Here is a 115,336-nt window from a genome sequence, read left to right as displayed (position 1 = left end):
TTTCGCGGGGAATAAATCCATTAGTGTTAACATAATTTTGACTCACCCTGTATATAATATTTACACAATTGCAGAAAGGTTAACCTCTGACTATAAAGAAAAGGTGGTCTGATTGATATCTAAGTTACAAACTCAATCTAAACTAATCACAAACAGTTTTACTGTTCGTATCTCTTATTGTACACATTAAACACCCACAGTGCTGGAAAAAAGTAAGTGAACTCTTGAATTTAATAGCATGTAGATTTCCCAAACCTTCCGCCACCATGCTTTACAGTTTAGGTTAGATTAGATTCAATTGTAATTCAATTTAATTGTAATATATGTTAATAATCTTTATCCTGCACTTTTGGTAGATGCTACTGCCTTCAATGGCTCTGTTCTTGTACTCTGCACAATGACAAAGTGCAAGAGTGACCAAATGAGTAAAATTGAGGAGACATACAGTATGTACAAAAGTAGTAAACAGATGTTGCTGATTGTGCAGTGTATATGAATGGTATATATTCACAGAGAGGTTGATGAAGTGACTAAAATGCATAGAAATGTTGTAGTAATGAGTGAGTATAAATAAAAGAATATATAAGAACACATACAGTAAATACATTACCGTTGTGCTGGTGAGATGGGGTGAGGTTTTAGTTTAGTAAGTTTGGGTTATACGTTCCATGTTTCTCTCATCTGTACATAGAACATTTTTTTAGAAGCACTGTAGTGTCTAGGTGGTCTCTCAATAAAGTAGCTACAGCCCTGATTTTTCTCCACTTGTAGACTGTATGTTTAACCATGATTTAATGTACACCCAGGTCTTTAGCACAGATTTTGTAGCTTTTCCCCCAGTTCCCTGTGTCTTTATAACACATCTTCTGAGGTCTTCTGGCAGTTGTGTGCCTTTAAGGCATTGTTCACACCAACCAATCTTTCTTGAAAAGAACCGGTTTGTCAGTAACCAGGCTGTGTATGCCGTTATTTAAAGGGCAAAGCAACGGTGAACACAATAGTATTTACAGAAATAATTTATATACCAAAATAGCCACCAAATAGTACATTTATTTAAAATAATGATTTGATTTTACAGATATAAACATTAAATATGTTGATATGACAGAAAATTTGAAACAATGTCCATGGAGCATTGCTAGAGATATTAAATATGCATCAATTATGTTGAATCATGTGCAATCAAGCTTTGTAAAACACTGGTTAAGCACACATCAAGCCCAACTTTACACAGCTATGCTTCACTTATCTCTCCAGACCAATGCAAACAGTTACATTTTGAACCCAAAATGAAGACACTTGCAGGTTTTATTAACTTAATGTTGACAAACATGTGCCACTAAATGCAATGTATATAACTTGCATATAGTGTAGCTTTACAGAGCTGAATCTAGTAGTCACATATTTTGCCGGGTTGCCACTGTTGCGTCCTTAAGCAAATCACTTGACTCTCAATTGCTTGAACTGTTTTTGGTCTCACACACATTTTTCTTTATTTACATTTATCCAGAGCGACTTACAGTACCGTGACAGTATATTTGTCTAAGCAATTGTGTTAAGGGCCTTGGTTAATAGGCCCAACAGTGGCAACCTGGCAGTGGTAGGGCTTGAATCAGCGAGCTTTCCATTACAAGTCCAGTACCTTAACCACTAGGCTACAACTGACCCTTTAAACAAAAAAACATCTGCTAAATGATGTACGTAGATGTAACACTTCTTGTGCCGTTTGCTTTTTACAAGTAATGTTTCTGCTATATTTCTCATCTAAATTGTTTGCATAGTGTTTTTTTTAATGAATTTCAGCATAGACTCACACATGCACATACCTACACACACAGACACAAAGTTCAGGGCTGTTTGTGGTTTGTAAGGAAAATTCCCAAAGGAAACTGTGCACAAGGCAGGAATATTTTGGACAGGGAGCCAATCAATCTCAGTACTTTTCTGGTATCTTATGTTTTATCTGAGATTCCATCAGAACTCTGTGGCATTTTGCAGAGAATTGATGTATGACTTTTTCTTTGCATAATGCAGTGATGTGAACGATTTTTCAAAGTACTTCAGAGCCCATGTGGCTATATTTGGCAATGATGAGGCTCAAATGATTCTAGGCTTGCCCTACACAGACTAAGATTTCTCTGAATTCCTAAAGAAATAATATAAAGACTTTTTTAGGTGTTAATTTGTTTATTCTTTCATAAACTTGGCATGAAATGGTGAGCCACCCACTATATGTCTTTGCTTTCACTGACTGAGCCTTTGGTGGATACTTCTTTTTACCTGATCATGATGCCTTCTCCTATTAACAGTTAATGTGGAATGTTTGTCACTTGAATATTGAAAATATTTTGAATGTATTGTCCCATTTTTATGTTATATGCATCATATATATACCGATCACTGTCCATTTTATCAGCTCCACTTACCATATAGGAACACTTTGTAGTTCTACAATTACTGACTGTAGTCCATCTGTTTCACTGCATGCTTTGTTATCCCCCTTTCATGCTGTTCTTCAATGGTCAGGACCCCTACAGGACCACTACAGAGTAGGTATTATTTGGGTGGTGGATCATTCTCAGCACTGCAATGACACTGACATGGTGGTGGTGTGTTAGTGTGTGTTGTGCTGGTATGAGTGGATCAGACAGAAGAGTTTTTAAACACCTCACTGTCACTGCTGGACTGAGAATAGTCCACCAACCAAAAATATCCAGCCAACAGTGCCCTGTGGGCAGCGTCCTGTGACCACTGATGAAGGTCTAGAAGATGACCAACTCAAACAGCAGCAACAGATGAGCGATCGTTTCTGACTTCACATCTACAAGGTGGACCAACTAGGTAGGAGTGTCTAATAGAGTGGACAGTGAGTGGAAACGTTATTTTTTAAAAAAACTCCAGCAGCGCTGCTGTGTCTGATCCACTGATACCAGCACAACACACACTAATACACCACCACCATGTAATTGTAACTGCAGTGCTGAGAATGATCCACCACCCAAATAATACTTACTTTGTGGTGGTCCTGTGGGGGTCCTGACCATTGAAGAACAGCAAGAAAGGGGGCTAACAAAGTATGTAGAGAAACAGATGGACTACAGTCAGTAATTGTAGAACTACAAAGTGCTCCTGTATGGTAAGTGGAGCTGATAAAATTGGACAGTGAATGTAGAAACAAGGTGGTTTTAATGTTATGGCTGATCAGTGTCTATATAGTATATTTAAAAATATACAGTCAAATTAGTCAGCCACAAATTATCAAGTTATTTCTTTGTATCTGGTTCAGTTAAAATTCGATAACAAATAACAGATAACATTTGTGCAAATAGGTTTAACATTAATCTCCCTACATTTGTGAGGTAGGAAAACAAAACGTTGAATGTATTGACAAGTCTGATGTTAAATGCCATAACCACCTCTGCAGGACAATGCATGCACTTTTCCTTTAGCAGCAGAGATGCATCAGGAGCTCCGAATGTGCTAAACAAGCTGCTGTTCAAGGTGAATGCTTCAGTAGATTTCATTAAAAGCAATAATTAATTTTAAGGAGACCTTAAAAGCTGCTAGAGCATGCAGAAAAAGAAAAAAAAAATCCTGATAAGTGCAGAAGAGCCCAGCTACACAGAGAGAGAGAGAGAGCATGTGAAAACCTGACCTAAGCTTGTTAGACATTCTATTTCTAATCCTTTCCTTCAACAAGATTTTGAAGGGTATAGGGTCAGGTACTGATGTTAGATGAGAAGACACATACTGTAGCTCACATACTGTTTAATCATAAAGGTGTTCATCTGGGTTGAGATCAGGGCTGTGTACGGACCACTGGATTTTCTATGCATACTCATCAAATCATGACTTTAAGACCTCACCTTGTGCATCTGTCTTTTAGTCTGTCTGTCTATTTATTGATCGTGTTGTTTAAAACGTGGCATGTATTCCATTATCTAAGTGACTACAAATAACTAGAAATAAAGAATACCGTGGTACCTTGTAACTCGAAGTCCCCTAAACTTGAAATCTTTGAAACTCGACTCCTTCCTCGAGAAATTTATAGTCTTAAACTTGACGTGTGTGACTGCTGCTTTGTTCAGTGCTTGGCTTGAGTGGTGCATAAAACGTCATCAAAGAGCGAATATGAGACGAATCTGCATTTGTGAAAGCGTCCACATGTGTCTGTGTTTAGCTGTATTTTTCTCTTGTTTCACTTTTAAACTTGTGTTATAGCTTGGGGTGCTAAGAGATTGTTGAGAATCAGCTTTTAAGAGAGTCTAAAACTTATCGTTAAAAAAAAAAAGCTTAATGTGATTTCATGTACTAAAAGAACAACACAGAAACACTAAACCTCTATTTATTATTACTGCTCATAAGTTCTCTCCACTAATTACATTCCTCGCTTGTTGTTTTAGTACAATAAGTCATGTTAAGCTTTGTGCACCGCCACACTCCATAGGACATAATGGCACAGCCAGCTCATAAGCAATTTTGCTGCTTCTCATGTGAATGCGCCTTTACTGAATGGAATACGGTATTCCAAGATCAAGCATCTCCACTATTAAGAAGCGTAAGGAAACAAAGAAGTAAAGGTAAAGTGCATGTGTTACTGTTTTTTGGTTGTTGTTAGTTTATCAATTGTATTTCACTGTCTTTGTATATTATATGTGTTATTTTCAGTGTATAGGTGTCAAAAACAACCCCATTATTTTACATTTGCCTAAAATATATGCAGTTCCACGGACCATGGATTGCATTGACAGGTTTCTCATACATCCTTATGGGGAAAAATTACCATAAAACTCAACGTCACTCCCAGAACCAATTGACGTCGAGTTGTCATGTACAACTGTATTTTTGAAACCCCATTGGAAGCAAAATATACAAATGAAAAAATTTATTATATTAGCATCTAACCTATATAAAGAGAAGGGGCCAAAACTCAAAAATCATTAGTCATTTTTTTTTCATACAATCAGCTATTTCATGAATGTCAGAATTTCTTGGTATTTTGTATGGTCATATCGACTTTAATGAGCTTCGCATAACTAGATCCAATTCACATGCTCAAGTCACAGCCTGAGTTTTTACAGTAATGATGAGACATAAGGAAATCAGGCAATTTGACCGAAAGAATTAGCATGGTCAGTTTTACAAATCATGATAATACACTTTTTTTTATTGAAAATAAAAATAATAGTAAAGTACATTCCAGAAACATGTGCACTAGATTTAAGACCGGATTGTAGATTTGGCCAATAATTTAAATGTAATTACTAGAGATGCATGAGTACCGATACTAGTATCGGGTATCGGCCCGATACCGCGCTCATTAACTCGTACTCGTACTCGCAAACGAGGCTCCGATACTAAACATCCGATACCTGGTACCTAGTGCACGTTGCTGCGTTAACGCAGGGGTTTTCAACCTGGGGGGGGTTGTAAATAAACACCAACTACTACAGAACATTTTGTGTGACTCGCTTACATTATAAAGCTCAGGCTTAATTATACTGGTTATTACCACAGAGCGGGAGCCGACTCAGAGTCGTTTACGATTTACCGAGGTGAACCACGAATGTATGTGCTGATAGAATCGGCTCAGATCTGATCGGACTGTATTATCTTAAATATTAAATAGTAAATATTTCAATCAGCAGAATCGCATCGCATGTATGGTGTGCACAACGTTAATGACGTGCGTTTATTAATGAACGTTAACGTTAGCTTGTCAGAAGCTTTCTCAATGATGTCTGTGCGGTGTTTTTTTTTTGTTTTTGTTTTTTTTACAAGTGATGGCAACCCAAGCAACTGTTCCACTGCACTATTTTACTCTAAAAACTACACTATTCCATAATGCTCTAGATTGCATCATTCTAAATAGGTATCGGTATCGGTATCTGCGAGTACAAAAATACATGTACTTTTACTCGTACTCGGTTGGGAAAAAATGGTATTGATGCATCCCTAGTAATTACATACATTTACATAATTATGTAAATTTTATTCTGAAAGAGCAAAATGTTTACTTAGAGAAAGGTTGCTGTGCTAAAATGTAGTCAAATTAATTGTCAAATATTCTTTAAACCTGACTTAAAATGAGCATAAAACATCCACTGGCTCGTTTTGATGAGTGGATGTTTATGGTGTTAATCTGATCTGTTATTACATGCTTAAATAACAGGAAACTAAATAAGGGGGGGGATTAGCTTCAGCTTTAACTAATAACGGACAGAAAGTCAGCAGGAAATAGGAATAAAGAGAAAGCTGGAATATAGATAGCTTTTGTCCAATGTTTACAAAGACCTGATGACCTTCAGCATGAGAAGCGTCTTGGGGACTGGACACACACATCCACATGTTGTCATGGTAACCATGGAGAGCAAACACTTCAATCAATTAAACTGGATGGCTACATATAGGCTGGATATGGGATATATTTATATAGGTGTGTAATAGAATTTGTGTGTTCATGTTCACAGAAAATCAATTTTCATTTCCACTTTATGTTGCATGCCTAAAAAGCTTCATAGAATGGCTACAAACACTGTGGAAATGTGGATTGCTTCTGTTATTGTGTATTTGTTACACTAAATAAAATTGTTGAACAAGAACTGATGTTTTTCTTGGATAGTAGTGCTTTATTTTTCACTATGCGCTTGTGAATTATATTTACAAACCCTGCTTATGGAAAAGTTGGGCCATTTTTTTAAATCCAGTAAGAACTAATTAGTGATCTTTGGCATTTTTCTATCTAACTATATGTTGTACATATTATCAAATTTAGTATTTAATGCCTACACTCAGAAAACAATGTGAGACAGAAGCATGTTTAGTATGCTGTACATTACCTTTCCCATTAATTACACTTTTTAAAACTAAGCAAACTAGTTGTTGCAGTTTTTCAAGTGGAGTTTTTGCCCAGTCACTGTATACGAGTCTTCAGCTGCTCAACAGTCTGTGGCTGTTGTGGTCTGATTCTACTCTTCATGATGAAACATACATTTTTAGTAAGAAAGAGCTGGACTCCAGGCAGGCCAGTCAAGCTTATGCATGCTGTGTCTATGAAGCCATGCTGTTGTAGCACATGCAGAGGCTGGCATTGTCTTTCCAATATACACCTTACCGTTCACATTTTTGCCATTTAGCAGACAGTACAGTACTGTACTGTATATTGTTTAAGCAATTTAGGGTTAGGGCCTTTCTCAAGAGCCCAACAGCAGCAACCTGGCAGTGGTGGGGTGTGAACCAGCGACCTTTTGATTACTAGTCCAGTACCTTAACCACTAGGCTACAACTACTTTTACCATCAATGAAACCTTTACATACTGCATATGCAACTAGGGCTGGGCGATATATCGAGATTTTATAAAATATCGATATATTTTCATATGCGATATAAGATAAGACAATATCGCTTATATCTACAGTATATAGATGTTGCATTCCAATTAGATCCGACAGTTTGTCTTTCTCTTCTCCCAGTTTGTCTCTGCACATGTTCACCTTGCCCCGCCTCTCTCCCTCACTGAACACAACTCGCCCCTCCCCACCGCCAATTATTTCTGCCCTCAGAACAAATTTCACACAAGTAAAACTCCCATGATAGCATGGAGACGGTGGAGGAGCTGCTTAGTAAAAAGAATAATAATGGCTCAATTATTTGGAGATGGTTCGGATTCAATGGTGGAGAAGTGTCAGACGAGCAGCAGAATAATGTATTCTGTAGAGAATGCCGAAAACAAGTCCAGACAAAAGGTTCCAGCTCCGTGTACCTTTGGTAATTCGTTTTTCACTTCAAATCCCAAAGTTGAAAAACAAGAAAACGAGTCGTTATTCGTTTCAAAAACTAATATTGGAAAACGGAAATACATACAAGCGCATGCACGCGCTGACATGCACATATTTACTTCATATATTAAACAGTGTAAATCATGCAAGTGTTGAGAAAGTAATAATAACGTAACGATGCATCTCCTGTTGTTCTGACTTGTGTGTTTGTATATGTGATGTGCATGTATTTGCTCTATCTGTAAAAAACAAACATTATGGGGAGTGATTTCTGTACTGGATGTTGTACATGGTCATGTTAGTTTATGCTGGATGATCGCCCGATGAATGAGACGTCATTTATTTATTTATCTTGTATTATAGTATTTCTTGTTGTTGGCCAATAAACAACCAAAAATTAATAAAATTGCACGAACTAACTCTGCAGTAAACAAGGAGCAAACAGCAATTAAACAACAAATAAAGCTGTTAAATAATAATAAAGTGCATGAAGCAGAACGCTGATTAAAATGCATTAAATGTTGTAATAGTTACACAGTAACATGAACGATTAGTTATGCCTGTATTACAGAATTGAGTTCTATATGGTAAAAGAAAATATATTATTGTAAATGTTAATGTTGTGGCGACTGATGTAAAGCAATGTATAAAGTCCAAACATGTGAGGGGGAGTTTAACAAGAACGCTACATTTAATGTCACACAAGCTCAGTGCAAAACAACAGAAGAACATAAGCACAGCTGGAAACATTTCTGATATCTTCCCTACACACTCGCTCCCTGTGCCCTATAGTGCACTTAACATTCTTAAAGGGCCAGACAATATATTTGTAATTCACATTACACGACAGCTGAAACGTTAGAAAACAACAAACTTTTTCCTAGAATAGCTCTTTTTTTTTAAGGAAAAATAGTTCTTGTGTGAAGCTTCCCCAGCAAGAATATTAATAAAAGTGCCTGTATAAAAAGTGCCTGTATGAATCATATAGCTTTGTCTCAAAAGTGTCTTTTTGTTATTACCTTATGGGATGAAAAAATATCGAGATATATATCGTATATCATCATTCAGCGAAAAAATATTGAGATATTACTTTTGATCCATATCGCCCAGCCCTACATGCAACTCACAAACCCTGTGACTTGATGGCTACATATAGGCTGGATATGGGATATATTTATATAGATATATATTTATAAATCTTTTGCATCTTTTGTTGATGACAGTCAGGATGGTTCCCTTGTCCCTTGGTGTCCTATGTGCACGAGGAACTTGGGATTTCCCAAAAACATTTCATTTGACCACAGCACTTTTTCTGCTGTCTTTGAATCCATCTGACATAAGCTCCATCATGCTCATAGAACTTTCTGCAACATAGTTACAGGTTGCATCATTTGATGTAGCAAAGAACTAGTAAGCAGTGGTAGCTCAATGGTTAGGGCACTGGGCTTGTAAATGGAAGGTTGCTGGTTTAAACCCCACCTCTACTGGGCTGCCGCTGTTTTAAGCAAGAATAATCATCTGCTGAATGCTGTAAATATAATTGACTGGTTTTTTTTTAATCTATATCTTACTTGTAATATGGGAATTTATTCTGATTTTTAAGATTCATAAATACAATTTAACATTCTGAAATTAATTTGACCAGATCTGCATCCTTTATTGCATTTAACAGCCCCTTAAACAATAAAATTACAACCAAAAACAGAGTCTAATCAATCAAATTAAACCCTCCAGGCTGATTCATACTTCCTTCTACTAGTGGCAGATGTGAATTTAAATTTTGCAAGAAATTTGTCCTGATTTCACTGGGCTTTTAGGTTTGCAGTATAGGCTTGCATTCTGTATGAGCTAACCTTTCATTTATTGTTAGTTTTCATACAACTCTCCTCATTTTGTATTAGTCCACCATTACTCTATCTATAATTGATTACATTTCCTATCTTTTATGCATGCTAAACGTGACCTTTTCTTGAATACCAAAGCTGATTGAAAGAATGAGGTGTGAGGTGAATCAATAGCAGCATCACTGATGTTGACTGATCTTGGGCAATAACCAAAAAGACAAACAAATTTGAAAATGGTTGATTTATTTTATGGCATTTCTAGTGGACCAATCAACAGTTTGTGCCTGGTTAAAAATAAATAAATTTAGAGATATAGCGAATGGAATTAGATGTTTAAAGCAGTGAAGTACTAAAACAGTTTAAATAATTGCAGTTGAAATGAGATCTAGTGCAGAAATAGAGGAACGATTACAGCAATTACTCTGAGACATATAAATACAACACACAGTCATACACAGTTTATGTTTAGGTGATCAGCAGCTTAATTAGTTACATGTAAAGAGAAACATTGTGTGTGTGTGTGTGTGTGTGTGTGTTGTAAACTTGTTTAGCACATAAATTAATAGCTATAAAAATAACTCAAATTGCATTTTTGCTCACTGCTATTTGGCCAAACACCGTAGCTATTTATTTTAGCTAAATTGAACGATTTCAAAAAGCAATTTGCTCCACCAATTCACAGAAGGACACATGGTTCGTCTTTGTTTACTTTTAATTTAGGTCCAACTACTTGCCAGCACAGGCAATCCATCCTCTACTGCACAAGAACCACTTTCTGCAGTCAGGAAGAATGAAGGACTACAAACATATACTACTAACCTTGCATCTCTTTAGACTATACAACAGTAGAAACTCTTAGCTGCTGATTTACTAAATGTTGGATTTTACAGAAACATGCAAGCATGACAATACCCATGTAACAAATGCCCAAACTCATTTACTATTATCATCTATGATGGTTTGAATCTATTTAAATTAGATTTAATAGTAGTAGTTTCTTTTAATATACACCGATCAGCCATAACATTAAAACCACCTCTTTGTTTCTACACTTACTGTCCATTTTATCAGCTCCACTTACCATATAAGAGCACTTTATAGTTCTACAATTACTGACTGTGGTCTATCTTTCTCTGCATGCTTTTTTATCCTGCTTTCACCCTGTTCTTCAATGGTCAGGAACCCCACAGGACCATCACAGAGCAGGTATTATTTGGGTTGTGGATGATTTTCAGCACTGCAGTGACAATGACATGGTGGTGGTGTGTTAATGTGTGTTGTGCTGATATGAGTGGATAAGACACAGCAGGGCTGCTGGAGTTTTTAAACACCTCACTGTCACTGCTGGACTGAGAATAGTCCACCAACCAAAAATATATCCAGCCAACAGTGCCCCGTGGGCAGCGTCCTGTGACCACTGATGAAGGTCTAGAGGATGACCAACTTAAACAGCAGCAACAGATGTGCGATCGTCTCTGACTTTACGTCTACAAGGTGGACCGACTAGGTAGGAGTGTCTAATAGCGTGGACAGTGAGTGGACACGGTATTTAAAAACTCCAGCAGCGCTGCTGTGTCTGATCCACTCATACCAGCACAACACACACTAACACACCACCACCATGTCAGTGTCACTGCAGTGCTGAGAATGATCCACCACCTAAGTAATACCTGCTCTGTGATGGTCCTGTGGGGGTCCTGACCATTGAAGAACAGGGTGAAAGTAGGATAATAAAAGCATGCAGAGATACAGATGGGCTACAGTCAGTAAGACAGTGAGTGAAGAAACAATGATGTCATTTTAATGTTATGGCTGATCAGTGTACATAGTAGTGTTAAGATGATGTGCTTTTCACAGTAATCACAGTAATGTGATGTTTTTCTAACTCTAGAAGTCATTCTGAGCATTAAAATAAAATATACATTTGTCTGTAATAGCCAGTAATAACCTGATGCACATTTCACACTGTTGTCTGTTGTCATTAGCTACACATTAAAATGCATATTACATACTAAATAAGGAGGTTCAGTTGAAGTCAAACGTTAACACACACTTATAGGGGGCATTTGTGTCATAGCATTCTTGGGATTTTGCTGAATTGAGTAAGCTTTACATCACCATCAGCTTAGAGGATTTTGCAAAAGCAGTAAGCCAGGCTCCAAAGTTGTGTCCTTGAAGCTTGACTAAACTTTAATACTGATTGATTTGTCAAAGAAAAAGTAGAACTGCAGTCTCTATGCATATAGAGCTGTGAAGCTCATGACAGTGGATGGCGTGTATACCAACAGCTTTTTATTTATGGCAGATTTGGTTTTGGTGGTTCTTAAAAAAAAAACATTATTGAGCATTAAGTTACAGTTAGGATTGTGTGTTTGACCAGTGAGATCTTTTTTTTAATGGGTGCTGTCAAACTAGCCCTGAACGTTTTGATGGAAAGTATTTAAAACGTATTTGAATTAGTTTAATTGACAGATGCAAAGATTTGTTCTTGGATACTCAGAAGTAAAGACATTTCTGATTATATTTTAGGTAATTAAAGTTTTAATTTGACATGCATTGCCATGCCCACTCTGCCATTTGGTCCAGATAGGCGTATCTAGTTTGGAAAATGGTGCTCTAAGTCATAAATATATTGCTGTGCCTACAATCAACATTTCATCCTTTTTTATGATTTGTTTTTATCTTTGTGTGTGTGTGTGTGTGTGTGTGTGTGTGTGTTAAACTGCTAGGCTAGCTCTATCCTGCGGGAACTCATTATAAAGCACAGCCTCTGTAGTCCTGCTGATTGACTGTATGTGTATGTTCCTCATTTGAGTCTTACTGTTACATTTCCTTTTGTGATGGACCACAAAAGAATACCTTTAAATACCCAACAGAGAGAACCCTTGCATTTGTTTAAAAAAAATCTCGAAAAACAGGTTTACTTTAAATCTTCCACATACAAACACTATTTTAAGCCCACTAGGAAAGCTAGTGCATAAATAACATTGAACATATTTGTTATTTTTTTTAGCTTTCTCTTTAACATAACAAACCTTTAGTTACTATATATTTATACGAGGGATCTTCAAGAAGTTTTCGTGCTTATATTTTTGTTGAAAACGGTGAGGGCGGGAGGAGTAGTAATTGGTTGTGTCTGAGAGACTGAGAAGACAGCTTATAGTCCGGATTAAGCGCCATCTGATTTCCACCTTTTTGGACCAAGATTTTCATGTGATGATGATGTGAAAGCAGCGGTGCATCAGTCGGAATGTGACTATGTAGAAAAGTGATGTCATTTGTTTTTGATATTCTTGATATAGTTAAAAAAAAACAGTGTGGTAACTTTTTGAAGAACCCCCTTACATGCATATCCAAGCTTGTTTGGGAACTGGGAGCACAGGGTCAGACATTGTACAGAGCCCCTGGAGCCAAGAGGGTTAAAGGCCTTGCTCAAAGCTTGGCAGTGGCTGCTTGGCAGAGTTGGGGTTCAAACCTACAACCTTTCTATTAATAACCCATACCTTTACCCAGTGAGTTACTGCTGACCCCCCTTCCCCCATTATTATTGTTGTTGTGTGAACATTGCAGTAAATAAGTACTTTGTATCTGATCCTAAAGCAAAAGTAACATTAGTTGTGCAGTTTGAGGTAAAAATACGTACATAAATATTGCCTTACCAATGCAATCTGAATTTAAAGTGATTCAGTTCAACACAGAAATGTATCTGTCCTCTTTTTGCTGTAAATTTTTATTTCTAATATCCACTTCTTTACTAGAAATACAAGAGTGGGTACACACATGGGAGTCTCTGTCATGTTTATTATTTTCAGGACAGTCTGTTGAACATTATCTCTAACAATGCTTATCTTTTACTATTCCAAATGTGTACTATAGTATCTCTTAGCTTTTCACTACATTTGATGAAAAAGGAGCAGCTCAAAAGCAACATTTCAATTTTCGAGCTTTTACAAACCTTTTCTTACTGATCTGTGACTGACAAGGAGAGAAAGCTTGTATTACTACCTTATCTTAACATCAGCAGAGCTCTTCTTGGTCTTGTCTTTTTTTGTCTGACATTAAAGTCTTACCATTGTAACTGATTTTTTTTTGGTTAATACTGAAGGAAATGTTAAGTGTATCATGGTGGTAACAACAGAATGTGTAATAGAATGATTCTGGGCCCAAATGCCGAAGAAAGACAATATCAGGATGGGTGAAGGGGACCTAAATAAAAATATACAACTAATCCATAACTCAAAAAAGGAAGGTGCAATAGAAAATATTAAAAATGCTAAATAATAGCAATCGCTACCTGTGGCAGTATTGGATATTAGTCTGAGCTGAACGGCTGCCCGGCCCACGGATCAGTAAAGCGAAGGCAAGGAGTAAATGAGTTGACTTTTTCCCCCAAATATGATTCTCTTGCCTGTCTAACTACAGCTGATCTCAGAGAGTGATAGATGGATCCGTGACCACTGCCAGCCAACCAGCTACTCAGTCCACCAGTCAACTTGCATACCATTGCTTCTCTCCCAAAGGTAAACTAAAAAATGATCTACAGCAAGAGAAAGAAACAAAAAGGAGTTGGTTTGGGAAATCAATACAGTTGAACATTCAGTTAGAATAGAAGATGGCCTCCAGGAATGTGGAAGCAAGTAGCAATGTTTACTAAGAGCCAAAGAACGAAGAGAGCCCTTTAAAAAGCATAATTTGGGATAATGACTCAGCACCGCTTGCCTAAATTACCCTGGAATCAGGTGCAGTGAATTAGTACTTGTTAATGCTACAGCTCCTGGGTTTTGTAGTCCGTTTTGGAATTAAACAGATCATTTTACCTTTCCTGCAACAAGATGGATTGGACGAAGTTAGCAAAGGTTTTACACAGGTATAAAATTAAGGTTTTACCCCAAAATGATAAGTAAATGAAAAGCAGAAATAGGAAGAGTCTCTGAGGAATGTTGCTCCCTAGTGATGGGAATTATGGATCTTTGAAGGGAGTCGGATCTTTTGACTCCGTTCCTTTCAAAGAGCCGTTCAGAAAATGGCTCTTCGTTCTTTTTTTCAGGCAACGAGAGGCGCTACTGGGTAATTATAAGACACCCCAGATATTAATATCAATGATGAACAATCATGCAAATTTTGCTACCTTGCCTTAAATGTAGGCCTTATTCAAACTACACTTAAATGAGAAAAAAAGATTGTTGTCAAAAGTATACAAATTGACAACAAGTATGTTTTAATAACAAAAATAGTTTAAAATAATTGCAATAAATCATCTGTTGTATAACTTGTAGCCAAACTGGGCTTACATTTCAAGCATAAAAAACATTAGAAACACAAAAACAATTTAGTAAAATTTACAAAAATTTGCATTTAGGGCAAGTTTGCATTAAAAAAAAAAACAAGTTCTTTGACTTTTGAAGGTCCGCTCGGTAATACGTGATGGAGAAAAAACTACAGGGAAAAGACATACTGTGGTTGCATTGCATTTAGTTTCAGAAAAATCCTCTCTTGTGCAGAGATGTACCTGTGTTTGTTTCTGCTAAGCGGAATGGGTGGATTACCGCCGATAAGAACTGGGCACAAATAGAAATATATATAACGGCTCCCAGAGACGCGACTCAGTTCCTTTCGTTCATTTTAAAGGGCCGTTCAATATCTCTAAATGTAGCTCTAACATACCCTACACTGAACGATAGCTAAAAATAGATTATTTTACAGTATAAGATACATAGAGAGAGCACTCTATTCCCCTCTGTAACAAACTATTGTTTTAAGTCAAGTTCAATTAATTTATTTTAAGTAGCTATCTGCAACCATTTATACCTATTAAACCTGAGGTTTTAACTTAGTAAACATAACTTGAAGCAAAGTTTAATTTTACAAACTCGTATACATGTAAACGTAAATGCATAGATCAAATTTACCACAGGTGCTTTTACTTAAAACTAAATCCTTTTACATAATCTAACCATTATTTTTAACACAAGTCAGAATTGAAGTTGCTATGATTGACACATTATTGGGATGAGACTTTGTTTAGTTTGTAAAGAAATGGTTAATTTTATAACAAAGCACCTTGTTGCATCTTACCACCAAGGTTCCCAGCGAAGTCCCTTACCTGCAAAAACTGGAAACAAACCAAATTTGCAGGATTCTTAAAAAAGAACAATAATGTGGCTAAAAAAGGAAAACATAAAATTAAAGACACAGCATCCACAGCCTGCAATAGAGAAAAGGGATGAAAAACGGATAGCGCAAAAAATATAACAAGCTGCTGCAATCACCTGCACCAGAGTTTTCTGGGAAAAAAGTGGGATGAAGAAGAAAGAAGACCCAGAACAATGAATGACAATGAATTAGCAGCACCCCACCTCACCAACTGCCCATATTCAATGTAGATCCAAATGTAGTCCTGCTCCAGAAAAGGCTGACTCTGGGGCTGCATGCCCATCCACATCGGTTCTATTGTGAAAGCTAAAAAATTCCCAGACACCAGCTGAGTTCCCAGGAAAAAGTTCTGACAACTGGCACTCAGGTGGGACAGCGGGATATTCCGCTAGCACACCAGCGCCGAGATTCTGAACTCCTCGGTTCGAAACTCTGTGTTGCCACCGGACAGCAGGCCGCCATCTAGCGGGCGTAATTGGCAGTGCCTGCAGCAGACACTGTTCTGCTAGGGCGGGATGTTCGGACTATGGTGGTGGGGTCTTCAAACGCTGTGTAAGGACCCTGATTGGCAGATAGAGAGGCACCTGTGCAGAGTGCATAGGTAAAAAAGGGTTCCGCAAAGGGCTGCATGCGGGTCGGTGGATCCCCTTGCAGCGGAAGACAAATTGACTACGCTAAATTGGGAGAAAATAGGAGAAAATGCATAAATAAAATAGAAAAAAGAAAAAAAAAAGAGTGCTGGCAACTGCGGTGACCCAGTATCCCAGTTCCAAGAGAAAGCAGGTAGCCAACAGAGGAGCTGGCAACTCTGTGTGAAAGAGAATTTTATTACAACAAAGATTTAATTACACTGAGGAAGAGGACACTGTGCTCATCCAATAAGTTCTGCTTATTCCAACCAAAACAAAGCTCTGACGATGATGCCCTTTATTAAACAAGTAACACCGATGACTACAAAGTGTTTTCAACCAAAAGCAGGTTGTGTTTCTAAAAGAACATGCTGTAGAACATGTCCTCTATCTGGATGGAAGCCAGTTCAATCTAATCTGGTGTGTGTCGAATCAGAACTGAAGATCCTTCCTAAATGTTGTGCTGATGAGCCAGAACAAAGTGTCTTCATCTGCCCTACAGTCACATCTGACCTCCTGTGCAGTGGAACACAGTCATGTGATAATGAGCGAGTGAGAGAGAAAGTCACTGATCCACTCAGCACTAGGAAACATGCTGAGATCATCCCCCAACTGTAACAAGTTCTCATGTATTTTAAAAGGGAACAATTGAATTTATGTTTTAAAGTGACATTTGCAACTTCTAGTTGTCACTTCTAATTAATTTTTAGGCTAATTCATACAGATTAAATCAACAGTTATTCATTTGTTCTGTTTTACCGACGCTTTAGCCTGGTCAGGGTTAATATCGGTCTGATTCATTGGGCGAAAGGCAGGAAACATTCAAGACAAGTCGCCAGTCCATTACAGGGCAAACACTCACTAATGCTTTTGGTAGTTTTTTGGTAGCTTTAATTGACCTGACTGCATGTCTTGTGAGAAGAAACCCACATGGACACAGGGAGAACATGCAAACTCCACAGTGCTACCCATTGCCCCACCTTGATGCCTAAATCAACAATTAATCTAATCTTAAGTTACCTCATACAGTACAGTGGTGCACTCTCTGCGTGATCTTATCATTCTTAGCTTATTATATAATTCCTCAATCAAACTAGAAACTAGGCATTAAATTGCAGTGCCTCATATTCATCTGTAGGACATAAAAATGACAAATTATATCCTTGTCTTAAATTACAACAGCATTTTAAATGAGTGGACTTACATAATAATCAGCCTAATGCACAAAATTACTGATGATAATTAGAGGCATTTTAGAAGCCTGAGTCAGTCAGAAATGTGAATTCTAAGTGCCATATATACAGTATATACAGTATATATACAGTATATATATATATATTCTATTTAACAGCTCCACTTACCATATAGAAGCACTTTGTAGTTCTACAATTACTGACTGTAGTCCATCTGTTTCTCTACATACTCTTTTAACCTGCTTTCACCCTGTTCTTCAATGGTCAGGACCCCCACAGGACAACCACAGAGCAGGTATTATTTGGGTGGTGGTCATTCTCAGCACTGCAGTGACACTGACATGGTGGTGGTGTGTCAGTGTGTGTTGTGCTGGTAGGAGTGGATCAGACACAGCAGCGCTGCTGGAGTTTTTAAATGCCGTGTTCACTCACTGTCCACTCTATTAGACACTCCTACCTAGTTGGTTCACCTTGTACATGTAAAGTAAGAGACGATCACTCATCTATTGCTGCTGTTTGAGTTGGTCATCTTCTAGACCTTCATCAGTGGTCATAAAACGCTGCCCACGGGGTGCTGTTGGCTGGATATTTTTGATTGGTGGACTATTCTCAGTCCAGCAGTGACAGTGAGGAAACTTCATCAGCATTGCTGTGTCTGATCCACTCATACCAGCACAACACACACTAACACACCACCACCATGTCAGTGTCACTACAGTGCTCTGAATAATCCACCACCCAAATAATACCTACTCTGTAGTGGTCCTGGGAGAGTCCTGACCATTGAAGAACAGCATGAAAGGGGACTGACAAAGCATGCAGAGAAACAGATGGACTACAGTCAGTAATTGTTGAACTACAAAGTGCTTCTATATGGTAAGTGGAGCAGATGCAATGGACAGTGAGTGTAGAAACAAGGAGGTGGTTTTAATGTTATGGCTAATCAGTGTATATATAGCTCATGAAGGAAGTCATGTTTCGTGAGCTCGCTTGGTGGGTATATAAGGTATGCGATAGGCTGTCTGCACATATATCTCTTGTTGCAGCCATGGGTAAAATTTTCTTCCCTGGGGAGGATGGGATCTTCCAGCAAGACAGAGCGACATGTCACACGGTTAGAAATGTCCAACATTGGTTGGAAAAGCTTGGCCAAGACTTCAAAGTACTACCCTGGCTCCCTAGTTCCCCAGACTTGAACCCAATTGAGCATCTGTGGGACCACCTTGATCGTCGTGTTCACTCTGTGGATCCTCCCCCACTCACCCTCCAGCACCTGTGGGATGCACTGCAGTCAGCATGGTTCCAGATATCTGTGACAATCTACCAGGACCTTATTGAGTCACTCCCAGCCCATCTAGCTGCTGTATATTAGCTGGTGGTCATAATAATGTGACTCGACTGTGTATATGAGGTGTTCCTGTATTACTGACATTCAGCTCCATGGCTAGTAAGTTATGGAAAGTAAAAAATCAACTGTTTCTTTAATCATAGAATACATAGGGTTAGGGAAGGGTAAATGTCCGGTCATCTGGTCATGTACAATTGGGTTATGCAGTAACATAACAATCCAAAGCACAAGTCAGTCTACTTCTGAATGAAAAAAGTAGAGTTTTAGAGTGGTTCCAGTTGGTGCAGTTAAGGAGTTAGTTATTAGGTTTGGGTAACAATTACTTTTTACATGAATGAAACAGATGGACGCTCGGGTGGCAGAGTGGTCTATTACACTAGCCCATCCTACTGCTCTCTCTAATCTCTCTCTCTCTCTCTCTCTCTCTCTCTCTCTCTCTCTCTCTCTCTCTCTCTCTCTCTAACACACACACACACACTAATTAGCTGGTGCTGAAAACCACCTCTGCTCTGGCACACACATGTAAACACCTATCAAGCAACATACTGTCATGAAACAAAATGGCAAAACTTCCGCTCTGTCTATAAAAGTCTTTACCAGTGGAATAAAGTGACTACAATTATAAACGATTAAAACAGCATCTGGTACAAAATACACAAGAAATGATGCCTCATGTCTACATGATAAGTGAGCAACCATACTGAAGCTCTCACTCTGGAAGCTGGTGCATCCGCACAAAGCCCATTTTACCCCCCACCAGCAACAAATAAAAACAAGTCATTTTAACTTTAAAGAACTTTACAATTTACTTTTGTAATGTACTTTTTATTTTTATGTTTTACCACCACTTTATTCTGTCGCGGTAGTTGCACCTGAGCAGCCTAAAGCACCACTTGGCATTTAAACTCTGGATCCCAGCAGTAGATGGCTAGCACAGTTTACCACTGTGCCACCTTTGTAATTTACTTTAAAAACTTAATACTGTCAAAGCCTGTGGCAGGAAACAGGGAGCTCCGGTTTCCTCCCACAGTCCAAGGACATGCAAGTGAGGTGAACTGGAAATACTAAATTGTCCATGACTGTGTTAGACATTAAAGACTTGAACTGATTAATCTTTTGTAAAAGTGACAGGTGCTGAAATGTACTCTTGCACCTATGCTTTTTCATACCCTAGGGTTTCCAAAAAAAACCTTTCACCTTCGCTGCATGAGCGAATAGATTGAGGTTTTGTTTTTTTTTTTGCCTCAAACATCTACACACAATCGCCAATAATTACAAAGTGAAAACAGGGTTTAGAAAATATGCAATTTTATTTTACTAACAAAAATTCTTCATTTAGGGGTTACATATTTGTACACACCCTTAGCCTAATACTTGGTTGATGCACAGCAATTACAGCTTCAAGACATCTTGGGAAAGAAGGTACGAGCATGGCACACTTGTTTATGGACATTTCTGCCCATTCCTCTTGGCATATCCTTGCAAGCTCCGTCAGGTTGCATGGGGAGCGTTGGTACACAGCCACTTTCAGCTGCTTCCACAGATGTTTGATTGGATTCAGGTCTGGGCTCTGGCTGGGCCACTTAATGACATTCACAGACTTTCTCCAAAGCCACACCTTTGTTCTCTTGGCTGCGTGCTTCGGGTCGTTGTCATTCTAGAGGACAAACCTTCACCCAAGTCTGAGGTCCAGAGCGCTCTGGAGCAGGTTTTCTTCATGGGTCTCGGTGTACTTAGCTGCATTCATCTTTCCCTCTATCAGGACTAATTGCCCGGGTCCCTCTGCTAAAAAAAAATCCCCACATCATGATGCTGCCACTGCCCTGCTTCACTGTAGGGATAGCATTAGCCAGGTGATGAGCGGTGCCTGGTTTTCTCCAGACGTGACGCTTGGTATTCAAAAAGTTTAATTTTGGTTTCATCAGACCAGAGAATCTTGTTTCTCATGGTTTGAGAGTCCTCTAGGTGCCTTTTGGCAAACTCCATGTGCCGTCTGTCCACTCTACCATAAAGGCGTGATATGTGGAGTGCTGCCTTGATGGTTGATCTTCTGATAGGTTATCCCATCTCCATAAGGATACGCTAAAGCTCTGTCAGAGTAACGGTTGGGTTCCTGCTCACCTCCCTGGCCAAGATCTGTCTTCCCCGATCGCCCAGTTTGGCTGGGTGGCCAGGTCTAGGAAGATTTTTGGTGGTTCCAAACTTCATACATTTACAGATGTTGGTGGCCTCTGTGCTCTTTGGGACCTGTAAAGCTGCAGCAATTTTTCTGTACCCTTCTCCAGATCTATGCCTTGACACAATCCTGTTGGAGGTCTGCAGATAATTCCTTTGACCCCATGGCATGCAGTTTGCTCTGATATGAATTATCTTCTTTAAACAGCAGCTCAGTCAACATTATCATTAGAGAGCGAGAAAGTTGCTCTGATATGCACATTTTAATTAAAGACTTCCAGGAAAGATGATTTCATTAATACTTGACTTTTAATCCCCAGACAAAAGGTCAAATGCTAAGGATTAAATACCCTGAAATAAAAGATGTTTAATAGCTACAAAAAGGGAAGGGGTGAGGGAACTTGTTGTTAATGTGTATGATTTTGAATTTGACTTGAAAGGTGATTTTTGGATTTACACAAGTCTACAGTCCATGACCACTAAGTCTGGCAAACCCTAACCTAATACATGAGTTGTAAGAGTTGTTTACATTTACAAGGGCATGTTGGTAATGTCAGTATTCTGAGGACTAGGTACTGTCCATGGTGCTGTTCTTTCTTCATCCAATTCAGACCATAGTATGGATAAACAGTTTCTATAGTGGAAAGCAACTGGCTGAATGCTTTTTGGTTTAATCCTCTCATTCATTATTTCCTAAAACGAGCTTAGACACATCTCCTGTGTGACTACCTAGCATTGAAATCAATGAAGTAAGTATTTAATTCCACATTTGCAGTTAAATCCCCAGCAACCAACACTACCATAAATGACCAATGTAACATAATAGGCCACATCCAGTCTGTCTGAACAATACCCGCAGGATGTCTACACTTTCAGGGTCATCCATCAATGCAATAATCTTTTCAACTAAGCTGGCAGCACCCTGCCTTTAATCATAAAGCTTTATCTTAACCCCCTGGGCTTTGCTCTAGGTAGTTTCCTAACTCGCTGAGTAACTTATCCACTAGAAAAGGGGTCATGCATTTATCCATGGAATAAGCATATTGATCCATGGATGGGGTAATCTTAGAGGTATGTTATAGTGCTGTTGTTGTACATAAGTACCTTAAGGTCTGCCAAAATGGGCATTTAGTGAAAACCTATTTTGGAAGGATGTAAAGAAAAAGGTGGCTGTGTAAAAGCCTTTTGGATCAGCACATGCAGCCCAAAATACATTTAAAATTTTGCCCTAAATTACATTAATTAAAGAAAAACTGAAGCATTAACGCAACAAAAGCATGTGGGATGTTACCAGGATTTTTGCATTAGGTGAGTCATAAAGACGACAAATCCATTTATATTTAACTTACTCAAGGATATTGTACAGTGCATTGAAAAGCTAAACAACAAAACTGCTTTGCTGTACTATTTTTACTTTTTCCTGTAAAGTTGAGCTGCAAAGAGATGGTATGGGGCAGTATCACATTCAGAGAAAGGTGCTCTGATATGCTAATTTTATGAGCAGAACCAATCAAATAACAAAACAATCTAAAAACCAAAGCTACAGCTCACTGTGGGACTTGAGAACAAAAACGGATTGCAACATTTTGGTAGCAGGAACACTGAATTCCACACAATGCACCAGGAAACTTGGGAAACAAATAAATAAACTTGAGAAGAAAAAAACAGAGCCCTCTTAGCACGCTACCAGCTACTCAGTCCACCAGTGAGTTACAACCCAAATTCTCACTGGAGAAACAGGACAAAGAAGCTAACCCAGAAACCTGCCACACCACGCACTGGAATATCTTAAAACTGACAGTTGTCATGACAGCTACAGTAGCCAGAAAGCTGCTACCATTTACAAATTCCTGGACGACAGAAATGAAGAAGGCTAGCAAGGAAGCTTATAAAAAAACAGGGTGGACTTCTTGTATTATAAGGTAAACCCAAGAACACTTTACTATTTTCACCATTTTTTCCTGTAGTTTTGTTGTTTCACTTTTCAATGTATTGTAAAGTTGAGCTACAAAGAAAGAGAAAGAGCAATTGCGACAAGATTATAGAAGTTCCAGAGATTGGGAGCAATCGCACAGAGACCTGGTGCCCATTCTACACGAATAACCAGAAGTTTTATGTTAAAATGCTATGTTTCATTGTTGATGCCATGACTCAACAAAGAAGCAGCCAAAGATGCAAGACTGCGAGAAGAGAGCTCACAGCCTACAAAGAAGGTGAGTAAAACTTGCAAAAACTGGAGTCTGGAGAGTCTGGAACTATTACAAAAGTAACAAGAAAATTCAGTCAGTAAAGTTTGTATTGTCTGTATTAGGACCAGGAGTTTTTTGTTGTCTGTATTAAGACCTGAACTGGATGTAGGCTGCGACACTACACTCAGTAGGATCAGGCCAGTTCCAAACCTCAGCAGCATGCGTACACCCATGAACAAGTCCCCCAAATTGTCTAGTCAGTAAACTCTTTAATTTGAATGACCTAGACCAGGGGTGTCAAACTCAAGGCCCACGGGCCAGATCCGGCCCGCCGCATCATTTGATCCGCGAGAGCTTAAACGACTTTGTGATGGTTCGAGTCGTTACAGAGACGCGCTTATAATTTAATGCGCTCCTGCGCCTTTAAGAGACAACGTGACATCGTAGTCATGGCAACTAACTTTAACCTTCGCTAAGAAGCCATGTGACATGTGACAAAAGAACGCGGGGTAGCGTAGTTAGTAATGTAAACAATAATAAATAAATACAAATAATTATATTGCAATATAATACCCAAGCATCGTCTGTAAGTAGTGGCGTTTATATTCTCAGTTGTTAGTAAATGTTTAGTGAGTATATCACAGCGTTTTAGTAAAAAATTTACCGTAATTAAATACTGTTGTTACGTTACTATAGCAATTAGTATCTTTACACACAATTTTAACTCGTTATTTTACGTTTGGTTAAATCTTATATTGTACCAGATGTAACACTTGACTACAGCTGTGTGCTTTTTACTGTATTAGGTTCTTTATTGTTTTTATTGTTTGTATTTTTACTTCATTTTGATGCACACAGTGTATCACACAGCTGGAAAGCAAATAAACCGACTGTATTCTGAAGAGAGCTGTCTGTCTGTCTGTCTGTCTAGCTGAGAAAGGGGGATAAACTTTTAGTGAGGGCAGAATGATTGTCTTAAAAATACACTGTAAAATCCTAAATAAACTGCATCTTTCAAAATGCAGGCTGATTTTGTGACCTGCAAAGTGACACAGCCCACCAGTAGATGATGTTACACATATTTACACATAATCCCAAAATGTACAAGAAGATAAGTAAGAAAATTAAGCAGAAGGAGGAAATGTAATGAAAATGAAAACAAGTTTGTGCTTCAGGAAGAAAAACCGGTGCGTCTCTTGTGTTATGAGGCTGTGTCTGTGGTAAAGTAGAACAATATCAATGCAGAATTCAGCCTCCAAGAAAAACAGCAATGTGACTGCAATCACAGCAGGATACGTTACAATCGGCCCTTCGAGGGCCACCATAATGCTGATGTGGCCCTCGGTAAAAATGAGTTTGACACCCCTGACCTAGACGATTGGAACCATGCCATAACCCAACAAAGAAGCAGCCTAAGATGCAAGACCTCAGGAAGAGAGCTCGCAGCCTATGAAAAAGGTGAGCAAAACAGAGTCTGAAATGATTACAAAAGCAAAAAGAGAATTCAGTCAGTAAAGTTTGTATTGTCTGTATTAAGACCTAGACTGGATGTAGACTGCGGCACTATACTCAGGAGGATCAGGGTGATTCCGAACCTCAGCAGCAAGTGGACTTCCAAGTGCCCCAAGTCCACTAGTCATGGATGACCTAGATGACTAAAATCATGCCATGACTCAACAAAGAAGCAGCCAAAGATGCAAGACTGCGAAAAGAGAGCTTACAGTCTATGAAGAAGGTGAGTAAAACTTGCAAAAACTGGAGAGTCTGGAGAGTCTGAAACTATTACAAAAGTAACAAGAAAATTCAGTCAGTAAAGTTTGTATTGTCTGTATTAGGACCAGGAGTTTTTTGTTGTCTGTATTAAGACCTGAACTGGATGTAGACTGCGGCACTACACTCAGGAGTATCAGACCAGTTCTGAACCTCAGTAGCAAGCGGACCCCCAAGGACAAGTCCCCTAAGTCCACTAGTCAGTAAACTCTTTAATTTGAATGACCTAGATGACTGAAACCATGCCATAACCCAACAAAGAAGCAGCCTAAGATGCAAGACCTCAGGAAGAGAGGTCTTGCAAATGAAAAAGGTGAGCAAAACTCACAAGAACTGAGTCTGGAACTATTACAAAAGCAAAAAGAAAATTCAGTCAGTATAAAAATACCAGGAAAAGTTCAAAACGAAAGAAAGAAAGTAGACAATCCGACAGGAAGCGGCAGCAACAAACCCGCACTGCATACTCTCAACCAGAAGTGGAAAAGAAAGCTTTTAATGTCCCTGAGCACCCTGTACATCAAGCACTAAGCTTGTAAGACTAAAAATAATGAGACTGAGTTGTTTTTATGCTCAGAAAACTATGGTAGGACAAATCTTCTATTAATGAAATGCAGTACTTTGCCTTCTCCTCTACTTGTGTCCATCCTTTGAAGATTACAAAAGCACAATATGCAATTTTTAAGGTGGGGGAAAAAGAACATCTTTAAAATTCTCTTTCTGTGTTAACTATGACACTACATATGGTATTTAAAAAATAATTAAAAAAAAAAAATCTTTTAGGTTTGATGGAAAATACCCATAATTCCAGCTGTACATTATAATAAAGGAACCAAACCCAGAAAGCTGCCACACTATGCACAGGAAAATCTGACAGTTGTCATGACAGCTACAGTAGCCAGAAAGCTGCTATCATTTACTGACCAAGTTCCTGGACAACAGAGATATAGAAAGCTAGCAAAAAAGCTTGTGAAAGACAAGGATAACCAAAGGGCACTACTGTTTTCACTATTTTTCCTGTAGTTTTGTTGTTTCAGTTTTTAATGTATTTTAAAGTTGAGCTTCAAAGAAAGAGATGGTATGGAGCAGTTACAATGAGATCATGGAACTTCCAGAGATTGGAAGCAGTAGCACAGTGACTGCCAGAAGTCCAAAGCTAGAAAATGTTTCACTGTTATTGTAGCTTTTTGCAGCTGATACTCAGAGCCTCCTCCCGCCCTCCTGTGACATGAACAGCCCAGGAGTTTGTACTGTTTGTATAGAGACATGGACTGGATGTAGACTGCGGCACTACACTCAGAAGGATCAGACCGGTTCTGAACCTCAGTAGCAAGCGGACCCCCATGAACAAGTCCCCTAAATTCACTACTCAGTAAACTCTTTAATTTGAATGAGCTAGACGAGTGGAACCAGGACAAATCTTCTATTAATGAAATTCAGTACTTTGCCTTCTCCTCTACTTGTGTCTATCCTTTGAAGATTACAAAAGTGCAATTTTTAAGGTGGGGGAAAAAGAACATCTTTAAAACTCTGTGTTAACTATAACACTACACACGGTATTTAAAAATAAAAAAAATGTTTTAATCTTTTAGGTTTGAAGGAAAATACCCATATTTCCAGCTGTACATCATAATAAAGAAATGGTTTCTGTGCCTCAGTGTCTCAGGGCCTGGGCAGCTTTTAATCAATGTTTCAATGTTTAATAGAAAGCTAGATGATGCAGCATACTAATCGAAGCACACAATTAAATCAAAATGAATAAAAATGTAATTATGTTCACATACCTTTTACAGCTTGCACTATTAGCAAATAATTCATGTGTACAATAAAGACAATTTAATTATAAAAAATTAAAGCTGAACGTTTTCAGTGTGACGGTGTGAAAGTATTGTAGATCATTTTAAATGATTGACACATTTTATAGTGTTTAGCTTAGTTGGACAGCTTGTTCTGTAGGGCATCAGGGAGTTCTGTGTTATTCATATAGGACATGTGCACATGACTGCTCAGGTAATGATCCATGATATAACATCTATATTACAAAAAACACAGTATGGGCAAAATGCAGCGGTTCATAGCTTAAAAGAATGTGTTCTTGCTTCTACAATATTCATCCTATTTGTCCTGCTAAAGCTGTACAACTAGTGGCGGCAGTAGCATGTGATATTTCCTTTATTTTTCCTTTGTGGTATTATATTATACGGTATATTATATATATTAAAACCCTGTTGTGTGAGCTTTCATGAAACCTGTGCATGAGTAATCACATCTCATTGAGGGAATCTCTCAGGGATGTCTGCGTCAGTCTGACAGAATCAGGGAACATTTCGTGATTTACATTTATTCACTAGGTGGATGCTTTTATCCAAATTGAATAATATTATGAGAGGATCTAATCCAAGCAATTGAAAATGAAGGACATTGCTCAAGGGCCCAACAGTGGGAGTTGTAATGCTGAGCCATCACTGATTTTCCTGCATAGACAAAGCCAGTGGGACAGCCTGGGTTGTACCTACTACTCATAATATCTGTAGGACTTTCTCTGGAACTATCAATGCTGATCCATAAAAATGGCTTCCTACAAAGAGATCAATCTCATCATGACCAAACACTTGAAACAAAAGCTGAAACACAAACATAGACAAAGCAACCATTCATTGCAGATCATTTGTAAAATCTATAGAGCTGCATAGCTCTGTGCTATATGCCAAACCGGGTAACATCCTAAAATTTAATTTACTTTGGCCTAATCAGATCATTAGACTTTACTATATCTTTCCCTAAGAAACTGATACTCTTGAGTCCCTGAAGACGTGCTGTATCAATATGACCTGCTGTGCCTAAGAAACCTTTTCCACTATTACAAACTGTTTTTGTTCTGGTCTTAGCAGCTCATTAGAAAGATTTTAGTCATATATTTGCAAAAAAGAATTGTTTTTATGTATAGCAGTTTGAGACCTTATTTAGTGTTGTCCCTTAACATTTCTATGGTTTTCCACAGGAAACTCTTTGGCTGCACAATGTAGCTTTTTTTTTTTTTAACAAGGAACTGCTTGTATCTGGGACTGGGGTTGTATTATTTTATTATTTATATAATATCAGGAATTAGGAAGGTATTGCTTGTTGCCTCAATCTAACAAAGGTTACTTAGCAAAATTTGAAGGTAATTTCTGGTACACATCTACTGTATATTTATTAAGGTAGTTTTTTTACCTCATGTTTTGCATTTTTCTTTTTCTCTCAGTATAGTCATTTTGAAATCCATATTACTAGGTCTCTGCTGCTTGCACCACCCACACAGTGGCCAAGAAGGGACACAGACTAGCACCTGCCCCCTCAACCATGTGTGAAGTCACCTTAAACACCAACCAGCAGTGGATTCTCACAGAATATTGTACTGCATACCAAGAGTCATGCTATGAAATTAGATGAGCATATCTTCCACTAACTGTGCTGGTGCCTCAATCAAAACGTAGGTTGCATTTTGCAGCATCAGTTAGGAGAAACCAATCCAACCGTAACCCCCTCAGATACAGTAAAAACTGAAATCATTTTAAAAACTAGACCGCTGTATGATCTAAAGTGTAAAGCACCATCATTTCTTTAGATTTCTTCAAGAAATAAGCACACATCAGTTATACTCAATGCCATTAACTTGTTTGTTTACATTTATTTAAATATAAAATGTCTGTGTTGTTTGGTGTAAAGACGAATCAGGTTTTAATACTGCTATAAAGTTAAAACTAGTATTATCAGTTAGATTTGATATGAAACAATCATTTGTTGCAACTAATTTTGAATGTCATTGAACAAAACTTGAGACTTAAGGCACAGTATTAGACATTAATAAGGAAACATGATCATATACCAACATGAGGTAAACAAGAGTGTAAAGATACTGAGTGGGTGAGAATTAAGTATATATAGTAGAATAGACATAAATATTAAATAAATAAACACAGTCACATGATGCTTTATTTTTTTATTTAATCACTATTCCCCTGCCAGAATTGATAATGAGGTGTTTTAAAATCCTAACAACACTGTTGCACCTGCTACAACAACCACTACCATGTTATGGCATTAGTGTCATTGCAGTGCTGAGTATGATCAACCACCCAAATAGGATCTAGTAGTTTGGTTCCAATTGTGGTACCTCTTATTAATAATTGGTAAGAAAGTGTAAAACACAACAGATGGGCTTCAGTAATTGTATACCCACACAGTTTATCTGTATGCAAGCGTGTTAAAGAATCACTGAATGTGCCTATTTTGATTTTATACAAGCTACTTGTAAATTATTTTAATTTGGTAATGCATAGTTTGTAATGTTGATTAAAATAATAGATATCCAAGTTCCTCAGTTGTTTATATTTGATGTAGTTCCCATTATTTATTCTGATGATAATGTTATTGATTTTTGGAACAGCTGGCAAAGCAGTTTACATCATGTATAAGTAATTTAATGTTTGTAAAAATGAAAAAATTGGTACTTAATTTATTTATACCATGGTACACACCAGGTAAATCTGTACTAGAAGCCACACAATGAAAAATGTGGACCATGTGGGGTCCCCTAAGGACTGTGCTGGGGAACATTGTGCTAGCGGAAGAATAGTAAAAAGAAAGGTTAAGCCTCCACATGATACCCCTTTGTGTACCACTTAGGCACCAATGTGGGCTGCTTCAGTGTGTATGGGTGCCCCCCATGCAGAGTGCTTGGGCATTTATATTAGGACCAGGTGCCAAGCGAGGTTAGAGAGACGACAGCCAAGCCATACTTCGTATCGGTAAGTTTCACACTGATATAAACATCTATTCATTTAAATATATTGTCTACACTATATAGTGACTATAATATGCATATTGATTTTAAGTGTTAGATTTCTTTCAATGTATTGTAATTCAGAAATAAACCTTGAAGAAGGCTGACAACATTTAAGTACTTCCAGATATCATTTCTGTTTTCATGGTAATGTAAGATATAGATATTTTATTATTTAATTTATACAAGACACTGATGTTTGTCAGTTTAATGTCTGTGTCATTGTCATTAGATATTTTACCAACTTTCCAGTAGTCAAATTATGAAGCTCTACTTTTACCCACTGACCACCTAGTAATCATTTCTGGATGTCCTTTACTGGTATTGAGATAAATAACCCACAGTAAGGGAAAATAAGTATTCACACTTTTTTGGTTGTTAAATATATGCACCTTATTTCCAGAAAAAGTTGGGACACTTTCTAAACTGATATAAAAACTCGAATCTGTTTGTTTACTTTCGTGAAGCTTTATTTAACAGAGAAAGGGACAAATAATATATTTTCAGTGTTTTCAGTGACAGACAGAGGCATGTTTACCAGTGGGTCACATCACCTTTTATACATTTTAATCATGTAATTGTTGCAGTTTTGAAAGTGGATTTTTTTGCCCGTTCTTACTTTATACAAGACTTGAGCTGCTCATCAGCCTGTAGTTGCCATTGTCTAAAACACCTCTTCATGATGCACCATACATTTTCAATAGAAGACAGATCTGATCTCCAGGCAGGCCAGTCAAGTGCACACATGCTATGTCTACCAAGCCACGCTGTTGTAATTTGTGCAGTCTCTCCAAAATACAAATAAAAGCCTCTGCATCAATGTACCTTCACATATATTCAGATCACCCATGCCACCAGATGCTCAGATGCATTTTTTATTGGTAACAGTCTGGATGGTCTTACGTCGTTGGCACATTGAGCCAAACTTTGTGGGATTGGATTCTAAGTCGTGAATTACGACTCATCCTTGCTTGAAAAAACTAAGCCCTAATGGCTTAAAACTTTGTAATTATAAGAAAAAATTGTATGTATTTATGAGCATCAACAAAGACATGCTCATAAATTTGATTTAATTTTATTTGATTATTTTTTATCTTTTGCAAATATTCAAGAATAATTAACCCTTTTTGAACTGAGCCATGAGTTGTGACTTGCCAAAATTCAAGAGCTGTCAAGGATCACCTCAGATAATTGTAATATGTAGTAATAAAGTTAAACTTAGCTTAAAAACTATTGAGTTTGTTATAAAGCTGTTTGGTAGTTTTTAGCCCAAAAAACAGGATTACTCCCACAATGTTGATGTTAAGTGAACATACATAAGTAAAATTTAGAAGGACATTGGTTTGGTTTTGCAGGGACTAAATTTATTCAAGTTTTAGTGCTTGTTGCAATTTAGTTTCATGTCTGATAAAAATAATGAAATGACATTCACTGACCTACATAAGTGATATTTAAAATGCAGTATTTAAAACTGATATGGGCATGAGCCGGCACTTCACTGACGCTTTTGGCCGTGACCCAAGGAGGAAAAGATGGATTGGGAATTAAGTCATTGCCATTTGAATATTTTTAGAGGTCAGCGGACACTGGATTAAACCAGTGAAGAAACACTGTGGGGCACCCCCGGGGATTCATGGGATGAGAACTAGCTGCACAGACTGGAAGCATTTTTATTATCTCAACTGACGGTTACTCTTCACTTGGATTTGTTTTTGAACTGAAATTTTAAATTCTGCTTTAAAGCATTTTTAAGTGCCTTAAGCCTAACATCTGGGCAGCACGGTGGCTCAGTGCATAGAACTGTCTCCTCACAGCAAAAAGGTCCTGGGTTTGATTCCCAGGTGGTGCCATCCGGGTCCTCTCTGTGTGTAGTTTGCATGTTCTCCTCGTATCTTTGTGGGTTTCCTCTGGGAACTCCGGTTTCCTCCGGTTGTCCAAGACTGTGTTTGGCATTAAAAACTTGATCTGATAAGTCTTGTGTAAACAGTAGCTACCTAATTTGTCATGAATTACACATTCATGACAAATTAGGTAGATACTGTTTACACAAGACTTATCAGATCAAGTTTTTAAAGAGTGTAAAAAATGACATTAAAATCCTAATAAATAAATTAAAATAATAAATGCCTAATATCTACTGATGACCAAACAGTGCTATACCACATGCAGTTGACATTCTAGCTTTATTTTACATTGAATACTTCTGCATTCTGTACAGTGTTGGCTATTGCACCTTTCACTGATAAGTCTGGATGGTTCTTGTCATCTTTTGCACAGAGAACTCCATTTGTCCACTTTAGAAAGTGTCCCAACTTTTTCTGGAAATAAGGTGTGTATATTTAATGTAAAGTGTGTATGATTACTAGGTGGTTTGGGCCCAGAGTACACAAGCATTTCTGCCCAGATATGATGCCCATGTGGCTATATTTATCACAGTGGCATGACGCTTTCTGACGCAAAGGACAGGCACGTTCAACAGTCGTTTCTGACTTCGCCCTACACAAACTGAGATCTCTCCAGAATTCCAGAATCTTTTACAATATTATGAACAGTAGATGGTGAAAGACTAAATGATTTGCAATATTGCAGATAATTATCAAATTTCAGATTCATTTTACTAAATTTTACAGTGTCTCAACTTTTTTTCCCCCAAAATGGGGTTTGTACTAGTATATGGTGTGCAATACAGCACCTCCGTTTTTGAGCTGTCTTTTTTATTATTAATTAATTTATTTATTTTGGTTTTGGTGTTTTTCTGTATAATAACCATTACTTACATGTGAGCAAAAGAAAGGTTTAAACCCAGGTTTACAATAATTTATTTGTTTATTTATTTATTAATTATTAGGGCGGCATGATAACTCAGTGGTTAGCACTGTTGCCTCACAGCAAGCAGGTCCTGGGTTTGATCATCAGGTGGGGCGGTCTGGGTCCTTTCTGTGTGGTTTGCATGTTCTCTTTCCTCCGGGAGCTCCGGTTTGTTCCCACAGTCCAAAGACATGCAAGTGAGGTCAATTGGAAGACTCTAAATTGTCCATGACTGTGTTTGATATAACCTTGTGAACTGATGAAGCTTGTGTAACTAGTAACTACCATTTCTGTCATGAATGTAACCAGAGTGTAAAACATGACATTAAAATCCCAATAATCACGGTCGTTGAGACTCTGGTTCCCCTTAAGATCACTTAGTGAAAATGGAATATTATTATTACTAAAACTAGAATTTGAGTATAAATTAATGATATAGTTACTACCATTGTGAAGGTTTTTTTTTTTTCCTGGTCAGGGTGTTCGGGCGGCACGGTGGCTAAGTGGGTAGCACTGTCGCCTCACAGCAAGAAGGTCCTGGGTTCGATCCCCAGGTCGGGCAGTCTGGGTCCTTTCTGTGTGGAGTTTGCATGTTCTCCCCGTGTCTGCGTGGGTTTACTCCGGGTGCTCCGGTTTCCTCCCACAGTCCAAAGACGTGCAAGTGAGGTGAATTGGAGATACTAAATTGTCCAAGACTGTGTTCGATATAACCTTGTGAACTGATGAAACTTGTGTAATGAGTAACTACCGTTCCTGTCATGAATGCAACCAAAAGTGTAAAACATGATGTTAAAATCCTAATTACCAAACAAACAAACAACTCTGGGTGCTCCGGTTTCCTCCCACAGTCCAAAGACATGCAAGTGAGGTGAATTGGAGATACTAAATTGTCCAGGACTGTGTTCGATGTAACCTTGTGAACTGGTTAACCTTGTGTGATGAGTAACTACCGTTCCTGTCATGAATGCAACCAAAAGTGTAAAACATGACGTTAAAATCCTAATAAACAAACGAACAAACAAACAACTCCGGGTGCTCCGGTTTCCTCCCACAGTCCAAAGACATGCAAGTGAGGTGAATTGGAGATACTAAATTGTCCAGGACTGTGTTTGATGTAACCTTGTGAACTGATGAACCTTGTGTGATGTAACCAAAAGTGTAAAACATGACGTCGGGGTGTTTTGTTGTTGTTATTATTATTGTTAATGAATAAAACGTGTAGAATGTTTCTCCCGTGGTTATCACTCCACTTCTGCACATAAAGTGATGGAAGAGATTTCTGCGCACCTCAGTTTAAAGAATCCAGATGCAATAATTCAAGCATCCATCCAGCATCCACAATGTTGAACGGCTGCAATAGTGCTCGCTTTAACTTGCAGCAGCGTTTCAGGCTGTGCTGATGAATGCAGAACACCTCCTCCAATTCTTTCTCCCCCTCCCCTATTCTTCCTCATCCTCCTCCTCTTTGCAAAACGCGCTCGTGTTGGAGAACAGCTCGATCATAAACACAGACAGCTCGGCGATCCTGCTAGACTGTGGGCGAGCAGGACGAGTCTCTCACTACCTACAGTCGGTTCGGTTGAATCGGTGATCACATCATCAGAGGAGATCACATCAGGCAGAACAGCACAGTGGATCAGGGGAGATCACATCAGGCAGAGCAGTTGAATCAGTGGGGAAAACATCAGGCATAGCAGAAGTGTATAGGAAAAGCAGTCAGAGCTGAGACAGGCAGGCGGCAGGATGCTGGCGCTCGGTGCAGAGTACCGCGCATCCTTCAGCTCCGCAACTCCGGATCACTGCTGATCACCGCTGATTACTGCGGATCCGCTCGCTTAGTGACTGCTGGAAACGGATCCAACATGAAGAGAATGAACGTAAGCGCGCTTCGCGGTGTTTCTATATGTTGTGCTGATGTGCACTGTGACATGAGGCGAGCTGAGGTTTGCGCGCATGTTTTGGATGTTCGCCTTTGTTAGCGTGATTGTTTTTAAGTGGATGTCATTTAAAAGCGCAACTTTGCTTCTGTTTGCGCACTGCACTGCGTAACTTTTGGAATGGTTTTGCCATGTCCAGTTTTTTATTGAATATTTACTCAGATCTTACATTATTGTAAGTATAGAAAGTACACATACTAGCATTGGATTCGTGCCTAAGGTTGTGGTATCAGTGATGACATACAGACAGCTGTAGAACTAAAGTGAAAAAATAATAATTAAGTGGAGAAACGTAAGTGTAATTCCTCCAGGGAGTATTTTGCTGTGGTAAAGTGTTGGTCCATTTATCCCCTTAGAGAGACAGGTGACTGCAGGGAAGGATCACTACAAATTAAAGTTATTCTGGCTGATCTCCTGATCTCTATAATGAAACAATACAATGTAATAAGTTGTCTTTTTTGAGATGGCAGTACCCCATTCACAAGGCACTGGATCAGTAAATGGTTTAAAAGAATAAAAGTAAGGCAGTGATACAGATTCTCAGATCTCAAACCAGTTGAACCCTTTTGGGAGATTAAAAGCTGTCCACTATCGTCTTCAAAACACCTACTGATCTAAATTCTCACCTAAGGTTAAATACTTTTGCTTTAAAATGTATTCTAGGAGGAGGTTCTAGCAGACTAAATGATCCCTTATTTTGCCCTCTCTTGTGTGAGGTATATTTAAAGCTAAGATTTTGGCATCCAAAGATCTTCCAAAGAATAATTCCCTAACCATTGAAAGAATCATTAGGGAACACTGCTTTTCTGGAAGTGCTTTCTGCAAATTAATGAAGCAATTCAGCAACTGAAGACCGATCTCAAGCCTGACAAACCAAAAATGAGGTCTGAAGCCTGATCTATAGATCCACCGGTTTATTATTGATCAGTCGGGGGTTTGCACTAATTTAGATGTCACTTTGCATCATGGCTTTAACAGAAAAAGGCTTGTCATCATGCATGCCTCTGTGATAGACTGGCAACCTGTCCGGGGTGTTTCCTGCCTTTTGCCCTGTGAATCGAACCCACCGTCACCCTGAATAGGATAAAGCGGGGGTAAAACAGACAATGAATGAATGAATTATGCATTCCTTAAAACCTGATGTAGGAAAGTGTGTGTAATGTCATTTGGTGTCAGTACTCTGAAATTCAATTGAAAAGATATTTTAGAGCTAAGTAACATAAACATGATAAAATACAACCATGAAAGTGTGTATTATGTGTGTGTGTAGCCTCGTTGGAAGTCTTCCCCGATGTGGCCTTCAGGAGTGGGCAGCAGGCAGCCGTGTCCACGCGAGTCAGCGTTGCGCAAAGCGGCCATCAGCGGTAATGTGCTTGCACTGCCACCCTACCACGTTCCAACCGGCAGGAGTGTGCGCGTCTTCATCTGTGCCAACCCAGACGGTAAAGACAACGCTAGCTCACCTCTGACTCACAGTGTGTGTGAGTGTGTATGTGTGTAGAAACTCCCTAAATTGTGAGTCACGCAGAGCTTAGAAAGCACAGTCTTTAAAGTATTTTGCCAGTGTTGTCAGATCTTCTGATTGAGCTCATTTGAATCATTATATGTGCTGAGGGGAACCTAATTTTTTCAGATCAAAGTACCTCATGAACCAAGCTTGTAAATTACTCACTCACATTCACTTAATTGCAGAGTGTGAATTACACAGGGGGGGTCCAAGTATTATTAGGATGGTCAGACTCCCGTTATTCGAACCATGCTTAATTGATCACACTCACCTGCCTAGCAGGCCAATATTTTTTCACAAGTGGGGTTACCTGTATTATATCTGTATATATTGAACAAATGGTGCTAGTTTTTATGTAAGTTAATGTGTATATTTTTGTAATTAATGTATATTGCAACTGTGAGGGACTGAACACCTAAGCATTTCACTCACCTTTCACACCTGTGTTAATGTGACGTGACAATAAAGTGATTTGATTTGATTTGATTTTGATTTGATTACCAATTGATTTGATGGTATTTTTTATGACTGGACCAGTCAAACTGGTGCTTTGCAGTAATGCAGACAATTTAGGTCCTGTTTACACATTACATGCATTTGTTAATTGGGGGAAAAAAAATCTAATTACTGAAACTGTTATGATCGGATTACCCAAATCACAATCAGATAGGGTCAGGGATAGATCTTGATCACTTTTAACACAAGTGTAAATAGAATTCATTTTCTTCATGTGCATACAATTATACTCTTGTGTGCTATAATGCTGACTGGCAGTTCAACAGAAATCACTGAGATGCAACAAGGATAACAGTACTTACTTTTCAAAAAATAAAAATGTATAATTTAGACATAGAATTCCATCATTATAAAATGTTTTTTTAAGAATTTCCAAATGGCTTTTTGTGAAGACCAACAGGGCCACTGGCCTGACCATGTGCTCAACAGGAACAATTGGCCATGTTTGGATTAAAAGCCAAATAAGAAATCACCTACTTGCTGCTGCAACAGCAAATTCTATTGTTTGGTGAAGGCATTGGCATAAGAGAGGAATAGTGTGTTTCTTCATATTTGAGGAGGAGGCTGAACTTTGTGTAGTCCAACTTTGGCTTCCCCAAATTGATTCTGAGCACATTTGCTGTAGTTTGAGGTTTTCAACCAGGCCATCCAATCTGGCAACCCTGACTCTCTGGAATGTCGAAACCACTCACATGTAAGCACATCAGGCATCTTTTACTAAACCCTCATGTCATTGAATAAGTAATTAGTAGTATTGACCTTACAAGACTCAAAATACTACTGTAGCGTTTTGCAGCCTGCAGTGTTGTGTGATTGGAAACCGAACGGTACACTGGACAGCAGTGTGGTATCAGTGTGATGATGACTGAGCTACAATGACATCAGTAGCTGCAGTCACACTGAAACAGGCTGTGAATACACTGCTGCAAGAAAAGCCTATGCAGTTAGGACATGAATCAAGGGCAACCCTAAAATAACCCTGCACAAGTTTGCAAAAAAATCATTAGTGCCATTAGGGAAAAGGTGCTAGAAGTGTGAAACAGCTTGAAATGATGACCCAGCATCAGAGCTGCAGGGATTAACCTCAACTGTTTCTTGTACAATCCCTATTAAATCAGATTTGCTTTTAAAAACACATTTTACACTAAAAACTACAGAAAACAGGATTCATCAAGAGAAGAGTCACCAGTACAAGGCATGGTATCAATAGCAGCCAGAATGGGATCAAAACCATCAAAATCTACAAACTTTTACTATATCTTTACTAATTTCTGTACAGTACATGGATTTAGCCATTAAAAAAATACAAATTCCACATTTAAGAAATACAAGAACAAATGAGTGTCAGCAAGGAGTGCTCAGATGCAATATGTCACTTACAGGCGCCATCAATGCAAAACACATGCAGCTGTGAATCTGACTCTGAGCTGCAGGGAGACCTTAAAATAGTTGCTTCTAATCTTGGAGCAAACAGGAAAGGGAAGAACAGGTTGAGTGAAGAGAAAAAAAGAGATAGAGACTTAGAAAGAGGCAATGACAAAGAAATAAAAGACTGAAGATTGCAGTGTGCCAAGTTAAGAACTTTAAGGGATTTGGCCATATAAAAAAAAAAAAACATAATTCACTGATCAGTCACAGTATTCATACAACAACTGTGTTTATTCATTTAATAGAGTAGAACGTTCTGTATTGCTTAACATTCAACATTGTGTTATGGCCTGAAGTAGTGACTGCACATATTAAAAGAATATGGAACTGTAGTCTCTTTGCCAAGTTCAGGTAAAAAGGCCTAAACTCTCACCTCATGCCACAAGGAAAATGGGTCCATATATAGGCACTGACTAGAAGCAGGAAACAGGTCCTTTGAAATAATATATAATAAAAATTTATATTAGTAGTAGGGTGGGTAGCACTGTCACCTCACAGCAAGAAGGTCCTGAGTTTGATACCCAGGTGGAGCGGTCCTGGTCCTTTCTGTGTGGAGTTTGCTTGTTCACCCGGTTTCTGTATGGGTTTCCTCCAGGAGCTCCAGTCCAAATACATGCAAGTGAGCTTTGAAGATACTAAATTGTCCATGACTGTGACATTTAAACTTGTGAACTTCAGGTGGCGCAGCGATAAAATACGCTAGCACACCAGAGCTGGGATTTCGAATACAACGTATGGAATCTCAGCTCTGCCATCCAGCTGGGCTGGGCGGCTATATGAACAACATTTGGCTTAGCGAGCCAGATAGTGACCTCATAACTGATGCAATTATGACCTCTGCTGGCTGGTTGATGGCGTCTGCACGGAGTAGAGGAATAATGCTGATCAGGTAGTGGCTTTCCGTGCACAGGGCTGATTCTCATATAAACTCGGCTGGTGCAGGTGAAAAAATGCAGTCGGCTACTGCTCACGTGTCGGAGGGGGCATGTGTCAGTTCGCTCTCCTAAATCAGGGGTGGGGGTCAGCACCAGTAAAGAGGAAGCATAACGCAATTGGATAAAAATTGAACGCACTAAAAATCAGGAGGAAAAGGGAGAAAATGCATAAAAAAGGACTTGAACTGATGAATCTTGTGTAACAAGTAATTACCTGTCCTGTCATGAATGTGTAAAACATGACGTTAAAATCCTAATAAATAAATAGTAGTAGTAGTATTTAAAGATTGAAAGGAAAGAATTGTGTAATCTAATGTAATTTTTATTGTAAGGGCTATTTCACACTGCCTCTTTGACTGTCCTCTCGTCCCTTAAACCCTCTGGCTGTGTAAACTGTGGGGAGTCCCAGTGCAATTCAGGGCTGTACTCTCTGTTTAAACTGCTTATTTGGTGGCATACTGAAGTAGCATATACTGACGTTTTTTTTTCAAAAACTAAAATTACTTATTTATTAAAAGTATTCCAACTCTGTGTTTGGGCACAGGTGTGTCCTGTTTGCTTTATTTTTTTATTTTTTTTTTAGATGTGTTTAGAACTCGATCGTAGACCACCAGTTGCAATTTCATTCGATTGGACAGTTTGAAATAGCACACACCTGGGTCTATGGCACACAGTTTACACTGCATTGTTAGGACTAAAGCAAGTCATGAAGTCACTGGGATTAAATTGTGGCCAGGTATAGGATAGAGCAAGACTATGACACATCATCTAAGGCTTTGAGAGTTCTTGATTGAGCGTATGGTCAAGAAGAACTTTGGTCAGGGAGGTAAAAAGAAACCCAATAGTCAGTCTAAAAGAGTTTCAAAGGTCTGTTGGATGGACACCATCTCTGCATCACTCTGTAAATAAGGCCTTTATGGCAGAGGGGCAGGACAAAATCCATTGTTGAGTAAAAGACATCTGACAGCCTGCTTGGGGGCAAAACAGCAAGCACTATTTCTGGCAAAAAAACAGGCCCTTCACATCACCTGAATAGTAACATCACTCTGCTAAAACATGCTGTGGTGGGATCTTGCTATTGGAGTGTTGTTCGTGGCAGGGACATTGAGGAACAGATGAATACAGCCAAATAGAGGAACATCATTAAAGAAAAACCTCATCCAGAGTGTATACGAACTCAAACTGGGTCAACAGTTCATCTTTCACCATGATAAGGTGTCCCAGCACAAGCCCAGACTTAAACCCTATCATACATTTGTGGAGAGACCTACAGATTCAATTCACAGATATTTGCCATCCAATCTGATGGAATAAATTACAGTGTATCACAAAAGTGAGTACACCCCTCACATTTCTGCAGATATTTAAGTATGTCTTTTCATGGGACAACACTGACAAAATGACACTTTGACACAATGAAAAGTAGTCTGTGTGCAGCTTATATAACAGTGTAAATTTATTCTTCCCTCAAAATAACTCAATATACAGCCATTAATGTCTAAACCATTGGCAACAAAAGTGAGTACACCCCTTAGTGAAAGTTCCTGAAGTGTCAATATTTTGTGTGGCCACCATTATTTCCCAGAACTGCCTTAACTCTCCTGGGCATGGAGTTTACCAGAGCTTCACAGGTTGCCACTGGAATGCTTTTCCACTCCTCCATGACGACATCACGGAGCTGGCGGATATTCGAGACTTTGCGCTCCTCCACCTTCCGCTTGAGGATGCCCCAAAGATGTTCTATTGGGTTTAGGTCTGGAGACATGCTTGGCCAGTCCATCACCTTTACCCTCAGCCTCTTCAATAAAGCAGTGGTCGTCTTAGAGGTGTGTTTGGGGTCATTATCATGCTGGAACACTGCCCTGCGACCCAGTTTCCGGAGGGATGGGATCATGCTCTGCTTCAGTATTTCACAGTACATATTGGAGTTCATGTGTCCCTCAATGAAATGTAACTCCCCAACACCTGCTGCACTCATGCAGCCCCAGACCATGGCATTCCCACCACCATGCTTGACTGTAGGCATGACACACTTATCTTTGTACTCCTCACCTGATTGCCACCACACATGCTTGAGACCATCTGAACCAAACAAATTAATCTTGGTCTCATCAGACCATAGGACATGGTTCCAGTAATCCATGTCCTTTGTTGACATGTCTTCAGCAAACTGTTTGTGGGCTTTCTTGTGTAGAGACTTCAGAAGAGGCTTCCTTCTGGGGTGACAGCCATGCAGACCAATTTGATGTAGTGTGAGGCGTATGGTCTGAGCACTGACAGGCTGACCCCCCACCTTTTCAATCTCTGCAGCAATGCTGACAGCACTCCTGCGCCTATCTTTCAAAGACAGCAGTTGGATGTGACGCTGAGCACGTGCACTCAGCTTCTTTGGACGACCAACGCGAGGTCTGTTCTGAGTGGACCCTGCTCTTTTAAAACGCTGGATGATCTTGGCCACTGTGCTGCAGCTCAGTTTCAGGGTGTTGGCAATCTTCTTGTAGCCTTGGCCATCTTCATGTAGCGCAACAATTCGTCTTTTAAGATCCTCAGAGAGTTCTTTGCCATGAGGTGCCATGTTGGAACTTTCAGTGACCAGTATGAGAGAGTGTGAGAGCTGTACTACTAAATTGAACACACCTGCTCCCTATGCACACCTGAGACCTAGTAACACTAACAAATCACATGACATTTTGGAGGGAAAATGACAAGCAGTGCTCAATTTGGACATTTAGGGGTGTAGTCTCTTAGGGGTGTACTCACTTTTGTTGCCGGTGGTTTAGACATTAATGGCTGTATATTGAGTTATTTTGAGGGAAGAATAAATTTACACTGTTATATAAGCTGCACACAGACTACTTTTCATTGTGTCAAAGTGTCATTTTGTCAGTGTTGTCCCATGAAAAGATATACTTAAATATCTGCAGAAATGTGAGGGGTGTACTCACTTTTGTGATACACTGTATATCATGCTATTTTGCATGACCTCTAATAGATCTTTTAAATCTGCCTGTGTGTGTGCTGCCCACAACCCTCTAAATCAATCCTGCACCGCAAACGAATGCATTAGGAACCACAGTTCCTGTGTTAGTCCTGTAATAATGTAGGACAATACTTTCATATCTTTTAAATGTCTGTTTGGTAACATGCAGTAGTGGCATGTTTCTCAATTTATTTACAGATAATAATTTTATTTGTATTCAACATTTGGCTTATAAAACTAAGATATTAATATAACTGATCTTACTTTATATTATTGATTTATCATTTTAAACCAGACAGAAATGCTTGTTTCTCTCGATTTAAATTAATGAAATAATAACATGCAATAAAAATTCATTTATTCTCATTGGCACAGTGGTGGAGCGAGTAGTCTTAGTTATCTGTAGTCCAGGGTTTGATCCTGAGCTTTGCTTTCAGTCTATGTATAGTCTGGCATGTTCTCCCCAAATTTGTCTGTAATTTCTCAAGGTGCTTTATTTGTGTCTGTTTTTCCCCCTTACAAAAGTTGTTGTATTGGCTTCTCCAAATTTCCCTTAGGTTTGAATATTTGAGTGTGCATTTTTGTAATACTCTTCAATTGATAGGCATCATTTTTTGGGCTATTTGGGACTTGACTGAATGAGCAATATTGTATATGGCATGATTTACAGTATAAGCCACAACCTTGCATAGCCTCAAACAGCCTTTACATTCTCGCTCTCCCCTGAGCTAACTTCAGACATAAAAACTAAGTGTGCAAAAAGCATAAAAATGCTAAAACGGCAAAAGTTGCAACAAAAATGCAGAGGTTACAAAGATCTGACAGTGTGATGCATGTTTAAGAAATTCAGCACTGAGGAAAAATGTATAGATGGTAACTTTACAGTACAGCCACCACATCCTCATTAAACATATAAAAAGTCGAGTATATAAAATAAAGCAGTGTTCATTTGCACTGAAAATAACAGATGGGGATTGTATGGCTTGCTGTCAGACTAACTTTTCTTCACCTAAGCAAAAGTGGAGCTTCGGTGAGTAAAGATACTCTTAGCTAAACTAAAAGAAACAGTGAAAAATCACCATGACAAGTCTTATTAAGATTTTGAACTTTCATATTTTTTTCCAGCTGTACTCATATTAAAGGGTTGCCACAGCGGATCTGGTCTACATACCAGATTGGCACAGTTTTTTTTATGCTGAAAGCCCTTCCCGACGCAATCCTCCTATTTTTATCCGGGTTTGGGAGCGGCACTAAGGACACTCTGGCTCCTACTGGCTTAGGATGTTTTGACCACTGTCCCACCCACCTCTTCATACAGACCATACAAACGCCTGACCATCTGATAGTACTCTAGCCCACAAGCTATTTCGCAACATACCACCATAACAATAAGGTAATCAATAAAAAAAAAATCAATCTGCACTGACCCTTCATTCCAAAGAAGACAAAACCAAGTCAGCAAAAGCCCCCAAACTGCCCCCCTCCCCCGTTTAGATTATTACCAATGCAAAGTTTAAAAGCCAGCCTCCTTAATGTAATAGGAATGTAAACAACAATATGATGAGTAACTTGCACATCTGTGAAGGCACCATTAATGCTAAGGACTACATACACATTTTGGAGCAAATGCTGATATCTAGACAGTCTTTTTTGGTGCTTATCCTGTGTAGCTCATTTAGTCTCCATGCCTTCTTTTGGTAGTAAGAGAGTGCAAGTACTGTTTAATTAAAAAAGCCTTAACCTTTTTAAAAGTGGGTTTGTATACGTGCACATTCTCTAGCAGTCTAATAATTATTTGAACGTGTATCAGTACAATTTTAAATAAATACAACTACTCCAAAGTCATTACAATACGATTTTAAATTGTATATAAAATGACTATATAATGAGTATATGAATGAATAATGAATATATATAAAATAAATGTATATTTGAACATATGAACTGAGTTTAAAATGTCTGATCTGACTGTGGGGCAGTGGCACAGCCAGTGGTGTGGGTTCTGCACAGAGGGTCTTGGAGATCTGGATTTAATCCTCTCCCTAGGCCACTGTCTGTAAGAAGCTTTGCCTGTTCTCTTAATATCTTTATAGATTTTTTTCTATATACTATGAATTTCTTCTTCTGCTAAAGATTGGCTACTTATAATTGCCTTGATAAATGAATAATTGAGCAAGTGAATTGGATGAGTAAATGTGCGATGCCTTCCAACAGACTGGCACCCATACAAGTCGCATTCCTTTCTGGAGCAAATGTTTCTGGGTCGTTTTACCTTACCCAAATGAAGGGATATACCCCGATCAACCATAACATTAAAACCACCTCCTTGTTTCTACACTCACTGCCAAGTTTATCAGCTCCACTTACCATATAGAAGCACTTTGTGGTTCTACAATTACTGACTGTAGTCCATCTGTTTCTCTGCATCCTTTGTTAATTCATGCTGTTCTTCAATGGTCAGGACTCTCCCAGGACCACTACAGAGCAGGTATTATTTGGATGGTGGATCATTCTCAGCACTGCAGTGACACTGACATGGTGGTGGTGTGTTAGTGTGTGTTGTGCTGGTATGAGTGGATGAAGTTTTTAAACACCTAACTGTCACTGCTGGACTGAGAACAGTCCACCAACCAAAAAACATCCAGCCAACAGCACCCGTAGCCAGCGTCCTGTGACCACTGATGAAGGTCTCAAAGATGACCGACTCAAACAGCAGCAATAGATGAGCGACCGTCTCTGACTTTACATCTACAAGGTGAACCAACTAGGTAGGAGTGTCTAATAGAGTGGACAGTGAGTGGACATGGTGTTTAAAAACTCCAGCAGCACTGCTGTGTCTGATCCACTCATACCAGCACAACACACACTAACACACCACCACCATGTCAATGTCACTGCAGTGCTAAGAATGATCCACCCCCTAAATAATACCTGCACTGTGGTGGTCCTGTGGGGGTCCTGACCATTGAAGAACAGCATGAAAGGGGGCAAACAAAGCATGCAGAGAAACAGATGGACTACAGTCAGTAACTGTGGAACTACAAAGTGCTTCTATATGGTAAGTGGAGCTGATAAAATGTACAGTGAGTGTAGAAACAAGGAGGTGGTTTTAATGTTATGGCTAATCGGTGTATGTAAATACATAAATAAACAAATGTTATGACCTTTTTTTTTTTTTTAATTGAGGTCACTTTGACCAGTTCTGGCTAAATCAGAGCTAAAGATGTTGGAGTGTTGGATGTGATATTGTTGCCATTTTCATAGTGATTATTAATTCATGTGTGTCACATATGAGTAAAAAATAGATATGAGCCACTTTTAGCTGCACTGTGAGTGTAGCACTGGTTTCTTTTACTAGTTTCCCTATTTAATGCTCATCATCCATGAGCACTAGAGGGAGCAATTAATTCACAACAAATTCACTCACACCCCCGAACACAGCTTGTAAAAAGTCGTTCAAACCATCCTCCCTAATCATTCTTAACACCGAAACTTTTTGCTGTGGTATAGTCCTTGACCGTGCTATGGTCCAGTGCTTTGCAGTGATTAAAGGCTACTGTGTAGGAAGGAGAGCAGCTGCATAGTTACAGTGCAAGCACAAAGGCAGCTTTGAGAAAACAGGTAATAACATTTATACGCTTCTTCGGCTCGCCTGTCTCTCTGGGCCCACTCAAAGTGCTTAGGCTTTTATGAACACTGCTTTTTTTAGGGGTCGAAGCACCAAGGGTGCTGGAACCCTTTTGTGTTTATTAGGCTTATTATTCTTCCTTTTCTTCCCATTATTACTGTTAATACGGCCTTTTTCGTCTTTGGTCTAGAGCACATGTTGTCCATTACTTCCAAAAAAGATTTGAAATACTGATTTATCTGACCACAATACACACATCCACTGTTTGATGGTCCATTCCAGATGCCTCAGGGCCCAGAGAGCTTCTGGACATGATTAACACAAAGCTTTTTTGCACAAAAAAAGGTTTAAGTGACATTTGTAAATGTAACTCTTCATTGAAGTGCTTGACCAAGGTTTGCCAAAGTAATTCCTTGCTCATGTGATTATATCAGCTATTGATGAATGGTTCTGGATGCAGTGGCATCTAAGGGATCGGATCACGGGTGTTTATTTAATGATATTATGCTCTGTACAGGGAGCAATATGCAAACCCATTTTAATCTTTTTGTTGGAACATTGTTTAGAAAAATTTCAGTAATTTTCTCATGTATTTGTTGACAAACTGGAGATTCTCTGCCTCTCTATGTCTTTCATTGATACTGCTTTTCATACCAAATCATACTTACAATCACCTGTTGACATCACATGCTTAAAATATCATTTCGTTTTTTTTACATCATTACTAGCCTTAAGTTGCAATGTGCCAACATGTTTTGAAATCTGCAGGCCTGAAATGCAGAAATGGTAGTATGTTACCAAACAAAATAAGGTTGATCAGACACACAGGAAAGCCATGTAGACCTGCCCATGTAAACCATGCCTCAAAGTAACAACAGCTTAGGATTGAACCTAGCTCCCTGACACTGGGTGGCACCAATGCTGAATGCTGCAGTCCTGTGAAAAAATATAAAGTGGTACTCTCAAACTCAAGGTCACTTGGTTCTGGGAGTGGCATTGAGTTTCAAGGTATTTTTCCCATAAGGATGTATGTGAAACCTGTTAATGCGTTCTAAGGGTACAAATTTCTCGACAAAGGGTGTCGAGTTTCAAATATTTCAAGTTTAGGGGCTGTCGAGTTACAAGGTACCACTGTATATGTATAAATCCAACACAGCCTAATTTAATTTTAACTTTTATGTTGCCCCAAACACTTTTACACAACAAAAATATACATAGTCATGGGCAGTGTGGTGGGACAACAAGTAGTGTTGGTGCCACATGCCTCCATGATCTAAACCTTACTGCTGGTTACTGTCTCTAGTGGAACAGTTTCACGTTATTGAATTGAATAGGTATTGAATTATAACTGTACTGTATTTTTTATGGCGGCACGATGGCTTGATGAGTAGCACTGTCGCCTCACAGCAAAGAAGGTCCTGGGTTCGTTCCCCAGGCGGGTCCTTTCTGTGCAGAGTTTACATGTTCTCCCCATGTCTGCGTGGGTTTCCTCCCACAGTCCAAAAACATGCAGTCGGGTTAATTGGAGACACTAAATTACCCTATAGATGAATGGGTGTGTGTGTGTGGGTGTGTGTGTCTGCGCTGCGATGGACTGGCGCCCCGCCCAGGGTGTTACTGTGTGCCTATGCCATTGAAAAGCTGGCCTAATTGGATAAGCGGTAAATAAAGTGAGTGAGTGTATTTTTTTGCCTTGTGCATTTGTGAGTTAATGTAGGTTTTAAAGTGTGGCAGTGAAAACCTTTATCTTTTATGTGTGGTGTTACGCCCAAAAAGGCATTTTGCAAAAGACAGTGGTTAAACCTTAGTGGTCTAACCTCTTGACTCAAGTATTTACAGCACAAAGAAGGGTATAATTTATTCTTGTAGCATTTTTATTTATAGTGTAACAAGTACAGCTTCCAGATGGAAGGACATTTTTTGACGGACACACATTCTGTCTGTGATGTCTATTTATAAAAGACATTTGCTAATAATTTGCTGAGAAATGTTAACAAAGCATTTACTTTACACTGCTGCATGTTTAAGAAAGCAGAAAACCCCAGAGAATGGTTCCTTAAAAAATTCAATAAAGTAATGTTTTATTAGATTTAATTTGGCAGCATCTTCCAAGACTGAAAAGATGTTTAATAGCAAACCTTTGAAGCTTTGAATGAGGCTACAGGGCTTTATGGGGGAAATTGAAAGCGTTGTTCATTTATTTTATTTCTCGGTCGCCTTTACTTTCCTCTCTTTCTCCTCTTTACTGTCACTCTCCCTCCCCCATTCAATACAATCTAGTTCAATAATGCTTTATTGGTACTGCTCTCTCTCTCTCTCTTTCTCTCTCTCTTTCTCTGCTCAGCCATGCTCTTTTTGAATGATCTCACTGGTTTTCACTGCTTTTCTCGGTGTCCCGTTTTACAACCTATCATCATTAATCAAATCAACCATTTAAGCAGAGAATCCATAAAATGAAAGTGGAAGCTACAGCTTTGGATAATGTGCTACCACAGACTGTGTATGTGTGTCTAAGTCTAAAAAGGAAATTAAAAGAGATCTAAAGGCAGAAGTGGGTAAAATAGCAAGAACTGTTCAGTCATTTTTAATAACCGTTTTATATTAATTGGTGCATGTGTGTCTGGTGCCAACACTACAATAAAAAATAAATAATTAATAAATTGTCCTCGAGGCAGAATGCACAATGAGGATACCAACCTGTTACAAGATAACACACACTGATAGATTTACCCAGCTCATCCAAATTAGCCATTCTACCTTTTGCTTGTTTTGGGCGGTAGGGAGAACCCAGACTACCATACAGAAATCCACTGACCCAGTAAAAAGATGCAAAACTCCACACAGACAGCGACTGCAGACAAGGACGAAACCCTTAGAATTAGCAACTAAGCTGCATTAAATGTAGTCATATAAATAGCAACCTAATGAGAGAACATTAATCATTCTTTTTTTTCTCCTTCAGTGATTACTTAATCCTGATCAGCGCTGCAGTAGGTCTGGAATCTATTTTAGAAACACTGCAGAAAATGTGTCTGCCTTGTACAGAACTAAATTACCTTCTTATGAGAACACATTAGCGGATAAAAAAATGTATTCATTTATTTTATAAATGTATGTCCTTGTTGATATTTAGAAGAATTGTGTCCTTTCTGAACTCTTAAAGAGGGATAGAGTGCTAATCACTGAAGGGAAAAACGAGAAAGAACTTATCAAGACAAAAGGTTTCAAGAGACAGGGATAATTGGGCAAGAATACATCGATAGAGGCCTCCACCACTAGAGTTTATCGAACAGAGTTGTCAAAGTCAAGAGGAAGAAAGACAAACTGTAAAGGACACATAAATAGCATAAGGACACACTTAAAGGAGTAAACTAGGAGGAAAAAATAAAGTGAATAGTGACGAATGTGTTTCAGATCAAAGAAAAGAAACTGGACTATTTTAAAATTGATGCTATTGTGTATTAACATTCACCGTAGACCGCCTTTGTGCTGCCTGTACACTATTATGGCTCTGACATTATTAATCTTTTTTGACTACAATATTAGTTTTCCATGCTCATTTCAGCTTAACATGGTATGTCTTTTGTTTAAGGTTATATAGTTTACAACAGTGCATGTGTACCTTTCATTAGTTCAAGATTATTATTACAAGATTATTTCATTAGTTCACTACATGTATGTACTTGGAACTCTGAACATGATCTTTTGGACCTCCTATTCCAAAACTTTAGATATTATGAATTTCTTTCACTTGTGGGCACTAGATCAGTCCCCTACCAGCAGGCCAGGTACCTATAGGGACAATGATTGGCTCATTCATTGGATGGAATTGCCAAAAGTGATTTCTCATAACAGCTGCAATTGTGACTTTTGCTGGCTGATAAATAATGCCTGAACAGAGACGGGGGATAAGGGAGATCAGTGTGTGACTTTCTTTGTGCAATATGGATCTCCATATGAATTGTATACATGTCGGAGAGAGTGTGTGTTAGTCACAGCTCTCCTCGGTCAGAAGTGGAGGTCAGCAGCAGTGGAGGAAGCAAAGGATGGGGAGGAAAATTTAGTAAAAAAAGTACATGTACTTTAACTTATTCAACTTATTAAAGCTACATAATCCATAGTTGTTTCTTATGTTTCTTATGTGTACCTTACTTTGTAAAAAATGATTTAGGTGACTAGCAAAGGTACAGAACATTTCAGTACTTTTATGGTATGGCTAATTGATGGTGCTTTTAATGCAATATTACTAGTTGCAAAAAAATCTTGTTTAAAACAATTTCTGTAAGCCTACAGTGTTTTACTGGCAGATTTATAGCAGCCTAAAAAAAGAAAAGCCTTAGCTAGATAAGGAATTTTATTCTTATTCCCTTGCAAACTTGTGCGACTTCTTGGTTCATAATATTTATAGGTAATTGGGGGTTAAAGCTGTCTGCTATTACATTAACAGCACTAAACCAAAGCACATGCAAGCTTAAATTCTATCCCTTGTGCTTCTGTGTTTTCTGTTTTGGTTTAGTTCTCCAGGACATTTGATATTTGGTAAAACTGCTGATAAGGTGACCATTCAGAATGTCAACTTTTATTTAGAGTTGTTTACATTTATATTAAGTTAAGTATATTTCAATTGAGTATGCTAAACTGCATTTTTCTGTACCTGTATTTAACTGTGTACATGCTGTCTGCATGATAGCACATTTGAGCAAACACCTAAAGTGACCTTGAGCTGTTATGCTATACGCAAAAGTAAAGAAGACAAAAATGGGAGAAAGTGGGAGAGAGTGGAAGGGAGAAATGCATTGCTATTTGGCTTCTATGTGAAATGTATTATACTGCATGTGTAATTACAAAGAAAGATGTACAAGTACCACATACAGCATTTAAATATTGGAATTTGGATACCTGACTATATCTAAGCTTGTTGGATATGCTATTCCAAAACTATGAGCATTAATATGAGGTTGGCCCCAAACCCAGACCTAGACTTAGAACAGCCTCCACCATTGTGTGAAGTCTTACCAAATTTTTGGGAGTGTCTATAGGAATTTGTGCATACTCAGTTGGGAGGCCTGGCTTGTAGTAATAAAATTTCATTCCAAATGTATTATAGGGTTAACAGGGGTTGAGGTCAAGGCTCTGTACGGGTCTGTGCCGAGCTCCTTCACACCAACATGTTGCCAATAGACTAAATGCATATTATGTACTTTATATAATTGAGTTGCAATACCTGTTAGCAATATTTATGGCTAAAACTTTGAGCATTTAGTGTATATCGAAATAAGATAAATTCATATTTTTGAAATATCTATGAACCAGTATTGAACTACTTTTAACTTGACTTGTTTATTCCTTCATAACACCACCGCTTGCAGCCTCATCAACTGCCTTCCTCTTGAATCCTATGACTCTTTGATGTGCCATAGCCTCAGGCTAGTGTGCTATCTTTGATATTGTAATTTGTTTATCAGAAAATAAGGCAGGAGTGAACGCTAAAGGTTGTTCAAGACTAAATAAATCATTTTTATCCTGAGGTGTTCGCATGGTGAAATCACAAACAGCATACATAATGTAAGACTGAATCTGAAACTTCACTGTTCTACCCTGATGAGTGAGTGACTTTATACTGTTTTGTGTTTGTGGTTGCAGATACAGAGGCGGAAAGGAATGCCTTAAAAGAACACGTCTATCCCAAGCTGAGGGACTTCTGTAGAGAGAACTATGGCATTGAGTTCCAGGTAAAAGCTTTTTAATTGTGCACTCAGTTGTAAAGTTGAGTTAGAGTTGATCCGGACTGCAGGTGGGAGGAATGGTGCCACTTATTTATTTATTTATTTTATATCTGTTTTCTACTTTGTCGTCGTCACCCTCCTTCCACCTTAAAAACTAAACCTACCTTTGGGAGTTCTGCTAGGTATAAACAGTAAAGCCCATTCTTTGTCTGTCTTTTTGTCTGTTCCTTATTTGATTCTGTCCTTTTTCCCCTTTCCATGCTTACGTAGGATCATTTACAATGCAAATGATTTGTGTCGATAGAGAAAAAAGGAGAAAGGACAGATCTCTATCACGGCTGTTTGTTAAACAAATTGAGAAGGGTTGGGAGAGGTGGTGGCCGGCGGCTGGAGCGTTTGTCCGTGATTGGACTAAAGAGACACAGGCTTGAGGCTTGTCTTGATTTAGAAATATTTATCCCCTAGCATATCTTACCCTTATGCAAACATGACATGCCCCATTTAATAGCCAACTAGATGAGTATTTTATATTAAGCCATTATACTGCATGAAGCTGTCTAATTATTTCAATATCCTTATGAAAGGCTCATTTTAAGTGCGACCTCTGCTGCAGGGAATGTTTTTAAATTAGCATGTTTTAGCTCCACAGACCTTTAATTGCTGCTCTTCTCTTTGATTTTCTCTTTTATCCTGTACTTAGTTCTTTCAGTAATGTGACAGGGCTGCATTACCACTGAATACCTGCACGTGTTTTCACAGTCTAAAGAGAACTGCTCCTCCTGTTTAAGATGTTGTACGTCTTGCTTCACATGGTGATACTAAACTATATGTTGTAGTTGGTTGTCAAAACTCTTAAGCTCGGGTGTCCACACACCTTTGAGCATTTCAGTGGGGACCCCCCATTTCAAAACCATGGGCATGAATATGAAGTTGGTCTTTCTTTATGGCCCGACTTTCCAATTTTTCCAAAAGGTGTTCACTAGGGTTGAGGTCCAGACCACTGTAGTTTCCCATGACCAAACCCATCAAGTCAGGTGTTCATGGAACTCTGTTTGTGCATAGCCGCAAATATTTATGATACTGATGTCAGACCTAAACCGTATTAAAATTCTTTTATCATCATCATAACAGAGAAAGGGCATTGTGTAACTCTTTTTATATAACATTAAATATCTGATTTTAATTCTCAAATATTTATATTTATTTCCACCTTATGCAATCTAACATGGTAGGGAAATGCTTTTACTAATAAATTTGCTGATAAATAATCAGATTTTAGTCAAAATTTATGTTTGTGGTGCATATATAATTGCAGGGCAGTTGTAGCCTAGTGGTTAAGGTACTGGACTAGGTATCAAAAGGTCGCTGGTTCAAGCCCAACCACTGCCAGGTTGCCACTGTTGGGCCCTTTAGCAAGGTCCTTAACCCTCAATTGCTTATACACTGTACAGGGAATAAAGAAACAGATCATATCCAAACATGACTAGTTTTTTATGTTAATAGAAGTTTTATTAAGTAAAAGTACTACCAGCTTTGATTATACTGGGGTCATGATCATGGTGTATCCACCACCACTTGCAATCACTGGATGCAGGACCAGAATACACCACACACAGGGAACCCTTAATAGTACCGAAAGGCAAGTATTAAAGTTAGTAAAAAATAAAAAATAAAAACATAATTCTATTGTTCTATTTTGCTGTGCTGGCTTTACTCTGGGTTGCACAGTGGTTTGGTGGGTAGCACTGTCACCTCACATCAAGAAGCCCCTAGGTTTGATTCCCAGGTGGAGCTGTCTGGGTCCTTTCTGTGTGGAGTTTGCATGTTTTCCTGTTGGTCTGCTTGGGTTTCCTTTAGGAACTCCGGTTTCATCCCATGGTCCAAAGACATACAGTCAGGTTCATTGTAAATATTAAAATTGTGAATAGGATAAAAGCAGTGGTAAAATAGACAATAAATGAATGATTGGTTTTACACTCATGTTCACATCTAAATGTCCTTTTATTTCTCCATAAACCTGCATGACAGATTTTCTTTTGAGTCTTTTCCAAGTTTCGAAAATGTAAGTCTAAAACTGTGTGTATATATATATATATATATATATATATATATATATATATATATATATATATATATACTCTATAAAAGATGTATACTGTCTGCTGAGGAAAAACCCTATGACAAACTTAGAACTCCTAAAACTACTCAAAGAGAATGACCGAAAGCACGGACTGAACCCAGGCTCTCAGGACTAACTACCAGCCATTACTTGTAATATAACATAAAGTTTATAGAATTTGAGACAAAACCTTGTTTTATGAATGCTTGCTAAATGAGTCCCTAGGTTAGTATAAAGCACCAAAGTGAATACGTCCATGAATATTGTAAAGGATTGACGGATTTAATTCAAGAAACATTTATTAATATTTACATCCATCTGGTGGCATTTTTGTTGTTAACTGCCCATTAAGCTACACATGCATTAGCTGCACATGCACTATTGTTATTACAGTTTAACTCAGGAAACTAAAAAGTAGAGAATAAGTGAAAGGAAAGCAAACTGGGTAGAGGGATAGACATGCAGATTCTCTCAGCTGGCAAATATGATGTGACAAATTGTGATTCTTTCTGGTCACTGTTACTTGATAATATTTCCTTTGGCATTCCTGGAAAGGGTGTTGGAGAAAATCTGTGTGTGCATGTAGGCATATGTGTGTGTGTGTCCGTATGAGAGCAAGAAATTGCCTTGGGTGGCATCCCTGTTCATTTGAATCATTCTTCACACACACGCCTGCACACACTTAAGCCTCACACACACACACACACACACACACAATCCCTTAAGCAGTTTGGGGATGAGTTCTGACCCACTAAGATAACAGAGAAGACACTGTGCTGTTTTACAGTATGGAGAGAGTTTTTGTAGGCTGCATACAGTGTGGGGCAATATTCTATGTGGAGCGTCATATAGACAGGATTATGCATAATTAGATAGAAGCTGAGTGAGTTGATTTTGAATAGTAAATAAAAGATTTTGTCCTGTGATTAATTCTTTATCGAAATAATTTTTAGAGGAGGACGGCATGGTGGCACAATGGGTTAGAAGGGCTGTTCGGCCATGGTCCACGCTATGTGGAGTTTTCATGTTTTCACTATGTTTGCGTGAGTTTCATCCGGGTGCTCTGGTTTCCTCCCACAAATCCAAAGACATGCAGTCAAGCCAATTGGAGCTACTACCTATACATGTGTGTGTGTTTGTGGGTGGGTCTGTGTCTGCCCTGTGATGGACTGGTAACATGTCCAGGGAGTTTCCTACCTTATGCCCGAATGAACTTTTGCCCTCAGCTGCACCCTGACAGTAGTGTTAAAACAAACAAAGAATAAACTAATGTTTAGAGGAAAAAAACAACCTCTTACCTGAGATACTGAATTGATGTCTTATGGACTGGGCAGAACAATTACTTCTTATTTTTCCCAGACTGCCTTTGCGTTGATAAATTTTGCACACCCTAATTCATGTAACCATAGGGTTTTTTTGTATTAAAAGTACCCATTCTTGTTGTTCTTATTCAGCTAGCACACCAGCGCCAAGATTCTGATCTCCTTGGTTTGAAACTCGACGTTGCCACCGGTCGGCTGGGCACCATCTAGTGGGCATAATTGGCAGTGCCTGCAGCAGACACGTTTCTGCTAGGGCGGGGTGACCAGACTATGTGGGTGGGGTCTTTAAACGCTGTGAAAGGACCCTGATTAGCAGATAGAGAGGCGCCTGTGCAGAGTGCATAGGTGAAAAAGGTTTCCGCTAAGGGCTGCACGCAGGTCGGAGGAGGCGTGAGCAGCAATATACCCGGCAGCAAGGGACAAATTGACTACACTAAATTGGGAGAAAATGGGAGAAAATGCATAAATAAAATAGAAAAAAAGGATACCCATTTTTATATTCATATACAATATCTCAACATTTGCCTTGGTTGTGCTAATATCATATCAAGGATCTAATACCCTGTTTGGTAGGCATCAACCCAAAGAACACCACTGAAAATTTCAAATTTTGGTCATTTTTGTTATATATTTATTGTCAGTTTTTGTATTGTACATTAATCAGCAGTTTATACCTGAAACAGCTGTTTATTTATATATTAATTCATTTAATCATTTATTTATTCATTTACTCAACTTTAGCAACATCTTTATCCTAATCAGGGTTAGGAGAAGTACCTCATCACCCTGAAACACTGGACTTAATACTATTTTGTCAAACAAACCTACCCAGACTTACTCACACCTAGGGGCAATTCAAAGCAGCCAGGACACCTTTTTCCAATCTTTGCTTAAGTTTCTTTTTTTACCTTCACATGTAGAATATGCCAAGTACTTTACAGTCACCAGGAATGAGGTGCTGTGTGTCACTTACTGTGACTTCTGTACCACCCAAATGATATACATATAAAGGATGTAATTACTATTTTTATTATTATTACTATTATCATTATAAATATTATTAGTAGTAAATGAGTGGCAGCTTGGCTCAACTTGACTAAGAATTTTCTCTGTGTTTGTGTGTTTTATTTGGATAGGCCCAAAAACATGCAGAAGGAAAACAGCCTGTTTTAAATTTTCCATAAAAGTAAATGAGTGCATGTGTAATTGTGTTACTTTAAAAAGCTGTGATAAAGCTATGTCCAGCACACACTACCATGTGATGTGTGCAAAATATTAGCCTCCAGAATGGCAGCATCTTATAATGTTGTTTTTTTTTCATACAGATCGCGACAAAAGCCTTACAGCAATTCTCGAACACGTCCGTAAGCTTTTAATTACCTGAAAGTCGTCTGTCTAATCTCATCAACAGACACTGTCACAAGCACACTCATACACACACACACACACACACTCATACATTCACGACAGACCTTGTTTTCATACAAACAACACCTTTTAATGATGGGCTAAATAATCCAGGCAGGGAGCTCAGGGAGAGCTGCAGCCCATCAGCATTAATGAAAACGGGCTACCATGACGACGCTAACCATGGTGTGCCATAATTACTGGCTTGCTGATGCAGGCAGAGATGAGAGTTTTCATGGCTGCCTCTCAGAATTAGCCTGCAGATATGGTGCAAAAAATTAGTAAGACAACATTTTAAACTAAGCCAGGAGTAACTTGGACTTGTAGGGATTTTGTAGGGATTGACTTCCCTAGGTTTTTGGTAGTTCCACCTTGGTATGCAGTACCATTGAAAAGTATTTACAGCTTATATATTCTTTATATAAACATAAAAACATCATACCCAGTATAGTGTAGCATGGTAATGAGTTGCTACTTTGGGGCCTGGGTGAATGGCTATAATTGATGATGTACTAGATTTGAGCACTGCCTCCATTTCTTGTCTTTATGGAGTTTGCATGTTCTTTTTACCAGGAATTCTGCTTCCCCTAGCTTTCAAAATATACCAGTATTAGGTCAATTGGGGCATCAGATAGATCATAATTGGATAAGAGAAGACAATCAGCAAAAAGTAAAGTTTGGGACATTTTGTAAAATGCAATGAAAAGAAGAATCTACAATGTGTTAATTCACCTAAATCTTTCTTTACCTGATAACAGTAGCTAAGAAACTCAATGCTTCATTCAACTTTATTGTATTTCATTAATATAAACACATTTAGAATTTAATGCCTGTAACACGCTCCAAAAATGTTGGGATAGAAGCAAAATTGGAGTGAATTCTTATAGAATGTTTAAGTTACAGCATTTCACAATAAGCAGGTGAGGGAATCATTATTGTGTATAAAGGGAGAATCCAGCAAAAGATCCCTCTTTAAACACAATGATGGGTCGAGGCTCACCATGTGCCAACATTCAGGAGAGAATTGCCTCTGTTCGTAATATTGTGTAAAGATTCAGGGACTCTGGAGAGATTTTAGTCTGTGTAACACAAAATTGGAAACCACTGTTGAATGTGGGTGACCTTTGAGCTTTCAGATGCCATTGCATGAGTAACCGTCATGTTATTGTGATAAATATTTCTGCTCATTGTAAAATTTATTTTTGTTTGAAAAACATAATGTAATGCATTCATGTCTGGTTATAAAAGAAGCATTCAGGAAAAGCTTAATCCTTTATGAAATAGAATAGCTCGAGTTTTGCCACCTCGCCAAAAATGTGTCAAAAAATGTTCTCTAAAAACCAGGTTCCCTAATGAGCAATTGTAAAGATTTAAGCTTTTTCCTTCTCTGCATTACATATTGTTATTTAAAAAAAAAAAAAATATTAATATAATATAATTTTTTGAGATAGGAATTTTGGGTTTTCATGAGCTGTATGCCAAAATCATCAGTATTAAAACAATAAAAGACCTGAAATATTTCAGTTGGTGTGCAATGAATCTAAAATATATGAAAGTTTAATTTTTATCATTACATTATGGAAAATAATGAACTTTATCACAATATGCTAATTTTTTGAGAAGGACCTGTACATTACATGACTTACTATGTGTTTTGTTGTATCTGCAGCTTGTGTGACACATTGGTTCAACCCTCAATCATATCACTGACTCATTAGCAGGAAAGAAATTAACCTTTTTATCCAGGCATGGCGACGATTGATTAAACTCTGGGATAATCTGAACGTTGTTCTCCCTCTGCATGCTAGTTCTATATGTAGAATGAAATATTGATGAAAACTGGCTCTTTTCACTGGATGAAACAGCAGCTTTAATCACTTGGCTGCCTGTACTTTAGTTTTAGTGTCTTGGTTACGTTATTTGCAGACACTGGAGGTGTTAGGGCATTTCTTCTCTCTCTCTCTCTCTCTCTCTCTCTCTCTCTCTCTCTCTCTCTCTCTCTCTCTCGCTTTCTCTCATTCTCATAAATTGAAAAGTCAGCCAGGGTAGGTGGCTGGTTGCCATAGCGCTAGTCTAATTGCAGAAGCACTCAAGGAACAGTGCATTGTGGATAGCCTTGTAAATCAGGAGAACTTTGACAGGCCTTTTAATTTTTCTTTTGCTCTGTCTCTTTCTCCCTCTTTTATTTTACTTTTGCTTACCACATCTCCACACATCTTTCTATCCTCAAACATGTCTCTTTCTCCTCATATCTACCTTTCTTTCTTAGTTTATAATTATCCATGTCATTTCTTTACTAACTGCTCTTAAATCAGTACTGCAACTGAAAACTGGTAGTGATTAAAAGTGAAATGACAAAGCTTTTACACTGTACAGTGTTTGCCACAGCAGACTAAAATTAGATTTAAAAACTCTAGATCTTAATGAATTGGATATACAAAATTGTCCATGACTGTGTTTGAACCTGTGAACTGATAAATCTTGTGTAACCAGTAATTACCTGTTCTGTCATGAATGTAACCGACGTGTGTAAAACATGACATTAAAATCCTAATAAATAAGTAACTATATTACAAATCCTCTGGTTTTAGTGCTGCTGTAACATCCTGTTTAAGTAATGTAAACTTAAAAACAGGGTTTATCTTAGTCTTTCCACATGTCTTTCTAACTTGAAAGAAGCCTCCATGTCCTCATCTTCAACTCTATCGGGTCATAATTGACCATGTCATGTTTCTTCACTAAATGCCCTTAAATGGAGGGTATCAGTACTGTAATTTGTCAGTTTCTAAAATGACACGTTCATGTATAACCATTGCCTAAGCAGTACTTCAAGCACTTTAACTCCACATTATAATACTTATAATAGTCATTAAAAGAGAAATGACCCAATTGTGTAGCAGACTGAAAGTAGGAATAGAAAATGCATAGCAAAATCTAAACATTAAAAAGAAATATAAAAAAAGGAAAGAAATCTGAAAGAAAGACGATTGTCATGCTTACTGGTGGTCAATTTTGTGCCACTGTGACTAAAGACAGTTTTGACATTATAATTCTCCACTGTTATTGCTGCTGTGATGCTTATGTTAAAGCCACCAGTACAAGGATAGCGTAACATGATGTATGTTTATTTCTAATCAAATGAATGTAATATACTTACCTGCATTCATTCATATTCTGCTTATACAGATTAGCTTAAAATTGTCTTCTCTTGACATAAGGAGGCATGGTGGCTAAGTGGGTAGCACTGTCGCCTCACAGCAAGAAGGTCTTGGGTTCGATCCCCAGGTGGGGCGGTCTGGGTCCTTTCTGTGTGGATTTGCATGTTCTCTCCGTGCCTGCGTGGGTTTACTCCGTGTGCTCCGGTTTCCTCCCACAGTCCAAAGACATGCAAGTGAGGTGAATTTGTGACACTAAATTGTCCTCGACTCTGTTTGATGTAACCTTGTGAACTGATGAACCTTGTGTAATGAATAACTACCAGTCATGTCATGAATGTAACCAAAAGTGGAAACCATGATGTTAAAATCCAAATAAACAAACAAACTCTTCAAGTAAAATAAGCTAAAATGGCATATTTAGGTGCCATGCAGGTAATGCTAAAGTATATTAAGTATTTTCTTATTCCTTAATCAATTCAGAGCACAGGTTTTTCATGTTGTCCTCTTTTACCCAGCCACTTGTATTGTAAGGCTACCCAGCCAGCATTCTCTGACAAATGTATTTACTTTTATTTTATACACTGAGATTTCTTCTAATGCAGCAGCACATTTTACAGTTGTGCCCTACAGATTTTACACTCAACTGTTATCTGGTCATATTAGTCACACTGACATTGTTTATGATTGGTTTCTTGGCTTCATACCAAAGTGCATCCTGTGTGCAACTCTTCCAATCATACTACCATGAATGAATTATACAGCTCACCTCAACTGCTGATATTAAAGTTGGATCCTGCTTTATTAAGATTGTAAAATTCAAAGTTTGAAGTTTAAAGTTTGTTCCTGGGTGCTAAGATGATGGCTGGAAGTCAACACAGACACTATTGGCTATGTCTGAAAGAGATGTGGGTGATGGATTGGTGACCTGTTCAGTTTATTTCTGCCCAGCGATTCCCTAAACAGGACAAAGCAGTCATTCCTGCCCTAACGAGATTTTGTTCCTACTCACCTATAAGCCAAAATCTCTCACAGGATTTTCCAGACTTGCTAAAGATAAATCTGGTCCTGTGAGACTACTCAGCCACAAAAGCTTTTTCAGAATGATTTAGATTAATGAGTGCAGCGGGGAGGGTGGATTTGAGGTCAAAACTCCCTATATTTACTATGTGAGAGGTGTTTGGCATGTTCTTTCCATGCTCACTTGTATATATTTTTTTATTTGGGCAGACACTGGAGTACACAGAGAAAACTCAAGTATATACCTTGATTAAATAAACCAGTTATTGAAAATCATTCAGAAAAGATGGGTAATGGGTGGATTGGTACTCTCAGTATAAGAGTATTTATCAGAAAATAGCATTCTTCTGTGAAAATCAAATATTTTTCTGTTATTTACAAACTCTGTGTATCTTGTATCATGCTTTCACAGTCACCCAAATGTAAGTATACAACTTAGTATAGAATAAAGTGAAAATTTTGGGGTCATGTCAAACCAATGCTGGATATATATGAATGTATTTTGATAGTAATATATGGTAATTTACCCCTTGCCAGTTACACTAAGAATATTTGTGCAGCCATGTGGTGTTTTTTTTTTTATTGCTAACTAGTGTACCCAGAGAAAACTTGGGGTACTGTGTGATGTGTTGCCCATAATGTAAAAGACACTATATGGCCAACAGGATGTGATGCAATGCTCTTAATTATTAAGCCATACCTATTGCTAAAAGATGTATACAATTAATTAAATAAACAATATGCTTCCACTTTGTGGTAGCAGTTTAGGCATGATGGTAAAATCTGTAAAAGACATGGTTAAATAAGTAAGGGTTGGAGAAACTTCAGTTGCCGATCCAGAGCCCTGATGCCAACAACAGTTCCTGCCCCCTTTTTTCATCTAAATGAGCACACATTCCATAGCCACAGTTAAATATTGTGAAAAGCTATGCTAGAAGAGTGCAGGCTGTTATAGTCTTAATGAATATAAACATATAAGTACAGTATACAAAACCATTGACACTGAGCTGACTCAGTAATAATGCTCTTACTGCCAATACTTAGTCATTAGAATGAAAATGTGTATTACAGCAGATGTTCGTCAAGCTAAAATATAATGGCATGCATGTTATTGTACATTTAACTAAAATCCCTTTGTATGATGTTAATGAATAGCATTAACGACTATAATCATTTATTTCATTCAGATGTATTATAAACCCTGCATTAGGTTTCATGATTTATTAATAGCTTAATATCAATTTAATGTCTCTTGTAAAATGAGAGCTTCTTTATTTAGAAAGATGATACATCATTCTTTAAAGTGAAGAATTCTGTATTCTGAATTCTGTTTAGTTCTGTATAAAATACAGTGGCATAGAGGAACATGCATGGCATAGAGATCATTCATAAATATAGAGATGTTAACTACAGTTTTTGCAGTCAGCTGCCTGTGATATCTGTATTTATGTTGCCCCTCCTGCAGGGCAGCTCGGTTGTTTTCAGTGTCTGTTTTCTGCATGGCTTCACCCCCAGCTCTTTAAGGCATACTCATAAATTCCATGGCATAACCATAAAACCTAATGATTATGCCTTCAGCAAATATGAATTATTCCTCATGCAGGGCTCGCTGTAAAAAAGCAGCAGAATCACATATTAAATGATAGGCTTTGAGTGGAATGTTCTTTTAAGTATATCTTGACCTTAGCACTGGCACACTGACACTTTATGCTACTTACAATAATAATAATCTGTCTCTTCTTTAGAGATAGGGATAGTAAAATCCTCCCTCAGCTACCCTGTGGGATTTACATAGAAATAAGCATATAAATCCACTATGACACTGAGCTGGTTAGTTATTATGCCCAAAATAGATCTACTGTATTTGCTCTTCATTATGTGTGTATACTGGTGTAAATTTTAACTTAAAACTTTTTGTCCTTATACTTTTTAGTACAGACTCCAAGATTTTAGGTTAAATAAGTCACACCTTTAACATATACAGTATATAGCCTTCTCAACCAAACTACAAGTATATATGACATAATTTCTCAATCCGTATAAAAAAAGAATAAACAACTTTACATGGAAAATTATATCATTAATCATAAATTAAATTGGCAGTTAGGGCAATTTAATCCACACTTAACAACAGTATTGAGGTTAGAAATGAAACTGTTCTAAAGTACTTACACATGATAGAAATACCTGGCTGGTTAACAGGTACCACTTCAATCACTACAAGATGAAAAAACTACTCAACCTACTACCTAGCAGGTCAGGGTTCAAAATTCATGACATGACTTTGCAGGCAGATAGCGTTGCAGCTGGCACAGCGGGCGGAACTTGTCATAAAGTTAACAATATCAAAGCCAACCCATGTAAATGGAATACATGATTGGTCAGTTTGACTGTCATATCAAATTGTTTTTTTTCATTGAATTGTATTGCTAAGCCCTTTGAAAATTTATAGATAGATCACCAATTACCACATTTATTTGTTTAAATGTTGTCAAATTATAAATAGATAAAATTAGAACTAAACATTTACTATTTTATATTATTATATTATTTTTAGAATATCTTTTTTTTTTTTTTTTTAGAATATTCAGAGGGCCCTGATGGTTTCCCTCTGTGTATTTTATAGCGTTCTGGGTTGTTGCTTGCGCTGCTGGTCATAAAAATATATATAAAAATTTGACCTGTGATGTAGCTTATGTGACCGCAAATAATCTGGGTCTATTTCAGAACATAAAGTGGGTCTATGATGTAAACAAAATAGAAGAAAAGCTAGAAAGTGGGTCTATGATAAAAGATAAAATAGCCTATGACAGGAAAGGAAGTGGGTCTATTATAATAGCAGACTAAAATTACCTTTAACAGATAACCTACACTCTTTGAAAAAAGTGAAAATGTACTGCAGTGGCATACAAGATCCTTTTATAAGGGGGTCCTTTAATAATCAATAATGGTGCCACAATAAATCAATAAATGATTTCCCTTCATAAATGTTGTAAAAAGTATTTTATTGGTGTACAAAAAAAAAGTAAAAAGTTAAACCCTAACTGTCAAAAAGTCAAGAAAGTAAAATGTAGTTGATTTAGTTCTTACGGATTAAAATCTGAGTAAAATAATCATCCTTGTATCAACATAACAGCCCCAAGCCACATACGGCACATATTAAAAACATACTGTAGCTGCATAATGAGGGAGTGTTAATTGGTGCTAGACAGGCCTCTCTGAGCATTGTAAAGCACAGAATATGAAAATAAAGCCTTGTGCAGTTACTTTGCATCCATGACACATAAAGGGAAAAAACATGGCCAAAATGCAATTTCAAACCATTATTAGATGTTAACCCGTAATTAATTAGTTAATGTAATTAGATGTTACATTCCCGAGGTGATGTAACATAGTGGTAAACATGCCTTACTTTTTTTTTTAAACGGGCAAGAATTTTTAAACAAGCATATATTTTAAACAGGTGATCAAGTTTATAAGGTGAAGTTTTTTCTCTTTTTGTGCTGTTTTTAGTTTAATATAGCTTAAAAGAATTTACAAACACCGTTTTGCTTTAATAATAAAAAAAATCTCTTATAATGATTACATGTGCTGTACAGAATATTATTTAGGAGTGTATAATAAGAACAGTCCTAAATTGACCTATAAAATCTGATATTCAAGAGAAAAATGGTCTGACACAAATGGTTTAAAAGTCTGTATATGATCTAGTAATTTAGTAACATAGTTCTTAATATTTGACGTTACTGATTTAAAAGCACTAGCCTCCTGCATGTATGGTCTACAGTTGTGTTTGTTTGTGTATTTGGAGATTTTTTCCTAGCCGAATTTATTGGCAGCAGTCGCAGAGCTTTTGGGAATTAAGGTAAGCCGAACTGTTTTTTAATGGTGAAGTATGGATGGTCGAGAGGATTTTGAAGCCGGCATTTGTCATATGAAACTGTGTCAGAGTTGCCTTTAGGGAGTAGCCCGTTCCACTGATTCGGAGGGTAAATCACTGTACAGGGCTAGAGGCTATGTGTGGCGATGTGTGGCTGTGTGTGTATGTCTGATTATGAGTAAAAGGAAAGACCAGGATTGATGGCACTCTGTGCAGAGAGAAAATGCAATCCTCAATGCAATCCAGGAGGCCAGTAGTAACTCTGAAGGGCTTATAAGTCGGTTGGCTAAGATTGGTCGGTCTCTGCACACGACAACAATCTCTCAAGCTGGATGTCTGGGTGGCAAGAAAAAAGCCACTGCTGAAAAAGTTCCATGCTGAAAGACTTGGAAGATTTCATGTCATGTGGAAAAAGCTTTATGGTAAGATGAGATTTAACTTTTTGGACTGTACTTCAAGCAGTGTGTTTGGAGAAGACCAGCCGGCCGGCCTCACTGTCCATTTTATCAGCTCCACTTACCATATAGAAGCACTTTGTAGTTCTGACTGTACTTCTGTATTACTAATTGTAGTCCATCTATTTTTCTACATACCTTTTTAGCCTGCTTTCACCTTGTCTCTTCAATAGTCAGGACCCCCACAGGACCACCACAGAGCTGGTATTATTGGGGTGGTGGATCATTCTCAGCACTGCAGTGACAATGACATGGTGGTGGTGTGTTAGTGTGTGTTGTGCTGGTATGAGTGGATCAGACGCAGCAGGACTGCTGGAGTTTTTAAATACCTTGTCCACTCACTGTCCATTCTATTTGACACTCCTACCTAGTTGGTCCACCTTGTAGATGTAAAGTCAGAGATGATCGTTCATCTATTGCTGCTGTTTCAGAATCAGAATCACTTTATTTCGCCAGGTATGTTACACATACGAGGAATTTGCTTTGGTGATACACACAATAATACACACAATAGTCCACATAGTAGTGCAAACAATACACATAATAGTACAGATAATTACACATGTATGACATGTAACATAGAACATATTTAACAGACCCGACAGTTGAGTTGGTCATCTTTTAGACCTTCATTAGTGGTCACAGGAGGCTGCCCACAGGACGCTGTTGGCTGGATATTTTTGGTTGGTGGACTATTCTCAGTCTGGTGGTTTCCCAGTCTGAGGTGTTTAAAAACTCCATCAGTGCTGCTGTGTCTTATCCATTCATACCAGCACAACACACACTAACACACCACCACCATGTCAGTGTCACTGCAGTGCTGAGAATGATCCACCACCCAAATAATACCTGCTCTGTGGTGACCATTGAAGAACAGCATGAAAGGGGGCTAACAAAGCATGTAGAGAAACAGATGGACTACAGTCAGTAATTGTAGAACTACAGAGTGCTCCTATATGGTAATTTGAGCTAATAAAATTGAAAGTGAGTGTAGAAACAAGGAGGTGGTCATAATGTTAAGCCTAATCGGAGCACATTTACATTTGCAGCATTTAGCAGATGCTTTTATCCAAAGTGATTTACAGTTATGACTGAATTAATTTCAAGTAATTCAGGGTTAAGAGCCTTGGGGGCACAACAGTGGCTACTAGTCCAGTACCTTAACCACTTAGCTACCACTATCCCATTTGATAAAGAATTATAAATAAACAGTCATGAGTGCAAAATGTCTGTTTGTCTATGATGTGATGGACATGTAGTGTCTCTCAACGTGCAGCAAATCAAATAAATGATGTCCAGGATGTGATGGGTCTTTGTTGAAGCAAGAAGAGCTGAAAAGCTCCTCCAAAGATGGCAGTGAGCAGTCAGTGATATTCTGAGGCTGTATAAGGGCTGTTTCACTTCAGTAGGAACTGGACAGTTGGTCCGAAACATGCAGTTATCTGTTAGACGGCTGAAGATGGACAGGAGGTCTACGTTCCAGCACAACAATGACCTAAACACACTGCCAGCAAACAAAGCAGTAGGATAGGAGCTTAAGGATATGAATGTGAATGTCCTTCAGTGGCCAAATCAGAGCCCTGACCTAAATCTGGGATCCGTGGATAGCCCTGGAGAGAGCAGTGTATTGCTGGTCACCACAAAATTTGTCCCAACCCAAATAATTCTGCAAGGAAAATATCCTCCAAGGACAATTTCAGAGACTTGTAGAATCTATGCATTAATGCTGTCATCGTAACTTGTGGTCGACCGTTCACTCCGTCCAACTTTCCATCACCCATCTGTGTATACAAATATGCAGTTCCACACACCCACCTACACTCAGACACATCTCTCAGACCCAAGTGACAGAGATTTCCCTGCAGCATGTTTGCTGTTTAAATTATCTGTGCCAGTGAGAATGATTTTGACAAATGTGTCTGGGGACATCCCCAAGCTTAGGAAATGTCTCGTCTCTCTTCATTACCCATTTTTTACTACACACAAACAGACGTTCTCAAAAACTCCACATACACACATACCTGAAATGTTACTAAGAATGTGTATGTGTGTGTTATACCCAGATGGCCGTGCTTGCTCACACTGTATTGGGGACAGGCGAGTGTTAAATGCTCTACAGGAGACTGTTACACTGCTGTTGGCTTATTTATCGATATGCCATTTTACCCTCTCTGTAAGCCTCATGCTTGGCTTGCTTTCTGCTTATTAAAAACACACTAAAATATGAACAGAAGATAGGAGTGTGAGCACAGAGACCATTCTCTACCTGCTCATTTATCACTCTTTATATCCAACAGTGTGCGATCAGATCAGCTTGCTATGTGAGAGCACGACTTGGCTCCCTGTTGAGACGGTCCATATAGACATGTTTTCTTTTCATCTCTATCCTCATTTCTTAGTGCTGCTGCACACTGCACAAGGGGAAAATATAACAAGCCAATTAATAGTGCTCACAAATGTAACAAAAGGGTTTTTTTTCTCTAACTAGTAATTATATTTAACTTACAGTGAAAGTTTACATACACTTGGAAGGGACATGTTTTTTATCATGGCACGGCATGTAATTTTAATGATTACTGCAATTGTTCTTTTTTGTAGTTAAATTATTGGAAGGGGTGGCACGATGGCTCAGTGTGTTCGATCCCCAGATGGGAGGGTCCGGGTCCATTCTGTGTGGAGTTTTCATGTTCTCCCCGTGTCTGAGCTGGTTTCCTCCAGGAGCTCTGGTTTCCTCCTACAGTCCAAACACATGCAAGTGAGGTGAATTGGAGATACTAAATTGTCCATGACTGTGTTTGACATTAAACTTGTGAACTGATGAATCTTGTGTAACGAGTAACTACCTGTTTTGTCATGAATGTAACCAAAGAGTGTAAAACATGACGTTAAAATCCTAATAAATAAATATTAAATTTATTGTGGGATTTCTGAAAACATGCTGGATCATAGATAAGCATACTATTCATTTGGTGGTATAGTGAGTTAACTTTGAGGCATTGCCTTGTAATTATTTGTTATTAATTGATTGATGATGATTATGACCATCAGAAAGAATGTCCACCATACATTAGTGGTTGCTGGTACATGGGTGACACTATCTACACATCATCGTGGGCTTATAGGCTGCTGCACTAGAAAGAGGCTCCTGCTTCAAAACTGGTACTTTACTAATATGATCAGCAGAAAATTTTAAAGTTTCTGTTCACATGATGCTGTTGGCTTTATTTTAATGGTTTGGTCACTATTCTCCTCCCAACATTGGCAATGACGTGTTTAAAATCCCAGCAACACATTTCTGCACCTGCTACACTTATACAAGTACAGCACTACCATATCATTACCATGTTAGGTCCACTGCAGTGCTGAGAATGGTCCACTACCCAAATACAATCTGGTCAGTGGGTGTCCTGTGGAGGTCTTTTTTAATGAGCTTTTGTTTAATGGATTACAGGTTGTGGCAAAGTGTGCAGAGTAATGTTTTTGTCCATCTTTTATGTGACTAAAATACACAGGGTGGGACTACTGCTGATGTTTACAAGGTTGATTAAGTGAACAGTCAATCAGATCTAACAATAATAGCATGATAATTTAAGTAAGTACAAAGTCATGTCACGTTATGACCACCAGCTAATATCCAGAGTAACCGTCGTATGCAGCACAGACAGCAGCTAGATGGGCTGGGAGTGACTCAATAAGGTCCTGGTAGGTTGTCACACATATCTGGAGCCATCAGTGTATCCCACAGCTGCTGGAGGGTGAGTGGGGAAGGATCCATAGAGCGAACAGGACTATCTAGGTGGTCCCACAGATGCTCTATTGAGTTCCAGTCTGGGGAATTAGGGGGCCAGGGTAGTACTTGGAAGTCTTGGTCATGCTCTTCCAACCAATGTTGGACATTTCTAGCCGTGTGACATGTCACATTGTCTTGCTGGAAGATTCCATCCGCCCCAGGGAAGACAGTTTTACTCATGGTACTTTTACCCGTGATGGCAACAAGCGATATATGGGCAGACAGCCTATCGCACACCTTGTATGCCCATCAAGCCAGCTCACGAAACATGACTTTCTTCATGGGCTATGCGATGCCTCCGTCAAAAGTAGGAAGTGGTCACAATAATGTGACTTGACTGTGTTTAATGATCATTAATGTCTTTAATGTTAACGTTAGCATTGGCTTTATTTTACTGCAAACTAATGCAGTTGATTTTACATGTAGTTTTACAAGTTCAGTTCATTTATGTTTTAACTAGCTCTTAGTTTTTCTGAGCAGTAAGAAAATTACCTTTGTTTCTGTTTATGTGCTCTAGGTGGTGGACCTATACTGGGGCGTCGACCCGGAGGAGTGGGACAGCCCAGAACTACAAAGACTGCGGATGAAGCTTCTGGAAGAATGTCTAAAAACATCTGCAGGTCCATGCTTTGTTGTGGGTATATATGACTTTCTATCAAACCTTAAGCATAAATTTCAAGCTCCAGTTGTTCCTAGCAGAAATAATGACTAGTTGCTTATTCACTGTTTGCATTTCAGGGTGTAATTATTAATGGAAAAAATAGACCTGATATGCATATATATAGTATATCAGGGTGTAATTGTCAATGAATGCATCTGTAACTGATCGAGTCAACTATATATATTATATTTATCCCATTCTTTATGGCAGATCCTATCAGCTCATTTATATGATGAGCATCTGTGAATTTTCATTTCAGGTATTTCTACAGATGTTTAATGGGGTTTAGGTCTGGGATTTTGCTGGTCCAATTAAGGACATTTAAAAACTTGGCTTGAGGTGTTTATCCTTTAGATCACTGTCATGTTGAAAGAAACTCAGCAGCCCCAGTCAGAGCATGCAATCTGGATTAGGTTTTCTTGAAGGATGTTTATGTATTTGGTTGCTGTCTCCCAATCTCTTAATTCCTAAAAATCACCCTGTCCCTGCTGCTGGGATGCACTTAGTGTAGAGATGGCATTAGACAGGTGATGTGCAAAGCCTGTTTACTTGCCAGACATAGTGTTTGCTGTTCTGCCAGATGTTGCAGATGGTCTTTTCATGCCGTTTAATGAACAGGCATATGACAGTGGGCTCTTACTCGAAAGTGGCTTCTGTCTTGCAATTCTGTCATAAAGGAATGATTTATGGACTGAAACATAGCTGAAGTTGTGTCCAGTGGTTTCAGCATCTCCACAGGAGCACTATTTGGAGCTCTATTATAGTAAACGTTGGGTTCTTCCATATGTTCCTGACCAAGGCCCTAGCTGCAGGATTTACAGTTTGTCTAGTTGGCAAACCCTAGAAGGATTCAAGGTTGTGCCAGGCTTATTTCATTTCATATTTCTAAAGGCCATTGGGTTCCTGAGAACACTTAAAGCTTTAGATATTGTTTTATGTCCTTGCACAGATGTATTCCTTGCCATGATTTAATCGCAAAGATTAACAGACAGTTACTTGGACTTAATGGCTTGGTTTTTGTCCTGATGGCATAATTTGAGGCCCCAGGTTTTTGTCTCACCAAACTGTCTAGTTAATTTAAATAGGTTCACTCCACCTAGACCCATCTCTGGAATAATTAAAACAAGTAGGATGACTCTGACCACAATTTGGAGTGCCACAGCAAAGGATCTGATGTTGGCTTTGTTTGTTTTTTACATGTTTTTACTTCATATTTATGCATTTGTGCAAAAAGTCAAGAAGGGTTTTAGTTATTTCTGACTCCACTGTTTGTAAGCACATATTATAAAGGTATATAACAGACAACAGACTAACAAAGGCAGTGACAGTAATCAAGCAAAACCATCTTAGCCACTGCTTTTTAATCAAAATAGCAGAGAAGTCAGAATATTCTGGCATGAATACACCGATCAGCCATAACATTAAAACCACCTCCTTGTTTCTGCACTCACTGTCCATTTTATCAGCTCCACTTACCGTATAGAAGAACTTTGTAGTTCTACAATTACTGACTGTAGTCCATCTGTTTCTTTGCATGCTTTGTTAGCCCCCTTTCATGCTGTTCTTCAATGGTCAGGACTCTCCCAGGACCACTACAGAGTAGATATTATTTGGGTGGTGGATCATTTTTAGTACTGCAGTGACACTGACATGGTGGTGGTGTGTTAGTGTGTGTTGTGCTGGTATGAGTGGATCAGACACAGCAGCACTGATGGAGTTTTTAAACACATCACTGTCACTCTGCTGGACTGAGAATAGTACACCAACCAAAAATATATCCAGCCAACAGCGCCCAGTGGGCAGCGTCCTGTGACCACTGATGATGATCTCAAAGATGACCAGCGTAAACAGCAGCAATAGATGAGCGATCGTCTCTGACTTTACATCTACAAGGTGGACCAACTAGGTAGGAGTGTCTAATAGAGTGGACAGTGAGTGGACATGGTATTTAAAAACTCCAGCAGCATTGCTGTGTCTGATCCAGCACAACACACACTAACAAACCGTCACCATGTCAGTGTCACTGCAGTGCTGAGAATGATCCACCACCTAAATACGTAATACCTACTCTGTGGTGGTCATGACCATTGAAGAACAGCATGAAAGAGGGCTAAAATAAAGCATGCAGAGAAACAGATGGACTACAGTCAGTAATTGTAGAACTACAAAGTGCTTCTATATGGTAAGTGGAGCTAATAAAATAGACAGTGTGTGTAGAAACAAGGAGGTGGTTTTAATGTTATGGTTGATCGGTGTATGTGCTAATATTGAAATAAGCATTCATTTGATGTTCTCTTAGGAAAGAGGCTTAACCATTATCACCTAATTGTGAGCACAAATATGTATGTATGTATTGGTGCATGCCAGTTCGTGGTGTGGGGAGTGGTGGAATAAGGGCATAAGTCTAAAGTACATGAACGGATAGGTGCATGATTTAAAAAAAGGTATACATTCCATGGTTAATGTGTGCACAATGCCTCTGAATTTCTCAATTAATCATATATTAATCAAATCCTGTTTGTGCAGTTGACACTTCCTGTTAGTAGCTTGTCTCCTGCACTGTAGCAAATGATGTCTAGTTAGAAAGGCTGTTCATCAAACAAACGTGTTGCGCCTGTGTGTTGTGTTCTCGGCTGTCCCCGATGAACATGTGAACAAATCCCAGGTGTAGCCTAAACTGAAGTGCAGTGACAAGTTCTAATCACTTTTGTTTTCTGCAAATGGAAGCAGTTTTTAAATCATATTGCCTTTCTGGGATGTGTGTGTGTGTATATGTGTGTGTGTATATGTGTGTGTGTGGCACTGATAGCTGTCAGGTCGAGTGCAGATAAGAGATCGGTGAATAGGTGTGGGTGAGATTGATGTTAAATGATTAAAATGTAAATGAGTAATGTGGGCGAGGAGATGCAGAATAATTGGAGTCAGAGATGAAGAGAAAGGTGAGGTTTAGAGCACTCTAGAAACAGAGCAGGGAATACCGCTAGTCCCCTTTCTCAATTGAACCCCATTCAACCTGTCCTCCTACTCATTTTAATATCTCTCTCACTAAATCACCCACGCATTGTCTCTGCCTCAGTCTTAAATCCTCTATTTTATTACTGGGTATTTTATTTTATGATTATATCTGCTTTATACAGTCTCGCACTCATACATTTACAGAGTCTTTTTAAAGAATTCAGCCTCCAGCCCTTTTAATAGCTAAATGAACATCACAAGCTGGGATTTGAATCAATTTATTTAAAATCTTAAGGTTTTTAATCACTCACTCATTTTCTTAACACTGAAGGTGAAAATATCAGAAAACATTAGCTACTTTAAGCAATGTGCTTTGCATAATCGTGTTTCTGGCAGAGGATAGCAGGTTTTTATCCAAGAATTCACTGCGTTATTGTGCATCATTCATTTTTAAATCACTCCTGTACGGAATATCAGTCCCTGCTTCTAAAAGCCTTTATAGAACAGCTGTTCCATAGTTTTTACAGGCAATAGTTATCAACAGATTGTGTGAGCTCACAAAGAAATGTGTTAAATGAGAAACCAGCCTTACAATATTTTATACTTTCTATTTTTATTTTTATTTGAATAATTGTTAAGCTTTGATTAACAAATCAGGGTGGGGGGGAGCAGAAACAGAGACAATGTAAAATTTCTGAGAGGTAAATACTATTTAATTGTACTATTTTAATACAGGTCTCTCTCTGTTTGCCATTCTATCTCTCTTCTCTATCATAACCTTCTTCTGTACACCCCCCCCCCCCCCCCCCCACTCTAATTTAATCAAAGCTTCTTACTTTTTCTCTGTCCTTTTCTCTATTTTATTGCTGCTTTCAGTCATGTCAGGGCTTCTCTTTGTATTTTCCTATTCTCAAGCTTTGATCTCTCCTGTCAACTTCAAATTCCTTTTGGCCTTTTTTCTTGCCCTTATACTTGACTATACAATTTTGAATCTTTTGGCTTTCAGGACAGACCATGATCAAACCTTTTCATTTTTTCCAGGGTACAATAAGCTAAGATTGAACAATCTACATGTTGTTTTATACTGTTAATATCATGTGGAATAAAACATAGTTTTTCTCTATTTATTAAATTATTCTCAGACAGAGTGACCCAAATTGAATTTTCCAGAAGTACATTTTTCATTTATTTACTGTTTCAGGAAAAAAACAGTAATTTATTCAAACTAAGTTTGTAGGACCAGTTATGGTCTACACTAGGTAATTTGTGGTAATTGTTTGTTGGATTGATTGTAGTTTTTATTAACTAAACTCTTAACAAATGACAAAAGTAGAGTACCCAGGAGACATGAAGAAAATAAAAACATGCCAACACACCAACAGTAATCAAAGCTGAGATTTGAACCCAGGTCTCCATCCACTCCCACCACATTAATGTCTCTAATTTTTTTAAGTTTGCACAACACTAAGTGTTAATTTCTCTTTTTTTTAAATGTATGGCATTCTTACTGGCTAGTAAAACTGCAAGTAAACTACAGTGCTGGGGTAAAAGTATGTGCCTGTTATTTTTGCATATCTGTCACACTTTACTGTTTTAAATATTCAGACTGAATTTGTTGCATTTGGTCCAAAAGCAACAAGAAACACTACACATAGCTTTCCTATGCTGACTGATTTCAAACATGCACTCAGATGTATACAAATTGACTTGAGATGCAAAAAAAGCAAATTCACACCCTGCATAAAAAGAGCCTAAAAGATGGTGGCTGTGTTTTAATTGGCACATGTGGTTATTTTAAGGCATGTTATTTAAATTCAGCCTGATTTCTGAGTCTGGGGATGCCCCAGTTAGCTGGCTTTAGTCAGAAAATGTGGGATTTTTCTATTTAAATAGAGATGGAGGTCAGATCTCTAGACATTCCTTCTGGCAACCCAGACAGAGTAACCCAAAGTAGGCAGGTTCAAAGGAAACCCATTTGGATTTCCCAACCTTGATGCAAATGCTGCTCTATTTGCATCCTATGTAAAATGCTGACTAGAATATAAGGTTTTTTTTTCAGCATTTAAGGAAAATCGAAACCTTGCAGCAAACAGGATGACAACAGATTTTTCCCTAGTGCCTCAATGTGTGTTTTCAGCTACTTGATGTAAATACATTTGTGTCTGCAGATAGTGACAGGCAATAGCTTGGCTGCTGTTGTGCAAGGCTGTCACTGGGAGCTGTGTATACAATTTTATTTGTTGTAAAGAGAAGACCCAGTGTTTGATCAGAGAAAGAGCAGAGGCATGAGCTGGGGCTTACATTTGATAGTTCTGGGTTTCGTGCGAGTCTCCAGAGAGGGTCTACGAGCAGATTGGAGCTGTTTAATCTGTCACAGCAAGAGAGAGAATACGAAATATAAAGGCAAGATAAGGAAAAGGAATTGAGGGGGATATAATGACTAGGAACACTGCTAAAGATTTTAGGGATAGGGATTTTTAACAAAAAAAAATGTATGTCATGAAGGGTCATAGAAAAAGTAGGATGTCTACATTAAAAAGAATAGACACTTATTACAATTTATTTGTTTTACTAAGGTTATAGCAATTAATTGTTACAGTTTTTGCATGTAATTTTTTCACCTCCCAAAACATGGTATGACTGCTGCAAATGTTGCTGCAAATGTCTCCAGTATCTCATCTATCCAGCTTAAGTTACTTTGTATGTGTTGACATAATTTGTGGTCTTTATTTTACTTCCAGATTACAAGATTTACATTCATTATATTATTATCATGTATTTATTTTGTATTATTTACTTTGTTCACATCAGCAGTAGGATTAAAGCAATTAATTAGATACAATTCAATTCAACTTTATTGTCATTATACAATACAGGGTTGTACAGTATAACGAAACACTGTCAGGCTACATCTCCAGTGCAGACAACGAAAGACAATAGTGCAAAGACAATGGGGGAGGGGATGGGGGAAGTTACCAAAAATTACCATACATAAGGTGCATAGACAAGGTGCAATGACAAGACAAGGTGCAAGAACAAAACAAGGTGCATAGGCAGATTGAGGTAGTGGATTTGGATTTAGCAGCTAGGTTTAGGTAAACAAAATTTGAGGTAGTGGATTTAGCAGCAAAAGTCCAGTAAAAGTGCGAGAGCAACAGTCATAGAGGTAGTTACAGTGTATCACAAAAGTGAGTACACCCCTCACATTTCTGCAAATATTTCATTATATCTTTTCATGGGACAACACTATAGACATGAAACTTGGATATAACTTAGAGTAGTCAGTGTACAGCTTGTATAGCAGTGTAGATTTACTGTCTTCTGAAAATAACTCAACACACAGCCATTAATGTCTAAATAGCTGGCAACATAAGTGAGTACACCCCACAGTGAACATGTCCAAATTGTGCCCAAATGTGTCGTTGTCCCTCCCTGGTGTCATGTGTCAAGGTCCCAGGTGTAAATGGGGAGCAGGGCTGTTAAATTTGGTGTTTTGGGTACAATTCTCTCATACTGGCCACAGGATATTCAACATGGCACCTCATGGCAAAGAACTCTCTGAGGATGTGAGAAATAAAATTGTTGCTCTCCACAAAGATGGCCTGGGCTATAAGAAGATTGCTAACACCCTGAAACTGAGCTACAGCATGGTGGCCAAGGTCATACAGCGGTTTTCCAGGACAGGTTCCACTCGGAACAGGCTTCGCCAGGGTCGACCAAAGAAGTTGAGTCCACGTGTTCGGCGTCATATCCAGAGGTTGGCTTTAAAAAATAGACACATGAGTGCTGCTAGCATTGCTGCAGAGGTTGAAGACGTGGGAGGTCAGCCTGTCAGTGCTCAGACCATACGCCGCACACTGCATCAACTCGGTCTGCATGGTCGTCATCCCAGAAGGAAGCTGACGCACAAGAAAGCCAGCAAACAGTTTGCTGAAGACAAGCAGTCCAAGAACATGGATTACTGGAATGCCCTGTTGTCTGACGAGACCAAGATAAACTTGTTTGGCTCAGATGGTGTCCAGCATGTGTGGCGGCGCCCTGGTGAGAAGTACCAAGACAACTGTATCTTGCCTACAGTCAAGCATGGTGGTGGTAGCATCATGGTCTTGGGCTGCATGAGTGTTGCTGGCACTGGGGAGCTGCAGTTCATTGAGGGAAACATGAATTCCAACATGTACTGTGACATTCTGAAACAGAGCATGATCCCCTCCCTTCGAAAACTGGCAGTTTTCCAACAGGATAACGACCCCAAACACAACCTCCAAGATGACAACTGCCTTGCTGAGGAAGCTGAAGGTAAAGGCGATGGACTAAACCCAATTGAGCACCTGTGGCGCATCCTCAAGTGGAAGGTGGAGGAGTTCACGGTGTCTAACATCCACCAGCTCCGTGATGTCATCATGGAGGAGTGGAAGAGGATTCCAGTAGCAACCTGTGCAGCTCTGGTGAATTCCATGCCCAGGAGGGTTAAGGCAGTGCTGGATAATAATGGTGGTCACACAAAATATTGACACTTTGGGCACAATTTGGACATGTTCACTGTGGGGTGTACTCACTTATGTTGCCAGCCATTTAGACATTAATGGCTGTGTGTTGAGCTATTTTCAGAAGACAGTAAATCTACACTGCTATACAAGTTGTACACTGACTACTCTAAGTTATATTCAAGTTTCATGTCTATAGTGTTGTCCCATGAAAAGATATAATAAAATATTTGCAGAAGTGTAAGGGGTGTACTCACTTTTGTGATACACTGTATGTCCTGGTAGTTGTTGTAGGAGTGACCAGTTTAACCGCTCGTGGGTAGAAACTGTTCTTAAGTCTGGTGGTTCTGGCTCGAATGGTCCGGTACCTCTTCCCAGATGGCAGTGGCTGGAACAGGAAGTGGCTGGGGTGTGTGGGGTCAGAGGAAATGTTCCTGGCTTTCCTCAGACATCTTTTATTGTAGATTTCCAGTATGGGTGGGAGTGCAGTTGCAGTAATGTGCTGGGCAGTTTTCACCACCCTTTGAAGAGCCTTGTGTTCAGCAGCTGTGGCACTGCCGTACCAGACCGTGATGCAGCTTGTCATGATACTCTCCACAGTGGATCTGTAGAAGTTACAGAGAAGCTGTTGTGGCAGGTTGACTCTCCTCAGTCTTCGAAGGAAGTGGAGACGTTGTTGTGCCTTTTTGATGACATGTGATGTGTTGAGTGACCAGGTGAGATCCTCAGCTAGGTGGACGCCGAGGAACTTGAAGTTGCTCACTCTTTCCACCATTGTCCCCTCGATGCTCAGTGGTGTGTGCACTCTACTCCCCCGTCTGAAGTCGATGACCATCTTCTTGGTCTTGCTAACATTTTGGGAGAGGTTGTTAGCAGTGCTGCACTCTGTGAGCATCCTCACTTCCTCCCTGTACAGCCTCTCATCATCGTTGGTGATTCTGCCGATTATTGTGATGTCGTCGGCACACTTGATGATGGTGTTGGAGCTGTGATTTGTGATGTAGTCGTATGTGTACAGTGTGTACAGCATAGGTGAGAGGACAGGGGAGGTGTGGTCGCCCATCCTAACAGATTGTGGTCTGGAGGTAAGGAAGTCCATAATCCAGCTGCATATTGTGTGACTAATCCCAAGTGTGCTCAGTTTGGAGACCAGTCTAGGTGGGATGATGGTGTTAAAGGCAGAACTGAAGTCAATAAACAACATCCTGACGTATGTGTTAACTCCATCCAGGTGACTGAGTGCGGTGTGCATTGCCAGAGAAACTGCGTCATCAGTAGATCTGTTGGCGCGGTAGGCAAACTGATGAGTGTCCAGGGTGCTAGGAAGACTACTCTTTATATGACCCAAGATCAGTCTCTCGAAGCATTTCATCACTATGGGTGTGAGAGCGATGGGGCGGTAGTCATTCATACATGTGATGCTGGACTTCTTTGGGACTGGTATGATGGTGGTGGTCTTGAAACAGGCAGGAACAGTAGACTGTGCCAGGGAAAGGTTAAAGATGTCTGTAAAGGTGGCAGCCAGCTGGTTGGCACATGCCTTCAGGACCCGTCCTGGAATGTCATCTGGACCTGTTGCTTTCAGGGTTGCGGCACGGTGGCTAAGTGGGTAGCACTGTCGCCTCACAGCAAGAAGGTCCTGGGTTCGAACCCCAGGTGGGGTGGTCCGGGTCCTTTCTGTGTGGAGTTTTCATGTTCTCCCCGTGTCTGCGTGGGTTTACTCCAGGTGCTCCGGTTTCCTCCCACAGTCCAAAGACATGCAAGTGAGGTGAATTGAAGACACTAAATTGTCCAAGACTCTGCTTGATATAAACTTGTGAACTGATGAACCTTGTGTAATGAATAACTACCGTTCCTGTCATGAATGTAACCAAAGTGTAAAAACATGACGTTAAAATCCTAATAAACAAACAAACAAAGCTTTCATGGTTGGCACCCTCATCAGTGCTCTTCTCACCTCGTCTGTAGCTAGAATGAGTGCTGGCTCTTCTGTGGAAAGAGGCACGGCAGACGTGGTTGGTGAGCCTGAGCAGTGGTCTCAAAGCGGGCATAGAAGGTGTTCAGTTCGGCAGGGAGTGAGGCGTCTGTAGTCTCCAAGTTACTGACTTTGCTCTTGTAGTCGGTGATTACTTGTATCCCTTGCCACATGCGTCGGGGGTCTGAATTGTTGTTGAAATGGGCTGCAATTACAGACTTCTGAATTGCCAACCGCTGAATATAAGGAGTAAATTATGGCACCTGTGACTGTATTTAGGAGTCTACACTCACAAACAGTTTGCATTACTGGGTGTTTATACAATGGGGAAATCCAAACAACTCCAAGACCTCAGAGAAAAAAAATGTGGTTCCTCTTTAGGAGCAATTTCCAAACAACTAAAGGTTAAACATCAACTAACTGTATAAACAACTGTGTGCAAATATTGTCAAAATGGGACAACATAAACACTACATTGTTCAGGATGAAGGTACAACTTAACTACTACAGCTGAATGAGTTTGAAAGGTTTAAATTGAAACCACAGACACAGGAACTGGTAAAGGAATATCACCATCGAACCACCTGGAAGGCTGTCATGTCCAAAAAATACACCTACTTCAAGAACCCTACCAAAGACCTAGACTTTTGTAGAGATTTTTTCTGGTTACAAACAAAAAACAACAAAAAAAACTTTTTAGACATAATGACTGTATGGAGTAAAAGGGTGAGGCTTTGAGTTTGAAAATGAATAATGAATATTATTTCATTAACGTTTTGGTAAGAAATGGAGGATAACCCACAATGCTATTAAAATTTCCTCCTGCCTTAGAGGTTTGTTTCACTTAAGAGACAGGAACATCAAAGCCCTTGTTTGAGAAAGTGCAGCTAACACAATCACAGAGCCCTGGGCACAAAAAGGTGGTGAGGAAGAGAAGGAAGATATGAAACGAGAAAATACGTATATTAGGTAATAAACAGAGAAGAGGAGAGGTCAGGAAGTATAGCTGGTACTACTTACACCATTTTATTTTCATATTTTTTATTTTTATTTTTATTTTTTTTGCACTACAGACATTTGTGTTTTTTTACACTAATAATGTGCAGTGTAGAACAACTTATTCGCTAAAAAATATAGCTACTTTATAGTCCTAAAGGGAAGGCATTACAAATTAAGACACCACAATACTTTTCTCCTGTAGAATCACATTCAACACTATTGAACAGTTTAAAAAGTGCCAACACAAAAAAAAAAAGAAAATACAATTTCTGAAAGCCACACACATGAGACATGGGGAAAATGGTGTTGTATTTTATTTCAATTTTATGTTAAGGGTTGATTGCATCAATTAAATCACTTCTCACTGTCCAAGAGGCATGTACCAAAATAGAACAGGATACACTTTAATTAGTTCAGTCAACACTAAGAGGCAAATGGCTATGAAAGCATCCCAATTTTACAAGGACTGTATGTTCTGTCTCACACACTGCACTGTGCCTGGATTCCAAATAGAATTTGGAGCAAGAACAGGCACCCAAAGACCTGAAGGAAAGTGATTTATTGGTGTCACCTAGACAGTCTTCGTATTTTTGTACTGGACAATTTTCCAAGACCTTTCTATTGAAAAAAGTTTTAAACTTTGGCTTAAATTGTCCACCTGAACCCCATTTCAAACAAAGTTGGGATGTTTTGTAATAAAAAAATAAATAATTCACTGCATTATTGTGCATCATTCATTTTTAAAACACACATGTATGGACTATCAGTCCCTGCTTCTAATTAAGCAATAGAACACGAGAGGGAGTGTGTTATCGCGAATATTCGCGATAACACGCGACCTTAAGTGTTCTATTGCTTTTATAGAACAGTTTTTACAAAATAAAGAAAGAAAATAAATCAAAGAAGCCCTGAATTTCATATTGAATATACTTTAATACTGACAATACCTTCCGCCAAAAAGTAGTTCCACAACGAATGAGTTGCTGCTATGCAACGGTAAGAATTCCCTACCCTGCCTTAACACAGTAGGATAAAAAAGGCATATAGTTTAACACTACAAAGTAACGCTAGTTTGGAATAAAAATAATAAGTGAAGATGAAAGGAAAAGGAAAAAAAGCTAAAAATAAAATTAATTAAGAATTAAAAGATAGAATTTAGTTATTTATTAGAGTTATTGCGTTATTGGTATATGTTAATCTGCACACTTCCGTATCAATTTCTGGATGTGTATGAGCACAAATAGGCCTACAAAACAACCGGCGGCTTGTGTGCATGGAGCTTGTCGTTACTGGCAATGCGTCAGTGGAGTAATACAGTTGTGGTGTGAAAAGGCCGTGCTGTTATCACAAATATCAGCACGGTTAGAACAGTTCTCAACCAATCAGTTTGTGAGGTCGGAACTAACTGTTGTATAAAAGCGTTTACACAGGTGATAGCTATTAACAGATTGTGTGAGCTCACAAAGAAATGTGTTAAATGAGAACCCAGGCTTGCAATTAGACAGAGTGAATATTCAAATTAAAATAAAGTAAAAAGTAAAAACAAATTTTTGATCAGCAATTGGTAAGCTTTGATCAGCAAATCGGGGGTGAAGCAGAGACAAAGACAAATGGCTATGAAAGCATCCCAATTTTGCAACTGTATCCTCTTTCTCACACACTGTGCCTGGATTCCAAATAGAATTTGGAGCAAGATCAGGCACTGGAAGACCTGAAGGAAAGTGATTTATTGGTGTCACCTAGACAGTCTTTGTATTGGGCAGTTTTCCAATACCTTTTTTATTGGAAGTAGTTTCAAACTTTGGCTTAAATGTTTCTCCTGAACCCCATTTTCAAAAAGTTGGGATGTTTTGTAATAAAAAAATGATTTCCAGTGTTTTCATTAATCAGCTTCATTATACAGTATTTTGTAAATAGAAACAGGTGTAGAATTTGATGCCTGCAACACACAAAGTTGGGACAGAGGTGTGTTTACCAGTGTTCTATCACCTATGCTATTAGTGAGACTTTTGAATGGTTTTAAATCATCCTGCAAAAGTGCAGCTTTTGTCTTTCCCCTAATAGGATGAGCGATTTATCCTTATGAGAGAGAGTGTTCAACTAGGGGTTTAAATTCCTCTTTTTTTTTTCTTTTTTTTTTGTAACTGTTTGTATTTTCTACAGTCTGGGAGAAAGTGTCTCCACACTGTTGTTGATGCACTACTGACAGTGTCTGCTCTCTAGGAAGCCAGGATTTTTTATACCAGCCTGTGTATATGGCCAGACTGTGTTTGAGTCTGTACTTTGTCAGTGTGGTTCTGTCTTTAGGATACTTCACTGTGTTCAGGTACTCAAGATAGCACTTTTTTTGCTCTTTCTCTGTCTGTGTGTTACAGTGGGTGATGTAGTTTTGTTTTTGAAGCATTTTTATTTGGTTTGGTTGGATTGAATTCACTGACGCACACTTACACTGTTCCACATCAGGAGCAGCTGTATGAGGGAACTTTTCACCCTGCTTAGTTCTTGACATCAAAGGGCTTTGTAGCGATAGGGCTGGGGGTCACTGTATTTTAGATCTAGCCAATATTTAATTGTTCTTTTTTAATTTTAAGTAGAAATTGCCCTACTTCAGCTCTACATCTGTTATTTTTTTTTTTTTTTCCTGTGAACTTCCGATTGGTCAAAATTGAATTTGTAAGTGCTCCATACCTTACTGCCATATACGTAGAATTGGTTCTATAATGAACTGAAATAATTTAATCCAAATATGAATTGGTATTTGAACATACTGTACGTTTGTCATTTAATTACACAGAATGCTCTGCATGCTTTCAGATCATTGCTAGATTAAAGTTTATAATTGAACTAATGTTCAATCCTAAATAATTAAACTCTTTACAGGTGTCTAATTTGTTTGTTTTTTAATGAGAAATATACGTTTTCCTGAGATCTGGATCTTTTTTTAGAATATGATTGTTTTTCAGGTTTAATTTCAGAGCTCAGCTTAGGTTCTGCTGAAGACCCTGCTCTGTAGGGGATAGCAGAACCAGGTCATCTGCATAGAGCAGGAATTTGCTGAGTCGTGAAACGTGAGACCAAGTGCTGCAGAGGGATCTAAAGACATGCAATCATTTATCTATAAGATTTTTAGTTAAAAAAGAAAAAGAAAACACAATCATTGTATTACTGTTACAGAAAGACTGATGTATTTACAGATATTTATTCAAGGTCATCAAAGAGCAAAAACAGTTTAAGGTAGGTTAGGTTTTGTTTCTCAAAGTAAAAAAAATCAGTGGCTTGAAAATCCACTTAAAAAGTCTTTTTAAAATGTATTTATTTTATTAAAAGCTTCTAATTCCTGGCAGACCTGTTTTTGTGGTTCATGGATTACATCTGACATTCTCAAGAAACCAGTTTGATCCAGCAGATTCTTTAATTTTTCATACTATGTTTTTTTTTTTTTATAATTCAGAAGCTGAAATCTTAAGACTGCTATTACACAGATGCCTCCTTACAAGTAAACATTTATACACAAATACTTCCACAGAGGATTTTTTAAATACAAGCTTAATTTTACACATGTACTTGCTGCATTAGAATCTCACTAATTTCATATGCATCCAAACACAGCTGTGACCACATATCAAGATCTTGGAAACTACTACACACTCTAAACATAATTTTACTTGTAATATTTCTTTCAAAACTGTCTGAAGGTTTAGTTCTAGCAAGAAGCAGGTTGTGCTGCAGATTTTACACATCCAGCAGCATGAAGCAGCAGGGTGCCTTAGCAATAGAGATTAAGCATGACAGTGATGTGTGTTGCTGTTTCCCGCTCAGTCAGGTTGCACATTCTTGAAAAGATCTCTAAGTCTGTGTGTTCTGCCAAATTACATCTCATTACAGAGGATTTAAACTTAAATTTCTTGTTTGCCTTCTTCTTCTAAAATCCGTCTATTATCTTTAAAACTCACACTTTAAAAAGAATGTGAAACTAGAGTGAGGGGAAACAAGTATTCAGCCACGTTTTTTTTATTTTATATACTTTAAGTGTATATATCCTCTTATCATTTTTAATATGCATAAAACCTGTTTAAAAAATAAATTGAGTGGCACGGTGGCTAAGTGGGTAGCACTGTCGCCTCACAGCATGAAGGTCCTGGGTTCGATGTGCAGGTGGGGCGGCCCGGGTCCTTTCTATGAAGAGTTTGCATGTTCTCGCCATGTCCATGTGGGTTTCCTCCGGGTGTTTCGGTTTCCTCCCATGGTCCAAAAACATGCAAGTGAGGTAAATTGGAGACACTAAATTGTCCATGACCGTGTTGTATACAACCTTGTGAACTGATGAATCTTGTTTAATGAGTGACTACCGTTCCTGTCATGAATGTAACCAAAGTGTGTAAAACATGACATTAAAATTCTAATAAACAAACAAACTTAAATTCATCTAATGAGCCTACATGAATCAGCTAAGATTCATTTTGGAAAATTACATGCCACAGAAGACAAAAGCAGAATAAGTTCACCAGGGTCGTCATCTTGTCTCATTTGTAACAGGCATGACCCTATGTAAAAAACAATCTTTTCATGATTTCACCATTAATGTAAAGCTCTTTTACTTTTGTGCCCTAGTAAAAAACCATCCATGAATACTTCTGCTGCTCTCTTTAATGATTAGATGTAAGAGAGAGAAATTGTCCTGACCACAATTAGGCTTAATTTAAAGTGAAATATTGTTACTGACAGTGACACTGATTGAAAAATATGTGGGTTATTGAACTGTTTAATTGTCGCAGCAAGTGTTAACCAGTATCTTTTCTGTCTCTTTGCTCTCCCAGGGTTTGGTGGGGGAAAAGTATGGCAGCATTCGAGTTCCAGGAGAGGTAGAATCGGCCGAATTTGAGATGATTCTTGATGCCTCAGTAGAAGCTGGTCTAGATACACGGATACTGGAGGAGTGGTACTGCCGTGATGAGAACTCTGTACCACCGGCATACTACCTCAAACCCAAAGCTGAGATACTGAAAAGCTGTCAGAACTCGGTAAGGATGTGTACAATGATTACAAATAACATTAACAGTACAGTATAACATTGAAACACTCTTGCTGGCTCAATTATACATTCTATCTATTATACATTGTGTTGCTAGTTTATATGACCACTTATTCACATTTGCTTGCTGAAAAATTCTGAAAATAGCACAGTCTTGCTGCAAATTAGCCTTTTCCACTTTATAGGTCCTACATAGGATGATGTCTGTGCAGACCAATGAAAATTTGTCATGATCCTGAACCATCTAGTAATGGTATTTTACATTGGCTAGATTTTTGCTCACAAATCAAGATATTACGTACCAGTAACACACCACAGACACAACACACTCATTTTGTCATTTAAATACATACTCAAATACATTTTGTCATTTAAAAAATATAGTTATAGAGTTTGCATCCTATAATACATATTACTTACCCTTCATTAACCAGTTTATTAAATAAAACTGGTAAGGCAATTAAGCAAATTAAACACAACCTGACTTGATTTCAGCCAAACCTGTAGAACATTAATCTTACTCAGAAATAGATTTGTTTAAATAAACTGCTTTAACTACTATATTTGTTATACAAGCTTTTCATACAAATGGTTCTTTGGTTAAAAGAGATCCAAATATGCTCTTGTGCACACCTGGATTTGTTCAATGGTGGCATTCTGAGATTTAAATGTCCAAATGATTGTTGAATACTAAGCGATAATACTAACGTCTTAAGGTGTGCAACTGTACAAGACTGCCGTTCAATTATCTCAAATTTGGCCAACTTGTATTTTTCGTTTCAAAATTCTCCACACATTCTCTATTCGGGACAAGTCAGGACTACAGGCCAGTCCAGTACCTGTACCCTCTTTTTCTGCAGCCATGCCTTTGTAATGTGTGCAGCACATGATTTTGTCTTGTTGAAAAATTGCACAGACTCGAAAAGATTCCGTCTTAAAGACAGTAGGGCTGGGCGATTTTCACGATTAATTCGGTTAATTAGCATGAACGTTTTCACCCGATGTTAGAATGTGACAATCGCGATTGTTTACATACTTTATATTTTAATTAAAATACCAACATGTCACGAAGCAGAAACTGACCAGACGCCCGCGGAATATAAATCAGGGAAAATTTAATATAAAAAGGGCGAAAACAGTGTACAAAATCAGGTAGAGTCCAAAACCAGCGAAAACCAAAACAGTAAACGGAAGACAACAAGGATTATACACGGTAACGGTCAGATTCAGTAATAAGGAGCGCAAACACGATCGGCAAAACGAGACACAAACAGAAGAGTTTAATTAAGATTCACTGAATCAAATTCACTGAATCAATTTACATTTACTCGCGTTACTGTAATTGAGTCGTTTTTTTTATGTACTTGTACTTTTTAAAGTAGATTTTACAGCCTGTAATTTTACTTTTACTTAAGTATGTTTTGTATTAAGAATTGTAATTCGCTACATTTTAAATCACATCCGTTACTGAGTAAATAAATCGCGTCTGGTAAACTGCTGCAGTGAATTCTGCGATAGGGAGTCGGATCTTTTGTCTCGGTTTCTTTTAAAGAGCCGTATGTATGTAACGACTCCCAAATGTGCGAATCGGTTCCTTTATTTTGGCTTAAATGGCCGTTCAATAGAATCGAATCATTCTACGACACATAATAGTGGTTAATACAGTTTGAAAGTTTTATGGGACTAAAATGACACATTACACATCCTTAAATGTTTAAAATGTTGTATCCACCCCCCAAATCACAAGAGGACAAAATCAAAGCTGAGCTGAGTGATCACTTGATGCCCCCCCCCAATGTAGATACTGATACAGACTTACTCAGTGGTGGAAACAGCACAGTACAGGCTCGTGTTCCTTTTAAGAAACCTGTAAAGAACTTTTTGTAGTTTTTTTCCTAATGTAAGGAGGTTCTGCTGAACATTATTTAAAATAAAAGTTGTTTGTGAGCTATTCTTAGATATAGATAGATAAGGATATAGATAATTTAGATCTATTTTGTTTTAGTTATTGTTAATTATTGTGATATCGTTATTGTTATAAAGTTTGAGTCCCTTAAAAGGATAATTATAGGTGGTGCTGTGACTATTTTTGCACTTCTGCAGCCTTTAATTACAATGCAAAAAAAGAAATTTGAGTCTTATTTTAATTGCATTGTACGAGAACAAAAAAAATCAAAATCGTAATCGACAATCGGGTATAACTTTAAAATAATCGAGATTTTTTTTTTTTTTTGCAAAATCGCCCAGCCCTAAAAGACAGCATATGTTGCTCTGACACAACCCCATCTAATGACAGACCCTGGTGTTTAGACGTGTTGCTGATAACAGTCTGGATGGTCCTGTCCATTTGTTTCTCCAAAAAAAGATCTGAAATACTGATTTGTCTGATCACAATGCACTTTTCCACTGTGTGATGGTCCATCCCAGATGCCTCAAAGCCCAGAGATCTGGACACTTGCTCTGGACATGGTTAATATAAGGTTTTAAGTGGCATTTGTGACTGTGGTTATATCAGCAGTTGATGAATGGCAGTTCTTGATGCAGTGCTTTCTGAGGTATCAGAGATCACAGGTGTTCAGATTAAGCTTGTGCCCTTGCTCTTTACACACTGAAGTTCTTTTAGACTCCTTAAATCATTTCATGATGTTATGCATTGTAGTGGGAGAAATATGCAAAACCCTATCTATGTTTGAGTAACCTTAATTTTAAACATTTTATTCATTTGTTGACAAACTGGAGATCCTCTGCCTATCTTTGCATGGACACTGCTTTTGTAACAAATCATGATTACAATCACCTGTTTTTTTAAAACCCTAAATTGCCTAAACTTTTTTTGAATGAATTGCAGATCTGAAATGCAGGAATGGATGCATATTAACAAATTAAATAAAGCTGGCCAGACAACACATAAAATATATTGGGTTTATTCTATTTGCAATGAAATAAAAGTCAAAGTTAATGTAAAACACTGCAGGTGTTTTTATTTGCATATTCCATACTGTCACAACTGATTTGGGGTTATACATAATGCCCACTCCAGCATTATTTCAGGTGTACCAAATAAATAGTCAACTTCATATTATATTCAGAAAACTTTAAAAAAGGAAAAACAATAGCTGTGTCTATTTAAATGTACATACCATTGTATATTTATGTCTTGTAAAGGAGGTATATGGGACTCCATAGCCATATGTGCTTAAGAGATTTGAAAACAGTAACAAAGTTGTTTTATATTTTCAATTCAGTTTATTTATGGAAATGTAAGGCAGATTTATGCATTATGCATACAGACTAGAAGTGCTATTGATAAAGGAAAATCTCAACCCAGCTTCTGCATGCAGGTGTTGGTTTAGTTTAAAGGGGAATCCGACACTAAAACATGTAGTGTAAATCTCAATATGCAATGGAATAGTGGCTCAGCTGCATATAGAAAATAACTGGCCCTAGAGAACTTGCTTGGCAATGAAAGTTTATTGGGCTCATGAATTCAGTTTGTCCTTTATTAAACCTTAGTATGAATACAGGTTTCAGCACTTGCTAGTTCTTGTAGTTTTCTCTGAAATACACTTCCCCTGAAAGCTAGAGGAGCTTTGCCAGAAGTACAACAATTCCTTACATGAGTGAAATTACAAATGCTCATATAAAAGATGGTTGGCGGCAAAGTGGCTCAGTGGCCACACAGCAAGAATGTCCTGGGTTCGATTCCCCGGTGGAGCTGTCCGGGTCCTTTCTGTGTGGAGTTTGCATGTTCTCCCTGTGTCTGCATAGGTTTCCTTTGGTAGCTCCAGTTTCCTCCCACAGTCCAAAGACATGCAAGTGAGGTGAATTGGAGACACAAAATTGTCCATGACTGTGTTTGAGATTATTGTTAAAATGTTATAAGATTGTGTCTGTCATAGTGATTTAAACACAAATATTAAACTGATATTTCTGTGTAGGGGCGCTTAGGTGGCGCAGCTGTCTATTACATTAGCCCACCACTGAGATTAGGTTTGAAAGACAGCAGGGCTATCGACCAGCCTGGTGTCCACACGGGGCCATAAGCTCAAATAAGTTCAGAAATGAACGCTGCCATGAAAAGATATATATATATATATATATACAGATACACAGATACACCCCCACCCTGCAGATACGGTGGCCAGTTAGTATCTGCTGCAGGCACTGCCAATTATGCCCGCTAGTTAATGCCCAGCCGACCGGTGCTGGTGTGCAAGCGGATATCCCACATTAAAAGATATTTTAATCATATTTTTATTTTTTTATTTTGTTTAAGTTTAGTCTAAATTAATTTTATTTAGATATAGAATAGTTAAGTATGGATACAGTTGAACACATTACCCTTATACCCATTGTATCTTGGTGCAGATCACTAATGCCACAAGCTTAATCTACCCATTATATTAGGTAGGCATTGGCATTTATAATAAAGGACCTGTTAAGTAACTGACTGCACAGCTGACACTAGCTAAATTAACTTATCTGACTTATAAAGTTAAAGTTGTTACCTTACTTCTATTAACATTTACTTGACTACATGCTTTAGCGAAGACAAAACTGTTTTATTAGGCTGTTTCTTAGTTACAAAAGTTATATTTTACATTACTTTTGCTCTTCCAGAAGTAAAATAATAAAATAAAGGGATGGAATGAAATTCTTGGAATCCTTATTATACCGAAAGGAATTACTTTCATTGGACATAATCTTTTCAGTGCTTAAAATCCAATAATTAAAGCCCAATCCAACGGCACTCGCAGTGACTCCCAAGCGAAACCTACAGTATACAACCCCTGGCAAAAATTATGGAATCACCACTCTTGGAAGATGTTCTTTCAATTGTTTAATTTTGTAGAAAAAAAATAAATCACAGACATGCCACAAAACTATCATTTATCAAACTGTCAACCCTCTGGCATTAAGAAACAATAAAAAAAGAAACAAATATAATAGTTGTGGTCAGTCACAATTGCTTTTTTTTAGATCAAGTAGAGGAAAAAAATATGGAATCACTCAAATCTGAGGAAAAAATTATGGAATCATTAGAAAACACTGCACCATTATTACTTTGTTGCACCACCTCTGGCTTTTACAATGGTTTAAACTCTCTGAGGCATGGAGTTAACTAATGACAAACAGTATTCTTCATCAATCTGCCTTCAACTGTCTCTTGCTGTTGCCAGATCAGCTTTGCAGGTTGGAACTTTGTCATTGACCATTTTCTTCAATTTCCACCAGAGATTTTCAAATGGATTGAGATCCGGACTATTTGCAGGCCATGCCATTGACATTATATGTTTTCTTGAAGGAAAGTTTTCACGTCCTTTGCCCTATGGCAAGATGCATTATCATCTTGAAAAATGAAGTCATCATCACCAAACATCCTTTCAACTGATAAACTGATCAACTGATCAACTCCAAAATTTCAATGTGGACTTTGGCATTTATTGAAGACCATCTCCCCTGTGCCTTTACCCGACATGCAGGCCCATATCATCAACAACTGTGGAAATTAACATGTTTTCTTTAGGCAGTTATCTTCATAAATTTCATTGGACAGACACCAAACAAAAGTTCCAGCATCATCACCTTGCCCAATGCAGATTTGCGATTCATCACTGAAGATCACTTTTATCCAGTCACCCACAGTCCACGATTGCTTTTCTTTAGCCTACTTTAACCTTGTTCTTTTCTTTTTAGGTGTTAATGGTGGCTTTTGTTTGGCTTTTCTGTATGTAAATCCCATTTCTTTTAGGTGATTTCTTACAGTTCAGTCACAGACATTGACTCCACTTTCCGGCCACTTGTTTCTCATTTGTTTTGTTGTGCATTTTCTGTTTTCAAGACATATTGCTTTAAGTTTTCTATCTTGATGCTTTGATGTCTTACTTGGTCTACCAGTATGCTTCCCTTTTACAACCTTCCCATTTTGTTTGTACTTGGTCCAGATTTTAAACACAGCTTACTGGGAACAACCAACATCTTTTGCGACATTCCACAATGATTTATCTTCTTGAAGGAGTTTTATAATCCTCTCATTTGTTTCAACTGACATATCTTGTGTTGGAACCATGATTCATGACAATCTGCTTTGTGCAACAGCTCGCCGAGGTGTAAGCACTCTTTTTAAACTGAAGAATAATTAGCAAATCTAATCTGCTGCAGATGTTTTGTTTTTAAACTGCAAATTACAGAGTGATTCCATAATTTTTTCCTCAGATTTGAGTTTTTTCCTCTACTTGATCTAAAAAAAGCAATTGTGACTGACCACAACTATTATATTTGTTTCTTTTTTTTATTGTTTCTTAATGCCAGAAGGTTGACATTTTGAAAAATGATAGTTTTGTGGCATGTCTGTGATTAATTTTTTTTCTACAAAATTAAACAATTGACAGAACATCTTCCAAGAGTGGTGATTCCATAATTTTTGCCAGGGGTTGTATGTGATCACTGGTGATTTTTTATGCAAAAGTCAAAGAAGATACATAAAAATGATTCCAGCCTCAAACTACAGCCATCAAGGACATATTTTACAGCTGTTACTTACAATCTATACCAGCCTTACGATGTTAACCGAAATAATACCTCCATATGTACCCTCAGGTCCTGTTGTTGTAGTGTGTTGTCTGAGTGTTGCTGTGATTATACAGATACCTGTTTGTATAATGTGAATCTCTGTAGTGTGTACTATTACTTTTTAATTTTGAATGATGTAACTTGCTACTGAGGCCTTAATTTCCTTCAGGGATTAATAAAGTATCTATCCATCCATCCATCCACTTTAAAAAATGGGAAGAAACTTGTCGAACCAATGAAGGTTGTCAAAAATGGAAATATTACTATAAATCATACAGTGCTGCAAAGGAGAACATACAGATTGATGTTGATAAAAGGAAACCACCACCACTGAAGGAAAAGATCAAGTGTGCCATGCTAGAACTAGCTAAGCGAAAGGCATCTGGTCCAGATGATAACAGTTGAACTGCTCAGGTTTGGTGCAATGGATAAACAAGCAATTTATAGATCAAATAAACTGCATTTTTACTTCTAGAATGTACTATACTAACAGATCATTACATTCCTCTTTTCCTTTCTATCAGACAGACATACAGCCCACTTTTATTGACAAATACTCAGAATCAGTTAATGTCATGGTGTCTTAACATAGACTGCCGGCATTTTGAAATGGGGTGTCTGTGAGAATGAGTCGCTCTGCTGGACTAAAATGAGAAAAGCAGCAGGGTCCAACTTTTTGCTTGTGTTCAGCAAAATAGCGCAGTGATCTTGCCCAGAGTAATTTGTCTCCTCATTCTTCTCTCCTGTTTTCAACTTTTGCTTTCATCCACCCTGTATTTTTCTCTTACTCTTCATTTAAAGTGGTAATATGACTTTCAAAAAAAATCGTATGGCAAAAATGTCAGACTTTCTTTTGAATTTCCTGACAAAGAAATTTGTAAATTGGTCCTTAGTTATAGTTATTTCTAACTGAAGCTTTAATGACCACATTTGCCAAAGATTGATTAAGCTTAATTCTTGATTAGAAAAAAAGAAACCAGTTGCTTTATTTAACCATTTAAACTAAAACAGTCTTAATCAAAAAATGTATCACTTTCTTGAAATAGTTGAAGTTTTTTTTATTGAGCAGAGCAATATTTTCCCTGTCTTTTATAGATGGAGTCAAGCAGAGTTGCTAAGGCCAAGAATGAGAAGGCATGGAGGGCTGTCTCTGAGGAAATCAAGAAAATCTTCAGAACTGCAGTTCTACATCTACAAGAGAAAGGAACCATGAAGAGTGTGCAGGCCAAAAAATTTATATGCTCAGGTATATGTCAGTAATCTAATTCTACATTTCTCTTTCATATGTTGTGTGTAGTCAGGAGACTGATTGTTAAGTTTTGTTTTGGCTGTTAGAGTGCTAAGGCATTGTCAAATTGTGAGATCATAATTTGGTAAATTTTGATAATAGCCATTTAAGATTCAAGATTTACTTTATTGTCATTTCACTGGACACCAAAAAGTACAGCAAAAACAAAATTATGTGCATTGGGTCATGCTAAAACCACCGCAGGTTTCAAATAGAAAATATATATAAAATAGTAATGGAAAAAAAAAAAAAAAAAAATTATATATATATATATATATATATATATATATATATATATATATACAGGGGTTGGACAATGAAACTGAAACACCTGGTTTTAGACCACAATAATTTATTAGTATGGTGTAGGGCCTCCTTTTGCTGCCAATACAGCGTCAATTCGTCTTGGAAATGACATATACAAGTCCTGCACAGTGGTCAGAGGGATTTTAAGCCATTCTTCTTGCAGGATAGTGGCCAGGTCACTACGTGATGCTGGTGGAGGAAAACGTTTCCTGACTCGCTTCTCCAAAACACCCCAAAGTGGCTCAATAATATTTAGATCTGGTGACTGTGCAGGCCATGGGAGATGTTCAACTTCACTTTCATGTTCATCAAACCAATCTTTCACCAGTCTTGCTGTGTGTATTGGTGCATTGTCATCCTGATACACGGCACCGCCTTCAGGATACAATGTTTGAACCATTGGATGCACATGGTCCTCCAGAATGGTTCGGTAGTCCTTGGCAGTGACGCGCCCATCTAGCACAAGTATTGGGCCAAGGGAATGCCATGATATGGCAGCCCAAACCATCACTGATCCACCCCCATGCTTCACTCTGGGCATGCAACAGTCTGGGTGGTACGCTTCTTTGGGGCTTCTCCACACCGTAACTCTCCCGGATGTGGGGAAAACAGTAAAGGTGGACTCATCAGAGAACAATACATGTTTCACATTGTCCACAGCCCAAGATTTGCGCTCCTTGCACCATTGAAACCGACGTTTGGCATTGGCACGAGTGACCAAAGGTTTGGCTATAGCAGCCCGGCCGTGTATATTGACCCTGTGGAGCTCCCGACGGACAGTTCTGGTGGAAACAGGAGAGTTGAGGTGCACATTTAATTCTGCCGTGATTTGGGCAGCCGTGGTTTTATGTTTTTTGGATACAATCCGGGTTAGCACCCGAACATCCCTTTCAGACAGCTTCCTCTTGCGTCCACAGTTAATCCTGTTGGATGTGGTTTGTCCTTCTTGGTGGTATGCTGACATTACCCTGGATACCGTGGCTCTTGATACATCACAAAGACTTGCTGTCTTGGTCACAGATGCGCCAGCAAGACGTGCACCAACAATTTGTCCTCTTTTGAACTCTGGTATGTCACCCATAATGTTGTGTGCATTGCAATATTTTGAGCAAAACTGTGCTCTTACCCTGCTAATTGAACCTTCACACTCTGCTCTTACTGGTGCAATGTGCAATTAATGAAGATTGGCCACCAGACTGGTCCAATTTAGCCATGAAACCTCCCACACTAAAATGACAGGTGTTTCAGTTTCATTGTCCAACCCCTTGTATATATATATATATATATATATATATATATATATATATATATATATATATATATATAATATAAAGTATATTGAAATAAGTATATTAAAATAAACCAATGTCTTTAACATGCATGGCTTATTAGCATAGTTTATAGCTACTAGCTTTCTTACTCTTTAACACATTTACCTTGCCATTTTAACGTTTTTTTTTTTTTAAAGCCTTGTGACAAAACTAAAAATCATTATTTGAATAGGGCTTCTCCTTACTAAAGTACATGTGCTTCTGTGCTTGCCATAATCTCAGTTTATATATGAAATTCATGTGCCAGCCAAATGGTTTTGATGCTTTTAAATTTAGGTAGTGTTCAATTTTAATATTAAAACCTATACTTAATTACTGCTCTCACACTAAAGTGATGAGTACCGTAATACAAAAGTATACTGTATTTATAGTGTTTACAGATGCAGTGGCCAAATATTCTATTGTTACAAATAATGTCAATATCTGCAAAACAAATTACATTAATTGGTAAAAAAATTAATTATCCAAGTAATACTATTGTTCACCTAAGAAAACGGCATTCCCAAGAGCCCTGCATTTCTTAAATGCAAACATGGTGGGCTTCCCAACCAAATGACCAGTGGCATTAGGTGAAGTAAATCTATCACTCCAAAGTTTTTGTTATTTACCTGGTAACCATAATATTATACCCAGTGCACATTTAACTTTACATTATAATCTAGACATGCAGGTTGTAACATTTAAACTTATTTACAAACATATTACAAAAACAAAATGTTTATGAGAAGAAGAATGCCTTTATTTGTCATGTATACATATACACATGCTTAAAAGCTGTAATCAGCGCAGGGTCAGCCATTGTACGGTGTCCCTGGAGCAGACAGAGTTAAGGGCTTCTCTCAAGTGCCCAGCAGTGGCTGCATTGCAGAGTCAGATTTGAACCGACAATCTTCCGATTGATAGCCCAAAGCTATACCCACTAGGCTACCAAAGTCCCTCATAAAGACACTTATAAGCACTGAGGCTTTGACATTCATATTGCCTTTCCCACCATTGCTTAAAATGTTTGTATTGTAATACTTATTACAAGGCTTTAGTTACATGTTCTGAAAATAAACTGAAGTGACCTTGGTATGAGTGTCTTAGAAAATGGACTAAAAGTTGGGTTTATGGGCTTCTTCTTACTGGGTTCCAATGTGTCCCTTCTGTTGTTGGAAATAGGTATGTGTCCTACTTGTATTACTGCCAGCACTTTAGGGTTCCAAGGGAAAGTAGACATCTGTTTGTATAAAAATAGCCTATTTTACAATGGCCTCTTACAGTCTTAAAACTTTCTAGGAACCCTGCACAGCAAAATCCCAAGTGCTAAGCGAGCTTTTCTATGCTTTGAGTTATTTTGCAGTGACAAATATTTGACCTGAACTGGTCGTAAATACATGAACTACATGAACCCTGAACTCTGGCCATTTAAGAACACTAACCACCTTGAAGTAAGGAAAATGCATTAGGATAATTACAGTTATGCTTCAATATTTAACTTCACAAATGAGCACTTATGGTGAGCAAATCCAATTGGTACATGACGCTGCAGCTTTCTATCAGGAAGGCTTTTTAGGCACTCTCTTTTCCTGTATTTAATATCTCATCTCCTGATTAACAAGGAAAGTCGATACTTAGCTGATGGCAGTTTGGCAAACTATCAGTAGAACGCTTTCTTCAGACGTCTTTTGATAAGTAAAAGCACTGCTGGATAAAGAGATCATATCGAATATGTTATGCCTTTAAGGCAGCTTAAGGAAGCAAATCTTATCACATGCTGAAGACTGGCAAAACTGTAGAAACCTGATAAAACAATGATTTATGTGTACAGATCTATAAAGCTCCATGAAAGTAATTAAAATATTAAATAGTTAAAAGTGTGAATGCGAAACTAATTATGTCCTATCTCTTTATTTCATAGCTCTAGAAGATGAACTGGATTTTGCTTTAGGGAAACAGACGCCAGCTTTCCTGAAGAAGTGTGTGTGTTACATCCGCAAAATTTCCAACTTTGACCGCTTTGCCAAGCTCCCAGAGATGGCCCGCTACATGGACATTGTTGTGAGTGGGGATCAGGTAATGAGAAACCAAGAGGCCTATGAGCGGCTTCTAAAAGTCAGAGACGAGTTCATTCCTACAATAGTTGCTGCATCAAATCTCCGTGTCTATTCCTCAGTTACCCATTGTGACATGAAGCTGGGTTACTCCCAAGAAGTGGAGAGCCACTATGTGGAGGGACTGTGTAAGCAGTTCTACGAGGACATGGTGGACATCATTCAGGCTACCGTCCAACAAAACTTTGACACAGAAACAGATCCACTGTATGATGAGATCATACAGCATCTTTCACTCTGCAAGACCTTTTCCTCATTTTACGTGTATAAAAGTGAGACTCTGGATATGGTGCAGGAGTACCTGTACCCCTCCAGTGGAGGGAGAATAACGCCCCTTGTCGTTTATGGAGGACCCTGCACAGGGAAGACGTTTTTGCTTGCTGAAGTGGCTAAACAGGTAAGAGACCTGTCTGTGCATACATGTGCATTATGCATTACCAGATGATATATTATTTATTATTTATCTTTTGTAAGCAGACTGCATTGCAGCATTTGGGAAACACTGCACAAAGTATCATTAATATGAAAAAATGCAAAGAAACACCAGGGCATTAAAACACATCTCAGACAGTTGAATCCATTAGTAGGTCTATTGCAGAATATTTGACTTAAAAATGAATTAAATATGCACATTATCTGCACAAAAGTTACAAAAGCACATGAATAGAAACAAACCGGTTAATAATAATTTGGCAGAATATTACCCCAGATTTGGTAGGTTCACTTTTGCAAAAACTTTCCTAAGACGTTAAATCCCATTAGAGGTAATGGCCCTCCAAGACGATCACATGGCTGACATTCTGGCAACTGTATGCATGTATAGTCAATGAAAGAAACATATATAAAACATATACATGACAATACTACATCATAAAGACAAATATTTTAACAGTTACACTAAACCTTCACTATAGTGTTTAACATTTGTCTGTGCTTACACTTGGTTTAGGCCCTTGTGCAATACCAATCAAATTAAAGAGGGGGATTTTGGGGTAATATTCTGCCAAATTATTATTAACCTGTTTCTATTCACATGTTTTTGTAACTTTTGTGCAGATAATGTGCGTATATGATTGATTTTCATTATATGTGTATGTGTGCATGCTGTAACTGCTTTAAATTGTGTGATATTGTGCTTCAGTGTTCAAACAAGTTATATACAATTTTGACTCTTTCTTACATTTCAAATGTAAGAAATTGTCACTTGTCACTTTGTACTGTACACTGTAGTAAGAAATATTTTCAGTACAAAGAAGTATCACTCAACATTACTTACTATATACTTCTGAGTTTACTGTTCAAAAATAAGAACCTGCTCTTACACATGTACTCTATTGTCAACTCTTGTTATATAAAGGCATTTGAGAACATCTGACTACTAGCTGTTTACTGCAATTTCCTTGCTTGCCTTTTTGCCTCCAGTAAAAATTACACTGAATTGTATGCATAATAAATAATATAGTATTTTTTCAAGCTTTGTTTGCCAGTCTTGCTTCTATACACATAGATGGTCACAAGGATTTGCAACAGGATACAAGTTCCTGTTTAACTTTAAATAACAATCCGAAGTTTGTTTTGTGTGTTTGTTTCAATGTGCATAATTTTTATAGACAATAAAAAGATTTAAGTATAGCACTATTCCATGGTCAAAGGAAATTCCAGAAGTAAATTTCAGAAAATTATTAAAACAGTGGTAGTCATTTCTTAGGCTCTAGGATGCCACTAAACCACAAAGAAAACCATTATTTCCAATTGGCAGAATCTTTAAACACATGGAAAATCTAAACACAGATTATCTTGTTTACACCCTAACAACCTTACTCTCCCCCTTGCTCTGATTTTGCACTATAAGATCTTTTGCACTATTGCATACATTTGCTATTTGCCCAGCTTGCAAATTCTTGTTATATGCACTACCTTATTATTTAAAATATGTTGTTTAAATATTAATGTCTACAATAATTCATCATATGCACAGGTAATCATCTAAAATTCCTCATTTATTTTTTGTCTAAATATTGATATTTACAATCCATTTGCCACTTGCAAATGTATTTTTTTCCCTTTAAAATCCCATTTATATCAATACACTCTTATTAGTGTTTCTACCTGCTATGGTCTATGTCTCTCTTTCTACAGGGTGTCCCTAAAGTCTGGACACAAAGGCAAAATATTGCATATTTTCAATACATTTTAATACATTTTTCAACAACATTTTATTTCATTAGAATATTAATCAATAACATCTTCAATGTGTTTTCCACTATTTGTGATGTAATATGTATTTGTATGTATTTCAGTAAACATATAGTTAGTTATAGTTAGTGATATTTCCTATGTGTCCAGACTGTATATTTCTTTAAATGTTTGTTATTTCTGTATTTTAACCGCCCTCCCCTTGTTGGTGAACTCACAGTCTGCTTTTCCTTTATATGTGTACTGTATATTGTTAATGGTAATTAATTTAATTAAATCTACTCTAATGTGGCCAGTTTGGCTTGATGACAGTTCATTCAAAAAGTAGCAAAATATGTCAAAAGAAAAACTAAAGCCTCCGCATGACTCAACAATATAAGAAAGACTAGCAAAATGGTATTAATGTAAGGGTTATACAACCACTAAACACTAAAAACATTCATCTCTAAAACTCTGATACAAAACAGTTCACATAAAAAGTATAGGCTAAAACTCCTTTGTAGCAATGTTAAAGACTAATATTAAATTATAGATTATGTTAAGTGACAATCATTGATGCTGAAGGTGGTGCAACCAGTTAAGTTTTGGGTTAATTGCTTTTTATATGAATATCAAACAGCACTTTCATGAATAAATTAAATGTTTAACAATATGTGTTCTCTTTGTGTAATATTTTGTTTATTATCTATGTACACACTGTATAACCAGAAGCTCTTGTTTAAGTAGCTAAATATTTCTTTTTTGTTTTTGTTTTTTTAGGCTTACTCATGGCTTCAAAAAGAAATGGAACCAGAGACAGATCCTGTTGTCATTGTTCGCTTTATTGGCTCGTCCGACCTCTCGACGGACCTCCGAAATCTCCTTCAAAGTATTTGCGAACAGATTGCCATCAACTATCGCTGCCTAATTCACTACCTACCCAACAAGATTGAGGAGATAAGAGAATTACTGGTTAACCTCCTGGTAGAGTCTTCTTTTCAGCGACCTTTAGTTATTATCCTTGATGCCTTGGAACAGCTGTCTGATGCAGATGAGGCCCGTAAGCTGTGGTGGTTGCCTGTTCATCTTCCTAGTACTGTACGTATTGTGGTATCAACCTTGCCCAATAAACATGGGATACTACAAAAACTTCGTTGCCTTATCCACGATGAGAACAACTACGTAGAACTGATGCAGAGGGACAGAAAAGCATGTAGCCAGACACTCAAACAGCAACTTTTGAGTGTCAAACGAAAGGTAACTTCAGGCCAACAGATCTATGTGAATGAAGCACTGGCTAAATGTACACTGCCCATGTTTGTTAACCTTATCTATCGTGAGGTGGTACACTGGCGGTCGCACAAAGATGTAGATGATAGATCCCTTTGCTCAACAGTGCATGAGAGTATAGAACATCTCTTCATTTCCATTGAAAATAAGCTGGGCTCCCACTTTGTCTTCCGTGCATTGGGCTACATTACAATGGCACGTGTAGGGTTGACCGAGGTGGAATTGGAGGACATATTGTCTTTGGATAACAGTGTACTTGGAGACATCATGATCAGCTCAAATTTGCAGAGTCCACTGCGAATCTCATACAATCTCATTGCTCTACTACGGGAAGAACTGGAGGGCTACTTGGTGGAGAGGCAGGTACGCAATGTTACCCTGCTGGTGTGGGCAAACAGGCATCTGCATCTCATTGCACAAAAGCTATATCTCAGTAATGAGGAGGATGTCCATCAGATGCACAGCCTTTTGGCCGAGTACTTTCTTGGCATATGGTCAGGTGGTAGAAAGAAGATTTTCCACTGTGACAACAATCACTTTGCCTCATTAAACATCTCTCAGCATCAGAATCCTCATCACCAACAGAGCCTCCATGACAAAGCCTCGGCTGACAAGCACTCTTATGACCGGCAGACTCCAGAACAACCATGGGTGTTCCAGTGCAACTTACTTGAGCCAGACATTTTCTTTGTCAATCACAGAAAAATGACAGAATTATTATTTCATTTGACAAGAAGTGGACGAACAGATGATCTCATGTATGGTGTCGTCATGAACTTCAGTTGGCTCTATACCATGCTTAAAATTGGACAGTTTGACAAAGCCTTGTCAGACATTGACATGGCTTATAGCTACTCACAAGAAAAGGAGCTCAAATTTCTAGCTAGTACACTGAGAAGTATAAAGGTCAAGGTGACCAAGAACCCTGCCTCACTGTCAGCTGAGCTTCAGCAAAGGCTTCTTCCTGTTGTTACTTCTCTTCCGAAACTTAGACATCTCTTATTAGAGTGTGACAAAGATGGGCCCAAGTACTGTTCCATAGTGCCATTACACTCATCCATGGATGTTACTTACAGTCCTGAGAGACTACCACTATGTTCCAGTTACATGCAGATTGTAGATATTCTACCCACCTTGGCCCCTCATATTGCAATTGTAGCCCTTGAGGACGGTTCTGTCAGTACATGGGATGTTGAGAGCAAACAGTTGCTGAGACAGATAGACACAGCAAGATCAGTTGTGCTTGGTGTTAGGCTTACCACAGATGAGAAGTACCTCGTGGTTGCGACTACAAAGAACACACTCCTTATTTATGACAACCATAAATCCTGTTTGTTGTCTGAGGTGGAAGTAAAAGGCTCCAAGCAATGTGGCATTACTGGAGGGGTGGCATTCATCAATGGATTTACCTTGTCCAGCCACCATGCTTTAGCTTGGCTGGAGGCCAGCAAGGATGTCAGTGTCATTGACTTGGTCTATGGTTGGCCCCTATATCAGTTCCATTGCTGGTATGAAGTAACTTGTGTTGAATGCTCCCCAGATGGAATGTATGCTTTCTGTGGGCAGTATTTGAACACTACAACTATATTCCACCTAGGAAGTGGGGAAAAGCTTGCCACAATGACTTCTGACTTTTCTGGAGGCTTTGTGAAGTCCATCCTGGTATTAGATACAATCCATCAAATGGTAATGATTGATAATGAAGGTAGTCTTTCCGTATGGAACACCAAAGACATTACAAATCCCAAACTTATGGAGGACTACGACTGTCGAGGGGATGACAGTGAAGTCGTAGGTATAGAACTTTCGGAGGATCAGAGATCAATCCTCATTTGCAAAGCGAGAAGCATCGAGGTGCTTGATACTAAGCTTTGGAAGATGGCAGAGAAGTTCAAGGCCAAACGCAGTGAGAGATTTGTGGCTGCTGTTCTGTCAAAGAATGGTCAAAGTATTGTGGCATCCATGGAAAATACCTCATCCATATTTGTCTGGAGAAGGGACAGTGGGCAGTGCATGGCTAGCTTAATAGAGATATCAGGAGCCATTGTCAAGTTGATCAAGTCCACACATCATAACTTGCTTTTGTCTGTTGCCAGTAGTGGGGTTCTCTCAGTTTGGGACATTGACATTATAACAGCAATGTCAAACATTGACAAAACAGGAAAACAAATACAAAGTGTACAGCTGTCTGGCAGAGAAGACATGGTCTACACGATGGATGGGTCTGAAGCCATTCATAAGTGGAACTTCGGCACAGGCTTCATTGAGATAGTGTTTAAACATGAAGGTGTTGTTGAAAACTGTGTCCTTACCACAACTGGTGACCTTATGGTAACTTCTGATGACAAATGTAGCCAATACATCTGGCAGACAGCCACCGGTGAGAACATCTTTCGAATCAATGGGCAAAAAATATCTCAACTTTTAATCACCCATAATGACCAGTTTGTGGTATCTCTTTGTGAACAAAATGCCTCTCGAGTCTGGAGACTCGCCACTGGACACAAAGTGTGTAACATCCTGGTAACTCTTCAGCATGCTCTTATTACCACAGCCAACACTTTCCTGGTTGGTACAAATAAAAACAAGCTCTTGGCTGTCAGCTTGTGGTCAGGCAGTGTATCCAAGAAGTTTATCTGTGATGATGGAAATACGATCACAACTTTTAAGCTAATTCCAGACAGTCCAGACTGTGTAGTTTTTATCACATCAACAGAGACTGTTTTTATTTGGAATGTTGCTGACGAGTCTGTCTGTAGGAGGGTTCAGCTGCCAAGCAACTTCTTGAAGAACTTGGAAGACTTCCAAATTTCACCAAATGGAAAGCTGGGAATAGTATCCAAGGGAGATGAGAACATTAATGTTCTCGATCTGCACAGTGGTAAACTCCGCCTAATTCATGCATCAGGCATAATATGGAGGCAAAGGTTGTCACGGGATGGACGCTACTTGGTGTACATCTGTTTCCGAAACTGTGATGAAGATGACGACGCAGGTGTGGTTTCTAGTTTGATTGTCATGAGACTTGCTGATGGAAAGAGTATTGGGACCTGTTCTCTCTACAAGACACCGACCTTCTTGTGCCTCTCACAACGAGCACTTAACATCATCATTGGCTTTGAGGATGGCAGCATTGGCACCTATACAGTTGTGGATCGTGTGGATGCAGCCCTCAAAATCAAGATCGCCACCTCCAACAGCCGCCAGATTGTTAACAATGCCTCGCAGAAAGTACGACCTAAGTGCAGCACCAATACCTTCAAGTCTATTGCTGATTGCGTGTGGAGGGAGTCCACTGAAGTCTTTTCTCGAGATAGCCCCATCAACGTCTCAGATAGTGGAGAGCCCGAATCAACAACCCCTACAAAAAAGAGTGAAATAGTGCAATGAGTGACCTTTTTAAGATGTTAGTTTTGCAGGTAAATGGGACCAGGTTTGGATGCAGTTGGTTAATGTTTACAGCAACCTTGTGACTCAGTTGCACAATTCAGTTCTCGGGGTATTACAGTGGTTCCTGGACAATTACTATTAAGATGCAGTCTTATTTGGTTAGGTCACTTTCATTCTGTTATCACTCTGCTGTATGTGAATTATTTTTTTTGCTGTTTCATAAGTTACATACAGTACATCGTTGCTCTATCTATTCTGATTGGGTTTTGACAAGTTTATTATGTATGTACATGTAATTTATATCAGATACATTATTTTATTGAATTGAGCCATACTACTTCTTACAGAAACATAAAAAGTATATATTTGCAGCCAAAACATTTATTTAAATTTTACCAATATTTAGTCATATTTGTGTCCCAATGTTCTCTGGAACTGTAATGGTATTTAAAATTGTACATGTGTAGATATCTATCTGGCTGCTGCAATTTGTGCAACTCCTTAACAATGATACGTTGTGCTTAATGCAATCAAAGATAGTGCCTGGATTTTAAAAAATCTTCTTATAAGTACTAATGATCAAAAGATGCAGGGAATTTTTAAAACAAATCTGTCAATATACATATTTATTGATACAATAAACATGCTTCAATAAACAGTAAATAGCAAATTTAATTTATTTAAACTTGCCAATCACTGCTGAATTGTTTTAGGAAATATATGACCAAGGCTGCACCTGTTATGTTACCGCGTTTGTTGTGTTAAATGAAAATATGAATTTAATAGAAATTAGAATAAGTCTAAATTGTTGCGTATTGGTAGTTGAAAAAAATCTTTGCAGAGTATTTAACATTGTGTAGCATCTTGAAAAGCATCATCGCCTTACAAAGTGGTATTATAAGTTAAGCCAAGTTTTGTTTGTTGCTGTTTTTGTCTAGTGAGGTTACGTAAGAATGTGTGATAGTTTAAAAAATACTTTGTATTTTTCTATTATAGATCATTTAAATAGAAACATATAAATAATAATTATAAAACAAGTGTGTACTTATATTGAGGGAAATCTGTGATGCAAGTTTTAATCTACAAACTGCTGGTTGGGTTTGGCCTGCCTATATTTTTCTTTTGCCACAAACATTGTGTACATTGCGACATTCTGGTACGCTTAGAAAAACAGACAAAAAGATAACAAATCAGTTACGCCCCATCAAGCTCCTCCATAACTTCAAGGGCTATTCCGACAAATTGTATGTTTACCTCTTGAGAAATAAGCCCATTTTCAAGTAATAACCTGTAGCATTATTCAGGGTTAGCGCATTGAACCCTTAAAAGTGCAGATTTTCCAAATTTCTAAGTATTAGACAGTTTGCCAAAGTAGTTTTTTCTTGTATTACTTTTGATTTTTAAAAGAGTTACAAAGTAACTAAAACTTTTCCATATGATTCTACTGTATCACCCAGTGTGACTTTAAAATGTAGTACATTTGAATACCTATGATGAGCCCATATTGTACTGGAATGTCAGTTTTTAAGTGAAGTTGAATACGTCACTATAAGAGCAAAACATGTAATATTGTGTTATGTGAATAATTTTAATTACATACATATTTGCAACACATAGTTGGCATACTGGCAATGAATGTGTTTATTGTATTCTTTGTATAGTAAGAACTGAAATTCCTGTTTAGAGATTTATATATTTTCATAAATGTTGTACTTACAATTTGTTACAAAGTTGTTTTGAAAAAAAAAAAAGAAAACTGAACTGTCTGAAGCAATATGAACTAGTGTGTATGAACTGTTTGTATGAAACCTTTTAATGAAATAAAACACTTCTCTTTGCCTCTTAGCACAGTTCCTTCATTTTCAGTAATACTGTGTTCTAGCCTATATGTACAGTACGTACATATGTATGTATGTATGTGTAAATACAGTATATACACACCGATGAGGCATAACATTATGACCACCTCCTTGTTTCTACACTCACTGTCCATTTTATCAGCTCCACTTACCATATAGAAACACTTTGTAGTTCTACAATTACTGACTGTAGTCCATCTGTTTCTCTACATACCTTTTTAGCTTGCTTTCACCCTGTTCTTCAATGGTCAGGACCACTACAGAGTAGGTATTATTTGGGTGGTGGATCATTCTCAGCACTGCAGTGACACTAACATTGTGGTGGTGTGTTAGTGAGGTGTTTAAAAACTCCATCAGCATTGCTGTGTCTTATCCACTCATACCAGCACAACACACACTGTCACTGCTGGACTGAGAATAGTCCACCAACCAAAAATATCCAGCCAACAGCGTCCTGTGGGCAGCGTCCTGTGACCACTGATGAAGGTCTAGAAGATGACCAACTCAAACAGCAGCAATAGATGAGTGATTGTCTCTGACTTTACATCTACAAGGTGGACCATCTAGGTAGGAGTGTCTAATAGAGTGGACAGTGAGTGGACACGGTATTTAAAAACTCCAGCAGCGCTGCCGTGTCTGATCCACTCATACCAGCACAACACACACTAACACACCACCACCATGTCCGTGTCACTGCAGTGCTGAGAATGATCCACCACCTAAATAATACCTGCTCTGTGGTGGTCCTGTGGGGGTCCTGACCATTGAAGAACAGGGTGAAAGCCGGCTAAGAAAGTATGTAGAGAAACAGATGGACTACAGTCAGTAATTGTAGAACTACAAAGTGCTTCTATATGGTAAGTGGAGCTGATAAAATGGACAGTGAGCGTAGAAACATGGAGGTGGTTTTAATGTTATGGCTGATCGGTGTATATATGTGTGTGTATATATATATATATATATATATATATATATATAATTACTGAGTTTCCTGACCTGCTTTCAGTTAACAAAGCAATCAAGGCACAAACAGACAAAGAGCAGTAAACAAGGTTTGGGCCAATGCTCTTTGTTGACAATGTGTAGTCTCCATAGCTACTGCCATGACTGCTAGTGGCCAAACAAGACCTGCCTATCATTGTGATACTCACTATGTAGGGAGAGCCTTATGAAAATGAATTACCATTATAATAGCAATCATGTAAGGAGAGGCCCAGCAAAACCTGTCAGTGATAATAATAGCCACCATTTAAAAAGATACAAAACCAGACCTGCCTATAATTAAAATAGTTACCAGGTATCACATCTGATTGTTTTCTGTGATATTTTTGTATCTGATTGAGTTGTCACTCTATACAATGAGGTGTGAATCCAAACATTACAAGAAGGTAAGACCAACCTTAGTGTGTTCCAAAGTTACAAATAGTCAAGATCGTGTAGAAACAAAGTATAAAGGGGGCAAGTCCAAATCTAGGCAAATTCAAAAAAGACATGGTCTATGTATACCCATCAGGCATAACATTATGATTACCTTCCTAATATTGTGTTGGTCCCCCTTTTGCTGCCAAAACAACCCTGAACCTTTGAGGCATGGACTCCACTAGACCCCTGAAGGTGTGCTGTGGTATCTGGCACCAAATTGTTAGCAGCAGATCCTTTAACTCCTGTAAGTTACGAGGTGGGGCTTCCAAGGATCGGTTTGTCCAGCACATCCCACAGATGGTCTACTGGATTGAGATCTGGGGATTTTGGAGGCCAAGTCAACACTTCAAACTCATTGCTGTGCTCCTCAAAGCATTCCTGAAGCATTTTTGCTTTATGACAGGGCGCAGTATCCTGCTGAAAGAGGCCACAGCCATCAGGGGATATTGTTTCCATGAAAGGGTGTACATGGTCTGCAACAATGCTTAGGTAGGTGGTACATGTCAAAGTAACATCAACATGGATGGCAGGACCCAACGTTCCCAGCAGAACTTTGTCCAAAACATCACACTGCCTCCGCCGGCTTGCCTTCTTCCCATAGTGCATCCTGGTGCCATGTGTTCCCAAGGTAAAAGACGCACACGCACCCGGCTATCCACATGATGTAAAAGAAAACGTCATTCATCAGACCAGGCCACCTTCTTCCATTGCTTCATGGTCCAGTTCCGATGCTCACGTGCCCATTGTTGGCGCTTTCGGCGGTGGACAGAGGTCAGCATGGGCACCCTGACTGGTTTGTGGCTATATATACTATATATATACAGTGTATCACAAAAGTGAGTACACCCCTCACATTTCTGCAAATATTTCATTATATCTTTTCATGGGACAACACTATAGACATGAAACTTGGATATAACTTAGAGTAGTCAGTGTACAACTTGTATAGCAGTGTAGATTTACTGTCTTCTGAAAATAACTCAACACACAGCCATTAATGTCTAAATGGCTGGCAACATAAGTGAGTACACCCCACAGTGAACATGTCCAAATTGTGCCCAAAGTGTCAATATTTTGTGTGACCACCATTATTATCCAGCACTGCCTTAACCCTCCTGGGCATGGAATTCACCAGAGCTGCACAGGTTGCTACTGGAATCCTCTTCCACTCCTCCATGATGACATCACAGAGCTGGTGAATGTTAGACACCTTGAACTCCTCCACCTTCCACTTGAGGATGCGCCACAGGTGCTCAATTGGGTTTAGTCCATCCCCTTTACCTTCAGCTTCCTCAGCAAGGCAGTTGTCATCTTTCGAAGGGAGGGGATCATGCTCTGTTTCAGAATGTCACAGTACATGTTGGAATTCATGCTTCCCTCAATGAACTGCAGCTCCCCAGTGCCAGCAACACTCATGCAGCCCAAGACCATGATGCTACCACCACCATGCTTGACTGTAGGCAAGATACAGTTGTCTTGGTACTTCTCACCAGGGCGCCGCCACACATGCTGGACACCATCTGAGCCAAACAAGTTTATCTTGGTGTCGTCAGACCACAGGGCATTCCAGTAATCCATGTTCTTGGACTGCTTGTCTTCAGCAAACTGTTTGCTGGCTTTCTTGTGCGTCAGCTTCCTTCTGGGATGACGACCATGCAGACCGAGTTGATGCAGTGTGCGGCGTATGGTCTGAGCACTGACAGGCTGACCTCCCACGTCTTCAACCTCTGCAGCAATGCTGGCAGCACTCATGTGTCTATTTTTTAAAGCCAACCTCTGGATATGACGCCGAACACGTGGACTCAACTTCTTTGGTCGACCCTGGCGAAGCCTGTTCCGAGTGGAACCTGTCCTGGAAAACCGCTGTATGACCTTGGCCACCATGCTGTAGCTCAGTTTCAGGGTGTTAGCAATCTTCTTATAGCCCAGGCCATCTTTGTGGAGAGCAACAATTCTATTTCTCACATCCTCAGAGAGTTCTTTGCCATGAGGTGCTATGTTGAATATCCAGTGGCCAGTATGAGAGAATTGTACCCAAAACACCAAATTTAACAGCCCTGCTCCCCATTTACACCTGGGACCTTGACACATGACACCAGGGAGGGACAACGACACATTTGGGCACAATTTGGACATGTTCACTGTGGGGTGTACTCACTTATGTTGCCAGCTATTTAGACATTAATGGCTGTGTGTTGAGTTATTTTCAGAAGACAGTAAATCTACACTGCTATACAAGCTGTACACTGACTACTCTAAGTTATATCCAAGTTTCATGTCTATAGTGTTGTCCCATGAAAAGATATAATGAAATATTTGCAGAAATGTGAGGGGTGTACTCACTTTTGTGATACACTGTATATATATATATATATATATATATATATATATATATATATATATATATATAAATGTATATATATATATATATAAATGTATATATAAACAATATTTGCAGAGACCATTGACCAAAACAAATCCAAGACAAGCCAGACCAGACTCTAGTTATCCAGCCCTTAACCGTAGTTCTTAAGTTGTGAAATATGAATGACAATTTCTTTTCTGTGTGTAAATGTATCTAGACTTAATGGATTTAGTATAGTTGATCTTTCAACAAATGTAAGCCTTTGAAATTTGTCAAGTCCAGCCATGTTTTAACATTATGAATGTTGAAACTGCACTGCTTTTGTTAGAAATGTGCAATAAAATATAATTCACCAATTCTCTTACTGGAGACAAGAAAGCAACAAACCTTCCGTTATTTGTGTGCAAAGTCAAAAGCTATCAAGATATGACTGTGTGTCAAGAGCATTCAGACAGTGCATTTAAACACTGTGGTTTGTGTAGGTGTGGTGCGTTTACCTACGGCGTTTACCTAGCCTTTCTGTTTTACGCAAAGTTTAAGAGAGTGCTTTCAGCTTTAAACCTGAGGCCACGTAGTTACAGTGTATCACAAAAGTGAGTACACCCCTCACATTTCTGCAAATATTTTATTATATCTTTTCATGGGACAACACTATAGACATGAAACTTGGATATAACTTAGAGTAGTCAGTGTACAACTTGTATAGCAGTGTAGATTTACTGTCTTCTGAAAATAACTCAACACACAGCCATTAATGTCTAAATGGCTGGCAACATAAGTGAGTACACCCCACAGTGAACATGTCCAAATTGTGCCCAAAGTGTCAATATTTTGTGTGACCACCATTATTATCCAGCACTGCCTTAACCCTCCTGGGCATGGAATTCACCAGAGCTGCACAGGTTGCTACTGGAATCCTCTTCCACTCCTCAATGATGACATCACGGAGCTGGTGGATGTTAGACACCTTGATCTCCTCCACCTTCCACTTGAGGATGCGCCACAGGTGCTCAATTGGGTTTAGTCCATCACCTTTACCTTCAGCTTCCTCAGCAAGGCAGTTGTCATCTTGGAGGTTGTGTTTGGGGTCGTTATCCTGTTGGAAAACTGGACTGAACAGTTTTCGAAGGGAGGGGATCATGCTCTGTTTCAGAATGTCACAGTACATGTTGAAATTCATGTTTCCCTCAATGAACTGCAGCTCCCCAGTGCCAGCAACACTCATGCAGCCCAAGACCATGATGCTACCACCACCATGCTTGACTGTAGGCAAGATACAGTTGTCTTGGTACTTCTCACCAGGGCGCCGCCACACATGCTGGACACCATCTGAGCCAAACAAGTTTATCTTGGTCTCGTCAGACCACAGGGCATTCCAGTAATCCATGTTCTTGGACTGCTTGTCTTCAGCAAACTGTTTGCGGGCTTTCTTGTGCGTCAGCTTCCTTCTGGGATGACGACCATGCAGACCGAGTTGATGCAGTGAGCGGCGTATGGTCTGAGCACTGACAGGCTGACCTCCCACGTCTTCAACCTCTGCAGCAATGCTGGCAGCACTCATGTGTCTATTTTTTAAAGCCAACCTCTGGATATGACGCCGAACACGTGGACTCAACTTCTTTGGTCGACCCTGGCGAAGCCTGTTCCGAGTGGAACCTGTCCTGGAAAACCGCTGTATGACCTTGGCCACCATGCTGTAGCTCAGTTTCAGGGTGTTAGCAATCTTCTTATAGCCCAGGCCATCTTTGTGGAGAGCAACAATTCTATTTCTCACATCCTCAGAGAGTTCTTTGCCATGAGGTGCCATGTTGAATATCCAGTGGCCAGTATGAGAGAATTGTACCCAAAACACCAAATTTAACAGCCCTGCTCCCCATTTACACCTGGGACCTTGACACATGACACCAGGCAGGGACAACGACACATTTGGGCACAATTTGGACATGTTCACTGTGGGGTGTACTCACTTATGTTGCCAGCTATTTAGACATTAATGGCTGTGTGTTGAGTTATTTTCAGAAGACAGTAAATCTACACTGCTATACAAGCTGTACACTGACTACTCTAAGTTATATCCAAGTTTCATGTCTATAGTGTTGTCCCATGAAAAGATATAATGAAATATTTGCAGAAATGTGAGGGGTGTACTCACTTTTGTGATACACTGTAAATGCTGTCAGTGTGTTCTTTTTCAGTGATATATTACACATTTGAGGTGAAGGAATGTCTCCATTGCTTTATCTAAATACTCATTCAATTATTTAAGATGAATAAATACTTAATGGTAAACCCAACTGACAGGTCTGAATTTTAAAAGCATTTAATGAACAACTTTGCATGGTTTTATATAAATGTTATTTTGATTAACACATACACCGAAAAGCCATAACATTAAAACCACCTCCTTGTTTCTACACACACTGTCCATTTTATTAGCTCCACTTACCATATAGAAGCACTTTGTAGTTCTACAATTACTGACTGTAGTCCATCTACTTCTCTGCATGCTTTTTTAGCCTGCTTTCATGCTGTTCTTCAATGGTCAGGACCCCCACAGAGCCGGTATTATTTAGGTGGTGGATCATTCTCAGCACTGCAGTGACAATAACATGGTGGTGGTGTGTTAGTGTGTGTTGTGCTGTGGCATGAGTAGATCAGACACAGCAGCGCTGCTGGAGTTTTTAAATACTGTGTCCACTCACTGTCCACGCTATTAGACACTCCTACCTAGTTGGTCCACCTTGTAAATGTAAAGTCAGAGACGATCGCTCATCTATTGCTGCTGTTTACGTTGGTCATCTTCTAGACCTTCATCAGTGGTCACAGGTCGCTGCCCATGGGACACTGTTGGCTGGATATTTTTGGTTGGTGGACTATTCTCAGTCCAGCAGTTATAGTGAGGTGTTTAAAAACTTCAGCAGCGCTGCTGTGTCTGATCCACTCATACCAGCACTATGTCAGTGTCACTGCAGTGCTGAGAAAAATCCACCACCCAAATAATACCTGCTCTGTAGTGGTCCTGTGGGGGTCCTGACCATTGAAGAACAGGGTGAAAGTAGGCTTAAAAGTTATGTCGAGAAACAGATGGACTACAGTCAGTAATTGTAGTGCTTCTATAAGGTAAGTGGAGCTGATAAAATAGTCAGTGAGTGTAAAAACAAGGAAGTGGTCATAATGTTATGCCTGATTGGTGTATATCCAGTATTTCTAAAAACTGTATTTTCCAAAAGGAAGACAGTGTTTTATGCAAAGTGAAGTAGAACCCAATAATAAGTATTTGAAGTGTTTTAGGGTTAAACTTATCAAAACAGCTTTAGTACAACCATCCCATCCATGTCTTGTCCTTAAACATTCATTATAAGATCATAATTTTTGCATCATAGTTTAATCATTATGCTACAGATGCAGTAGATGCAGATTAACAACAATGTAGTATTTCTATCATTCAAGTGTGTCTAGCAGCAGAAACCAATCGCAGCTTTATTTGGAAATGGCTTTTTTAGAGACTCACACACTTACCTAATGGTGACAAAATGTCAAGAGAGCCTTGTAGTGTCTTGGCCTTTCACCAGTTCTTTGGCCATTATTCTTAAGTGTCAAAAGGATTATAGTTCTTTAGAATAAAGTAATAAAAAATGTCTTAGATAGAAAGCCAAAAGCCAGACATCCACCTTACTGTCACTGTTCCACTGTTATATTATGCAATTGGCTTCTCACAAAAACTGCACGTTCTCTAAAATTATGTTTAATATTTTTAATGTTTGAATTCAGGTGTATAAATCAAATACCTAGCCATGCAATTTTAATTGTGGTACTGTAATAGGATGTCACTGTTGCAAGAAGCCAGTTCATGAATTTTCATCCCTTTTCGATATTCCATAATCAACTATAAGTGGTGTTATTAAAATCTGGAGGCATTTAGGAACCACAGCAACAAAGTGACTATGTGAAGGTACAGAGCAAGGTCATCAAGTGCTGATGTGCATTGTGCATAAAAGTTGCCATTCACAAAACTACCATTTACATTTACAGTTGCCACTAGGTGTTAGTGTGAATAAGTAACTTTGGCTCTGGCACCTTTTGGAAACTGAGTGTAAGGCAGGAATACACCCTAGACAGAGCGTGTGGGTCCCTGGTTAGGACTAAGCGCTTACTGAAAACGATTAAATGAATACACTATACAGTTATACACATGCCTAAATGAAAAACTATTGCTAATCTAAAGGCAAAGTTTCCAAAGCAACTTTCCAGAAACAAAAATGAGCAATTCTGACACAAAAACTGTTGACTTTGTCAAGTGACGCATTAAGCATATATTTGCATGCTCTGACGTTTGTGTATGCGCAACTGCTCTCACCTAAAAAAAAAAAAAAAAAAAAGAACTGACACAAAGAATACAGTAATACAGTGAAGTGCAACATCTTAAATGTGGTCTTTACCTATGCTGTGCTGAAAACTGTGTTAGCTGATGGGACACCAAATATCTGGAATCCAGTTTTGTGAATTTACAAAATACAATTTTGATTAGTGAAAACACTAAAAATCTTTTTTCTTGGTGGTCCGGGTCCATTCTGTGTGAAGCTTGCATGTTCTCACCGTGTCTGGGTGTGTGGGTTTACTCTGGGTGCTCCGGTTTCCTCCCACAGTCCAAAGACATGCCAGTGAGGTAAACTGGAGATACTAAATTGTCCATTACTGTGTTCGATATAACCTTGTGAACTGATGAACCTTGTGCTACGAGTAACTACCGTTCCTGTAGTGACGTTAAACATGACGTTAAAATCCTAATAAACAAACAAACAAACTGCATTAATGCTGCCATCACAGAAGTGTAAATTCAAGGGCAAGGGCACTGACACAACCCCATACCATGACAGACCCTAGCTTTTGGACTTGTTGCTGATAATATTCTGGATGGTCTTTTATGTCTTTGGTCCATAGCACATGGAGTCTTCTTTAAAAAGAAAAAAAAAAACCAGTGTGATCACTGATGATCAATCCCAGATGCCTCCGAGCCCAGAGAACTCAAAGCCGCCTCTAAACATGGTATCATAAAGCTTTTTTGCACAGTAAAGTTTTAAGTGGTATTTGTAAATGTAACTCCTTATTGTAGTGGTTGACGAAGGTTTGCCAAAGTAGTCCCTTGTGGTTATATTAGCTAGATGAATAACAGTTCTTGATGACAGTCTGAGACAGCATTGCAGCTTAGGCTTGTGCACTTGATCCTTTCCCAGTAAAATTCCTCTAGATTTCTTGAATTGTTAATGAAATACACAATTCCCTTCCAATCTTTCTTTAAGAAAGTTTAAGAAATGTTTTGTAAATATTTCAATAATTTTGTCATTCATTTGTTGACGAACTGGACATCCTCTGCCCATCTTTGCTTCTTAAAGACTTTTATTCAATATTGTCCAAACTTTTTTAAATTTGGGCCTGTAGTATGTAATTATGATAGCCCCACATACATTACATGTGTACGCGAATAAATAATTAACTTACGCAAAACTGTTTTGCATATTCTTAGATAGGTGTACTTTCAATCATTTACAATAAAACATCACCCTCGTAACCTACCCATATCTAAATTATTCATTACCCATAAAACACTGCTTTATTTTTCAACTTGACATTTTTAGCCTTACTGGAGCAGGTTATTTTTCTTTACGGCAACACTCTTCTGTTAATAAATATATTGGTCATAAAACCCTTCTAATTCTCAGAAAAAAAAACCTATTATGGTTGTTGACATGTGTTAAGGCACTGACTATAAAGACGGCCCAGGAGCAATTAGTATTTACAATAACTGAACTGGATTCTGAGAATAACAAAATGTTTTTCCCTAGCGAAGGATATATGGTAATAAGTTGTAAACATTGTATACATATAACAAAAAGTTGTATAAAAAATGGTAAATGGTTTAACGTCCCAACTTTTTTGGAATGTGTTGCAGGCCTGAAATGCAAGATGAATGTATATTAACAAATTAAATAAAGTAGACCAGACAAATTATGGAATATCATATTTCATATATATGGATGGATGGATGGATGGATGGATGGATAGATGGATAGATAGATCCAGGGGTTGGACAAAATAACTGAAACACCTGGTTTTAGACCACAATAATTTATTAGTATGGTGTAGGGCCTCCTTTTGTGGCCAATACAGCGTCAATTCGTCTTGGAAATGACATATACAAGTCCTGCACAGTGGTCAGAGGGATTTTAAGCCATTCTTCTTGCAGGATAGTGGCCAGGTCACTACGTGATGCTGGTGGAGGAAAACGTTTCCTGACTCGCTTCTCCAAAACACCCCAAAGTGGCTCAATAATATTTAGATCTGGTGACTGTGCAGGCCATGGGAGATGTTCAACTTCACTTTCATGTTCATCAAACCAATCTTTTACCAGTCTTGCTGTGTGTATTGGTGCATTGTCATCCTGATACACGGCACCGCCATTGGATGCACATGGTCCTCCAGAATGGTTCGGTAGTCCTTGGCAGTGACGCGCCCATCTAGCACAAGTATTGGGCCAAGGGAATGCCATGATATGGCAGCCCAAACCATCACTGATCCACCCCCATGCTTCACTCTGGGCATGCAACAGTCTGGGTGGTACGCTT

General features: G+C 38.5%; 1 protein-coding gene across 1 annotated transcript; it reads left to right on the top strand.

The window, feature by feature from the left end:
- The first annotated feature begins 34,513 nt into the window (after positions 1 to 34,513).
- On the top strand, positions 34,514 to 103,190 carry LOC134311629 (NACHT and WD repeat domain-containing protein 2). The gene is made up of 8 exons (XM_062993279.1): positions 34,514 to 34,587; positions 35,918 to 36,089; positions 51,285 to 51,373; positions 69,033 to 69,149; positions 84,407 to 84,610; positions 92,290 to 92,440; positions 96,020 to 96,609; positions 99,168 to 103,190. The coding sequence occupies exons 1-8, from the start codon at positions 34,573 to 34,575 to the stop codon at positions 103,065 to 103,067; spliced, it is 5,238 nt and encodes a 1,745-aa protein (XP_062849349.1). The 5' UTR covers positions 34,514 to 34,572; the 3' UTR covers positions 103,068 to 103,190.
- The last annotated feature ends 12,146 nt before the right edge of the window (positions 103,191 to 115,336 follow it).

Source organism: Trichomycterus rosablanca, chromosome 4 (assembly GCF_030014385.1).
Source record: "Trichomycterus rosablanca isolate fTriRos1 chromosome 4, fTriRos1.hap1, whole genome shotgun sequence".
Lineage (NCBI taxonomy): Eukaryota > Metazoa > Chordata > Actinopteri > Siluriformes > Trichomycteridae > Trichomycterus > Trichomycterus rosablanca.
The sequence above is the reverse complement of the archived record's forward strand: the minus strand, read 5'-3'. Positions and strand labels throughout refer to the sequence as shown.

Bases quoted from the DNA above. Each gene is read 5' to 3' on its own strand.
- LOC134311629 (XM_062993279.1), top strand. The intron at 92,441-96,019 runs GTATATGTCAGT...TTTATTTCATAG, and splicing joins CAAAAAATTTATATGCTCAG to CTCTAGAAGATGAACTGGAT. The intron at 96,610-99,167 runs GTAAGAGACCTG...TTGTTTTTTTAG, and splicing joins TTGCTGAAGTGGCTAAACAG to GCTTACTCATGGCTTCAAAA.